The 126,566-nt window shown below is 39.4% G+C and overlaps 4 protein-coding genes across 6 annotated transcripts; 3 read left to right on the top strand and 1 right to left on the bottom strand.

Moving 5' to 3' along the window:
• Positions 1-7,902: 7,902 nt before the first annotated feature.
• Positions 7,903-20,747, top strand: mtnr1al (melatonin receptor type 1A like). 2 transcript variants are annotated; one of them, XM_035408656.1, is made up of 2 exons: positions 7,903-8,093; positions 18,831-20,747. In XM_035408656.1, the coding sequence occupies exons 1-2, from the start codon at positions 7,970-7,972 to the stop codon at positions 19,598-19,600; spliced, it is 894 nt and encodes a 297-aa protein (XP_035264547.1). In that variant the 5' UTR covers positions 7,903-7,969; the 3' UTR covers positions 19,601-20,747. The 2 variants fall into 2 exon arrangements, with proteins under 2 accessions (XP_035264547.1, XP_035264546.1); XM_035408655.1 differs by lacking the exon at positions 7,903-8,093 and adding an exon at positions 8,252-9,059.
• Positions 20,748-35,281: 14,534 nt separating this feature from the next.
• slc36a1 (solute carrier family 36 member 1) lies at positions 35,282-91,207 on the bottom strand. Its single transcript, XM_035409582.1, has 12 exons — positions 90,611-91,207; positions 88,283-88,394; positions 87,928-88,051; positions 85,411-85,501; positions 84,886-84,974; positions 83,436-83,525; positions 82,940-83,024; positions 81,743-81,961; positions 79,727-79,825; positions 78,786-78,952; positions 73,404-73,573; positions 35,282-38,948 (listed from the first exon to the last, which is right to left on the bottom strand). The coding sequence occupies exons 2-12, from the start codon at positions 88,305-88,307 to the stop codon at positions 38,680-38,682; spliced, it is 1,428 nt and encodes a 475-aa protein (XP_035265473.1). The 5' UTR covers positions 88,308-88,394; positions 90,611-91,207; the 3' UTR covers positions 35,282-38,679.
• A 122-nt stretch (positions 91,208-91,329) lies between these two features.
• atox1 (antioxidant 1 copper chaperone) lies at positions 91,330-97,635 on the top strand. Of its 2 annotated transcripts, none has more exons than XM_035409584.1 (4): positions 91,330-91,595; positions 91,725-91,797; positions 94,341-94,491; positions 94,786-96,099. In XM_035409584.1, exons 1-3 carry the CDS (start codon positions 91,590-91,592, stop codon positions 94,463-94,465), a joined length of 204 nt encoding a protein of 67 aa, XP_035265475.1. In that variant the 5' UTR covers positions 91,330-91,589; the 3' UTR covers positions 94,466-94,491; positions 94,786-96,099. The 2 variants fall into 2 exon arrangements, with proteins under 2 accessions (XP_035265475.1, XP_035265474.1); XM_035409583.1 differs by lacking the exon at positions 94,786-96,099 and adding an exon at positions 96,196-97,635 and having other exon boundaries at positions 91,348-91,595.
• Positions 97,636-111,129: 13,494 nt separating this feature from the next.
• On the top strand, positions 111,130-122,893 carry sparc (secreted protein, acidic, cysteine-rich (osteonectin)). The gene is made up of 10 exons (XM_035411175.1): positions 111,130-111,244; positions 117,807-117,876; positions 118,213-118,293; positions 118,690-118,777; positions 119,540-119,661; positions 119,981-120,101; positions 120,981-121,114; positions 121,280-121,428; positions 121,710-121,858; positions 122,078-122,893. The coding sequence occupies exons 2-10, from the start codon at positions 117,820-117,822 to the stop codon at positions 122,104-122,106; spliced, it is 930 nt and encodes a 309-aa protein (XP_035267066.1). The 5' UTR covers positions 111,130-111,244; positions 117,807-117,819; the 3' UTR covers positions 122,107-122,893.
• Positions 122,894-126,566: the final 3,673 nt, after the last annotated feature.

A 126,566-nucleotide genomic window follows, 5' to 3' on the forward strand; every position in this document is an offset into this window, starting at 1 on the left:
CTGCTAAGGGAAAACACAGAGAAATGTCTCCTTGAATATTTATGGTAATGAAAACTTGCACAGAACCAGAATAGAAAATGTCTTTTTGGATGTCAATGCTGTGGAACGTGACTGCACCTTGTCTCTGCATACACAAAGTGCTGAGCACTCTTTTGTGTAAACAGAGTACTAATACTAATTCAATTTTGATCATCTTTCATTTCTCCTTTCTTTTCTCCCCTCTACTCCTTTGCTTTTTCCACATATTAAGCCTGCCATATTGTGACTTGTGTCATATCTATAATTCCATATGATTTATACCCCCCCCCAACCGCCCAACCCAGAAATGCACCCAAGTTAGTAGTTGTGCAATTTGAGGGAAATCACAATCTGAACACAGGCCACAACCCTGAACTCATACATAATGCAATACTGCATTATGATGTGCATGACTGACAGACAGCGGCTAACAGACATATTAGCAAACAAGGCCTCAGAACAGTTAAATGTTTTACTTACTATAGTACATCAGCTTGTGCAAATATTGTAGCACACCTTTTAGAATGATGCCTGTTTGTTGTATTGTACATTTGGTTCTTGGTGTTTGCCGCTTCTGTGATACATATCGAAATGCATAAGGTCATAACTCTTGCCAGCTGCTCTGGAAAATAATTCCTAGCGAATAAATATAGGTATATACTGGTACATTACTACTATAATTAATTTTTTTTCTACTGAAATTATATATAGTTCATTTCTGACCAAAGTAGTGTGAATGTAAAAAGCTGAATATATTAAATAAATGACAGAGATTGGTGACAGGATCAAGGCAAAATCTTCCACAGAAAAGCTTGCTGACAGATGACAGGAGTAAGCCAAGAAGGAGAAACGCTGCAACTGATAATGTCAGCAAATCATGACCCAGAAAAAAAAACAAAACAAAGCATCCATATGATTAATTAATACAAAGCAGATCACAATACAAAGCAAAGCACATATCATATACACATGGCTATCTTCTGAAGCCAACAGAATTATTACTATTATTATTATGATTATTATTATTATTATATATTTTTAAGTCACCCAAGAGTATTTTCAATATATTTTCCAATCAAGCATAAAGAAAAGGCATGATGGATGAAGGAGGGAGCAAATAAGACAAATGGAAATGCACACGTAATCGTAACAAGAAGATATATAGCCCATAGACCCAGAGTGAATCCTGGGACCAAAAGAAGGAATTTGTTTGATGAATGAATGCATTATTCAGTACTCTGGACAAAACATGTTTCATATCTTGTCTTGGTGCCAAAATAAATAAATAAATAAATAAATAAATAACCCAGAGCATGCCCAGTTTTATATTTGAAATTAACTTTGCCTGGACATTGCTGCTGTGATTCTCATTCGACTCCTATATTTACCACATTTAAAATCCAATACGTAACAATCATTTTTATTATAATAAATAAATGATGTGTATTATAACTCACATGAAGAAAAAAATCTATATAGTTATAATTGAAAATGTAAAGGGACTAATTATGCGACATATAGTATTTATTTGGCATCAGTGTGACAGAATATTTTCAAGAGACTATCCAGTCAGTTTTATACATTTGTTAGGCAGAAAAACTGAATTTAACATAATATAAGGGAGCTTGTGACAGAATAAACATATGCTTTATCAAATCACAGGATTTAATATAAAAATAATTTCTATATTTTCTGTGTCTTTGTTCTCCTTCAACTAACATGTCATAAACACATCATTTTTATCCATTTCCTTCTGAGAATGAATAATGTGCACATACTGTAGGTCACATGATCCAGGAAAGAATTTAAATGGATTCTAAAGAGCTATTGCCAAACCTCTGAAAGCCATTCATTTTGCCGTTGTGTGGAAGTTGAAGCATTTCACCTCTGGGAAATCAAATTCCACCAAGCAACAAGTGCTGCGTGCAACTCAAACAGTGTGTAAGGCTAGGGTACTCAAATACACACCATTCACTTTGGTAATCACTGTTACTAATTACTAATAGCATTTTTGTTTTCAGAAATTTCACTCATGTTTTACTGTGCAACCATGCTGTGATTATAATGTGATTTTTTTTGTATATGTTCTTCTTATGTATCCATATTGCTGCCTCATTGCCCTTTTGGAACAGGTTTCCCTCACTAAAGCGAATATTTTTCTCATTAGGACATCCTGTAAGAATAAAGGTGACTGTCGAGCAGTGCACAGTAAACTGTCTGGAGAAACTATTCACTGACTTCCCTGCCCTCAGTATCCCAGTGGCCTTTTAACCCTGTTTTCAAGTTTGTGACATTTTTATTAGGACATCGTTCATTTGCACTTATCCCCAGCAGGTGTATCTATATTCATCTTCTTCTACAAAATACACAATTCAATTTCATTTGCATAGCCCTTTTTACAGAGACACACAAACAGACATATTTTAAAGAAAAACAGGAAATAAGAAAAATAAGGAGAGCCCCCAAATAAATAAATAAATAAATAAATACATAAATAAAACAAATAAATAAATAAATAAATAAATAAATAAATAAATAAATAAATAAATAAATAAATAAATAAATAAATAATTGTGGCAATCTAGTTATACGAAATGTTGATAGGAACCTAGCATAAGTCATTACCATCCATTCATTCATTATCGGAGGGGGGGGGGTCTGGAGCCTATCCCAGCTACTTAATTGCCAATGAAAACTAATATTTAAACTTCCTTTGATAATACTTTTTAAAGAGGTGGTATGGAGAGAACAACCAGTTACTTATTTAATCACTCGGACTCATACTCAAAATTAGAAAATTTTAGGCTAACCAAACATGAATCCCTTTTCAATGTTTATGTAATTACTCTCCATTGCCCTCTGGTGAGTTTTCTGGGTAACTCAGTTTCTGGACACTTGAATCATATTCAATTTCCTGTTACATACTTTGTCCTTTGGCAAGCATTGAGTGTGAGAAGATATATTACAACCTGCATATATGCCCTGTTATCTCTGTCCAGAGACTGTGATGTGCACAGAATGAAAAACATGATGTATGGCTACTTTTTTCTATGGCAATATTCTAAATTATTAAATATGAAGTATATGTATATAGTTTCGATGAACATATGCAGTATTCGTCAGCAAGGTTGAAAAAAGCAAGCTTCTTCTCTCTCACTGAGTAGTAATACAGAATTATTTGCTTGGGTGCTGTTGCAGGCTTGAAATACCCCTGTGAAAAAATCACATGACATTTGCCTTTGGACATGTGAAAATCGCAAGTTCTCATGTGAATTTAACAATTTTACACATGAATTAAAATATCTATATGCAAAATAAAATGTCCCATGAGAACTGGACATTTTCATGTGGTTTTTTTCCACATGTGAATGATTTTCACATGAGAAAAAAAAATGTGCGACTTGAAATAGCACCAGTTACCTATTCCCGCACTCATCTTATAGAATTCCTCGTTTGTTCTTTCTCTCTCTGCCATTTTCAGCCAATACTTTTGATGACAAATACCCAGCCTTCATTACAACTGATACAAAGCGATAGCCGTTAGAACTACGATCCAATGGCCTGCGGAGGACCAGGAAAAACTTTTCCGAAAGAACCACAATTAATCTTAAAGGGTCATAGAGGGCATTTGGATAGCAGCAGGGTTAACTTTTAAAAATTTGGGGCACACCGTACAACAACAATAAGACGACACACCCTTGAATGCCTGACCGAAAGAATTGCGCCATTATTTGGTTCCGTGTTTTAACCTTTCCTAAATGACCAATCACAAGATTACTATGAGGCACTTGGAAAACCCAATGGCATTTGGTAACAACAACAGAGTGTTTTTTTCCTATGTATTGAACAGCTGACCATCAATCTTAATCACTTAAGCCGCGTTTCCACCAAAATTACCCGGAACTTTCAGTCCCAGGAACTACTTTACCAGGAACTAAAAGGTTCCTTCAGCCAATGGTTGTCTGCGTTTCCACCGGGGTCTAAAGTACCGCGAAGATTAGGCAAATTAGCCCACTGACGTTGTCGTCGGTCCATCTGTCATATGATTTCTTCTGTAACCCCATACTACCACCGAAGTAGCCTACATTATTTTCTAATAACCGGGACAGCCCGGAGGGGTTTATTCCACTTATATACAACGGGTTACCAACAATGACTATATATGGTTACTTTTGTATTTATTGATTTTCATATATCGTCTCAAACACATTTATTAACAGCAGAAAACATGCACACGTTGTAAACAATTAGCTGTTTTATTACTTTCTCGTCGTCAATTCCATATAGGCTAATCGCAAAATGACAAGAATAGAACGAAAACTCGGACTTGCGTGAAAATGTAAATTAGTAGTGGTACAGCCACCGTTTGCTTTCCTTCGAAGTTACTGCTAGCCGAGCAGCGAAGTGTGCCCTCCAGATGCGAACCATGCACCATAAATGAGTCCATAGTCTTCCTGGTCTTTTCGTGGAATTGAAAAATGGCAGTAAAATTACGGCAGTCTGAAAAAGCTAAAGGGAAGATTACTAGAATTAACCTGTTATTTTACCCGGATAAAAAGTGCGGAAGGTGATTTCCAGTTTGCTTGTATTGTATCACCAATGTTAATTATGCAGAACTACCGCATACCTCACATAACTGTATCAAACGTTTCGAGTCAATTACAACGGGCTAACAAAGAAAATCCGGAAGAAAATATTCAGCAACCGAATTAATCCGTTTGAATGTTTTGGTAGCCTACGTAATATGCTGTCCCAGCACGAATGCTTAGCATTTTATAAAACGAATACTAAAGCAAGAAAAGAACAGAAGAGCACACGTTATAATTCCAAGACGTTGATAGGCTATAACCAAAAGTAGGCTACTGCGCCGCATAACATACAAGTTTGATTTGAAGTTATTATGAAAATAAATTGGTTTGCCGCTGCATATTTTCAAACATGGCGGGTAATGGCGGAAAATAAATACAACACAAATGCTACGAGTACTCGACCAATCAGAAATGTTCAGCGCTGCAAGCTCCACCCAAAAGGTTCCTGTACTTTCGGAAAGTACTACCCCCCGAGCAGGAACGTTTTGGGGGGTAAAACAAAGCCCCCAGAACTAAATTTAGACCCTAGTTCCTGCGGTGGAAACGCACTGAGTTCCTCAAAAGGTTCCTAGTTCCGGGGTATAGTTCCTGCGGTGGAAACGCGGCTTTAGTTTGCCACCCTACAGAGTGTCTTGTCCTGTGACTGCTCAAGAGCAAAGTCAGACCCACCTGGTGAGCAGGGAGGACCCATCAGCCCTGTCCATTGCCTGAAGCAACATTTCTGTCTTTCCAGGCTGCGTTGAAGCGAGAGACGGTGGCCCCTCCTCCGGGTCATTGTCATTCATGACACTATCCCCAGCAGCCGCAAGACGACATTATACACACACCTCCCGCTGTCTGGCGCCCTCTGTAATCATATTCCAAGCCATATCCCTAAGCCTAGACCAATCTGTTCCCAATATCAGTGGAAGGGGAGTGCTGGAGGTAACTACGGCCACCATACTGTTTTTTTTTTTTTCCCACAATGGTAAATTCAATCCAGGTGGCAGCATGCCCTTACCAACAGACGGACACTTATCCATAGACGGACACGCCACCCTCGTATGTTCAATCCTTTTCGCAGGGGTGCAAAAAAATTGGTGTCTGGTATTTATGCTAATATTTTGTGAAATTTCATGTGGCTCCAAGCAAATATGGACATATAAGGAAGAGTGGAATTGTCTGAGTGCATAAAAGTAAGCCAATAATAGTTACTTGACCTTACAATTCATATATGCGTTTGTAAAAAGTTTTCCTTTGTTTTCAAACTTCTTATTTTTGGGTCACCAGACAAGGAACAACACAGGCACATATTATTATACAAAAATAGTGAAGCAGCATCCATCCATGGGTAATGTGATGCTACTATAACAGTCACCATGCACACACCTTATACCCATCTCAGTGAGATCAGTCACAGCCTCAGTTTGAACCAAACAATAATGGACTAGGGTGTGGTAGTCTCTCATAGCCAGATCTCCACACTGCGTTTCAGCGCTGTGCCAGCGCTGGACAAAGGTCTGTCTCAACCCATTATCATTCCGGTATAGGGGAAAAAAACGCCCTGGCTTGCTTGTATTTCTTTAAACCAATCACAATCGTCTTGGGCGGCCCTAAGCCCAGGATGCAGCGATGGTGCCCTTGCAAAAACGGTAACACGCAGATAGCGGAAGGGGAGGAGAATTCCGACTGAAATAGTCAGCCAATGGCAGGCTTATACCCACAGTCTATATCCTGTGAGTCAGAGTAACAGTGTGGTAACGCCCCCAAATGCAAGAGATTGTAGCCCCTTCGCTACTTGCAGATATCTGAAATGACTCTGCTGGAGTCCTGTTTGAGGAGGAGTCTCAAGTTAACCTGCACTAACAGGCACTCGGTACAGAAATGGCTGGGAGGTGCATGCTGCCAGCATTCCAGGGCCAGCGTCCCTGGCGGCCCTGGGTGACCTGGGACAGGGAGAGGAGTACAGTTAAAGTTGGGGTCCAAGGAAGGAAATGGGGCTTGGGATGTGGGACGGTAGCACGTTGGGGTCAGGGTGTGGGTTTAGAAAAGACTGGGGTTCTTGGGGTGAGGGACAAACTTTTCAGTCCATGGCGCCCACACTGACATCGCCCAACCGCATGCCGTGGCAGTAATTTCAATGGTCTTGTCAACCTCTTTATTTTTCCTCCTAATTGAGGGAAACACCCATAGAGAGAGAGATCAGGCACATAAACTAAATTACTAAGAGAGGAGAGAACTTTATAGGGGACGAATAACACCTCACCTGTGTGCAATCGCTACTCTGCCAGTAGGCGTGGTCCTAACCAGCCCAATTCCTCCACCCAGACCCACGCCTTCCACAGAAATAAATATATTTCACGTATGACACATAGGCTTCTTCTCTACAAACTCACAGTATATGGATACTGGCCAGGCCTTACCTGTAGGATTGCACACATGTGCTATTTCATATGCAGCCAAAGATTTATATGATCACACACCTCACTGCATATTGCGCACAACTAAAAGACACTTGAAAACAAATAAAAAAGATACAAGTAGCCTATTATAACCCATTGAAGCCATTTCTGTAATATGGATGGATGAGAGGAACTCAGGGGGAGGAGTGCGAACAAAGTTTTTATGGTGGGTGCTTGAAATTATCAACTGCCCCAGCTAACCAAATTAGTTGCAGAGATCTGCTTCCACAAATCGGATTGCAGTACATACTGCAAGTGCTCCATATTCTGCATCCGAGATTGAACGTCTGGATTTGAGTCTACAGCTAGGGTAAAAGTCCTTTTCTAATGCCAAAGTCCTGCAAGCAGTATTCACTAAAGATTCCTGTTCAAAGGTTGTGAATTTATGGTTCAGCTTATATGCTCACTCTGGTTTTCTCCCTGCACTTTCCTGGCATGACATCTCATAAACCTCTCCAACACTGTTTCTTCAATGTGGGTGGATGTACGACAGGGTGTAATGTTGGAGCATTTACTGAAAAAAGCAGGACGGTTACCCACCAAAGCTTTAACCACATATTAAATTCCTTGATTGAAATTGCCTGTGTGCTTTGAATTAAGTTGTACCATCAAGAAATATGCATATCACATTCTGACCAAATGTATGAATCCATAAATAAATAAAAAAACAACAACAACAACAATACAGCTTGATCCATCCAACCAATGACCCAACCAATGTTCAGCAGCGGAAGCATGCAAGATAAATGGGGTGTTGAAAGTGTTACACGTAATGGACAAAAGACGTCCCGATGGACGGAGCGCACACGAGTCACTGATGTGCTCAGAATAAGCGACTTCGAATTCGTAAGCAGGCGCATTCTAACGCGCACGAGGAAAGGGAGACTGGGGAAAGGGAGAGACCGAGGTCGACACTGTTGTATGTTAACCACACTTGAAGATAAAATTTCTGGATTACAAGAAACGGGGGAAAAACAATTATGCGTGTCAAAAATAAAGACAGTAACACCTCTCCAAAGTTTGGAAATGATGGCCATTTCCCGTGGTATGTAATTGACAAAAAATTATGAATGAACGAATTACAGGAAAGGGATGAATGACGGAAAACCATGAATAAGGACCGTACTTGTGAATGGGTACAGCGCCGCTGCTTCTTCCAAACTCGTGGACGGTGGGTTACTATACAATGGTACACTACACCGGTAGTCCTAGAAAAAGGAAAAAAAGAAAATGTACTACAATTGAAGAGCAGTGTAAAGGACAATGTTTCATTAAACTTATAGTAGATGAAGAATAAAAACGGGCATTTTTATTTTACTTCAAGAAGCATTCTTTTGAGTTGGATTGAAAATGATCAGTTTGCATTTCGTGTAAATCTGAACGCAATGACTGAGGAAAATCGACCTAATAGACGTCCGCTTGTTATTATTTCACCGGAAAAATTGAGGATAGTCGTTGCATTTTGAAGTTGATTCAGTTTACTTAAGAAAAGTGCCCATTGGTGCTCAACAGATATAAAATCGTTATTCTGTTCACAGTCCTTAGGTCTCGTGATTGTATCGCGTATAATAGGCTATAGATATTTTGCGAGGGAACGTTTCGGTTTTATTGCTACCAGTATGTTACGAAATGTAGGATTTTGTTACTAAGCTTGGTGTACTCTGCTTGTAGTTGGATCCAACTTGTGGCGATTGAAAACATATCGAAAGCAATCAAATATGTTATGCGTTCACTGATAGCACTTTCATTCAGCATATTGGCTGCAAATCAGCGTGAGGACACTGTCATTCTTACCTGCCTCATGCGTCGGAAGATGAACTGAGGATGGCCGAGGGAAGTAATTCCCCGTTGAAAAACATTTCATCTAGAGACGGGGGCTACCAGGATCTCCCATTCCCCTGGGTGGTAACCGTACTGGCCAGTGTCCTCATCACCACGATGGTGGTCGATATTTTGGGCAACCTGTTGGTGATCTTCTCTGTCTTCAGAAACAAGAAACTCAGGAAAGCAGGTAAAAGTGTTAGTTTGGCTTTTATTTTGCCACGTCACAAGAAATGTTTTTCTAACCTCTCTGTTCATCTTCATTATAATCACGTCACTACGCTAATAAAATAAGTTTCAAGGTGTTTGTGTTGTTTATGTTAAGTTTAATACCATAAGTATATATGCTAATTTATTACACTTAGTCTTTTACGGAGACATAGATCGTATACTGGTTTCTTATATATCAAAGTGTGAACTGTGAGCAATCAGACAATCAGATATTAGTCAAAGGTTTCACTAGTTTCCATAGGCTAACTTTTGGTGCTCCCACGGTGTCTTTCAAATCACTTGTCCGTTTACTTGCAATTTTACCTGCATGCACTAAAGGGACTGAACATCTTGCTGATTAGCCTTTCTAGTCTTTTCTTCATGTTTTCTATTTTAAATATTTTTTTCTTAAATACCTATACTACACTTTCTTTGGTAGCCTACCTGATCTTAAATATCATGTTCAAAGCTCACTCTTTTACGTTTTGTGGTAAGCTTTTTTTCAACTGTTAGTTCCTACATACCACAGTTTAACTGTCATTTGACAATTGATGTTTTCTTCATCCCCCAACCTCCAATAAATAATTATGCTGTTGGCATGTCTTTTAAAACCTGTGGATGGCAGATCATTTTGCAAGAAAATAAGTTCTCCAAAAAGTAGCAAAAATATTTGAACAGAAATATTTTTTCTTAGCCAGGTGTAGCTGTGTAGCCAAATATATGGCTATATACGTATATATAGCTTGTTGCGCAGCTGTCACTTGTAGTGTGTTGTCATGATTCCATTTGGCAACATACCATTTATATTAATGCACCATCCTCTTTTTGGGTTGTATCGTTTAATATTTTGTTGCTAGGAATTATATTTTAAAATTGGATTTGCAGGATTCTTTTTTCCCCATGGATTAGGTCAGTACTCTTCAATCCTGGTCCTGGCAGGCGACAGGGTCAGCTGTTTTTTTTTGCCTGGCACTTAATTGATCAATTAAAGCAGTCAGTTACACAAGTTAACTCACCTCACCTCGTTTCTTGGGTCTGAATTGGTTGGTGATATTAAGGCGAAAACAAAAACCAGCACACCCTGCAGCCCACTAGGACTAGGAATGAAGATCATTGGATTAGACCTTTGCATTAGGGTATACTATTGAGGTAAGAGCTATCAAGTGTTTCCATGTTTCTGAGCCTATGATGATTCATTTTGGGATGCATGCGGCACCACTCTCCAACCAATCAGTACAAAGGTTGGGAAACAGTAGGGTAACAGATGAAGATATAATTGTCTGCTATTCTCAATGTACTGAAATGGTATTTTACTGTTGCTTTCAGTTGTCTTGAGTTGGTCATTGCCAGTGTGTTGTGCATAGGCATATTCACTTTCAAAAAACATCAGTGGCTGTTCTTTTGATGATGTCAAGGTCAGTGTGCAACCATTGATAAACTCCTTTCTGCAAGCATCTGTTAATCTGCCAGCTTTTTCAGCACTGTCTGATGACATCCTATTGTATTTCCCAGACCTCAGAAATACTTCTTCCAATTCACCAATTCATTCACTTGCAGTGTATGAAAAGACATTTCCTTGCTATGTGTTATTTTAATTGAAAACATTTGTAAGATGCAATTGATTGTTTTTTTTTCCCACATCTTACACAATGCTTCCTGCCATGCCACATTTCTGCCACAGATAGCCCACGCCTTGTAAGCCAAGGAAAGAAAAAAGAATTGAAAGCCCGGAAAAGCTGTTGTTGTATAATGGTAGTCGTACTGGAGGATGACCTCGGAACTGGAGTTGTGAAAGTATTTAGATGCATCAAAATAATATAATTGGGCATTTCTTTCTGTCTTCCTTTACTTGTTATTTATTTGTTTTTCTTCCTCATGCTGGTTTTCCCAGTATTTGCTGGATTCTGCTAAACTGTGCCACACATATTAGTCTGTTGATGGGCATCAAACATCTTTTCTTGCCCTAGGTGTTGCTCAGTACTGCTGCCAAAAATGTTTTCTGATATGCGACCCAGGACACCAAAACAAAAGTTGGCCAAAAGAATTTCTCAGTACGGTTACAAAAAATGAACTGCTCAAGAATTTTCACATTGGGTTCAATCAGTAAAAGGTGGCAAAGGTGCGAATTAGGGAAAGGATAATTCTGCATGAATATCAGGAAGCATTTCTTTACAGAGTTGGATCAATGCTGGGAACCGCTTGCCGAGCTATGTTTGTGTGGGGAATCCTTGGGGTATTCTTGTCCACACTTGATACCCTGCTGAAAACTCTGTAGTTCTTAGTAAATAGCATGCCTAGATGGGCTGAATGGCCTTTCCTCATAAAGTGAAGACACCAGCTTTCAGTTTGGGAGTTTCTAGAGATATCTATTTGTCCTGTCCAGTGGTATGCTGTCTGTGTCATGAAAGAAAATTTGAAAAGGTCTGTCCTCAAGATCTGATTTCCTTTGTCTTCAAAACAGTGCGGATCGTTTAAATCCACCCTGACCAAGCTGGGATGGGCTTGTGTACCAGCCTGGACAAGCTGGGCTGAGCTGGTGTACCTACCTGGTCGAGCTGGACTGAGTGTTCTTCATTTCTGTGAAATATTATGAGTTTGCAATTTGAAGTGTGATTAGAGTGATTACACAGCCCAATTTAAGAACTGTGGATGGAAGTGGAAGTGGATGAATGGTGTGAATGGGAGAAGAAGTATGATTATTTCAGTGTATTTTCATTTCAATTCACAATCATGACTGTGTCATTGCTTGGACAATGCAAAGAACATTTTGAGACAATTAGAAGAAGAATAAAAATCCACAAAGGTAATTTTGTCAGTTTACTGAATTTCAGGTTTTACAACATGTGGTCTGGTCTGACTAAATTTCTTTTTCTCAGGTCAGAGTACACAAGGACCACCCCCAGTAATTTGTGTGGTTGCTTGAAAAATCATATCGGCACCCTGGTAAAATTAAAAACCAGTCTGTACTTCACAGACTGTTTGTTACTGTTGGTTGATTTGTTTCAGTTGATGCTGTATCATCTTCAAATAAATGACATGCCATGTATTTCTGACAATTTAGAGGAAAGTATATTGAGATCAAGATGCAATTTACAGTAGTCAAAGGTAAAGTTGATTTAAGATAATGAGTTGAGAATAGGATTTAAAGTTATTCATATTCATATCATCCATCCATCCATTATCTATACCCACTTATCCTAATCCAATTTTCATGCTACAGAAGAGAGCTATAAGAATTGTAAATCGATCAGATTATTACAAACCAACCAACGCACATTTATTAACTTACATGCTTTAAAATTTTGTGATCTAGTTGATCTTAAAACTGCACAGATAATGTACAAAGCACAAAATAATTTGCTTCCTAACTGTATTCAAAGGTTGTTTGAAATTAGAGAGAGCCAGTTTGAATTTTAGGGGAATAGGTATGTTTAAAAAAACAAGGGTAAGGACAAATATAAAGAATAGATGTATATCTGTCAAAGGGGTTAACTTGTGGAATAGTTGTGACAAGGAATTAAGAATGTGTAGTTCACTTTGCAAATAAAAAAAAAATGTGGTAAACAAATATAAAACTGAGGTATGATTATTATTGTGTATGAAACGTTTGGAACTTTTGTTTTTGTTTCTGTTTTGTTTATGTATAGCCTAAACCTTGTAGTGAAAGGGTTGCCTATTAGAATATGTTATGTAAAAAGGGTAGGTATAATAAGCTAAAGCTTCAGCCTACACCTTTTCGGTCAATATTTGTTTTCCTTTTAATGTACTGCCTTATTGTTATTTATTTATTTCTATGTGCATTCTTTTTGGAAAATTGTTAATAAGGAGCTAAATAAATGACAAATTAAATAATTAATTAATTATTAATGACAAACGGCTGAAACATGATTGAAATATTTATTTAAAGTAGTTCTTATTACAATCTTACACTAGTGCTCGGTTAAGTACGTTGCCAGTTGCCATTCAAACATGACAGTATGATCTGTTCATGTGATTAGGGTTATCTTGACACAATATTTGTCTTTGACAAGAAAACCTGTATAGGCTAGGCCTAGGTCATTAAATCTAGGTCTTGGTGGATTTAAAAAAATGATGGGTGCTGTATTTATATTATATTAAACCAGATTTATCTGTATTTCAAAATCCTTCCCAAATAACTATACTATCTCTTTCAGGGAGGGTCTGATAAATTCTGTGAGGTGTGGGTGTCTGATTAAAGTGACAATACCTGTCAGTTTATGTCTTTGTCACTAACATTCTGTTTAAAAATGAATAGTACTGTATGCAGTAGAGAATGTGCATCAACACTCATTTCAGCTCTCGTGTAAATTAACATTTACATTGTTCCATAATGAAATGGTGTTTGCATAGTGTTGTACTTGTTAATCTCTTTGAATCATTCCCTGAAGGCGAAATTGCTGGCATGTTAGAAAATAGCTCTCTAGGACCTTGGCATCAAATAAATCCATTTAACTTCAGTGCCAGTAGTGCAAAAACAGGTATATGTCCAACAAATGCAGGCCAGTTAACATCTTCAGTTGAGGTGATTTGAGGTAATGTGATGCTCCCTGGTGTTTTGAGCAGCATAAACCTCAAAGAAGCAAAAAAAAAAAAAAATGTTTTTTTCAATTTCATTTAAGAAAAAAGCAAGATCACCCCAGTTAATGGGTAACAGAGGGTGACTATAATCTATACAGTCCATACTTACTACATGGATGATGGTCATAGCATCCTTTCACTTGAATGGGACTAGTTTATCAATGATTCAAGAGAGCAGCCTGACATGGATGTGGCAATGCATGGAGCTTACATATAATGAAAGATTCCTTGACTGCATTTTGCCTGTCATTGAAAATAACTCACCAAGCAGGCTTCTAAGGGAATGTGCATTGCTGCTTTAGTGGGGGGAAATGGACCAGCATTAGGCTCATAATTGTCATCATTCATTCCAGGGCAGAACCACTCTGATGGAACTGATGCATTACTTTCATCAGAATTTACTTTGCATTCTTAAGTGAGAATATAAATTCATTACCTAACGCCTGATGAGCATTAATGAATTTACAGCAGATGATTGTAGATTAATCAACGGGCTGTCACTTAACATGGATCACTGGAGGATATGGACATAGTGCATGCCTGTGACCTCTCCTTAACAGTTGCCCTTCATCTGATCAATAACTCTGCCTGCTTTTGGCTATGCCCTACTTTTGAAGACCAGAGAGATAGCGAAATAATTCATTCACAGAACTGTCCTCTGCCCTGTGGCTCAATCCTCAGCTCCTAAAACACCAAACTATGTTCCCTCACTGGACCCACCAATAAGACCATGTAGAGCTAATATATCATGTAGTTCTGTGGAGAGTGCCATGTTTTAGATTACCAAGGAAGACACTAAGTTCTATGAATAGTTGACCTCATGCACATTTATGAGTTTATGCACATCAATGCTGTTCACCAAATTTCACATATAATTCATATGCATACTCCTGCAATGCATTTTTACAATTGAAATGTTTATTTTTATGTTTAAATGCTTGCCAGTAGTTTAATGTAGAACCTGGGTATAAATATTGAAATAGATAATAACCTACAGATAACTGAACATTAGTTAAGTAGTAGATTTTAACATTTGCAGATGATATAAAACTTCAGCAGTTTGGTATCTTTTAATGTTATCCAAGAAGATTTGAACAGAATCCAGAAGTGAGTGGAAACCTGGCAAATTAAATGCAATATAGCCAAATGTAAAGTTCTGCATGTGAGAAACAAAAACATTAGGTATGATTACTTTATGGGAGAAACAAAACTAGCATGTGTTCAGTTTGGAAAAAGACTTGGGAATAATAGTTGATCGAAGCCTTTCAGGTTTTAGGCACTGTGCTATAGCAATAAAAAAGGCCAACATGATGCTGGGATATACATTATAGCCAAAATAGGGCAGTTGGAGGTTGGGGAGAAAAATTGTTATCGCAAAGGGCACCTGTGGTTAAAAAAAATCACAGCAGCCCAAAGGGCAGGGGGCCATCTTTGCACATGCCTGCCCGGAAGCCTTATTCTAACGTGAGGAAAATCTAAATCTGAGTGCATTTGTGAATTAGATAGTTTTCCTGTGGTACGATGTTCCATGTTCTGACTGTGCATCTTTCACATGTCAGACATTCCTCCACCTTGGACACCAGCCATTTCACTCTCTGGGGAACCTGGGGTGGCACCACAGAGCTAGTCTGGATAAAGATGTGACCCTGGCAGTGGTTTCATAGCCACAATGTCCTGTGCGTACATTCAAATTTTTTCTGATAATGACATATTTTCTCCAGCACTGACGATGTGCTTTTGGAGCAGGGAGATGAAGGTTCAAATAAAAATTCTGATCATCGTCCGTAGCATTTTTCCATGTACATGAATTATGTATCTGAGGTGGAGTGCTCTTATGCTCTCATTACAAAAAATTACTGTAGCTCTTACCACAGCTATACAGCTTTCACCCGAAACATGCACCAGTGCCCTCTTAAGCCACTTACAGCCAATTCCTCTGAATTATTAGAAGGAAGCAGCCGACCATGAGCAATAACAATTGCAAAACCCCTCAGAAAAGACAAGAGGCGCTGTGCAAAGAAAAAAATGGTAAAAGCAAAGGATGGATTTATCAATACCAATCCCTCCCCCACCCCCAAGCCCCCCCCCCCCCACCATGTGTGAAATGCACTGTTGGAAGAAGCATGACCTGGCAGCGCCTGTCTGAGATAAAAATGCAGCGCGTGATGCAGGCCACCCGCACCGCACGCTTCGGATGACTCCCCCGCACTTCCCGGCAGGCGATTGAAAATGGCCGCGGTCACGGGAAGCGATAATTTTGCGCGTGCGCGCATGAAAGCACGTCAAAGCCCCGCCCCGCCTCTGTGTAATGCAATTCAGTCCACTGGCTCCCAGCGCATTCGATCTGTTCCCAGATGAAGGGTTTTTCCTTTCCTGCAGAAGAGGGCGAGGCTCGCAGTGTTACGGGGCTGAAACTGTGAGTGGAGTCCATTCCAAGCTGAGTGCTCAGATGCTTGAACACCATAGCTGTTCCACCACTTTATTCACTTTCCCTGTAAAAAAGCAACAAAAGCACTTGAGGAAGAGCACTACCATGGCAATACTGACAGTGCATTAGGACATATTAGAAGGCATTTAATGTACCTGGCACCTGATTACTACTTCATAGTTCATATTTTACACTGTTATCAGTGCTACACATATTAATGTTGAAATGCATCTAATTGTTTAAAATTGTTTGTTGTTGCTGTATAAAATAATTCTCATTAATAAAATTAACATTTCTCTCATTTACTTATCACAGAAATTTGTTGTCCTACGTGTGTCCATGTATCGGTGGTTGTAGCTGTGTGTCCTTAGCTCGTACTCATGCGTGCAAGCTAGCATACGTACGCGCTAACTAGGTTAACTAAAGTAAGTGATTCGTACACGCTAACTAGGTTAGCTAAAGTAGACAAAACGTGAACATGTTTTGGTTAGCTAAAGTAACGTTAGGCAATAAAGCTGTGCTTAAAAATGTTGTGCGCATGCGTCCTACTAAACAAAGCACCACCTGCGTCCCACAAAACGTCCCTGAAAGGTCGTCCGTGAGTGAGTGAGTGAGTGACCACAATTTGCCACGCATAGCCCACGGCGCCAGTTCCTGCACACCGTGGGAAAAAAAGTTAATGAAATTGCCTGCAGCCATGTCACCAATATTGCCTCATCATGCTTCAAACAACTGAATATGGGTTTAGTTAATGCTTGTGATGGGAACCATGTAGATGTTAAAGGAAGCTGCTTTCAAAAATGCGGGCTTGCTTCAAGTTGGGCTTCAGGTAATGTGAAATCCTATTCCATTTGTGATAGCGAGCTGAAGCCATCTTATTCAATGTCACTGCTTGTCAGACCGTGATAAGTGATTGTGATACCAATTGCAATTGGTGAAAAGGGATTAAAGAGAAGGTAAAAAAGAGTGTGACCCTTAAGCGGACTTTGAGAAAAGGAAATGCTGGCTCCCGGGCAGTGTATAGGGGACTGTTATAATCTGAAAATGTAGAATAAGGAATGAGTGGTTATACAGAATGAGCTCCATTATGATTTGTACAAAGACATATTTTTTCATGATTTGACTCTGTATTTCAGAATCAAAGAATTCACATGTGGTCAAAGTGCACATTCTCAGGTTTTATTTAAGGGCATTTTTATACACTTTGGTTTCACAATATTATTTATAGGACTTTCTATACATACCCCCACAGTTCAGTTTTGTTTTATGTTTCTGTTTTGTGAGGTTTTAACACTGCTTTCTTTTAGATAAGGAATAGCCTAGCTCTGGCCTGTTTTCTGCCTGAACCATCCTGTTAACCTACACATGGTAATATGTTTGTATTTATTTTGTATTAGTGTTTGTAATAAATCTCATCTTTTGGTTATTGTATGTAGATTTCGATCCTTGTTCGGTTTGTGGCATTTGTTGTGTTACTGTCCATTGTACTCCCCGGTTATTAGAACTTGGGCTGGCTTTTGGGACGTAACACATATGTGTAGTTGCCTACTCTGACAACTGTAGCAATATAAACCTTGTGTTCGTGTATTATATCTTTTCACCTCATATTCACCTCATGAACATTCCTTAAACTGCACAATTGTAGATCTAAAAACTCCTGTACTTTGCATGTAACTGGAAAGTGCAACAATGTTACATCAGCCTTCCAAAGAAAATAAAAAGCCCTCCACTGTAAAAATGATTTTAAAATATGTCTTATTCATGTTAATTATTCACACACTCCTCTCTAAAGCATATTTATAGGATTATGATACATCCATTGACCCCTTGTGTGATTAGTCTTATTTCATCCAATCATGGTGTTAAATTTTACTTAGAAAAGTTTGATTTATTTGGTCAGGGCATGGCTTAATGAATAACTAGGATAACACCCAGAAGTCTGCTGTATGGGGGGATTAAGTTTCTGGAAGTTTTGCATGGAACTGGAAAACTTATTCCACATTATTTCCAAAAGATAACTCATTAATCCTGCTTTGTAAAACAGCCTCCAAGTTCATTTGGAAGTAATGTTGGTTAGCTATTACAGGGCATTCTTCCAATGCCCCAGCTCAGTGATAAGGACCCCAGAGTCAGACTCAAAAATCTGTCCAACACACTCACCTGGTTTGAATTGCATTGGATTTTATTTATGTGTTCATATAAATTCTCATGCAAAGAGATGCCACACATATTTGAGAAAAGAGCTCATAAAAGTTTCTCAGAACATTTCGATCTGGTCTTTAGTGCAAACAAGTGAAAATCTATGAATAGAATAACATTAACAATAATGGGTGAAATATATTATATTGGTGAAAATGGTAGCACAAATATAATGTAATATAATGCACCCCCCCCACACATACACACTTCTTAACTCAGACACTGGTGTGGTTTCCTTTATGGTGTTAGCAATGTGCACATAAGACTGTTGAACAAAAGGGGCAGCCAAGCGATCAAATAGGACTGTGGCTGCTGAAAGAGAGAGAAATCGTCTCTACGCATGTCAAGACTAGTCAAAACAGTGGTTTTATTATACAGTTTTAAGTGTTTATAATGACGCATTTGTGTTTTTCGGCTGTGCACACTTATAGCCTACTGGGTGCCACTAATATTCTTAAAAGTTTGAAAGTTTAACCCAAAATCCTGGAGCCTAACACCCTGCTCTGCCATTGATTCTCTCCTCAGGAAATGCCTTTGTGGTGAGCCTGGCTATAGCAGACCTGGTAGTGGCCATCTACCCCTACCCCCTGGTGCTGACAGCTATCTTCCACGATGGCTGGATTGCCGGCTATATCCACTGCCAGATCAGCGGCTTCCTCATGGGTCTGAGTGTCATCGGCTCCATCTTCAACATCACTGGCATCGCCATCAACCGCTACTGCTACATCTGCCACAGCCTTAAGTATGACAAGCTCTTCTCCAACAAGAACACTGTGTGCTACGTCATCCTGGTGTGGATGCTCACCATCCTGGCCATCGTACCTAACTGGTTTGTTGAGTCTCTGCAGTACGACTCGCGGGTCTACTCCTGCACCTTCGCCCAGTCGGTCAGCTCGCTGTACACCATCACGGTGGTGGTTGTGCACTTCATCCTCCCCATCAGCATCGTCACCTACTGCTACCTGCGCATCTGGATTCTGGTCATCCAGGTGCGCAAACGGGTCAAGCCGGACAACCGGCCCAAGATCAAGCCCCACGACTTCCGCAACTTCCTCACCATGTTTGTGGTGTTTGTGCTCTTTGCCGTTTGCTGGGCGCCCCTGAACTTCATCGGCCTGGCAGTGGCCTTGAACCCGCGGCTGGGCATGGCCATCCCAGAGTGGCTCTTCACTGCCAGCTACTTCATGGCCTACTTCAACAGCTGCCTGAATGCCGTTGTCTATGGGGTCCTCAACCACAACTTCCGGAAGGAGTACAAACGGATCTTGCTGGCCATCTTCAAGCTGCGCTGCTGAATGGCCCTGTGATGGACCGGTCGGTCCTGAAGCAAAAAAAAAAAAAAAAAAAAAAGACTGGACAGCATGGCAGTCACATTGAGCATGCTGAATGAATGGCTTCAAATAAAAGAAATGGAATGTAAATAACAATATTAATGTCATGGTGCATTCTATGTTTAGGCTTCTATAACTTATTGATTTATTTTTGGGCTTTATGTGGTGAGGGTGCCTGTTGGTGTCATATCTTTTAATGCGTTATTTGAAACTTTAATGGAACTGCTCACTGTTAATAGTTGCCATATTGGATCAGAGATGTAGAGCTGGAAGGCTCACAATCAGGCACAGAATTTCACTTAACAATATGATACCTCTTCTTGGCTGCCTAGCCCAGATTTCCTCTACAGAAATATGTTTAAGCTTCAGCAATTTTATTTCTTCCTCCAAAGAAATTACCTTGTTACAATCAATACGTTATTCCAATGAGATAAGCCATAGCAACCAAATGGCTAAGTGCAATATATGAATGTCTGTTTCCGTCATGTCGAAAGGTTTTCCTACATCATCATAGTGTATATTTGATAAAATTGTCATTACAAATCATTGGAGTGTACATTGAGCACATCGAAGCAACAAAAGATGCAGGGACCTTAGTTCTGTGCACAAAAAAAAGTAGTAGTAACAAGTCAGAGTTGCTTATCGATAATACTCAGGAGTGAAAAGAAAATGTGTACTTCTCTAAAAGTCTGCGCATGTAAGAGCAAATAGGGTATTTCATTTTGTGCTGCATCTGCAAAGTGAATGCTCTGCAAATCATTCTGCAGGTGAATTTATCCTCATGATGTTTCCCAGTTCTTGTAACCCTCCACCAGATATTATACCGCATACAGAGAGATACAGGGGGACAGCTAATAGAAATGAAATGTGTGGCATAGCATGCAAACATTGTTTGGGTAAGACTAAATATACAATAATGCAAATATTGGACATATAGTGTACCAGTCATGTGTTTTTTGCACATTCCCACGAAGAAGGATATATTGAAATACCTATGAAAATTCATATTTTTATATGAAGAATTCTGGTTAGCATTGGCAAGTACAAAGGAATTATTTGGTCATCCACAGTTGTAAAGGATCACCTTTTCTTTGTAACATGCACACACCCACAGACACAAGGAGACCTAATAAAGAATGTTCACTGTGTATAGTGTCTGGGAGTTTATGCATTTTTGTGTACCTGTATACATTTTAAATGCACCAAAGGTTAATGTTCACATCATTTTCAGAACATAAAAAGATACCATCCCAACCAAGAAAAAAAACAAAAAAGAATGCTTTGACAGACAATAAAAACATTATTTACATTGAAACAATCACATCAGACCTTGTCAGACCTCTGTTTTCTAGTTATTCCATTGACCTTTGGTATGCGCTTATTGTATGTCGCTTTTGATAAAAGCATCTGCCAAATAAATGTAATGTAACATCAAATAGTATGATAAAATTTACATTTTATCAAATTGACTTGAACTTCTAGTTCTGAAGATGGAAGATACGTGGGTGAGTGTGAGCATGACGCATTTTACAGAGATCACCTGCGACTGAGAGAGGTAGCGCTGATAGGGCAACACCGATTGCTCAATAATAACAAGCAGTGTGAAGGTTATAACATGGTAGCAAGCTTGCTAACATTGAAAGTGTCTCATTTAAGGGGTTATTTTATTCACTGACCTGCACACTATAATAATCAAAGTTGTTCTGTTCCATGTTGTGGAAACCTCTCATATTTTCAGTACAATGTGCTAAAGCAAGTCTTCAACAAATACATTGACCAATGATTGTGTGCTAACATAACATTTTTTTTTCTAATTATCAGGTATCACTTTGATTTAAAGGTCATTTGAATTTGAACATACATATTCAGCCAGCTATAATACAGATCTTTCAGAGTACGTAATGTAACCTTACCACATCTGTAAAGCCATAACCAGATCAAAGAAATGGTGCTTAAAAGTAATACGTAATACGAGTCATACGTATGGTATTACCAACATTCAGTGGTACACATTAAGTAGATCAGGGGTGTCCAGTCTTATCTGAAAAGGGCCAGTGTAGGTGCAGGTTTCTGTCTTAGCCCAGCACTATGACATCTTATTCAACTAATTAACTAATCACAGTCTTCAATCAAGACCTTGTCAAATCCTGCTTATGGCCCCTCAAAGGCACAGGCTGGCAAAAGTCCTCAAAGTAAATGTTTACAACTGGCCATATTGCTCTGAAGTGGAATTGTTATCTTTAGTGACACAATGCATGTACCACTCATTCACAAATTGAAAAATAATTTGAAATAACCCGAAAGAACTAAATCAATTAATACATTCATCCCCTGACCTCAGCACTAAAGTCCAAAGAGCAAGCAATTTCTGTGAGCTGAAATGTGGTTAAGCTGAGGAACAGGATTTGAAATGTATCCTTGTATGAACTTCTACAAACTCTTCCATAAAATTGCAGCTAAATAAAAAAGCATTTCAGTTTCTCCTGGCTGCAGCCTAAAAATAAACTTCCTGCCTGTCAAAATATAGCAGCAGGGGACTCAACATGGCTGCCCTGTACAGGAGCCTGACCTTTAAGTCATACTCGAAGAGAGGAGTAAGAGAGGTAGACACATCTTCAGGAGACCCTTACCTGCCGGAGGCCTTTCTGCCAGGTACCATGAGCCAGACCACCAAGAGCTGCTCAGTGCAAAATCTGTGGAATGACACTTCATGGGTCAACAGAAGGTATAAGGACATAGATGTGCTGCATAAGCCTTGATTTAGGGCCAGTTTCCCAGACATGGATTAAGCCTAGTCCTAGACTAAAATGAAAAGTTCCATTGAAAAAAGTTTTTAGTCTAGGACTAGGCTTAATCCATGTCTGGGAAACCAGCAGGAGGAGTGCCATGAGCTAAAATCAATCATGGCACTGGTGGAGTATATTTGAGACAGTGTTTGATGTGGGAGCTAAGCCCTCAAACCTTTCTTTTAATGTTTTTGCCTTGATTTAACATTTAAAAACTACAAAGAACGACCTTTGAAAGCACTGTCAATGGTTTTCCATAATGAAACACCACATGCTTAAGAAAAATAAATAAATGCCTGCACTAAGCAAATCGTGGTTCACATTTTTGGCTTAAGACAAACCTGATGTGAAATATGCTGTTAGAAATAATTGTAAAAATGAAACATCATAAACCTGCTCCTTGGCAGGCTGTTGCAGAATCAGTCAATTCTCTCTGTACACAATTACATATTCTCTCAGTAATGGTAGTGAAAGTAGTGGTTCGGCATAATTTATTTAAGCTCAAGATACTCAAGATACAGTGTCTGTATTTCAGTTGTGTCATTCTGTCCAATTAAGGATGAAGATTTTTGTGTGTGCTGTGTTTTAATGTTATACCTGATAGGTGCAAATGCTTTAGAGGAAATTATTTATTTATAACTCAATGGTTTTACTCGTGGGTTTTACATCTGAAGGAAAATTCAAATATCAGTTATTGAGTATTTTCTGAAGCTGTCTCAGTCTAAAACTTTTTTTTCTTCAAAGTAAAACTATCAAAAAGGATAATAGTATGATCTAAAAGCACGAGACCATGCTTGATTGAAAATTCATTGTTAAGTATTTCAAACTTGATCATAATAATCACCAGATGGCTGCAGGGACACATTAACCCTGTCAGGGTTTTCGGGGAAAGGACCCAAATGCAGTGTAAAAAATCTTTTTTTTTTTAAACTTGAGGTATCAAAAAGGGAAAATTCACATAAACACTTTACTTTCAAGAGTAACAAAAATCAGGAAACCAAAAAATAGGCCACGCAGGGCAATGCTCGATAAACACAAAAAACTTTAGCACAGCAGAAAACAGAAAACTTCTCTAAATTCAAAACCCAGACAGAACAGAACAAGGTCAGCTCAGAACAAACAGGCAGAGGTGTGGGCGGAAGCACAGAGTCAGAACCACAAGGAACCAGTACCCGAGTCAGGGAAGCAGAGAACTTAAATAGACAGGGAAACTAATAAGACACAGGTGAATTCAAAGAACAGTTAAACCGAAGAGGGAGGGGGTAACAAGTCACGAACAAAAACAATGATTGAATAATAGAAAACAATAATACAATTAACACAGTGGAAAACAACGAGGGAACGAACAGAAATGCAAAACTGAGAAGTGCAGCCATCTGGTGGCCCAAAAAGGAAAAACAAAAACAAAAAGACAGAACCATGACACACCCAATGACTATATCATTATTATATTCATTCAAGGACTTGTATCTGAGATCAAAAAATATTTCTCAATGAATGTTCTGTTAACACAAATGTGAAAGTCATTTTTCATCTCACACTACTGAATAATTGTTTGTATTGAAAAATAGTTTAATCCAGAGAGCAAACAAAAGATGATGGGCAAATTGTTATTTAATCCCAATACTTAATTAATCGAATAAGGTAATTCTTTTGAAGGTTCTTCAATAAAGATACAATAAGATAATAATGAGGTGCCCACAACCAATTTCAGTTAAGTTCAGAAAACAGTCTGAAATACACAATGGACTCTTGGAGGGCATTAGCATTTTCTTTTCTTTTTTTCTGGGCATTTACAGAGCGTATCTGAAGCGGTCTGATAATTTTTCCAGTCACCCAGCTTTATATATACAGCAAAAAGAAAACTAAGCTCCTTACTAATAAATGCCAAAATGATTTTTATGTAGAGCAACCATGGTAGGGCATTTTTATTTAAGAATATTAAATTCAAATGTTAACACTTTTAAATGCAAACTTTTATTTTTATTTTTTTATTTTACTTTTTTATATTGGCTTTTAACTATGGTGTTTTTAGTTTCTTTTAATTTTTAAGCTTTTAATTTATATATGTGTTTATTTTCACATACGTAAGGAATAAACCACGACGGGCTGTCTCATTATTGGAAAATAATGTACGATGGGAGTGGTGATGCGGCCGAGGTGAAGCCAAGGACGCTTAACCACCACCGAAGTATATTCCAATATCGGGAGAGCCCGGAGGGGTTTATTCCACTTATGCAACATGTTATCAAAAATGGCTATATATGGTTACTTTAATATTTATTGATTTTTATCGACTTAATCAGATGAAAGTGAAATGTTCTTCCGCGGCCCTTTTTCATCTTATTTTACTGTTGTCATGCAAAACTCTGGTTGGTAGTTCTATTTGGACCGTTGTTACTTAAAAACTCTGGTTGGTAGTTCTATTTGCACTGTTGTTAAGCAAAAACCTCTGGCCGTTAATTCTATGAAAACAACGATTCCATCAAGAAAAAATAGTTCCTTCTTGTTTTATACCATACAATTAGCACCAATTTTGGTCATTTTTGTCATTACATTATTTAAGAAAACCGCATGAAACCAACCATAACTCAATCAAATTAATGTCCCAACGCTGTCTTGCTCTTTAAAATGGTGCGGTCACACAGTGAAGACAAGCGTTTTTCCAAGACCCTCTGAAACCAGGTTTGAATACCAGCTAGCTTGTCACCTAGCCAATATTGAAATTCAGCTGGGTTTTAGGTCAAAATGATCTCACGGCATGCTTTTTATCCCGGCTAGCTAGCTAGCTAACTACTGAATTATATTCAAAACAGTGGTTACTATAAATGCAATAGTTAACAAAGATACAGAAGAAAATGCGTCCCATAGCCACAACTTAAATACAGAACACCTATTCTACTGTCCAAATAAGGGACGATTCAGTATTTTGCGGGATGATTGGCAACTCTAAATGAACCCAGTAACTAGAAATGTGATTCAATGTTGCCATCAATTGTGAAATTGGTCATTGTAAAGGGTGAGGTGATGTAACAACAATTCAAAATCGAAAGAATACTGTTGCTGTTTTTACTGCTTTTGAATGCTGCATTTCATTGCACATTGATTTTAGAACTGTTAAAAGACCAAGGTGTCCCTTTACTGAGAATTAATGCCCACCCTTGGACCAATCATAATCTAGTATTCAGCCAAGCCGTTGTATAATTGGTTTTATTTTACTTTATTTATTTTTATGTTACTCTACCCTGATAATATCTTCCCTTGTGTTTTGAGCATTATTCTGTGCATTAGTCTATCCTTTGAATCTCTAATGTTTCCTCCTTCCAGTTTTGATTCTTTGAACATACATGTAGTCCATTGTAATCACTGTAGCTGTGGCCTATTATCTAATCTCCTAGTCCAATAAAAGGCCTGGTTCACAGTGCTGTGTGTGCGTACAAGTTTGTGTTTACGAGTTTTTGTTATTCCTTTTTCTTTGTAGAGTTTGGTCGCCAGATTGGCCTTTTTGTGTTCCCATTGTTTTGGGGTTTTTTTAACCAAAACTGAACAAATGTGCATTTAATTAAATAAAGGATTTTTTCTGTTGCAGGAGTGACTGATGTACTTTCTAATTCTAACCATGAACTTTATATGAACTCTCTTTCTCTCTGTGAAAGTATGGGACACGTCGGGAAAGTCGAGCACCCTCTCTGAGGAAATGCCTTGATTACATTGGCCGTTGGTTCATCATGATGACTTGTTATCTCCCTTGTTGACCTATCCGTTAATTGGACCTTCATGTCAGGCACCCCCTCCCCAGAGCTCAATTAAAACATTTTCTGAAGGAGGCACTATCTGAAACCACAGCACAGCTCCAGTGTGCATTGCAATTCTAAAGCATCAATGAGATCCAATTTAAAGCTAATAAAGCCTTGCCAGCGGTCTTTCTAGAGATACTGTAGCAGAGGTTAGTGCTGCTTGAGTGGGCTGCATGCACTGTATCATTTTTTGCTTCAATAACAGACCAGGGTGCAAAGATGGTCACTGTTATCTGGTATTTGTACTAACATCATGACGCTTGCCTTTGTGAGTTTTATATGAGTTCACCATTTATTTTGCATTTTCACACAGATATTCAAACACTTGAATTGAGTGTGCCAGATGATCTGGGATATGGAAAGCTCCCAAGTCACTTGTGCATACCAGACAGTTTTTAATGGGTTCTGTGGGTGTTTGATGGTCTTTTTTCATTAAATAAATGAAATGATAAATATAAAATGCGTTTTTGTTTACTCAGTTTCCCTTTGCGTAATATTACATTTTGTCTAAAGATCTGAAACCATTCAGTGGGACAAATATGCAATAATAGAGAAAGGAATGAGGTAAACACTTTTTTACTGCAATGCACCTTGCAAACACCAGTTTAAAATGTTAGCTAGGCCTATAGATCATCTATCACCATGAAATGAGTAGGTCTATTATGTATACAATAACCCGCCAAAAAAAACTGTAATCTAGTATGACAAGCATTTTCATTTATTTGTGGTAAAATGACTAAATCCATGCCTATATGTTTCTTTCAGTTGTGTGTTTGCATGTATGTACATTTTATGACCAAATCTGGACACTCCTCGGTCTAGGGCTGTTTTTCATGGTTTTGGCTAGGCCCCTTGCAACGCATCATATTGCAAGTGTGTTCATGCAAGCAACTCAATAAATCGGTTGTCATTCTTATCCGCCTGCCTCATTTTAGTTTTGCATTTTACTTTTGCCTCTGTGCACCGCATTGCAGCACCCCTCAGCTCTACGTGGACTGGTCACAGGGTATCTTTGGGATGGAACAATTCAGCTTTTATAATTATGATTATAAACCTACGTTATAATATGAAAATGTCATCATAATGATTTATTTTATTTGAACTATTATTATCTCCCCAGTTCACCTAATATAGCCTAGCCTATAATTTACAGTGACATTAGACATTTTGCTATTTGTAATATTTGTACTTGCTATTTGCAATTTGCATTATCGTGTTTTGACAAGGTATTGCTATCTGCGAGTAAAAATCCTCACAAATCCCCGCTTTTGTGAAACGAGCTCCTGTGTCACTGGATTACTGCACAGTGTAATAATTGTTCCCTTTGTGCTTTCATTCATATTAACTTGTATTGGACTGTAAGAGGGAGAATCTCACAACTAACCATTTCCTCTACCAGTAACAATATTGTATACATGCTTTCCTGATATATTTGACACAAAAATCCATGGAGAAAATATCCATCCATCAATTTATATTGTGCTCTATTTTGTCTGGTGTTCATATAGACACTGTACATCTCGTACATCCAATAAACACAGGGCACAAAAACCTTACTTGGGTAGTTCCGCAAGCAGACACAGCGTGGAACAAGCACAAACATGACAGCTTGAATGGAAAGCAATTAAAAGTCTGTAAACAATTCTGTTTAGTCTTACAACTGTAACCTCAAGCTAACACTGACAAATGAAAACAAATGAAAAAATCCATCATTGAAGTCAATCTTGTTTACATCAGAATGATTTGTTCCAAAAAAAGATTTAATGAAAGAATCTGTCTAAAAAAGGATTCATCGACACAGTTACCCTGGGTTTTTTTGTGTCAAATGGATAAATAAATCAAGCAAAAGTAAGTGATGGTAAGGATGATGGCGATGATGTCGTTGGTTTGAGCCTGGATAGCCTGGAGGTAACAGCAGAGAGGAGGGTGAGGGCCAAAAATAACTCCAGCCTGGATAACCCCTCCCATCCTCACTACTACAAGCTTCAGCCCCTGGCTCATCGTACCCTGGTGTTCGAAGGAGCACTTCAGGTGTTCACTTGTGCCGGCGGCCATAAGGCTGTATAACACTGCATGTGACAGTGACACTAGCCTTACCAGCTGGGATGGTGACCCCCCCCATCCACACACAACAAACACTCCCCTGCACCCCGACTCCACTGGATTGTAATGGATGGTAAATGGACTGCATTTATGTAGCGCTTTTATCCAAAGCGCTTTACAATTGATGCCTCTCATTCACCCATTCAAACACACGCTCACACACCAATAGTGAAAGGCTGCCATGCAAGGTACCAATCAACTCATTGGGAGCAATTAGGGGTGAGGTGTTTTGCTCAGGGACACTTCGACACGCCCAGGGCAGGGGATCGAACCGGCAACGCTCCGACTGCCAGTCAACCTCTCTTACCTCCTGAGCTATGTCGCCCCCGTGTCATGTCATACTGTATCACTTCAGTATTGCATAGAATCTAATGCTAAATTACGGTATATGTCAACATTCTATTAACTTCCAGTCCAAGGTCATCCACGTATTTGAGACTGAGAAATAGCTAGATCTGGCTGCACACTGGGACACACTTTGCTATGGAGAAAAACACATGGCAAAAAAAATACATACAAAAGGGAATAATAAAATGTAAAAACAGGAATAGGCTGACCGCAATTAGGGAGTGAAGATAACAATCAGAAGATGGAGGTTTTCATAAGTGGTTGTGGTGCATTTCAATTGCTTAACTGTCCTCTACATTCAAGCTTCCAGCACCCATTGTGAGAGTCCTCAGGTTAATGGTAACACTCTGACGGTAAGGACGAAGCAGTCTATTGTTAGAAAGCAACCCTACTGATGTTGATAAGCTTCTGAATGTCTTATGTCTCGTCTATATGTACAGACCTTATGTTTTCTGGGGGAAAAAAGATTTGCTTCAACTGCAGCAGAAAGAAAAAGACATGGAGATTTTAAAGGAATGAGAATGTTGAGTGCAAGGCCATTTAACCGTAAGCCGGGCTTTCAGGTAAAGAGATTACGTAAAAACCCATCATTTAGTCATCATTTATTCACTAGATATACATTAAACTTGATTGCCTTTTAATAAATAATCAATTTTTTAAAATTATATTTCTGACTTATATCCAAATATATAGAAATATTACAGTAAAATCCACTGCAAAGCAAATAATACAAAAAAGTTATTTTGGCAGTATAATTCTACAAGTCTATCCTTTCACAGTTTCAGCTATCTGCTTTGGCTTTAATAGAACTGCTGCTATTTGCAATGTCCCAAGGCAAAGTGCAAAAACAATTTGATATAAACTGAAAATAATTCAACTTTTAGTATTTGATCGATTTACTCACTGAACTGTCGTTTAGTTCTTGAGCTGAGATATGCCCCAAAGATCATCTTTAAATAGCTGCATCATCTTTAAATTTGGACAATAAAAACAAGTAATTCTGCAGTGTGGGAAGAGCAAAAGAAATGTGAGTTGGAGGTTAAACAGTGCATTCATTAATGTTCCTTTGTTGCTTGAGTGCAAGCAATTGTCTCACCAGAGTACATTAACTTCAAAATCCACTTTTGTGTTGCATAAAGATACAAAAAGAGATTGTTCTGCAGAAATCCAAATCCTGCTTGAAATAAAATTACCTATACTAACTTCAGATTGTATACTGCATGAATCTTTGGCTGAGCCTGTAAAAACTATGTTCATCTAAGTTTGTAAACTGCCAGCCTCTAGTTAGTAAGCAAGTTAGAAGGTAATAGTGGAGAGTTGCCTAGTGAAAGACAATACAGCCTACTTTCCAGGGGAAAATGAATCAGATAGTCATGAAGTAGACTATGGTCCACAGATTAATAAATATTCAAACCCCATAACTCAAGGGAAAGATGACTGCGAAAGAGAGAACTGTTTCACAGCAACGCTACGTTTCTGTGCCATTCACTCTGTGCCATGCTCTGCCTGCATCGACAGGTGCACTTAGCATTATGCTGATCATGGTCATGGGGAGTGCTGGAGTCTATATACACCCTGGACAAATCACCAATCCATCGCAGGGGCCACACTCCATCCACTCACACATTCATACCCAAAGGGCAATTTAATCTAACCTGAATGTATTCTAACCTGCAGAATCAAACCTGTACATGGAAGAAACCCACGGACATAGGGAGAACAGGTCCAGGTCCACACATGAAGACCCTCGGCTGGGATTCGGCATCTGAAACTATTTTTGGGGGCCAGTCATTATACTACCTCAAATAACTATTTGTGAATAAGTAGGGACTAGTGATTGGTTATTATTGAGAACGTGAACAGTATTGTTATGCAAAGAATCATTTTTTATCTTGTTTGATTGAATAAAAATATTAAGTGATGCAATTAGGTTCACTGTAATTTTGATTTCAAAAATAAAATGTTCCATCATAAAGGTTGATAAACAATCATTAAAACCTTAAAGATTTAAGGTTTACATCAGCTGCCCAAAGTGCTCCCCAGAACATTGTGTCTTATTGTAAAACCCCGGCCAAAAGCTGTTGAAGATGCTTGGGTTTCTTTTTGTGTTTATTCTGTGCTGAGCAAACACTGCTGTGTGCCTTCATGGTTAGCCTAGGGGAATGGTCTTATAATCTTTATTTTTGGATTGGCATCAGAGTCAGAGGGTTGGTTTCCTGGAAAATTGAGCATTATAGATCGCCTCTCCCCTTGGTTGTCCTTATTCTGCCACTTTGATGCAGCCCCTTGTCCAGTCAGAGTTCAGGAAGTGCTAATCTCCACAGGCCCCAATCACGGCGTGAGTGTGCACCTGCCCCTGCTCTCCCCTACCGGAGAGTCACGTTTCTATACCTCCTGTCTGCAGTAGATAGCTTGGACGTTGACAGCCCCAGCTAAAGCAGTAATGTAAAGACGATGTTGGACTGTCAGCTTGAGTGAGAGTTTTCTGTAATTTTCCTAAATTAGCTTGTATATGATCATATAAACTGTGACAAATAATTCTATAATGGTAGAAAAATGTCAGCTGTAATAGATGACAAGATCGTTACAGCAGATATTCCTTTAAAAAATGTAATCATTGTCAGAATAAAGTTGGTATGTCTATCTTGTCTTTTCTTATCTTATTCCATTGCTGAACAATAGATATTTTCTGTGACACATTTTCACGGATGTACTCAAATCAGCAAACCTGATCACGTAATGCCAGAGTGTCATGCAGACTGTAAGCAGCATAACTGAATCAGGTCAACATATGACTCACTCTCATGCTGAGAATGCATCTTCCCTGTGAGAAATATTTCAGTTTGCATTAGTCAATTTAGAGTGAGTAGATTCACACATGAGCTTCCAAATCCCATTCAGAACAACTGCTGATAATGCAAATAGAGTAGGTTAAGGTCAATGAAGCATTTTATAAATGTAATCACTTATGTTGCAACTATGCTGAGTACAAGAGTGGAAGTCTTTGTAATTAATGAAATGGCAGTTCATTTCAATGTCATCATCCCATTAGTACAACATTACTGGCTTCAGCATATTCAGTGGGGTTATTTTATAATACAGGGCTTTGCACTATATTGCTTCAAAATGGAAATTACTGCCAATACATTCAATACTTATAGTTATACGCCCCACTTCTGAACAGTCAGTGAGATTTAGACAGGCCTCCTTATCATTGTCCTTAAGACTGTAATTCATCTGTGCACTTCCCGATCAAACTGCATTTGAGTAATTGAATTATTTACTTTGTCCTACTGGCTATCTTTGTCAACGTGTGTGATTGTTACATATTTCTTGGGGAAAAAATTGACCATGCAGACATTGAGCAGAGATGACAGACAGCAATATGCTCTGTTCCCCAAAGATGTGACCAGTTTAAAAGGCTGTGAATGGCTCAAAGCAAATAGGAACATTTACATAGACTGGTGCACTTTTCAAACACACTAAGTGTGTAATGCCAGCCTTAGTGCTAAACTAGCTGCTTTTAGGTCACCAGATGCATGGTGAGTTCATGTGTCACAGTGTGTATATGTGTATAATTCTGGAAGAAGATTTGTCAATCTGTGCCATTGGGAAGTTATTAAAGCTATTAAAGCTGCAGTAGAAGCAATCTCAGTAATTTCACTGCACATGATGTTTAGTTGGCCTAATGCTTTGCAGAGGAGTATACACAATCTTAACGCATGAATGGGGCACCTGTACAGACTATTAATGTAGTGACTGGAAATATTTCAGTGAGTACAGTATAGCATGGACGTGCATACGGTATACCTGTATTAGGCCTGTTGAGTTTCAGCTCGTGAAAATAATTTGACTCCAAAACCATGGGATTTTTTGACCACACCACATAATATCAAACCGATTATTCCCATTTAATTAAATTATATCATAGTTCTACATACTTTTAGGGGGGGAAATGTTTTTACCTTTTAAGTTATGTTTCAACATAGCATTCTCACCAGTATTATATTCAAATTACTGCATGGCACCAGGGTTATACTCCAAACTGTCCATTACAGGCAGTGAACAAAAAAATTAAACAACAATGTAAAGTCAATAGGGTGTTGGGCTACCATATGTTGCCTGTGTAGCCAGTATGGCCCATGGTATGGGGAATGCTAGTGTCTGCAATCCTTGTAAGAAAGAAAGACACATTTCTATGAGAAAGTCTGCAAGCATTTGGAAGTAAAAAAAGTATGTCTCAGGCATTGTTCCAGAATATCTCATACGTGTTTGACAGATTTCAGACCTGGTTCCTGAGAGTATCATGGCATGAGGGTCAGCGGTATACTCTTTCAACCACTGGGCCCACTGGGCCATTACTCATGAAAATGCACCCCACATCATTATGGAATGTGGTTCTAGTTTAGTTCACTGCCTGTACATTTTAACAATTGCATGCTGTCTTATCAAGTATGGGCTAAGACTAACACAGTTATATGGCTATTTGGTAGATATTTGAATATTTGAATTTTACCACCCTCAGGTGCTCTATTTGGTTATGTTTGTTCTAAAAATTCCTTGTATATACATGAAAAACCAGGTTTGAATGTACTGTAGATCTTCACAAACGTCTCATTTGGTTGAGGTAAGATTTTCAGCAAGATGCCACCCTGTCTTACCCTTCTCCCCATAGAAACAAATAGCAATCCGGCGATTATGATAACATAGAAATTGATGAGTGATAAGGAAGGAATACATTTTCCTTGACATTTTAAAATATAAATGGCACAGCCATGTTGAAAAAAAAAAAAAAACTAGTATACCTGTACATTTTCAAGCTGCATAACAAATGCGTATCAACTGATGGCAAAAATATCTTGGAAAATACATTATTATTTGTGATATAATTTGCAACTCCAAAATATTATAGGTGACTTTACATTATTTTGATTTGCCTTCATACTGATGGATTTATACTAGAAACATTTAGGGATTGAACAGCTACTTCAAGACAAGTACTCACATTAAGAAGAGCCGCATTTAAAGCACATTTGGTACAGTTCCGTATGGTAACAGTAGAGCGAAATTAGATATTTTTGCTATATATTTGGACTTATGAATGAGAAATATGAATGAGAAAAAAAGTACAGAAAACTGACTTTTATAAATTGTGTGTGTATGTCCTTATGTTAATGACACCACTGCAATACAGCTTCAATGTATCACCCTGAAAAGTTGGCAGAAGCCATCAGTACTAACTACCCCTTTATGAAAATCAGTTATACATCAGCATTCCACTCTATGATAGTTCTTTGATTGATAATGTCTTATATTTCATTAATGCACAAGCGCACAGGAGACTGTGAACCCTCCCTCCAGGTCAGAATATTTCCATGCAGAATAATTTAGCCCTTAACCTCATGAATCTTCATGTTTTGTCATTGCATCTACGTGCTAAATTATCCAATGCATGTACATGACTGAAATACAGAATTCAAGACATTCTGGGCAGAACTGCAACACTTTCCTTCATTGTCCTGTGAACAAAAAAACTGGGGCAGTGGAAAGCACCCATCATACTCAATTATATTCTAGACAAAACAATTCTTTCAGTGATAATAATATCTGAAAATGCTGAAAAAGCAAGAAATGAAAATAAGTGCATTTACAATGCAGTTTTTAATACTGTACTGTACTGTATATGGGCTTCAGAAAGAATGTGTTCACCTCTTCGCATGTCAGTGGGGTTTTGAGTATTAATGTGTTGAAATTATAAGCACCGTTTGCTTATAATTCTGCCTAACAGTACGTGCTATATGTGCACTGTACTATTCCGATTAAACCACATGATGCCCCCCTCCCCTTAAAATAGCCAAGATGAAAGAAATAGTGGTCTGTCTTTTCGTGGCTGGTCATCACATGTTTTGTTGTGACAGACATGTGCAGTCCTACAGGTCCCTCAAAGGTGAAAAACAAATACAGTCTCCAAGTCTTCACCTGAAAATTTGATCAAAAAAAGAAAAGAAAAATGAAAAAAAAGTAATACACTTTCATTGTCCGCTGAATTTGTTAATGGAATTCCCATCCTTTTCTAGCCCTCTGGAAAGGCTGTATTCTCTGCCACAGTCTATAACTTCCCATATCCCATATGTCGCTCCCTAGCCATTAATTTTCATTTCTCTGTGGGTGCTCAAGGGTGTGCTGTCAATCAAGCTGAAACAGGATTGCTTGATGCCGTTAATGCCCCGACAGCTCAAAAAGCAGACAATAAAAATAAACGGCCCTGTCCTTAAAAAGGAAACTGCCAATGTTCCTGCACCGTGATTTCTCAGGGATGTACTGCTGTCAAGGCCCTGCATTCACTCTGACAATGCTCGCAACAAAATGGTGTCCACAGAGATGCACAATGAGCTGAAGGACCCGCGGCGCGTGGTGTGTGTTCATTTGTGAAAGGAAACAATCTCCCTTTAGAATGCTTCAATGACAGCATAATTAAACACTAAATAAATATAACTAGTAACTTATAGTGCAGTGTTTTACAGCTCTTAGCTCAGAAAGAATTCCTTCAGGCAAAGAAAATGCAAACACACTTTTACACAAAAAGAAAGATAAGACGGTTCGAAACAGACTGAATTCACATTCAGTTATATTCTGAAAAATGATCACATTAAACAAACATATTGTTCAGTATTACATCTAATGGGAAAACGCATGTGATGTTTACAGCAGCAAACAATGCACAATGTTTTTGGTGATAAATTATTTTCTAGTGTATGTCACCATTTAAGCCACTTAACGTCTAATTACAGGTTAGAATATCTGCAATTCATATACATATAATGGGCCCTCATTAATTATGTGCATGAATCATATGCAAACCCACCACCACCACCCCCCTTCCCCCCAAAAAAAAAGAAAAGAAAAAAAAAACAGCTCTAAAATACAACTATTTACATCCCATTTACACAGTGGTCTACACTGTTGTAATGTCTGATAGAGAGAAGAAAAAAAAACAGATCACAACCGTTTGTTCAGGATCATGACATATATATACTGTACAAACACATACAGTAGCAGTTACATCATGTCATATACAGTATTTACAGAGTGGGTGACGGAGCATGCATTAAAAGTGGTCGGTATAAAATATTGTCTATAAAAAAAAAGAAATCATTACACCAACATGACTGCATTTTACCTTTGGAGGGGATCAACAGCTGGGTTTCTAATTTAGGATTACGCTGTCCTTACACCAATATTAAAACCAAAACCTAAAATAGCCATGTAGCCATGTGTAGCTATAATACTTTCTGAATACCAATACTGACACATTTCTGAATAAACAGCATCCTAAAAAAGCTTGTGGTCATTTAAAAGTCATCATTTTGTAACTGAAATGGCATAATACAGCACATTACGGACATGACTATTTGCAAAATGAACCACCAGAATGGTAAGGCATAGCATTCTTCAAGAATCAATTATAGTTTACAGCAAGCAAGCTAAAAAAAAAAAAAAAAAAAGTCTAAAATGAAATTAAAAAAACTCAAACTAAAAATAGTCAAATCAAGCAACTTTTTTCTAAAAAAAATGCTTGACTTGCAAAATTCTTTAACTGGCATTTATGCATTATGTGTGACAGAAAGACGTGTAAGTTTGTGTACATGTATGTAAGCGGATGGTACAACGTCACAATGTAAATTGTGTTTAATAATCAACTCATCAAAAGAGGAAGCATTCCTCCATTCCAATTAAACAGCGGGTGGCAATCAAACGGCTGGAGATGAACACAATAATGCAACCGCAGTCAATTAAACATTCAAAAATAAGCATCCAATATAAAAATAAAATAAAATAAAATGTTTAAACATTCCCTCATATTTCTTGACATTTTTTTATCTATGAAATTTTAAAGGCTTACATACTATATATTTCAAATTTGTAAAGTCTAGCTGCTAAATACAGACATTCCATATGATTTGCTTTAAAATATTTTCATAAGGTGTCAATCATGTGCATAACACATTATACATGTACAATACTTTATAACAAAAGATACAAGTTAACTAAATTAATAGACAAAGCCATGTCCAGTTCTCTGGTGTGAAATTCATTGACTGTAATTTCACTGCAATCTTGACTGCTCTATATTGAGCTTAAAATTGTACCATTGCACCAAACAAATTTTAACATGGAGCATACTATCCCTGAGAATACCCCCACTCCCTTCTGGAATTTAAAATATAGAAATGTCTAGAAAATATATGACCATGCTCATACAGTATTCAGATATAAATGATAAAAAGCATAAGAAATAAGTCCCTTTATTTCAAACAAAAAAAAAATAAATAAATAAATTTAAAAACTATTAATTCTTAAACTATCCAGACACAATTGAGCAACTGAACTGTCCACTAAACTAATACAATTATTTAGTGAATATTAAATTCTACCGATAATACAATTGTGATTTTTAAAATCCAAAATAATAAAATTATTACCCAGAATCTCAACATAATTATATTCATCACTCTAGTGTAAACAGTTTCTAAGCAATGACAGAAAACAATGTTTCAATGGTGAATGTGATTGCAAGGAAATTAAAAACAAACAAAAAAAAAAACAGAAAAATTTCTCAAAACTGTATTTTTTACTGAAAAATACTGACTAAAATTTTTAAAAAACAAATATATATCTTTGTTTTTGTTTGATTTATGAGATACTGCCGAAAAAAACAGTTGTGTAAGTGCAATTATACATATCAAGAGGTTATAGTTCCCAGTTTTCTTATGTCTAATCTGTCACACATATGAATGGATCTTCAATCAGTTAAAACAGGCAAAATCCTAATAGACGTATCCCATTACACAACTGCACTCCAATTTCCTAATCTTCTGATTATTGGGCTGTAATCTTGTTGCTGTAAAACCCAGGCAAGCACAAATTTAACAATAATCATCCTCACATTCATAAATTCAAATTTCTTAATAGTTCAAATTCAAATAGTTGAAAGTGTGTAGTGTTATTTTGTTAGAATTTCTGTATGAATAACACTGCTAGGGCCTATTTGGCAGGGCTGATTATATATTGCAAATATTACTGGCAGGATTGTTTTGAGCAAGACTGATTAACAGAAAAAAATAATGTCTTTTTGGGGGGGGGGGGGGGGGGGGCTGGCTGGACTGGTGAGCACTGTTAAAAATCAAGGGGCATCACAAAACTTATTTACAGGTCTTTTGATACCTTCTGATTAAAATATTTCAAATACAACCAGAGCAGGAGTTATTTTTTTTCTGTAGAAAAATAAATGGTAAAATGAAGTACAGTAGGGATTATGGGATTGTGGAAAAAGGAGGAGTAAGCAGAAACAGAACAAGCAAACAAAACGGATGTGTACGGTTTAATGTTTCGCCTACGCATGATTGTGGCTCTCCTGCCAACATAGTTATTCTGGTGATTAAATTAAATACTAAGACATACGAGAAAAAATAAAATAAATAAAAACCAAAAAAGTTAAAAGATAAAAAAGTACCATCTGGGTGGCAAACTTCACCAGATGTTTTGAAGGTTGTAGTGACAAAAGTACAACTGGTATCAAACAGGCCTGGATTCAGAAGGCCTGGATACAAGTGACATTGGTCCTTTGCTCTAACGGCCAACTGCAAGTGTTCATTTTTATCTCCACCAACACAACTGCGACAAGTTTAGCAATAATCTAAACCGGTGGTTCTCAAATCACTCCTTGGGTATCCCCAGCCATCACCTGCAACTAATGAAGCCAAAGATTAGTTGAATCAGGAGTGCTTCAGAGGAGCGGTTTGGAACCACTGACCTAAACTAACTTGCCAAACTGCTGCTGTGTTTAAGGGGGAAAAAAAAACCCTTGCTCAAAACAAGTTCAAAGTCAAAGTTTAGGACGAACATTGATTCAATATGGGCAAAAAACAACTAAAGAAGTGACTTTGTGCAAGTTTTCTTTTCTTTTTTCTTTTCCCCACAAACAGGCGACTCCGGCTTGCATCCACCCTCAGGTGCTCTCAAAGAAGGCGCTGCTAGACCTCAGCCTGCTGCGGGCGATGATCTGCTCGATGCTGACGTAGGTGCCGGCCACGAAGCCCACGATGCCCACCAGGCTGATGAGGCAGTTCTTGAGCACCACCCAGCGGGAGAGGCCATCGTCGTGATAGGCGAGTATCTGCAGCAGCGGGGGGAAGATGAGGGCCAGAGCGCTGCTGCTGATGGAGCCCACCAGGGAGATGACCAGGTCCAGCTCCGGGATCAGTATGGCCAGGAGACCTGCAGAGAGCAGCCAAGAGCGCCATCTTAACATCAAAACCAGCGGCCCACAATGATGGACAGGAAAGCCGCACACAATAGTACTCTGCTGTCTTCCTTGTATTGATTAAAGAAAACTTTCCAGCATTTTAGCAATCAGGGCATAGCTGTGGCTTATAAAAACGTTTGTGACTTACTCAATGTAGGACAGATCATCGGGTATCGTAGTGTGTGTGGAATTCTTTCCTTTATGTTTTGGTTTACAACAACAACAACAACAACAACAACTACTACTACTACAGTAATATCATAAATAGTAACATACCACCAATATCAATATCATCAGTCATGATATCAGTAGTAATAATGCTTAGTCATAGCACAAATGCACACAATTGGGAAAGGCCAGGAGGGGGAGCCCATCATCTGCTGGCCAGCCCAGTGACAGTAGCTAAAGTTAGACTAAAGGGTATGATTGAAGCATCAGGGAACCTACTGGGTTCAGTAAATGATCACAGTAGCAATAGAGCAGACTATGATCCAGAGTATTTTCAGGACCCTAGTGAAAGGTCAAAGAGATAGGTAGAAAGAGCACTTACAGAAGATTAAGTAATGTCATGATAGATATCATGATAGATATAAGGGAACAAATCAAATAACCCCATCTAAGATAGAGGTCTGTTCCTACCAATTTTACAGGATATGGTTACACAAAAGTGCAAAAATGAAAATTTAATACAAATATTAAATTTGCCCCCCACAACCAAATAATTTGATAATTCATTATTTACGAATAAAATTTAAATATAGCAGTTTAAAATAATGAAATGGTGTACAGATGCTAATTACACTGCAGGGCCTTTAAAAATTCAATTCGTATTTGATGCCATTTTGAAGCAGAAATTATTCCATCCATGTCCTGGTTAACACACATTACACTGCCAATGGAAAGTTCCAAATTTAAATACTTATCAAGGCCTCGCAATGAATTCAAATATTAATATGAAATGATTTCTTAATTTCATTTTCTGGGGAGATGAAGAAGAAGAAAAATAAATATTTTAAAATGCACAGCCTGGAGTGGTATCTTCAGTCTGACAGACCAACCGAGCAAAGCTTGACAGTTTACTCCCACTGAAATGTGACTATCATGATCAAGATTCATGATTCAGTAAAACTGCCAGCAATTTCAAAGCACCAACGAACCAAAGATGTTCCATATAATTGCAAAGAATGTTTGTCTAACATTTGCAATGTAACAGGCAAAAATTTTGTATCCTTTGCGTGTGTCACTCTGGTTATCCACACGTGCAATGGAAAAATTGATAAGTCCCTCCGTTGTAGGCAACAGTCGGTTTTTGTTCGACCTCCTTGGTGGGAAAACGTCACTTAAAGCCTTGAGAATTGATTATGTGTTGCACTTCCATTCTGGGCACAAGCAGCTCGTTGTGGCAACTGTGGCTAGGTACAGGAGGCCACTGCAGACAAACCACATCAGACACTAAAGACTAAAGGAGTCCTCAAACAAACGAGGAAGCTGCAGCAGGGCAAGGCATCACACTGTTCACTGATATATGCAACACGAATAGCATAAAAAACAATGCTAATCATCCAAAAAAAAAGATAACTTCAGTGTTTTATTTACAATGATTTAAAAGCTACAATCTTCCGACTATGTATACATTAATTTTGAAGCATTTTGGCGAATTCTGCTTCATACAATAAGCAGCTGTCCTTATTAGCAAGCCAATTCAGATAAGCCTCAGATGAACTTCTGTCATTTTCCATTCCCAGCCTTCAATCCTGAGAGACAGAATACATTGAAAATGTCATGACGCGTCATGCTTGGCCACTTCTTCATATTATCCTCCCAATCCATTGCTTTGCTGATAACAGATCATTTTTCCATTTGTCTTACAAAGACATGAAGGTGAACGTTCCCATTGTAGGATACACACGATCCTGGGAAAGTAACCAATGTGTTTACATGGATTTTAACAAATGCAAAATGCCTTGAATTGGGCACAATGACAACTAAAATATCTACAATGGTATGCAAACTGTTCTTCAAGCAAAGGAAATGCTTGGGGTGAAATGTCAGAATCCATATAGAAAGAATGGTTAAAATGGCTCATTGAAAAGATGTATTTGGGCCATCATTTAATGTTCACTTGCATCTGGTTGGAAGAAATAATGAGTAAAATAAAATGCATAGGATCAGGAAGGATATGAGCTGACATATTTCCACGGGCTGATAACCGCAGTCTCCGAGTTCTCATTACTCAAGCAATCAAGGCCGACGTCGGAATTTTCCTTCGTTCGTTTATTTTCAATAATAACTGGCATCCACTGACTATCCTTCTTTATCAATTTTTCCCCCCATTCCACTTACAGGTAATAACAGACTTTTCATTTTAACTGTCAAGCCTAAAGTCAAGTTTTTGAACATTAATCAAAGTTACAGCATGAAGAAAGACAGACGAGGGGATGCTGGGAGGAAGGCAACTGGCAAAGTAAGCTCCTGAATGAGAAAAAAATTGTTGCCGTCACCATCGACGCCTGGTTCCACGTCAGAGCAAATACGACAGCAGGAAAGCTACAGAACTTAAACAATAAATGAATGTAAATGAGTGGCAGGGGCTACCTCTGGGGTAGATGGGAGGACAGTGGGCCTGTAGCACATAAAACGTGAAAAGTGACAGAGGAAATGAAGACGGATATTGAAACTAGCCCACAGAACTGACTTGTGGCTTAAAATGTTTCCTTCCAGCTAGCCAGGCAGTAGTGAACTTACAAGGACACAAGGGGATTGAAGTAGGGATAGTAAACTTTACTATAGGGAAATTTTGTGATTTGCAGACTACAGCAAGAACATAAACTTCAAGTGACTGCAAACTGCTTGTACAGTATCGTTATGAGGTCAGATCTGTGTCGATTGCTCAATTATCCTTTAAATATATCTATATGCTCAATGTTGGTTGCAACTATTTCCTATGACATGTGCAAACTGAGACCACCGCATTCAAAGAAGGAAGTACTGGCACGATATAAAAGCCAATATTTACGTTTAGAATTGTGAAAAAAACACTATAAAAAAATAAAATAATAAAAAATGACTGTATTCATATATACAGCCCCTGGAGAGAAAAAAAAAACACGGCTGTACAAGATGCTTTGGAGTTAGCTGACGCGTGTCTTCCTGCAACACCCATTGTAAAATTGACTGGTCATCAGAAACTTCTGTGAGTAACTGAATTATCCTTCATTGTACACAAAACTGTCTGGGTCAGTTGAAGACATGCGCTAAAACTGAAATATCAAAAAGCCCAGACCGTGAACTGTCCCTTACAACTGAATAAAGACAGCTGCACAGGCAGCTGGGACGGTCTGAATACGTGGCCAAAATGCCATTCGTCCTTTCGCCCATTTCGGCTTCCTCCCACAGAGCAAGGCAGGGACACGCCGGGGCTTTTAAATCATCAGACACTTCCAGAGCACGCTCCCGGCGCGCAACGCACACTCGCCGTCATGTGCCATTTCATTGACAGCGACTGTAAAAGACTTTGTCTTTTTCCTCATATTCGACAAACGTAAAGCAGATAAGAGTCTTTACATCTTTAAATCGTTCTTTTTTGCATTTATTCTCCCCGCCCCCATCCCCAACCCCCCCAAATTGACTATTTGCATTCACAAAGACTGTGAAACGACACTGCAAAGGGAATAGGTAGGCTGAGCCTGCGATTGACGTCCATGAGACGTTTCGTGCCACCAGGCGGACAGAGACTTTGAGAACTCGCGCATGCAGCTTGCCAGCTATGTTGAGAAACAGAGCAAAAAACCGGGACAAAGTCTATGGAGAGAGACATGGTTTGAACGTTCGAGAGGCCTTCTGCTTTAGCTTCCACTTGAGAAGAATCAAGAGCCCTAAAAGAGGCTGCTATTGTTTTGGTCAAAGGCAATTTCCAGTGAAACAAATTGACTTTGTCTACTCATTCAAAAACTGTAATAATAATAATTAGAGCTTCACATAATCATACATTGTTTACACAATATGGAAAAATGGACAAAAATGAATGGGATAAAAACAGTGACACACGCACACACACACACACACAGACACACATGCACACACACACACAATATACTAGGTAAACTTCCTACTTTGTTCAATTGAATGCTTATGGATGACAGCTGAATTCAAAAATCCATTGACAAGAAATGGAGTGAAGATATTTACAGCTGGTAATGGAATCAACCACTATTCAAATAAAAAAGGGATATAGTTATATTTACAACACGGGACACACTCAGGGTTAGAAAAGATTAGGATGAAATATGAGTTTTTTGATGGAAGAAGCCTGTGGTAAGTGGCGTGCATTAATATTGAACAACAGCACAAGGTCACCCCACTAGCGACACAAGGGTTTCACACTCCACTGAAAGGGTCTTAATTGCTCCTCAAAGACGCTTTTGGAGATCAACAGCACATGAAGCAGGCTTCCCCCTCCTCCCAATGTCTCAACAGGCACTCCAATCTGCTCGAACTGCAGGCTCCTACTCAGCTTCTCTCAAAGAGAGGGCTTCCCCTTGATAAGCCCGGTCTGCATTCATCATTGCTTTCACTACAACGGCTTCGGGCCAGTCGGATTTTTGGCTGCCGTTTCATGCTTGCGCACTTTTATGAGGTGACAGCTAATGTTGCTCGTTACTGTCCCCTTCATCCCAGAGTCCGTGGGCCTTGATTATGCACAAATACTAATTCATGAATAAGGAGGATAAGAAATGAAAGAGGGACAGAGAGAGAGAGAGAGAGATGGGAGCTCAGGTGGTGACTCATTTTCAATGTCACACTGCCTGCCCTTTGCAGGTACTGTAAATGAAGGCAAACTCCGATAGCCATCTCAGTGCAGCTAGAGCTCTCAGATCACACACATCATACTGATGTGCACTGAACCTCAAAAAAAAAAAAATAATAATAATCTGCTACTTTTTTCAACTTTACCCACAGTTTTTATTCTATGTTGTAATGGAAAGTAAATCTTACACATATTTACATTAGGAATGCATTTGAAGATGTTAAATAAACGTTAGAGTGAACAGACAAACAAGTTCCACAAGAAGCAGATTCAACAGGATTAATGTCAAAACCCACCAGATCAAAGATCCACCAAACATTCTGCTACAGCAAACCTAACACTGTTGCGCAAATCCAATCAGAATGCAAATGTTCTTAACAAAACAGGCTTCGACATTTCATCTCATGGGAGGCCCCATGAAGGACATTCCCACCTCTAGGCATGTGCGCTTCATAGTTTTGGAGGGGTAGTCATCTTGGAGATTCGGCATCAGATGCTGCCCATTTATATTCAAAGGCAAGACAACGGTGAGACCACACAGGAACCTGTGTGCCCTGTTGTGAACCTGACCTCTCTGCACCCAAATGCTTCCGTTACCGTAATAACCTCATTGAACTAGAAACGGTTGCTTCGGTCTTTTTCCTACTTCAGTCTTCCATCCTTCGGTTGTTTGGTAAACGGCTATTTCAAGGTTCACTACATACTGGTCAAGGAGACATAAATTATGTAATGTGTGAAAAAAAGAAAAGAATAAGACCTGGACATTGCTTTGTTCTTTAACTGACACCTTAGCTTAACTGTGTTGGGGTGCTGTCAGACCAGGAACACTCCAAAAGTGTTGTGCAGACCCCTTTCTTTTTATCTTTTAGCACCCTGGGGATTTTCCGTGTTTCACTCACATGTTCAACCCCTTTCCCCCACTATAAGTTCACAGAGCGCTCCAGCCCTGACCCTCTCCCTATTCAAGCCCACGCTGTGTTACATCCCATCAGGCATCCTCTACCTGGAGTCCATTCTCTTTGGTCCATTCTCTCTAGCCATTCTCTTTAGTCCTCACAAAAATGCGATTGAGAATATTAAATAATTGTAATTTCTATAATAACCTCTTTCTGTCCTGTAAATATGGGCAGAATGAGTATTCAAAGAGTATTCCATTTTCTATCATAATGCCCCAGACGGCAGGACAAAATAAAGACTGCAAAGGACCCTGAAATACAGACAGCAGCTATGTTGGATTCTGTGGCACTGTTGTTTCCCTTTAGAATGTCATGTCATGCTATATAACCTTGAGCAAAGGCCATCTATTGAAAACAACCTCCCCTCATAAAGCCTTCACTTGACTGCTAGCTCTCAAGAAAATATAAAAAAGCAGTAAGGGGCTGATGAAATTCTTAATTCATTCGATGATAATATTCAGTCTGTGGCTCTGGAGCAAGTAGAAACCATTTTGAATAAGGCTAGCTTAGTCTAACCATAGAATTCTGATCAATAGAAAGTGTGACTCACTGACTAATGGCAAATCAGCAGTCAAAGGCTGCTGGTGGATTTGTGATCTGACAAAAAGCCACCGTCAATTTTAAGCAGGCCTATGTCACTCAGCTCCAACCGCTGGGCACACGTTTTACTAACACAGATTGATTTTCAAGGCGCAATTAAAAGTTAACAGATAAATGTGATTTCATGCTTTCACAGAATGGTGGCCAGCTTAAAAGGATTTAATTACGTTTCCACCACTTTCAGAACCATTCTATTATATACCGACAGCAGTGAATGCAGATTTATTTGTTCTTTATTCCCCATTTCTTTTAGGCCGAATTCTAACGGTAAGCCATTACAGAAAGTCAATCGCTGAGCAGCGTACCAGCTGAGCAGCGCAGCCACTGAGCTGAAGCCAACGTGCCTGAAGCTCCCAACCGCCACAGAAAGCTTGACAGGGAAAATTCCCTGCCAGCTAAAAACCCCCCTTCCCCAGGTAACACTACGACAATCAGACGCGAACCCATGGACCTCCTGACTAGAGGCACTGCCATGCCACTGCACTGGCATGGCAGGGAATTGTGGGGCTGAGGGGTACATCACAGTGCCAAAAACCAGCGCATTGGCTGAATACAGGCCGACCACATAGTAGCACCATGAAAGAAAATCTCGGGTTAATATCAATTCAAATACACAAAATCATTGATTAAATATATCCAGATGATAACATTGAATTAGTGTCATGTTGATATTTGAAATGAAAAAAGTAACATGGCATTTCTGCACAATCAACACTATTGGCAATACGCAGAACCAGTGATGGGCAAGACTGCTCTCTTTCCACAACACACATCCCGTGTGTCCTTCCACAACACACACACATCACCTGGGTGACTTTTATGCACACAAACACATGTCATACATGTGCACTTCCTGTACACATAAACACATTACCACTTTATAAAGGCACATACACACATTACCTGTGTGTACTGTCTACAGACATATGCACACATATATACATTATATAGGCACATGCAGACTTTACCCAAGTCCTGCCGACACACACACATACACACACAAATCATGTGTGTGTCCCTTCTGTCTTTTCTCTCTTTGTCACAATGTGGCCATTAAACTACATCACATGGGACTTACCAAAATGTGTTTTTCATGACTGACCTAAAGTTCACCTTATGAATTAATGGACATAATAGAAAGCAAGGAAATAAGAATGTAATTATGTAGATTTCTTTTTTTTTTTTTTTTTGTTCCTTGGAGACAATTTATCTAGTTAGTGTGTCGGTACTTTAGAAACACTGAGATTTTGAGGTGAGCAGATGTTTCCTTCAAACGCAGACAGATCTATGTCCCTGCAGGTGACCCTGAGAATAATGTACAACAGGTGATGGATTCTGAAATTAAATATTTTATGTATATAACCCAGAGCAAAACTATTATAAAGGGATTTAAATAATCAACAGGCACAACATTCAAAGGAAAACGGTTCAGACTATTTCATTTGCAAGAATGTTACACATTTCCACCTGCTCTAAAATTCACAAAGCCTCAGTCAGTTATGTGAAGGTCACATAAATGGCTACTGCTCTTTCACTTAGCAACTGTATTCATTTGGCCGCTGTTTCTACCTTTTCCCTATCTGCACATCTGTGTGCTTACTAGACCTTTACCGTGCATGAACAGCTTTCCTCTACATTGTTAATGTGAACATTTCAGTTACTACAGGGTCTCTTTTAGAAACTGAAACTACGTCACTTACTTACAGAGATGCAAAGTGTCTGTTAAAGGCAACCGAGCAAAATAGCAATTCAGGCATATTTTAAATAACAGAACAGGAGAAAGACATCTGGAACGCACAGGATCGTCACAGTTAGCGAACCTGCGGTGTCAAAAGGACATCAACAATGGAAATACACTGCTGTTAAAGTAAGCAAGGTACATTATAAAGCCTTTCCATGACATTAAAAAGCCTTTCAATGGGCCCTTCAAGAGAACAAAATCACACTCCTGGTATCTGGATTGGAGCCACATTATGGGTGAAAACAATACCGCCAACAACAATATTGCAGCATTTATGCTATTGCATGAATGCATCATTGACATTGAATGCCATTTCCAAGAGGGAGATGGGCTAAAACACAATACAGCCCAGGTTCCACTGGATCTGCATTGTACATATGCAGTGCATTCAGAATATTATAATACCAACATGCATTTACCATTATGTGAATATTTCATGAATAAAGCACACCTACACAGAACAAGATGAAAAGAAGAAGGCTATGGTATTGGTGTGAAAATGACTCACATAAGTCCAGAAAGTGTTCTGAAAAATGCAAAAAAATTCGAGTGCCTGTTCTATAGCTGGAGAAAACAAGGAGGAAAAAACTCACTGACCTGAATATGAGTATTTATCATTAGGCCAGTCATTAAAATTTTCAAAATGAATTAAATAAAGGAACTGAAATGTGGTGACAAAAATCCTGACCAGGGCTGCGGTGATTGTGAGCTGGCCTGGGATGTCCTTCCAGGACCGCCTGTTGTTTAGAGACAAGGGCATAAAGTTTCCACTTATCTTTTTTTCAGCTCCAACTAATGAAGAACCTCTGTGAGAATGTGATGTATGCTGACAGGGCTGCCGTGGAAACAAGCTGCTCTGTTAACCAATTGCCTCTGCACACACAAAACTAACTAGCTGAGCCAGAGAGTGGAATTGTGTGATAATTAAATTTCCTGAAATTGATGCCTGTTCCTTTAAGCTGGAATTCCAGCACAGCCAGCACATCCACAAGCGAACGGCCTGTTTAGTGCCACATTAAACCAAATAACTTTAACGGATGTTAAATTATTGGCATTTTGGGAGTGAGTGTGGAATTTCTATACATGGTATAAGGGTTTTATCAAATGTGATACTCAATACAGTACAATTCACATACTTTTTACATGATTTTTGCTAATTTTGTCACTGCACAAAATATGCTTTGCCATGTACTACTATCGGTTATGACCCTGATAACTATGCATCAGCACTGTTTGTTGCCCAAACTTTTATGTATGCACTTACAGAAGCATCTGATAAATCCCTAATTTACTATATTACGTAAGTTGATTACGTTGAGATGTCATAAATAATGCAATAGGATGTACTGCATCTTGTTCAATTCCATTTTCTATTAGTGCCAGCATATATTTATGAAAAAACAAAAAGTTGGTTTAGTTTATATAACAGCCAGTGTTAGGAGCTAGAATTAGGAACACCTACTTCCATGTTAGGAACTAGGGTTGTTACACTATACAAACATCAAATATTGAATTTAACTTTGAATTTGCATACCATTTGCTCCCCATTTGTAATTCAGTGAATTACAGGGGAGCAGAAACTTTAACCTCACATGATTATTTAAAATGACATAGCCTTTTGGGAATGTCAAATCAAAATAAAAAATTGGTACCACAAACATATAAATAGTAATCAATAGCGACATGCTACATATCCAAACAGAGTACATGAATAAGAATCTAAGAATTGATTTCAGAGATTTCACTGCATTTACACTCCTTGCCTTTTGATAAAAGTCCACCATCGTATTTACATTGTACTGTGTTCTGCTGCAGAAAAGGCCTGGTTTGCAAAAATGGCATTTTTTCGGTGGCAGTGTAATATCCCGACCCAGTACGTTTCCAGTGTTTCGCTGCCCTTCAGCAAGCTCTATCTCCTCTTTCATCATTATTATGCAGTCTTGTGTGAATTCTGTGAATGGAGGAAAGGTCAGTATTTGTGCCCTCCATTTCTTGAAAGCAAATAGGGGGTGATCATACTTTAGTCGCTGAGATGCAAGCATGCATCATGTTTACACATAAACATACATTAGCAGCTCTGAACTCATCATCCTTTACTGTTGCTGGAACCCATTGTATGGCAGCTTTAATCAAATGTTATTTACATTACATTACATTTATTTGGCAGACGCTTTTATCCAAAGCGACGTACAAAAAGTGCATTTCATGGTCATAGACAACTGCTGAACACAGGTTCAGTAAGGTACAATACTTATTTTGTACAGCTATTTCTAGCCAAGAACACAGTGAACACTATTCTGACCTATTCGTCCGGGTAGAGCAACACTGTCACAAAATGAACCCCAGCCACTGCTGAATAGCACATCACACATGCAAGACTTAAAAGAACGGCCTGTAATGATTTTGAAAACCTGTAGGCTTCTCAATAAGGCCTTGCTAGAAAATGATAAATAAAGCAGGGCCATACACATTGAAACATTGTGTACATTGTGTTCCTACAGGCATTGTGTTTTGTAAATGCCATTTAAAACCATTCCTCTGCCAATAATGTCATAATCATGTTGGAAGGAGGGAGGTGGGGAGTTGGGGCGGGTATACAATTTGGCAACTCACAGTGCAATTTTACAGCCCATTTCTAGATTCCCATTGTTGGCTGTATGTCCATTTCCCACTAGCTGCACAGAAGCTTCCAGAAGACCCTATAACAGAGAGGTGGCCAGGCTCTGTAGATGACTCACAGAAAGATTAAATTGTGACCTCATACCCCATCACCATGTGAGGTCACAGTGTAGCCTTCCTTCTATGGCTACTGCTGAAATTTAGGCTGCAGGCTGCCAAAGCACACCAGCCACAGAGGTACACAATTCAGTCTATACATTTATTAAAAATTCATCAAATTTTTTTCCAGTTATGACGAAGCTAATCTTAACTTCAAATGCTATAGAATACAGCCTGATAGACTAATGACAGCAGCCTTGTACACCTCTTACTGTATACACATCATGTGCGTGATTCAAAGGCTTGAGGATTACTTGATATGCAATTGACAAAAAATTAATAAACAAATAAAAAATCAGCTACTGTACTATAGCACTGCACAGCACAGGCATTTAAATGTCTTCTCTTCTGAGACCAAGGGCTTTGAGAGTCTATGAATAATTTAATCCACAGCAGGGCTGACCAATCCTGTTCCTGGAGTTCCACCATCCTGTAGGTTTTCATTCAAACCCCATCAAAGCGCTCCTCATGCAACATCTCGTTGAGCCACTAATTAGTTGAATCAGGTGTGAAATGATAACCTACAGGATGGTAGATCTCCAGGAACAGGGTTGGGCAGCCTTGAGCTACGACAAGCATACCAAAACAATTTTTTGTTTTTCCTTGACCCGTTTTTCTCGCTTGCATTCCCATTCTCCACACACACACAGTAACAATCAAGACTAAATGAACTGAATTCTATTTCATTCTGATCCAGTATTAGTTAATTAACTGTGTTGCTGAAAAAATCGAAAGTAAGTAAACACATGTACATGTGCCTGTGCAATAATGTTAAATTGTAGTACTTAACATCACAGTTACCTTGTATAATGGTAGGAAGATGTAGTTTCCCTAGTGATGTATGAAGAGAGCACTCACCTGCTAAAAATTTCATGAAGCACCGTGGGGTATGAAGATACACTTCTGCATCAATTATTGAATAAATGACAAACAAAATAGAGACACTAATCCCCAGTGAGTGACCACCATGAAACAAGCAAAGTGCAAAGTATGCATGTTTTTTATAACTCTATGCACTTAACAGGTGGAGTTGCGAATGATCAAGATGCATAGTTGTCTACACCATAGTCATGGCAGTGGATGAGGTTGTCTACATCATAGTCATGGCAGTGGATGAGGTTATCTACACCAGAGCAATCGCAGTTAATGAGGCCGTCTACACCATTGTAATGGCAATGAATGACACTGTCTACACCACAGCAATGACAGTGAACAAGGTTGTCTACACCAGAGCAATGACAGTGAACAAGGTCTTCTACACCAGAGTAATGGCAGTGAATGAGGTTGTCTAAAATGTTGGATACACATCAGATGAAAAAGTGCATCCTTATATCACTACAGGTGCATCCCTTGTTAGCTTCTATACCAGCAGATATGTTAATGAGCAGCTAAAACATTGAAGGACAAACATTCTAATTTTCATATTGTCCTGGCAGAAAATGAATAAAAGTTAATTCTCAGAATAAATGCAGTGTTGTTTCGATCAGATAACACTGGATGGGTGAGGTGATTTTGAAAATGCACATGAATTCATAGGAATTCATATCAAATGAAGCTGCCAAGAAGTGGACAGATGAAAAGCCGTCATGGCTTCAGCTGGAAATGCGAGAAGCTAAATTTCAAATTCAGTTTTATTCCCAGACCCATTTCTCAGGTGTACTCGTTCTCAGTGTCTGCAACAAGAAAGACACTGAGGACAACACAGGATAAGATGTGCACAGCATTAAAATGCTCTGATGTGCACTGATGAAAATGTACAGATTTTGAGAATGATGTGTAGTCATTTTGGCACTTGCCTTTCAAAGCTCTGGATGCTACTAAGGCGATTTATCCCTTCAAGATTAAATGTTTATCCTCATGATGATTGAACTGTTTTACTGAAACAGAGATTAATAAAAAATAACACTGTGCGAGACAAAAATACACTTCCAATGGATAAATTGAATTCCAACAATGTATTCTTCTGCCACAGGAATTTAAAAGTTCAGCATTACAATTGTAATTGTATGCAAAAATATAAACATAATAAGTGATATCATCCAGCAAATTATGTACATAAAATATGTCTTACTAATAATTTTATGGCAAATCTAGTCTTTTGGAAACCCACTGGACAAAGAGTGCAAGAGACTCGAAGCCAACAGCCAGTGTGGCCACACACGTGACACGCTGTGCGGCTTCAACGTGCTGCTTAACCGCTGTGGCCACCACACGCGTGCTGCAGGTGCAGCCGCACTTCTCCGTCATGTCAAGAGCATTCCCATAATGCTCCACCTCTGCTCTTGTATGTCAGGCTTGTATTACCCAGGGCTAAGCGGAGGTCCGCAGGAGACATGCTGATTGCTGAAGACATGCCCCACCACCCGGACACGCAGCGGCTGGAGCCAATTTGTGCGGTGCATGCTGGGATGGGTTTCCCCGAGCAGCAGATAAAAGACTACGGCGAGCGGTCTAATTAAAAGACCTCTTTGCTCAATTGCCATTGTCATGGTAAAGTGTGTCGCATGGCATTTTAACTTTCTATTGTCCCTTGGCATATAGGCCACTTAAATGGGCCGAGAACCTGATAACAATTTAATGCTTTATGGGAAACGTAGTTCACCTCATTAAGATAATTATTCCAATGGATTAATTGCATTGATTCTGACCGGGAGGCTGCAGTCACAGGATCGAATACATTTACATAATACGACATGATGGGCTGAGGATTTAATTAAATAGCCTGTAACAGAAGGTCAACAGTATGCATACAGAAGACATAAGTTAAGACCAAGTTCAGCTAGAGTAAAGTAATAAAACGGGAAGATGAAACCATAACTCATTGTTAAATGCACGCATTGGAATACTGGAATATGCATTAATTGGTGTATGGACATGTCTTTCCAGAGGCCTTCAATGAGATGTCATGTATCCATAAGGCTAACCACAGCCATGGGCAACAGCCTTGGGAAGACAGATAGATGAGCTAATGAAAAGGGCTATTCACACAGGATAAAATCATTAAAAGTACACAATCTGCTACAAATGGCGAGTTGAAAATAAAATACATTTCCATAAAAACAGACAAACTGCTCCTCTAACTTTGCCTTCAAAGTCCATTTCCACCCATGCACACTATCAACACTCTCAAACCCAGTATTGAACTTCCATATAATAGGTTACTTATACATAAATGCTACAGTTTAATATAAATACTGTGCTTTTCAGGAACAGAAAAAAAAAAACTCTGCATCATTGGCTAAAGGTCAAAATGCTCCTTGACATAGCTGTAGCAACTTTTTTTCAACAGAAAATATAAAACATCCACCCAATAGCTGAAGCAGAAGTGAGTTCAGGACAGAATAACGGCATGGAAAGGGGAAAGAGTCTGTATGTGAATTTGGTGCTCCCAAAAGCAATGCTTTATTAAAGGGGAATTCCACTACAAAACAATATTTAGCTCATTTAAAAGATAATGCCATAAGCAATTAATTCTGTGTGTGTGTGTCTGGCTAAAGCAATCACTGTACAGATTGATTGGCAGCAAAAGGTGCAAATTCTGGTAGCAGTATACGTCATAATGCCGTACATCTCTACCCTTCCTCATTTCTGAAGAAATATAATGGGCGGGTAATTTGAATTTGGAGATGGCTCCGACCAGAGCCCTAGGGCTCTGACGTATGCAAAGCGGGTGTTGACCAGGCCTGGATCAAATACATATTTGTTTTGGATTCAAATACTTTTCTGTGCTCTATTGATCTTGCCTGGTGTAACTGAGCTCCAACACACGAGACAAGATCAGTAAAGCATAGAAAAGTATTTGAATCCAAAACAAATACGTATTTGACCCAGGTCTGGTGTTGACGGAACTCACGTCGAAAAGAGATTTTTGGGTAGAGAGATTAGGGGTAGCACTGACTACACGTACGGAACTGGCTGGACCTCATTTTAATTTGAAGAGCAACTACTATTTCACAAGCAAACATTCATTCAACAGCTGAATTCCCCCATTAAATAAGCAGAACAGCAGTGTGTCTAGCAGTAACTTAATAAACAAAAAGCTCACGAAGAGATAATGATTGAGGATGAAAAGTGAAACTACTGCCACATTCACAAAACCTGTGTAAACAATCAAACACCTGGAAATGTAATGAATATGTGACTCAAATCTGACATCAACAGTGGGTTCCATTCACCTTTGTCAGAATTAAAATTAAAATTTAGAATAAAACACTGACTTCTGCATATTAGCTTTCCACTGTTACAACGGCTGTGTAATCTTTCATTCCGAACAGACTGCATCAGTTTAAGTTTAAGAATTGAGTCCAACTTAAATATATACACAGAAAATCAGAATTTAAGTAAACATGGCAGACAAAAGGATGAGGATTTTCATAGGATAACCAATACCTTTGACAAGATGGCTCTAAACGTTTCAGCCTATCAGGAGAAATCAGGAGCTCTATTCAGTTTCTGGCACATATCAAAATGACAAAGGTTTCCATATTACTGCTTGACCGAATTCATTCATATTTCAGAGTTAAATAATATGAAAAAGATAAAATTAGGTTTCCCCAGCCAAATCTGAGAGCAGAAAATGAAGTCTCTCTGTGCTATTCAACATATAGAGTGTGTGTGTGTGTGCGTGCGTGCGTTAGCAACGAGGGCCACAGTGAGAGGTGAATAGAAATAAAATGGAAAGCTTTGTTTACTCTCTACTGCAGTTCAAAAACAGAAACAAACAACTGTAAAACTAAATCGTTTTAATCAATGATGGAGTGCAATAGGAAAAGTTCAGTTCCCTCTGAAATAAGTTCTTGCAATTGGTAAATGTAGCCTACATCAATTGTTTTCTGCAACTAAAATATTTCTTGAATTTAAATAATTTCAGGGAAGTGGGAGGTCAATTCAGACCACAGCAAAACTCAGTCAGATGTTATACTCTGTTAGTTTATCAATAGGTGAACTGAGGTGAAGACTGTGGGCTGGATTCAATCAAACACACTCAGACTGTTGACAGACATATGCAATTCAATCAAATCATTCAGTTTAAACTGGCACCCCACTGTCCACTCTAAATACACTACATGGCCAAAAGTACATGGACACCTGACATCCACCATTTCACCCAAAATTATGTGCATTAATATGGAGTTGGTCCACCCTTTCTTGCTATAACAACCTCCACTCTTCTGGGAAGGTGTTATAGTAGATTCCATTTAGCCACAAGAGCATTAGTGAGGTCGGACACTGATTGGGCGAATAGGGCTTTCCAACTGATCCAAAAGGATGTTGGATGGGGTTGAGGTCAGAGCTCAAAAAAACTTAAATCTGGTTGGACTGAATTATAAATTCCCTTAAACTAGCTAAGTTTATCAACTTAATCTAGGGGTGTTTGAAATGGACAAGGACTCAGTGATCAAAAGTCCTAACAAAGTAAAAGCCCAATTTTAAGTGACAAACAGTGACAGAAGGAAAGAGCAAATAATTGAATGAACAGAAGTCAAAGTCAAGGGACACTATATTTAAAAAGTAATTAAACTCCGCCATTCTATAGTCTGCAATGGCATAATGACCACAAAAGTAAGAGATTACCCTTTACCAAGTATAAATATCAAATATCTCTTTTCAACAACATTAAGTGTTGAAAATCCTCTCTCTGGCAACTTTCCTGCAAGCATCAAGGGTTTCCCCTATGTAGTCTCACCTTAGGTGCACCACCACAATTTCAGCACAGCCACAATAAAATAAAAAGTCAGTCAATAACGGGATTTATTTACGAGACGTGCGAGACGCAGCAATCACAGATAAACAACTGCATAAATCTGCAACATCAAGAAGGCACAAAATGCGAAAATGAATTTTGAAAACGGAAAGTGAACACAATTTACTCCCCATTCTTCATGCATAGAATTGAGACATAACCCCCTCAAGTCTTAAAAGCATTATATTATAAAGTTTACCTGGAAAATAAGGTTATTTCCTCAAATCTACACCATTTCATTTACAGGACGTAGAACAGTGATATGTTCAATTAATGTTTCAATGCACCACCTGGCTAATTTTAATATGAAGTGCATATTGCTGATGAAGCCAATTTGCAAACAATTCATAGCCAATCTATTCAGTATGATTGCCTGGAATGAAAAAAGTTCAAAAATATTATGAGCAATACATAAATAACATCAGGCTGTTACAAATAAACTAGGCTCCCTGGAGTACGGCATTAAATACAACATGTCATAAATTAACATACTTACAAAGGAGAGTGACGTACAGTGTTCTTAGCTTATACTGGAGATGAAGGGAGAGAGCCATTCTTAAAAAAGCTAATTTATCACAACATGACAGTCAGGACCGGTTCAGAGCCACCAAGCAAAAATTCTCACAAACTAGCACCCACCAAAAAATGAGGAGGGGAAGGAATCACGGCCCCACACTCAAAGATTTATTCATAGAAGGTCTGCTAGGCAGAAGTTAAGCTAAGCTGTGATAGTGGAGGAGGAGAGGGAAAAAAGTAGTCGGAGACCTTCGGGCTCTCTCCCTGACATGCTCTGGAACCTTCCGTATCTCTTAATCAAAGTGTCACTTTGAGTTTGGGCTTCCTTCTCCACAAAGGAAATAAGCGGACAAAGTGGGGGCCTAATGGCACAGAGTGGAACAGAATGCCTGTCTCGCCGCTGTGGGGGGCCCCAATTTCACAAAGCACCCCAGGCGGGGTCTAAGGGCTGTACATGGTCACGTGACCCTCACATTTCCACGTCACCTTTCCACCAACAGCAAGTGTGTGCTCGGAATATTGAGTCACAGGGCCAGCCCAGCCTCACACACTGTCCTGTCCTGTTTCCATCAAGCCCTGAACATGCCGCCCTCCGGTTTACCATGGGCTGCAGGGCAAAAATTGGCTGGGCACATTTCGGTTCTGGGCTCTTTCTTTCAAGCGCTTGTTTTGCGTTTCGCCAAGCAGGCTGTAGGTGCTTTTTGTTTCATGCAAGAGTTTTTGAAAAGCACTACTCCGCCTGCTCCCTTTCCCCAAAACAAAAAAGGAGAAACATGTCATATTCTTTTATAGATTTGTTTACATTGAAAACAATAGCAACATAATTCATTTCAGTCCTTGTGTAGTTTTCCTTTTACCCACATTCATTTTGTAGCTGTGTACATTTCACTGTTCTCCCTGCTTCCTGTGTTGCTTCTCTGCACTTGAGTCAAATGCTCAGTCCATGTTTCAGCAAGACTGAGCCATACAATCGATCCAGAGAAGAACCAGATTCATGCTGCTCAAGCTCATTCGGGCACCATGATTGGAAGCCACAAAGACCCTTTTCAGAATATCTTGGATTCTCTGTGGACTCAGACCACTTCTAACCGAGCAGAGCAACTCCATTTCTCCTGTTCAGCCTTCACCGGGAGCGACTGATCAACTTCACACCCGAGAGCCCCAGAGAGATACCATGGCTATTCAGGTAGATGTCCGGGTTTTCTGACACAGTGCTCCCTGAACATCAGCCCTCTCCCACTGTTCCCCACTGAGCAAGATGAGGTGCCGTATATCATCGCCCAGGCCTGGGCTACTGCACTCTGGGAACAAAGTACCAGGGATCCTGGCGAGTAGCAAACTACACCATTGAGATTTGCACACTCGCTGCAAGAAGCAGTTGGAACACTGAGGCTCTTATCAACACCTTCCATTTATGGGTTAGCCAATGTCATTAAGGGTGAGCTGGCTTCCCGAGAGCTAGAAGACAACCTCAGATCTCTCTGGCCATCTGTATCGACAACCGACTCGAAGTGAGAAAGAGAGAGCAGAGCTTCCACCACTCAACCCTTTCCCCAGACCCAGAACTTCCCATAGACCCCAGTCAACGACAGCCATCCCAAGTACTCTTGAGCAGTTCATGCAGCTGGAACGTACGCGCCTTACCCCACAAGAGCATGACCGGAGGATGCATATAAAGTGCTGCTTGTACTGCAGAGACCCCGGCCATTTTCGATTAACTTGGCCAGAGCTGAAGGGAAATGCCTGGGCTTGTCAGGAGCCTGGGAGCCAGACAATCATTCCCAGCCTAGAGGTAACCCAGGGGTTCCTGCCTGCCACACTCTTCTGGGGAAAACAGCAAAACCTCTTCCAGGCCATTGTGGGACCCGGGGCATCTGGGGCCATTGTGGATTTTTAAAAATCTGCATGCTTACTGCACTGTTTGTTCAAACTCTACTGCCTAGTCCCATCCGTTCAAGCATGCTGTGATGCAGGGCTAGCATATGGCCTAGAGAAAGCTCACCACACCACAACACACCCAAGGACATCTTCCCGCCAAAAAATGTCTAACATGACTACCTCACCCACCCCCACACCATTTGAGCAATCATTCATTTTGTTGTAATTTGCACTATTTGTCAAGAGCTGGTTGAACAAAGGCAAAGCAACCACTGTTAGCATCGTGACCTGGGCTCGATTGCTCGCACTCACTCTCACTCAGTTTCTCTCAATTCAATATTTTTCTTGCTCTCTTACTCAATTCAATATGCTTCTCTCTCAATATGCTTATCTCTCAGTATTCTCCCTCAATATGCTTCTCTCTCTCTCTCTCCAATATGCTTTATTGGCAGGAAATAAACACAGTAAATTTTGCCTGTATTAGAAAGTTTTTTTGAATATTCTCTCTCGTTTTCATCAAGGTTCTCATTGCAGCGTACTAACCTGCTCTCTCTTTATACACTCCTGCTAACCCGCTCCCAGGTACGGCTCACTGCTGTCCATTTCACCACGTTACTGCTGCATGGCTAATTTGAAAATAAGATCATTTCCGTGTGTGACACCGAGGAAGCAGCCCGGTAGCAAGCAACAATTTCCTGTCACGTTAGACAATCTTGCCCTTCGGATGAACTGCCATAGTTGTAATATGAGTCAGAACGTTGGAAGTAAAGGGTGGCTGGGTACCCTTGCCGCTGTACCCTTGAGCAAGGTACTTAGGCTGAATAACTTGAGGTACATATCCAGCTGCATGTATGGACACTGTGCAAAAATGCAAGTTTAAGTCTGAATAGGAGAATCTGCTAAATGCCTACAATGTAATGTAATGTGTGTGTGTGTGTGTGTGTGTGCGCCCGTGTGTGCGTGTGTGCGTATGTGTGTGCGTGCCTGTGTGTGCGTGCGCATGTGTGATGAAAGCAACAGAACCTGCCAGCAATTAAATGAAGATGGTGAATATGAAACAGGCACTGTACTACCTGATTTTCATGGGAAATGAAACTGACTTTGCCCATTTTTATGCATGCCAGGTCATAAATAATTGGATGTCACTCAAGCCGTAGTATTACGCATTGCCAATCCTATCTGCTATCTGACATTCAATATGTTACCCTACATACTTTTACCCTACATCATTTATGCAGATGATATTTCTACATTTTCATTAGCTAGGTTGCCTACAGCAGTAAAAACTGTTCAATTTACTGGACCTGCGCATAACAAAATGTGTAACTGATCACAGGAAGGAACCGTTAATGTAGTCTTCTGTCACATGCCAGAGAGGCCACTTCTATACTGTCTATCACGAGACACCCGCAGGACAATTAAAGCACATAAAGGTTGGGATAAGCAAAGGTACTGGAGGTCTAGAAGACTCCAGGCAGAAACAGTACAAACTGTTGAATGCAACTGAGGATGTATCAATTCCTGTTGCGTTGTCTGTGTTCACCACAGGAGATTTACAAGCCAGTCGCAGTCTGTTTACGGCCTCTCGGATGCAAAATAAAAGTTCTGCTCGTGTGCTGCATTTTTGACCACTGTATTTAAAAGACAGGAGTGGGAGATAAACAAATGACAAATGATTATGCACAACTACCCACCTTTTGTTGTAGTTGTATGTAATCATAGCGGTATTCTCCTTCGCTGTCACTTGTAATAGTCCGGGATTTTTGTTTCCCCCGCTCAACATCTCGCTCCTCAGGATGTATAATGAGAAAGCTAATGGGCTCATTAGCTTGATACGAGACACTCTGAATTCAAGAAGTGCAAATTGTTCTCTGCAAAAGGTCAATACAGACAGAAGACACCGCTCAGGAAGACACTCATCCTGAGGCAAATGTATGCATCTGATTCAGCTCAACACCAAACCACACATGCTTGGGACTGGGATTACATTGTAAGACCTTCACCTGCCACAACATATTTAAAACAAGATGCCACACACCCCCCCCCCCCCCCCCCCCCCCCCGCCCCATTACATCCCTTCACAGCCATAGGCACACCCACACATACATCCAGGAAAAATGCCAGTCACAGTTTTTATTATTACTGCGGGAAATTGTATATACAAGAAACAATAACACCAAAATATAATATTTGAACAGGTCCCTATCATGGGGTTTTCACAGCAGTCCAGTTTTTAAAACCTGTATCCTGTATCTCCAGAAAGCACAAGGGAATTGGAGTAGTAAAATGTAAATGTACCAGAGGCTCAGAAGATGCACAGTGTTTGTTGTCAGACTCAGTAAGAGTAACACTGTTTATGGACACATTTGGGCTCAAAGGTCAGGGGCACCACATGCAAAGGGAAACCACAGACAAGGCATGTGAGCGCATGTCAGCTGTTCAGGCAGGACGACTAGTTACTAAGCAACTAAGTACCCGATAAGTACACTACTACCATGCTGTATCACCAGTCCCCATATAACGAAGTTCTGCAGCACAAAGTGTATGCACTTCCTATGCACTCAGTTGTAGGCAGGGCTGGGAAAGAAATCGCTACAACATTTATTCTGTATTTTTTTAAAGGACAGTCTGTCCCCCCCTTTTGTATTGTTTTGCTTTATTTAGAAGGGGAGAAAGCAGAGAGGCTAACAGACAGAGAAGGGAAGCCAGTACAAAAAGTGTCATGAGGGAGATCAAACCCCCAGTTACACAGAGGAATTTGTATATGACATGAGAGTGGGTCACCCTATGGACTGTGCCACACATCTCACCCATTGCTGAATTTGTTTCCAAACTCCAGAGGCCCCCAAAAATGCTTCAGCCAAAAAAACCCATCAATGCACCTGATATGACAGCCAATCAACACAAAGCTCATGCAGCTTCCAAGGGGATCATGTGACGTGTTTTTGTCGATCACATGGGAGCTGCACGGCGATGCTTCTGGTGGGCTGTCATATCAACATCTTAGTTTTATTAGAGATGTGTTTTTAAATATTCAATAATTATTGTTATGGTTTATCACCCAGTCCTACCTGCAGGCCAATAATATTTTTTTTCAGATTGGAATTCACATAGTGAGACATTGCTGACAGAATAAAGCCCAATGCCTGAGTAGAGCCATATCTCTGAATAAAACGTGTAGCCTGTAGGTGACAAGTAGCTGGGGGACTTGACAAAGCATGCCTTAAAACAATGAGGGCCCACACTGACATAGTAACATTACCAATACCGCCTCCCCAAACCAAGCCACTGTAGAGCACAGAGACTGCAATGATGTGTACAATGCATCAGCAACCATTTGGTTCATATACCCTTCAGTGGGGTGCAAACCTTTTTCAGACTCAGCAATTGATTTTCTTAAAAGAAAAAGAAAAGAAAAACGTGATTTAATGTAGACAGCAAAAAGAGAAGCCTGACACGCTGAGTAACTCTCACTCATGTGCACCCAAGGATGGCGGATAGATAAAGACTTTGCTTCTAAAGCTTAGCCATCTACGCAACTTAAACACCATAAATGCAGTTAAAATGGCAGATCTTATATGACAGAACCTAAAAACGAGCTTCAAAAACTGCAATGACAGTTCCTGTACATTTCCATTGTCAGCATCAGAAAGTTATGAAAAAAAATCTTCACCCAAGAAGACTAAAATAACAATGCAATTTTTTGATTTTTAAAAGACCCAGTTGAGTTTGAGTATCCAATTGTTTCTAGAGTGTTTCAGTTACTGTTAAACATCACATTCTACCAAATAATTAATCATAATCTCACTCACACCAACCATAGTGTTGTGTTTTTCAGGAAATTGCTCTCTGCTTAAGAGCAGAGCACCACAACCTTAGGAGGTCATGTAGAGGAGGGAAATGTGTGCTGAGCTTGCTAATTTGTTGGGGAAAATGCAAAACTAAGGTTGGCGTGTGATAGTGTGGCAGGACGGAGTGTGGCACAGTGGGTAAGGAACTGCGCTTGTAACCGAAAGGTCGCAGGTTCGAATCCCGGGTAAGGACACTGCCGTTGTACCCTTGAGCAAGGTACTTAACCTGTATTGCTTCAGTATATATCCAGCTGTATAAATGGATACAATGTAAAGTGCTAAGTAAAAGTTGTGTAAGTCGCTCTGGATAAGAGCGTCTGCTAAATGCCTATAATGTAATGTAATGTAATAGTGACATAAGCAGTTTTGAAGAAGCTTTGATCAGCCAATTAAAAAAAAAAAGAGAGAAAAAGTATTAAAATATTATTAATATGAATCATGCTTGCTCAGAGCTGTAATCTACTGCCAACCAGTATTATAGCATTAGTTAGTGTCTTTTCTCTCCATCTCTTGAGATGAAACAAAAGACAGAATCAATGCCACATTTTTATGCAGAGGAGTGGGAAGCTGCTGGTAGGTAACCTACTATAATAATGAGAGAGGCGATTTAGAATAGCGATTTACTACAGAGGTATTTTTGTGCCAGAAGTCTAAAGAAGCATTGTGACTTTTTGCATTCATTATGGTCCACTACAATCAATAAAAGACTCCACATGCTTTACATAATCCTACACAATCCATAATTACTGTGTAGAGAGCAAACCAGACATACAGTAATTCCATACAGTAATTCCATGGAGATCAAGCTGACACTGTTACAAGTGTGTTACTTCACAGCAGGGTGTATATGGAAAAATAAGGCAAACGTCCCAGCCAATCAGAATAGAGTATACCGCCAAGCCACTGAGCACTGGTTCTGTGGGCGCACAACATTTGTGAGTTGAGAATAAAATTATTTGTATCATATCACAAACTGACTGTGTTTATTGACACAATAGGCCAGGCGTAAACTTTATGATGATGGAAAAACTTGGGCACTGATATGCATTGTTATGCAGGGGTGCATTTTCTATACAACAAGTGGTGCCACCCAGCCAAGATGTTTTATAAAAAACAGATCCTTCCCCATGCTAGGAATCAATTTGGAGTCGAGAATGTCATAAATCAGTCAATCTTTATAATAATTGAGAATTACCGTCCCTAATCTGAACCATGCAAAGTCTTTCAAACAACCATAGGTCTGTAAGTGACCTCAATGGACATCCATCTACAATGGATACACCAATCTTTATTATGAACTGAAACCTTCTCAAGAGAACTGAGACCCTCTAGAATCATTCTAAATCCACAGTGCACACAGGATAATAGTGTTTAAATGAATCCATCCACACACACACGCACGCAAATGCACACGCACAGACAGACGCACACACACGCACCTCCTCATGGACATCCCTATTGAACCAGATAAGAACCGTGAAATGCAACTTCTTGAAGCGTTTTTTAATTGAACATTTTTTCATAATTTTCTAAATGTCACTTTTGATTTAAAATACACTGGAAAGTTACACAGCAACCCCCATTCCTCAAAAAAAGCTTCATGAATAATGCAAAGGCATTAAAATTAAATTAATTGTTTTTTTTTTTTTCCTTCCAGAGTTCAAATTCGACACCGCATTTATTGATCTAGTGGGGCTTAACCAAAGTCTTTGTGTCATACCCAGTTTAATTAAGATGGCAAAAACGTGCTTTCAAGCGACACATGAGCCTGTCGCAAAACTGATGTTGAAGGACAAGAGACTTCTCATGCATTGGCGGGCTTCATGATAGCTTGTCACTCATTTCACTCACCGGAACAAGTTAATAGCATCTTACAACCAAGCTGTAAGAAAAATTCTCCATGCATAAGCAATCTTATGAAAAATGGAAACCTGAATTCGGTGGCATGGTGCGAGGTGCATCACCACGTGTCCTGCAAAAGGCAGCACCAGCTCCTCATTTTTAAAAGAAAGAAAGCTGATCAGAGGCTCACAGTTTTAAAAATATTATGCCAGATCAATTGAAAAAATTTCATCACTACATATTGTGTTTATGCTCTCTATAAGGTGCATCTCTGCAGAGTGCTTATCTGTAAGGGTTACACAATCTACCAGCTGAGCTAGGCGACTTCTCTTGAGGTTAACTGTTGAGTGCATTCGTTCACCAAGTCAGAGATGGGATTTGGGGAGAGATCCTGCATAATACAATCCTGTCCTTGCATTGCCAAACGGCTGCCATGAAATAATCATATTTCCCGCTTGCGTCAGATCATTGGGATGAAATGAAGGCCGCGCAAAGGAGCGAATGAAGAACGAGCGACCCGCCGTTCCCGTTACCATCTCCCCTGAGCTGCACGGTGGCAGGGAGCCGCTCAAGCCGCACTAAAGTGTCAATCAAGGCAGACAAACGTGGTGCCTGGGGAGGCAGGGAGAGCTACGTGGGGAAAGTTCTGCGGAGAGCGCAACGTGGAACTCATCCCCTCCTCATGCTGAGAGTTTCACAGTAACTACACCTACAGTCTGCCGCATCCTACGGAGAAGGAGGAGTGGAGCCTTGAGGTATCTCAGTGGACTTTCATCTGAACAGCACTCAACCCCCCACCCTTCCGTTTCCATATAAAACAAATTCAGCTTCAAATTCAAATGGGGGGGGGGGAGAAAGAAAAAAAAGAAAGCGAGAGAGAGAATCAGTTTTTTTCCATCAGTAAGTAGCCTACACTTAAAAATGGTACACCAATCTACCACGTTAGATTTAAGCACTACCTTCATTAATAAAACATACACTTTAGGATTGTTTAAATGATGAAATCTGTGCACTGCATTGAAGTGTCCATGCGGAGAACGGAGAATGTATCCATGATTTGAAATTATGTCGATAAAATATGCACAATTTTGCGATGCAAATAAAAATTCACTGCACAGAAAGTACAGATGTTGCAAGGGTGCACAGCAAACCATCGATAGTGGCCTTGAAGATGCATACGAGGCCGATGGCCTCGGTCATAATGTGCCCCCGTTAAATAATCAACACCTTTGAAAGCCCCATTAGAATCGATCACAAAATCAATCCCACTTATTACATAGTAAAACCTGTTTGAGATGAGCTCCAGCAGCAGATCACACACTTGTTTTCCTTGCAGCCTTTGGAGAAAAAAAAAACATTATGCTCACTGATGTTCTAAATAGACTACAAATGAGGATCCAAGCATCGCAACATGATTTGAGGAACCATCAGTTCAATTTTTCACAAATTAACTTTTAATGACGGTAGTTATATATTGTTAGTATTCCAATTATACAAATTGGCCCAAATCTGCTTTTTACCATTATGACAAAAGAAACACATTCTGGTCTATTTCACAAGGCATAATAAAAAAGTAATGGGGCTAGCACATGATGATGGCAAGAACTGACTAATATAATAGACATAATAAAATGTCATTTCATGAGTATCTCAGGCAACAAAGTTGTTGGGGCTAGACGATGATAAAGGCAATAACTAATGTTGATAAAATGTAATTTTACGGCCGGCTCTGACAACTGTTGCCCACAAAGACCGGAGAATACAAGGTGATTAGACCCAGTCTCAACTGAAAGTGCGCCTTCATTTACAGTGTGAAAAAAGGTCATCTGTGTGTGTGTGTGTGTGTGTGTGTGTGTGTGTGCATGTGTGTGCACGTGTGTGTGTGTGCGCACGTGTGCACGTGTGGGCATGTGTGGGACGCAGCTGCCAAGAGACTTCTGTGACTCATGTCCTTTCATTTCTGTGAACCTTGGACACCTACAAAAATGTGTGCAAGAAACACAAAACCATGTACAACAATGTGTTGTAAAACTGAAGAGCTCAGTCCCAGTTTGGCACATCCAGTCAAGTTAATTACGAGCCTCAGGGTCTGAAAGTTATTATTGAGGTTACGGCACTATTAAGCGGCTGCTTCAGTGGACACAGGGAATGACGCACGTGAGGCTCAGACTCCGCTTCGTCTAACATTCATAATCTAAGGTTAAAAAGAAACATTATAATGACGGAAACTGGAGAGAGAAAAAACCAGAGCCTCCGTGGATGCAAGTGAGGGTTCAAAAGCATTAGGCTGCCTTTTAGAAATGTGCACATATCATGCATCACTGTGGCTCAAGCTCTATAAATGAATCAAAAATGCCAACCACTTCACGCTTCCTTTTATGGTAAACAAAGTGAATAGGGAATATTGGCCCGAGGTTCAAATGATTCTGCCTTGAAACGAGAAAATTCTGAAAAGCCTACATAAATGTAAAAAAAGAAAAGTTAAATACTACCTTAAAGTTTTTTGGGTTTTTTTTTTACTTTCAGAACTGCCCATGACTTTGACTGTGGGGGAAAATGTCTTTTACACAGCAGAAACAGATGAATGTTGTCTTCCAACTGAGATGTTTGGCAACAAGCTGAACTGTGTGATAACAGCGGTGTGCTTACACTGACGCTATCGCCATGAAGCAAGAACGCACCGTAAACACGCAGACAAAAAATACACCCAGGCTCTTCAGAGAGTCTACCTAAAGTAAACACTGGAGCACTCACATAGAAAAAAGCATGTTTATTTAACAACGTATTGACTTAGCGGCTTCCCCAGAGTCAAAAAGTAAACTGCATAAAGTGGGTGGTATAAATGTCCTCCTATGTGTCGATGTGGCATGTCTACCTGACGTGTGCATAACAATATTTATCAAGGAAGTTTTTAATTATACTTAGAAGGGCAGTTTTGCTCCTGCTTGTGTAGATCAGTTATTTAATTGTTCAATTGGGTAGTTGACAGGTTGTCAATTGAGTTTGCACTTTTCACAGTGTCCCTCTTGGGACAATACTCTTGGGTACTGTTATTTTGGAACCATAATCTTTGCACTTGCGTTGTAAATCTGATACAACCTGTGAATGGGGAAAATACCCACAGTCCTTTCCAGGTGACTTGCACCTATATTGTTCAAAGAATGTTTGAAAGAATGAAAGTTGAGCCATAAAAATATCTGTGAACAGTACCTCTCTAATATGCTCCTCATCAAAACATTCACAAGATAAATGAATTCCTCATAAAACAAGTGCTCATTCAGACAATCATCGAAGAACTGCTTATCGTTAGTAAAGAAGAGAACACTGAAAATGAGTTTCACATGAATCTTTCACATAAAAAAGGAATCAAATTAAATGGTCATTTCACAAAAATAAACCATGTTATTATTTTTTTTTTTTAACTTTAGTTGTTTCTGTCAAGTAATAGCTGCGGAAATTGGTGCTGATATTAACAGTGTCTGGAACAGTCTGCTTTCTAATAGGTAGCAGTTCATTACCTACAAGGCACATCATTGTATGACAGCTTAAACACTCCAACCCACAGAGCAAAAATCCTCAACACGATTACCATACCAATTAATTTCTACAGTGACAAAGGGATGGCAATGATAGACTCGTTTCATGCTAATCGGTCAGAGTTCGTCCTAGAGGGGAAGCATCTGCCATTACTGCTGCTCTTCCAGACACCTCTGAATTCACTTTCAGCTGGCTGAGCTAAAACAGCCACCCTGGATACGCAAGACTTCCTGGACCTGGATGACTAGTGCCAAAAATAGATACAAAGAAACAGAAGCACAATACATGGGCAAATGTATCCACGAATAGATTAATCGACAAATACATTGATAAAGAATAAATTAACTGAAATGAATATTTAATTGTTGAATAAACATTTGGTTATTCAGACTAAATTTCATAACCAATTATGTACTGCACAACTTGACTGAAAGCTGTTTTATTGACTAATAATATTTTGATACATTTATAAATAATTTTCAGATACATTAAGTCTATAGTGTTGTTATTGAATACACTTTCAGACTATTGCTGGAGACTTAATAATCCACATGTGAATAAAAACACCATACTAAGGATGAGTTTGATTTGTCACTGTCAGTGGCAACCAGTTAGTACCTTTAATGTATAGGCCTATATGAACATGCACAGAGCAGCTCATGACTATTCAAAGATGCCAATTATATACTTCGAAAACTTGCAAAATATGAATAAATCAGCACATTATTAAAAAAATCTTATTAAATTATATGGGTATGTGATGAGACAGCAAGTGCCTTTAAAACATTCAGGAGGAACATATTCCAAAACACAGTTCAAACTCATTTATGCACATCAGTGAGCAGACGGATGTTCTTTCTTGTGAAGCGGGCTTACAGTTACATGTTCAAATAAATCAATAAATGAATCAACACTCAGAAGGCCAGTCTTGGATTAGGGAATTAGAATGGGGAGTTCTTTCCTTGCAAAACAGCATGAATCATTAACAGTCCCCCTCTCTTGTGCTAAGAAACACACCCACTGTAAACTTCGTCCAGCTTTATGACATATCAGATACCATCTTCAATTCAATTCAAGTCGATTAACATTATGTTGGTACTATAAAGGCTAATCACAATAGCAAACTGGGGCTGCTGGGTGGCTCATCCTGTTAAGGCACTGTTCTAGTAATGCATGGGCCCCACAGTCTGGTATCAAATCCGGAACGTGCCAGTGGCGATTGTGGCCGGCTGTGCCTGGGAATTTCAGTCGGATAGGATGAGTGTGTCTTGCTGCACGCTAGTGACCTCTGCAGCTAAACTGGGCACCCTCAAGTTTGCTTTAAGATGTACCTGAAGTGTCTCATTCCAACTCATGTTTGTTCAAGGTGGTCTTGCAGAATGTACTGTGACAATCGGTGCCCAATTATAACACAAAAAACATTTGAAAACATTCTTTTAAAATTCTACTGTAAATTGCTCAGCGAAAAAAAGTATATATATATATATATATATATATATAGTGATTGCAAGTACAGTATGCCTGATACTTACACTTTTGTTTCATTTTTGATAGTTTAGCAAACTATCTTGCCATTATTTTGCTATACGCAGAATGCGAGCCTGTATACACAGGTCTCACACCACATTGTCCATCTCCAAAACCTTGGAGATGCATTTGCAATGGAAACCAACTTAATCACTAGAGGTGGAATTGAGGGGGATAAGGCAGTGTGGTACAATATGAGGACAGAGCATGTAATTAGTAACAGAGGCCCAAACTGCGACATCCAAATGCCATCACTCTTGTTTCTAACAGTTGACTGTATCACAACTGCTGAAAACGTAGTGTAGTTGGGTTCTCAGAACCATAATTTTCTTTAAAGGTTAGACAGAACCCTGTGATTGTCATATTGCTAAATTAATTGCCAAGGCAAGTCCAAATTTCCACAAGCAATGCTAAGGAATGACAAGCAAATCAGAGTAATCTTGGTTGGTGATAGCTGACAGCATTTCAGGACATGCTAATGGTCCAGGTCTTCTTCTTGATAATATTCATACCTTTGTAATGTCAAGCCACAGCTGTCCATAAGGAAGATAAATAATAATCACTTTTTCTCACCCTAACCTTGGAGCAGCTAAAAGTATTCTCACAAGCTTAGAAATTTGTGAAATTACACTGCTGTTCAAACTACTACTGAACACAACAGAACCAACATTTTGCCTTCTTTCAGTTCAGAACTCATATCCCAACCGATTTCCTGCCCTCTTCCTTGTGTACAGTTCAGGACACAAAGTCCCCAGTCTAACCCCCTCAGAGCAGGAGCCTTGCTTTTGTTGAAAATATATTTCCAAGTCAATAGTCACAAGCAATTCTCTCTGATATTGCTGTGCACGTTGCAGAAGATATGGGCAAACATAGGCACATGCACCGTTTTTTAAACACGTGCATGAACAGCAATTTGGCCAGTAAACACAAAACCCCACTGTCACCCTCTCAATCCGCTTTGTTCATGGCACACAATGCAAAAAATCAATTCCCCGTGCAACAGGACAATTAACATGACATTGCTGGAACCGTCTTTCGCAATAACCCTTTGAGGGCATCAAAGCTAATGGAATAGATGTTTGTGGAACACCTAATCCGTGAATATGCTCCGCACATGGGGTCTGCATCGTGTAGAAACTGTGCCAAATTTGGGCCCGTTCACTGTCAATTATATAAAGATAAAGTAACAAACAGGGTAAATGGTTGTTTGTGCAAGTTTAAATAATGCAAATGAATGAAAAAAGAACAATACATGAACATCAAGTAACCAATAAGGAGAAATGCCACCCTTCACCTTCAGACTTGCGACCTCTGTTCCGCATTGCCAAAGCAGTTTGTTTGCATTTGGTATATGTTGACATGATCCTCCACTCTGTATGCCTGATCACATCAAATAAATCAGCGGTTTTTGGATAAAATAACATATTTGGCTAGTACATAATATATCAGTGTCTTATGAAAGTTCTTTTATCACAGTTTTTAAGGGAACGTTCCTATCCTTTTATCAAAATCACCAACCGAGAACAACAAGGGGAATGGACGACAGGACTTCGATCATAGCCGGCCCTCCAGTGAGCAAATGTGTAATGCCCGCTTCCCAGCACCCATAAGTTTGTGTCACGGAGGAAAACAAACAATGATAAAGAAATAAAAACTGTAAATATCTGCTCAGGCTGATAATATTATTCTGACTACAAAACGAGCCGTTTGTTGCCTGAGGATGTGTGTGAAAGGAAGGGTGGGGTGGGGGCTGGGCACGTGTTCAGTTCATCTCTGGCACTGGCAAGCGTGGCTTCCTGTGTTCTGTTGGATCAAACGTGATTGCCTCATTATCTTCCATGGCAGAGGAGCCAGCTCGTGATAACAAACGCTTTCAGGGACTGTCAACCACAACCCCCCCCCCCCCCCAAAAAAAACCACCTCACATGCCTGTCAGCTGAATGTCACCAACAGGCAAGGACAAGTCAGAGCTGTAAGCAAGAGCACACACATCCACCATCCTTCCCTGCCTTCCAACTCCAGTCCCATTCTACGCAGGCATGCTTCGATTAACGGAACTCAAGGGAATGCAACTCGCCAGGACCCCTGCCATTTTTCCCCACTGTCCTTTTTGGGGCTTGGTAGAGCTGTGAGTGAGCCTAAAATAGCCTGAACCTCAGATACAACATAACGTGTGCTGCCCAAAAAAATAATGACTTTCTTTCTGCCTCTGTCCATGGAAGCGATGGAGACCGAGCTCCTCAGCCTTTGTATGCAAGGAAGCACACATTTGTATCCAACACCGCTGACTGCAGCCACCGCAAGCTTGGAGATGAGACAATCCACAATCACTGAGAGAGAATATACATCATGAAAGTCACACATGGACAGGAATATTAAGATGGCACAACTGCAGGCACACATTCTATAATCAGGGTGGCTAGAGCTACATAATGCGCAGTTTAACAAGCCATCAGAAACTTGTGAAACAAGCATACCGTTTTATTAAGGGAGAGGAATCTTTTTTCAAAAGACATCGGATTTATCATTCCAAGTGTAAGTCAACCAACCAGCACACACAATGGCAATCAGAACTGTCTGGGGTGAGATTCATTTTTAGCCTCCCATTCCAAAAATCTTGATTGCAAGTACTTTTCTATAAAACGTAAGCCATACTGAATTCTCTTGTGCTCCTTTAGCAAACATATCCAAAATATGCATGTGTGTATACAACAGCGAGTCATTCTCCCTTGTTTATACATCAGTGAGCAATGATAAATAATTTTTTTTCTAATCCCTCTTGTTTTTAACATCCATTTGTAACGTTAGGGCATAACAATGTGCCCTGAAGATCTGACAATAGATCTTTAACAATACATCAGGTTGACAGGTGAAACTGCGGTTAAGTATAAAATCAGCATTTTCTTCTGGATATTCCAAGCCAAGTCATGTGCTAGAGAAAGTTAGTATCATTCATATATTTTGACAATACCCATGCTAATACAATACTTTTGAAACCGGAGTTCCCGGATTAGTACACTTCTTTTTTATAACAATGATCAAACAACAACGTATTTATTGCAAAGGCACGTTCTATTGTTTGAATCCTTTAGGGTAACATACAGCCACATTTTTTGGTTGTTGCCATTTTTCTCCCATTTTCACCCCAATTTAGTCGTTATACTAATTCCCCGTGCGGACCAGCCACAGTCCTGGTTGATGCGCTATCGTCTGTTGGTCTGGGGAGGGTGTAGACTGCCACATGCCTCCTCCGATACATGTGGAGTCGCCAGCCACTTCTTTTCACCTGACAGCAAGAAGTTTCACTGGGAGAGCGTAACGCACGCGGAGGTTCACGCTATCTCCCCCGGATCCCCTCCCCGCTGGACAGACGCCCCGACCAACCAGTAGGAGTCACTAATGCGGCGATCAGGACTCATACCCTCCTCACCGGCTTCCCACCCGCGAACACTGCCAATTGTGTTCGTAGGAACGTCTGACCAAGCCGGAGGTACCGCTGCCGGGGATTGAACACAGGTCTCTGTGGTGGTAGGCGAGTGCTTATACCTCTACACTACCCAGACGGCCCTATTTTAAACGGCTTTACCTGACTGAGTCACCAAAGTGAGTGTAATGTTAGTGAAGAGTGAACTGAAATGAAGCACCGAAAGTTTTTATGACCACATTCTCTTCACATGGTAAGATGAAAAAACACAGGGCCAAGTTACATTAAATCATTTAAGAAGCACTGGCTAGCATTGCTTTGTAATAAAGCTTGTTTGATTTGTGTGAGCGAAAATAGCCAATATTGTGTTGTAACTAGGCTTCATTTTGATATAAATACTTGACTGACAGGCCTAGATTTTTATTAATTTTAACTAATTACTTACTCATGCATACAAAGCACTGTATGTAAGTTTTGTTGATTCATTTCTCAAACTGTAAAACCTCTACCAGGAGAACTGCCTTTTACTGTTTTACCTTCAGGTGGACCACAGAGGTCCAATTAGTGACCATGAGTTTATGAACATGTCTTAGTATGCAAAGGTGCTGGTGCTAGACAAAAACGTGCCTTCCACTTGAAGTCCCAATAAAGGCAAGCACACTAATTAATAAAAGACTGAACAATCTCCATGCCCCTTAAGAGGTGCTCAGAGGTTTGAGAGCGTAGGGAGAAAAGGGAAAAAATACAAAAGGGTACAATAGATGTGGACCCTTGAACAAATCCCCTTGATCTCCGTGAGATTACTCTTTGCATGCCACATATAATTTGCCTTGGCCATTGGTGTGTGCTGACATTTCATCTGCAGGTGTTGAGATGTATATGGAAAGTTTTACTGTGATCTGTTCTACAGACAAACCAGTGATTGTGCGTACAGCTCATTTAGCCAGGGTAACTGGTGGTTTAGATGGAAGTAAAGTGCCAATAACATACAACGAACATCCTACAAAATTCAATTGATGTAACCAACCAATCACTCACTGTCCATGGGTTAGATTTTTTCCACTGATGCCTCCAAAGTGGGGTTTTCAACCAAAGCACATTCAGGGACAGTGCCGATTTAGCAGTCACACATAGATTCGTCCCAGACTTCCTCCCCCAACCCCACAGAGTCTATGAAACAAGCTCAGTACTGGACAGAGAATTGAATTGCAGAGGTTATGAACTTACAGGTGAAGATAACGAGGGCAGTGCGGATGAGAAGGTCCACAGGAAGCTTCCACCTCTCTCCAACACGGGCCACTGCGGTGGGGGTGATGATGTCAGCTGGGACGTAGAACTGCAGAGCGTATGTGAAGAAGATGCCCCCACAGTATAGGAGCTTCACAACCTGGTACATCCTGTTGCGAAAAAGAGGGTTTTTGTTAAGTCAGCTATCAGACATCCTATTAGACAGTGTTATTGCTCAGGGGGCACCCACAGCAGCACAACACAATTCTTACTTAAAATAAGTATCTAATTAGATTAAATACAATATTTCTTCTGTGGAGACACAATTTTTGTGTTCTTATTTCCTTCTGCTTCACAACAGGCTAACCACGATCACTGTGGAATCAACCCTGGAAACTGTAACAGTATTAAATGCATTCACTGCGGCTCTATAACTATGTACTTTGTAAACAATTCTTCCAATCAGTGGTGAACACGATGGTATATAAGCCATTCCCCCCTTTTTGTGTCTGCACTATACAGAAGATGCAAGTTCAGTAGCCTATGTATTAGTAATGCTGGCCATACTGCATCACAAGAAAACAAATTACCTAACCAAACGGTTTTTCTTTTTGTTTCGTAGGAACAGCTAACAAAGAAAAGATGGCTAATATGCAGCTAGTCAATTTCCCTCTTTGCCAGAAGCTGAAAATATATTCAACCTCTCCCCATCAGATGCTAGGGGTGAACTGAGGTAAATCTGTAGTTCAAATCAAATCAAACAGCAACTGTGGATTAAATTTGAAAAAAATAATAATAATAATTAAATAAATATTGCTGGAGCCAAAGGGGCACTTTTGCCGTTGCTGGGCATATTTTATAGGATATATTTTTAACGTAGCTTAAGTTAAAGAGCTTATTGGCTGTATAACCCCAGTTACTTGCCAGCTGTCATTTCAGTACTGATACAGTAATATTAGCTAGTACTAGGCTAACACTAACATAGTCGGATACTGTTGAGATTTTGTTGTCTAGCCCCTAGTTTTGTTTATTTAGCTAGATTATTTATATACAGGGACCATATCCTTTGGCTGACTGAAGCCATTAATGAATTGCTTAATATAGTGACAGTTTGTTGAAAATGTGTCAAAGTTTTCATACTAGTACACATACAAAACATTAGACCGTGACTATATTCATAATACCATGGCCCATTGTGTCTTAATGCTTAATTATGCATTGCCTAAATTTTTTCTCCAATGCACTTCTTTCCAGAAATCAAAACCTAGAATCATCATATGTAACCAATGACAACATAGAATGAACACTATCGCCAAGCTGCAGTTTAACACGTTAAATTACTATGGTACTGCCCAGTGTGTTTTTTTTTCCCCTTTGGGACCAGCGGGCAACACGATCATGCCCTGCTTTTCCTGCATTAAAACACTGTAATAGCAAGAGAAAAACATCACTTTTCTGTTGACACATTGGCATTCAGCACTTTTCATCTGGAATGCCATGTTTTATTTGAGAATGTTAAAAATCAAGCCTGTCTGTGTACACATATTAAAAATGCTGACTGTATCATTACATTTTCTCTTCTTGAATGTGTGCAGAGCTTTTTATTGATCGTATTGTAGAAAGTAGGTCACTGACACTTGTAACATTTATAAGCGTCTCTGCCTGCCTTTACAATGAAATAAAAATTTCAGGAAATCAAATAAAATGAAAAAACACAGGCACAGTTATGAAAGAGATTCAATCTACATTTCTCAACATCAGATGTAAGAATTTGTTCTCCACAGTGGCTGTGGTGTCGCCCTCCAAATTCAAATAAAATTGGAGTGGAATAGGTGAAGCTTGGAGTAGTGAATAAAGAACAGGTATTGTAATATAAAAGGTTGCAGGTTTAAATCTTTACAGACACTGCAGTTAGGACGGAGTGTAGCACAGTGGGTAAGGAACTGGGCTTGTAACCGAGAGGTCACAGGTTCGATTCCCGGGTAGGACACTGCCGTTGTACCCTTGAGCAAGGTACTTAACCGAAATTGCTTCAGTATATATCCAGCTGTATAAATGGATACAATGTAAAAATGCTATGTAAAAGTTGTGTAAGTCGCTCTGGATAACAGCGTCTGCTAAATGCCTGTAATGTAATGTAATGTCAGTTCTACAACAAAATAAGGGACTACTGATGAACAGCCTACGGCAAAATATGTATGAATGTATTAACAGATAAACTGCACGCCAAATGAAAGCTTTGTTACAATAAGGGCTACGCAATATATAAACATCACAACCCTTTTCTTCTGTATTCACTGTGCTCCACAAAGCACTTTCTACTATGAGGGACTCTGTACTAAATCAAACACGATTGACTGCCTGACCTTCACCACAGCCATGAAAACCACTTCACACAATAGAGCTTTTGCGCCTAGTCTGATTGACAGGCAGCTAACGCAAAACAACAAAGTAGTCAATGTGAATAAACAGATAGCCTTGCTAGATGATTCCATAACCTCCTTCCAAAACACATGAACAAAGCAGTTTCCTTAAAAGTACATTTAACTTTAATTTGACAGCTGACATACATCTCCACTATGTATTGCTTTTCCTGGACATTTTGGCAAGGTATATCTCCGTGCAAGTGGCCCTTGAGGCTGTTATGGGCTCACAAGAGGCAATTCTCTTAACCATCAGTGGTGAGCCTGGGCCACTGTTCGGGCCACGGATGGCGCCATTCTCAAACAGCCCCCCTACTGATACACCCTGGTGGCAACATGCTCCAAGAAACAAGAGAGAGAGGCCTCTTTTCTCAGGCCACCCCCACCACCCCGTCCCCCCGATTTCATCACGCCAAGTAGTGAGCAGTGAATTTCCTCAAACTGACATTCTCCCTCTCAGACCCTACAGATGTACTCGCCTTTGTCTCTTCAAATCAATGTGGCTGATGACTTTCAACAGTCTTTCTATTAAAGGACACTGGTGTGTGTTCCAGAAAGTTACACCTCACCATTCTCATCATCTACTTGGAATATTAAGTAGCAAAAAACTACTTTAAACTGTACTGCCCTGGGACTAGCATAGTAATGACTGTGCAAGTAATCCAGTGGTTCCTAACGTGGAGGACCCCTGAGAGTACTGGTGGTTTTCTTTCACAATTGCACTATTCTGACACTTTCATGTGACACAAGTTTGATTGAACACGTTCTCTTCAGATGGTAAAAATATATGGCAAAGTTACATTAAATAATTTAGGAAACATTGGGCTGGACTAGAGATTGTCTAATTTGTGTGAAGATAGCCAATATTGTTTGTTGTAACTTGACCTCATTTTGATATCAATATTTTTAACAGAAGGCCAAGATTTTGCAAGTTCAATGAAAAGGGGGTTTACTCTTCAAACCATACATAGCTATTTCTGACATCATGTGGCTAAAAACGGTAAATAATGCCTCTAAATATGAAAAATACCTAACAAAGAAAAATTAACATCTTGTTAAAATTCAGAAATTGCAAATGTGGTTGGAATGAAAACCAGCATACATAGAGGTTGGGAACCACTGAAGAAGTAATCACTGGAGTTGTATTCAACAACTTAAAAAAAAACAGTAAAATCTACCTTATCAGAATTAAGCACGCATCTCGTTTAAAAACCATGTCAAAGCAAAAGTTGCCACCGCTCGGCTGAAGAGACCTTATAACAGAAAAGGGTTAATTGAGTCCTGAATGTTGAAATGTAAACCAGTTTCATGAGTTAAAACTGCCCAAGGCTGATTATGCCTCTCTTCAGGAAAAAATCACATCACAGTCTTAAGCAGCCTCATGAGCAACGGAGAGATAGTATATACAATCGCAAAGCTAAAACCAATTTAATACCGGGCCGTGGAAAAAAAAAAAAAAAAAAAGGTTGCAATAAATCATGATTAAGATGCATGATTAATAACAACTCAGCAATTAATATTCATTCACATGTTAATAAATAAATAAAACCCACTTGCCCACTTTAATACATTTCACTTCTGATCATGGATGAGAGCTTTCCTCTCGACGGCAGGCGAAAAGGAACAGAGCCGGAATGCAAATGAAGCCTTTCGGATTCCTCAAGGTTTAAAACAGCTGAAAGAGCTGAGGCACTAGTTCCCATCTTTCACTCAAAGGTATTCAAACTGGCACCTGTTACGAACCCCCCCGTCCTTCTCCCTCTTTAACAGAAGGAAAGTGAGCCTGTGTAAATGATCTGGAGGAAGGGGCGAGCACATACACTGTGGGGCATGATTCTATTTACACCCCCCATTAGGTGAAATGTTTATCCACCCAAAGCAGTGGTCTCCAACCCTGGTCCTGGAGAGCTACAGGGTCTGCTGGTTTTTGTTTTCACCTTAAAATCAGCACCCAATTGAGACCCAAGACACCAGGTGAGTTGGGTTAACTGTGTAATCAACTGCTCTAATTGATTCATGAAGTGCAGAGTCACTATGAAAATCAGCAGACCCTGTAGCTCTCCAGGACCAGGGTTGGAGACCACTGACCCAAAGCATTTCGCTTGCTTGATGAATATAATCCAAAAGGCCTGGAGAGAGATAGGGAGAGCAGTGGAGAAGGTGTATGAGAGGGTAAGAATGGGTGAGAGGAAGAGTTTGAGATAGATATTAAATAGACAAATCTCCCCTGTTTAAAGGATTTCTCCTCCAAGGGAAGAAGCATTTCTTATAAGGAAATAGAGTAGGCTACAACCTGAGCGAATGTCCCGGAGCATGCGCATCCTAGAGCTCCTGCCTACTCTCCATGCCTATACCTAAACTGTACCTAAATTTAACTCCAACATTTGTCCTTAATTTTGCCTTGATAGAAAGAAAGTGTGTGTATTTATTTTATTTTTTCTCCACAATCAAAATTTGGCAAGTTCAGTGATTACAACCATAGTAACATCAATGTAAAAAACATAAGATTTTGGGCAGCTCATCCTGTTATGGCGCTGTCCTGGTACATCGATCGAGGTCTGGTATCGAATCCGGGCCGTTCTAATGCCTGCTTTGACCGGAAATTGGCTTTAGCGTTGCCCAGAGACGCCCCCCCCCCCCCCCCCCCCCACCTCACCCTGGCCGAGCGAGCGCTCACGGGTCCACCTGCTAAGCTGCACATTAACGGTTTGTGCCCAGTTTGGGATCCGTGCTGTCATAAGAAGCTGTGGCTGACATCACGTGCTTCGGAGGAGAGAGCACATTATTTTCTGCTCTCAAATCAGCAGTGGAGGTCGCAGCACTAAGCCCTGATATTTACAACTGGGATTTCTAAACTGAATTTCAATTTTCTAAATCTTACATGTTAATGGAAAATGGCGATTTACATCGAGCACAGATTTTTCAGACCGGAGCGAAGGCCGATGTGGGAAGAACTCACCAGCAGTTTGGCAGGTTGAGGGTGATGCTCGCACCGATGACGTTTCCGAAACACAGGTACCCGATGGTGCCCAGGCTGATGTAGAGGAAGCTCACCATGGCCATGCCCAGGTACAGAACCAGCCTGAATTGATGGGGTTTCTGCATTTTGTTCTCTAGAGGGAGTACCTGTGGATGTGGGTGGACAGAGAGTGAGTGTAAAAGAAAAAACACACACATTCTGAAACACCCTGTCCCAATGTCATGTCTACATTCAGGCATTGGGAAGCCACTATCCAGAGTGACCTACAGTACACAGCTAGCTTGCTTCCTCACCCCCCCCCCCCCCCCCCCAAAGCAAAGTAATGCTTATTCTGACAATTATACAAACTAGAAAAACATTCCCGATTATATACAATAAAATGATATAACGCCTGTATTGCACTATAGTTTTGTAATTGCACAATGCACTACTGTTACCCTCAACTGCACTACAATATTATTATGCCTATCCACTACAATAGGGTTATCGATTACAACAATATCCACAAATGGCCGGTGTGGGTGCAGCTTTTTATTTTGTGCCGGGCAGTGTCTTAGTGCTGGGCTAAAACAAAAACCTGCACCCACACCGGCCTTTTTAAGATAAGACAGGACACCCTTGTATTACAGTACCATCCATTGTACCAGTAGACACTGTTTAAGCATTATTTGAAATTTAAGTACAAGCTAGGTAAAGTTATGGGGGGTAACTAAGTTTATGGTTGTGAAATTTTGAATGTGCAGCTTCAGAACTGTAGGAGCAGTTCCCCAAAATCTAATACAATAAGGATCAGAGGGAACAGTAAAGGCTTTGCCTTTGACAAGCTAATTAAGGATCTTTAGTACCTCTTTAGTCGTGCTCTGCATTTGTGCCCAAGAGTACCACAGAAGGGTTTCACCGTGATCTAAATTAACACCTACCACTCCTATCCCTTCAAAAGCGAATATGGCAGTTCCGAAGAAGAGGGGGTAATCCTTGGGTATTCCAACATATGGCAGGTTGACAGGAGTCGGGATGTGCTGGAAGTGGAGAGAGATTTTAAGTTCAAGTCCGATTTAGCCGTGGTTTTCTCTACTGCACAGACGTAGACCTTCAGTCCTGAAATAAAAACTATTCAGGGAACATATGACCCAAGACAAATATGCAAACAAAAACCACTTCCCCATTCTACCCTCTTCAGCACTGCAGTTGCTCTAAGAAAGTACTTATGCCATCTTTGTACTTAAAGAATGTTCCAGTTTCACATGCGGTAAATTTTCTGGCACTGCAATGCCTTTATAAATGTGACCTCCAGCCGTTTGTGATGTGGGAGTGTTAAAAACCCAGAAAACGGCATTGTCTCGTCCTCGCTGACCTTCCTCTGGAGGCAATTAGGCCTTCAAGGCAACAGAAACATTAAGACGTTACCATGTGATATGAATCTATCAGCGCAATGCTATTACGGCAGGACAACTCAATAGAAAATGGTAATTAAAGAGAGATAATTTGATGAGTCATTAAGGAGCTTGTTTCCATGTGGGTGCAGCTGACGGCCACGTTACCCTCCCTCACACTAAAACAAGCAGCATTTGTGGGCGAGTGGAACAAGGCATGGATACAGAGGACAATTAGCACTCGGACAAAGGGTTTTCAAGGGCCCAGAGTCACATACACTTCAATTCCCGGAAGAACTTAAGGAGTCAAATGAGCTGAGCATTGATTTTGAAGGAAGTTAAATTGGAAAGGCATCTCCTTCTGGGACACGAGGAGGCTTCTTGCAGTTAAGGGGCAGAATTTAAATGAGCCGGCTCCCTGTAACTGACCCGTGTCTCTGCAGACCAATCATATTTCTAATGACTGCCAGTCGGCGAACTCGGTTCCCTCCGATCAGGCAGAAATGTTAATTGCGCTAGAGAATCACAGAGGCAGCTGCTCGGTTTAAAACATGAACAACCGAGGACATAGAGGGGGCATGTGCTGTACGAGCTGGAGCTGGAATGACAGCAGGGTCTGGGCTCCTGAAAATCGCTAATAGACTTCACCTTGTCATTTCATCAATTTATCGACTTAGACAGCTCATTAGAACAATTAGGTTTTTTCTCCTTTCTCCAGCAAACGTTTGACACATATTTACTGAAAAATCAATTAAATCCTACAGTTTTCCTGAATTCCATGTCCAAAATGTCTTTCAGACATAAAAAACTCCTTGAGGAAACTTCTTTGTTTTCTGGGCACCATCCCCACTTGAAAATTGCTAGGTGTGCTCTTATCAGGGTCACACACTACACAATCTCCTTCTTTTTATCATTCTATTATTACACATTTCCAACAGGAGCTGAAACATGGAGACCTGTCACTTACTGTTTCTTACTCATCTATAAGAGCCATGTACCCAAACAGGGAAGAGCAAAGATGGAAACAGGGACCCAAATGGGTACAACCTTTACTAGATACTAATTTTAATCCTGAATAACGCCCTCTGTTTCCTAGGAAAGCCCAAAAAGCTGTGAATGCATAAACTCTAGAACACTTACAGTAAAAAAGGTAATGGTAAATAGCAAAAAAATAAATAAAAATAACAATTATGTAGCAAACAAATATCACTAAGATGCTTACCTGGACCATATTTAAAAGCGCATAAATATACACATTTGCAGAGAGCCTAGTGGCAGCTGAAATCCATTAAAAAAATGTAGAAATCAAAATTATTTCAATATAAAAAGAAAAATGGAAAACACAACTGACCTGAAGAGGAGTGAAAACAGGTAGCTCAGTCCTGCCTTAAAAAGCCACCAAGGAAAGAGGTGGGGGGCGTGGCTTCATTAAAACTATCCCAGTGGCATCAAAGATGCACCAAAAGCACAATGTACTGCCTGGCCCATGAGGACGAATGGTGTCAGTGTGACTGTGAGTGTGTCTGTGTATATTCGTGTGCGCGCAGGTGTGTGTGAAATTACCAGAATGGAATACCAGTAGATCAGGGACAGACTGGCACACATGGCCAAGTTGGCCACCAGTGAGAAGGGTGCCAGGTACTTGAGATTGGGCGTGAACACCAGGAGAATGATGAAGGGCAAAAAGCAGAGCATGTAGAGGCGGGAATCAAAGCTTGGCACCATCACCGAGGTTTGGTTGATGTGGCAGTTCACAGTGGTGCCATTGGCAGCCTCTACCACCTAGAAAGAGGACAAGAGTTAAACATCTTGTTTTGCTTCCTCCCACATTGGAAATACCCTCTTCAACCTCAACAAACATGAAATCTCACGTTACCTACTAGATATACATGGTAATTCACCAGCATACAATTCTCAAGCACTTAGGAAATGCCATTTCTTTTGAAAGGTTGACCACGCTCATGCAAGACTGCCTGCTATATGACTATGTCTAACCAACCACTATTGCAGGAGCAACTTCAAATTATACATGGATTGCTCTTGTGTGAAATTCAATTATCTTATAAGGTTGAAATTATTTCTGTGATTTCTTTCCCTTGAGTAAAAAAATACCACTGTGGTAGCAAGTGATTTCATTTCCCATTACAGATGATGACCTTCTGTAGTGATACAGAGGAAACCAGTAGTCGATGTTAACCTTTGCAGCAGCATCAAAGAAGACATACATGGGAACTATTCACTAACACTTTTTTGTAAATCACAATACTGCCCTCTTGTGGTATGACCATCTCTAGGAAGTACTGTATATTTTCACCTAATTCAATTGAATTTCAGGCAAGAATGTATATAATGGTTTGAAAGATGGTGTGTGTGTGTGTGTGTGTGTGTGTGTGTGTGTGTGTGTATGTACAGAGCCTTCAGAAAGGTTTCCACCCCGGTGATTATGTCTGGCTTTGCAGCATTGCAAAGTCAAATTAAAATATATTCAAATTATGATTTTGTGTCACACTGCTGGGGGACCTCAAGATGAAGTTGTTAGGAGGCAAAAGGCAAGAACTTCAACATTTTGAACCTCCCAAGGAGCCTCCCAATTTGGAACAAAATAATTCTGTCAACCGGGACACTATCAGCATCAGGCCAAACATTTACTGCAATATATAATTATTCATGCAGCTAGATTTTCCTCCCCATTGGGAGCAAAGAACCCTGTACAAAAATATAGGCTAAACCAGGATTCAAGTATAGTACCGTGCTTCTCACCTGCTTAACGTTGTCACTGAGGAATACAAAGTAAACACAGCAGAAGCCGAGCTGGGTAACAATCAGGAATAGGTTCACCACATGCCTAGAATTATACAGAGACAGGACACCACATTACAGCAAATAAAGTACTAGGTGTGGTTAAACACCCTAATAACCACTTTGATTCATACTGATATTTACTTTTCCGTACTTGGAGAAGAATCTTTGATCTGACCAAAGGAAGACATTCCACTAAATCTCCATAAAGCCACTGCTAATTAAAGCATGATGAAAAAGCCCAAATATCATTTCCACACAGGGAATGCGACATGGGAAGACATCCTATAATCGCAAGAGAATTTGACCTAAACATACAGTGCACTACAGTAAGTACACAAATCACTGCATTGTATCAAAGAACTTCCTGAGCCATTCCACTACAGTATGTCTCCTGAACCACCTGGTACCTTTAAGAAAGCTTTAACATTTTTAACCTTCATCTAGCAGAATTTACCTTCCCCAAACTGAATATCTCCTCAAACAGGAAACATTTTCCATGCTCTGCTCCATTACATCTCCGTAATTCAAAGAAGATTTGCCCAACCTAGAAAACGAAACATTGCATTAATAATGCAAATTAACTTGCCTGTAACTAACACAAAAAAGAAAGACAACAAAGCTCTTTCACAACGGGAAAAAATATTTTACATGGAAAACTATGCTCACACATTTTACAAGGGACAGCACACTGGATGCCATATTATATATTTCTAGATGTTATTTCAGTTTCTGTGGATATTTTCGCTTGGCCCAGACAGTTTTTGTGTGTGATAAATGGGATTTTTGATACTTCCAGATGTCTTTGATAACCTGTCGGCTGTACATTGCCCAGTGTATGGCATTATGGGTTTGTGGTCCACAGCAATAGGTTTTCAGAGGTTATACGTTCATTTTATAGTGTCTATTCACAATTATAAACATAAAAATCTATTTTTATTTTGAGCTGAAACTTTGTTCCTTTTCAGCTGATAAGTGGTTCATGCTTTTCATTAATGTTAAGGACCAGACAGGCGTGGTTTGGACACATGGGTAGCTACAGCACTGCCTGTTCTGGTAAGTCTAATATGAGCAAAGATACAAACTGAAACTGAAAATATGATTATGTCTAACTGTGAAACACAAAGGAGTTTCAGCTACTTTCTTAAAATTTTACTTATTTGAGCCTGAATTTACGGATGAGAAACTGTAACAGATAGAGTCTGAATGGTGAAATAGGGCGAGCAGATATCCTGTTTGAAGACAACTAGCAAGGTTTTAAAGGTCTGTGTTATCTAAAAGTAGATAGTGAAAGAGAATTTTTTTTGTTTTGTTTTTGTTTCTCCCCCGAATTGGAATTGCACAAGCAGGAACCATTTCGGTCCTTTCGATTTGTTGCTACTTCGAGGAGCTTCTCACTAGTACTTTTGATACAGGAAGCCATGTTGTTTCTTTCCTTGAGTTCAGCAGCCTCAGGGTGAATGTGCTAATAGTTCCAACCAAGTATGAGATTAAATATTATTAAACCTTTAAACAGGTAATATACACATGCAAAACATGAGCAGACATCCCATCACTGTACAAGCTGCCTAACAGCAACTTGGAAGTGTATTTTCTTGCTTGAAACCACAAACCTGCTAATGTACCTACACCAACCACTCTGAAACAAACAGGTCGTGGGAACCTTCTGCAAATTGCTAAAATATACTTCAGCGCACACAGAAACTGAGTCAATCGAAAACTTACACTAAAACTGAAACATCATCAACAAAACTCCAGAAAGCAAACTACCCTTCTCAGAGAAGCCTCCAAAGTGCCGTCCCCAGTACAGGAATACAGCAAAAAAAAAGGCACTCATATTTTTCAACTGATATCGAAACCATGAAAACATTACATTAAACTGCCACGACAGAAAATAAAGTTCTTACTTATTGCCAAGGTGATGCGAGCACTTGACGAGGACATTCATGCAATGGACCGCCACTATCCCCATCACAAAGAGACTTATGGGACCAACCTGCACACAACAACAATGGCTGAGATTTAACAGCCTTTTCTCTAATACAGTGCATTTGTTAATTAGTATAAAGGGTAGAATTAGAAGATAAGGTGTGCTGATGACTTTCATTTTCAGTTAATAACACAAGTTCAAAGATGCATATATGAAAGGTTTACAGTTCATTTTCTATGAGTTCATGGAAAATGTCATTGAGTGACAGACAGTTAAATAGTCCACAATGAGACAGACAGGAGTCTGACTGCCATATTGGAAATCTGATTAAAATGGAATACATACAGTAAATTATTGTATTCAAACAGCGTTGATCCAGTACATTTTTGTGGATGGCTGGCTTCGGCTTTTGGAGCAGTTGCTGTGTGAAATGGACCTAAAGATTCCATCCGCCCTATGTCACATCAACACATATTTTAATTTATTGAGATCATTTCCTCACCACAAGCCCTGCATTCTTGATCGCAAGAGGCAAGCCCAGAAGCCCTGTGCCAATATTCCCCTTTAGTAAGTGGATCAGAGTCTGGAAGAAACTGCAAAAAGACAGACAGACAGGGGAGAGGGATACAGAAAAGAGAAAGGAAGAGAAATAGGGAGAAAGAGATGGAAAGTGTGTGTGTGAGACAGAGAGACAGCAGAGAGAGAGAGAGAGAGAGAGAGAGAGAGAGTCAATGTTATACGGAATAATCTGCTTCAGCGTTAAAGAAAAAAAAACACATTGCACTTTCGGACCATAATAGCCATTTCCAGAACTAAATGTTATACATAAATTCTTATTGCTCTTCCAACTCCTGCTAAGTATGCATTCTCCTTCAGTTTTTACATAACAATTCAATTCTTCTGCCTGGTGATCAGGGCTAAATATTGACTTTTTCTTTAACTGTTTTACCTAGCAGCACGTGTACTTCAGCATTAAAAAAATAAACAGCACATGAAGAGCGACCACTTATTTAAATTTAAAAAGCACTTATTTCATAGGAAAAGGATGCAGGTTTTTATTAATAAATCAATCTTATTGTTGTTTCATAATCGAGACAAAATGCATTGGCCACATTTTATAATTGAATCTCCAACAGCACTGTGAAGAGAGATAACCTTTTCCCACAAATAATGGAGTAAGACAAAAATGTGACCACTTGCTGCTGAAAAATAGGATACAGCAATCCACAGTGCTCTCAGTTCCCTTTGGAATCTATGTGGTATCCCGCAACAAAACTGCTGCACTCAGGAGTATAATGCTGAAAAAGTACAAAAAAAAAAAAAAAAAAAAAAAAAACACATATAGTCTTTCAAAGTCAGTGTTGAAGCACAAAGCAGACTATAATAGTAGTAGGCAACAAGATTTAAAACGGATTTTAAATTATACCTTTAATTCATTTTGTGGGAAAGAAGTGAACGCATTCTGTAGGTTAAAACACCGTGTAAATAAGATTCAAATTGTCAATTGCTTGTTTGACCTGAGGAGCAGGTTTAGCCTTCATATTTACTGTGAAGAGGCAAGAGAATACGTGGCTTTCCCCCGAAGCATCTGACCGCAGTACACATAACAGTCATTTTATACTGAGGTTGGCAGAGAGGGGTTTTATTACGCATTGTCAGTAGGACATCAGAAACTCCACTGAAGCATTAATGCAGGCAATGCTGAATTTTAGTTCCATTTTCATTATTGCGCATTATGTGAGGTTCTTTTTCAGAACATCAGATTTTTTTCCCCCCTTTAAGCTTGATATATCTTACCATAATCAAACATGAGTGCAAAAATTCTGTTATTTTTGTCTCAATCTTCACATTTTCTAAAAGTCAACCTAATTTTCTAGGCAACACTTACTTTTGAACAGAAGCACATTAATACTGAGTTTAACCCTTTGCCAATGAACAAATTTGAAAATAACCAACATATATGACTGATGAGCCTCATTTCAATTCATATAGAATCATGACAGGATATCACCTATCCTATTTTAGACTATAAAAAGTTGAGGGGAACGGGAACATGGGGGTGCTTTTTTGTGTAGAAGCTGTTCAGCAGTTCTGCTTGACAGTAGCTTGTGCATAATACAAATATATTTCCTCATCAAACAGCAAAAAAATAAATAAACACTTCCTGATCAAGTAAGTGAATTATATGTCACATCTATGACATAGGAGGACACAGGAGAAAATCAGTCACTCTGTCGATGATATGTAAATGCAGCATAGATACATCCTATCATCATCCAGCCAACAATTATTAAGATTCTCTCATGTTAATTACATGAACGTTATTACTCTTGGTAAGACAGGTATGGTGGAAATCACTGACATTTTTTCAACTGTAATTTCTTTTAATTTGCTTGCAAATGGTAATTATACAGTTGTTTACTAGTGTCCTGAGGATTTAATTACCAAAAAAAAAAAAAACCCATTTCCTCTGTGCACAGGATACCACAAAAAGTTAGACCAGTTGCATGCACAGAAGGGTGCATCAAAGTAAGTGATAGAAACAGCAGATGTTTTTCAGAGCTTAGCAAACAACTAACAAACGCATTTCACTGCCATAAAATAACTTAAAGGCATCATGCCACATCTGGCTCAAAATATAATAAAACATTACAAACCAGTAGCAATGTAAGCTAAAATGCACATGCTTTTGTCAACATATTCAGTTCAGCTCTTGAAATATATACAACTTATAGACAACCTGCCCTGCATTCACTTTTCAGTGCAGTTTGTTGCCAATAATAATAGCAATAACAATAATAATGGTATTGCATTCCCTACTCTTTTAGACATAGCCCAAAGCCAGTGTCATTAAGACCGTGTCATACTGGACCTATTTACAATACTGGCCAGACCTCCCTTGAAAAACTGAAGGGTATCTCAATGAATTCACAAGGCTAAATAAAAGATTAAAAATACATATATTTAATCAAATATACTGCATTTCAATCCAGTGGTATAGAATTTAAAGCCTCCTTACGTGGTTCCTTTTTTGCTTCCAAAACGTTCATAGTGGTCCTGGCGTTCGGAGGGGCCAGCCCCGTGAACTAAGGACACATCAGACTCCTCAACAGGGGTCTGCTCTCCATAGAAGGGCACGTTATCTGGGAAACAACACATTCAAAAAAATAAATAATTCCTTGAACACTTTCGTATGCCTAGCTACAACGTGGGCAAACAAATACATGTGCAAGAACAATACGAACATAAGAACATTTGACAATGAGAACAGGCTGTCAGCTAATTTTGGCTCATCAACTGTAGCAATATAGGCTATTGCCTGTGGCAGCCAGACAATTCTACCCAAGCTACACGCAGGAAGGGAAATTATTTACCTGGATCAGTGATAATGTCGCCCATGATCGCAAGTGGTCTGGATCGCGTTCCACATTCACAGCTTCACTAAGAGCTTAGAAGATCCAATCCGCCAGCCCACATTCAGTGTCACTGCAAGGACATGTTACATTACATTACATTACAGGCAATCGGCAGACGCTCTTAACCAGAGCGACGACGCAGAAAGAAGAACAAGCAGTTCAAAATGAAGGAACACACTGTATGAAAGCCCAGCAGGAAGCACACAGCTGACAGTGGTTTTCGGTGTACATTCATCTCTTGTCTCTTCTTTTTAGTGTACAGCTGAGTCTGTAGTTTTATTAGCACACAGTTAATTCCGCAGTTATGACCATAACTGAGTGACTGTCACAGTACTGATGGTGACAAAGACAATGATGATGTATACAAAAGACTGTGAAGTGTGGGCTGGCCTGTGCTGGAGAACAATTACGTATGGCAGGGTGAGTCCTCCGGTCTTGGTTTTCAAAAAGTAAAACTATATTAAGTTTCACAGAAAGCATTCCCCAGGTATAAGAGGACTATATGGCAGCTAGATAGTTTACAGAGTTCACATAAATGTGTGCCCACTTTTCAAAGAGAAACACCAACAGTGTTCTTAATTGATTGAGAAGATCCAACCTGAGCCTTCACCATGACCAATTGGACATCACTTGAAGACATTACCCTGCTTTGTGAATGAAATAGGCTACATCTCTATGCGTATGAACTGTAAAGTGCACAAGCAAACCCAAATAAACCAGTATTAGGATTGACCACTGTTATACAGCAATGAAGGGCAAATATCACTACATCCCCAGTATGGACCTGGGGCACTCTAATCACTGTATGGTCCATCTTAAACCGATCTACAGACAGAAACTAAGATCCAGCAAGCCTGAGGTCAGCACAGAAAATGAAGTAATGGACTAGAAAGGCGGCCAGAGCAAAGCTACAGGCCTACTTTGGACGATTATATGACACAGTGACATCATACATCAGCTCTTTTGAGGACAGCTGTATTCCCATCAGGACCCAGGTTAAATGCACCAATGACAAGCTTTGGTTCATTTCAGAAAGTTTTGTTGGTCTAAAGGGGAAGGCTACATGAGTGGGGACAAAACCCATTGCAAGCAGGTCAAATGTGCACTGATGAAGGGAATCAAACAGAACTAGGCTACTCTGAAAGGCGGAAGAACATGTTTTCAGCCAATCACCCATCAGCGGGGTGGAGGGGCCTGCACTACATCATCAGCTGCAGAAGGAAACCCACAAATTCAATGGATGAGCATCAGCTGGCTTATTACCTTACTGAGTCCTATTGCAGGTTTGAAAGCACAAAGGCAAGCCTGGGTCATACCCATCCACCCCTATCAGCACCACTCTTCACACTTTGCTCCACCATCAAAGCCCCCCGCCCTGACGATCTGTGAAGATGCGATCTGCCCACCCCCTAGTACCTGTTCACTTCCAAGGCCAGGAAATGAAGGGACAAAATCATCGTTGACCCCTCGCACACTGACCACCACATACTTAAAAAAAAATTACCCTAGGTATTTAAGAACAATGGATACCAAATCCACCAGACATGGGAGTAGCTTCTTCCCACGTGCCAAATAACACCGATAGAACTGAATGGGCTCCTTGAGACTGTAGAATCGCGAGTATATTTCAAAATATGACAGCACATTTATTCGGTCTGCACATGCGATTATGTTTCCTGAAGTAGAAATGTAAAAGTAACAACGTAAAAAGTTATTCCAGACTGGAGTTAACTAGATAGTCACCAGAATCAAACAGGAGATAGAATCAAAGAATCAATCATCTTCCGCCGGGGATCGTGTCATATCTAAAAAGATAACATTCAAGTAAAGTACACCATCTGCCCTTCCTATTGCCATATAGAAACATTGCGGAAAACTTCCTCGGAGTTTTACAAAGTCGCTCATAATAACCTGGGTAACACAGCAAATAACTATGTTTCTTTATTATTTATGTGTATGATTCATTTTGCTCTCACTCCTCTCCATGGTGACTGATTCATTTAATCAAATATCAAGTCAATAACTTTCAAGAACAGACCGTTTGAGAAATAAAATTAACTTGTCTTCGCTATCGATGTATAAAGTTGTAAAGCACACTTGTGCTGCAAGTAACCTTAAGCCATCCACACTGAAGCTACTACAAGCTAGCACTATTGCCTAAGTTAACCAATATTTACGATTGATCCAGTAATAATGACCAATGCCACGGTAAAATAAACAAAACTTAGAGCTTTATCTAGAATCAACAGAAAATACATTTTCAGAATGCACAGACTTCTTTCTTACCAATGTGACTGTTGTCCTGGTTGAAGCCGCTCTGATTCAGAAGAATCAGGTTGTCCACCCTTAACTGAGCTTTTGTGTTCCTGCTTTGGTTTCCTTGATCACATGATTTTACCAACACTTCTGTCAGCTGACCTAAGTCTTTATATGGAAACATTAGACATATCAGCGCTCATTAATTATAGTTTGTTTAAATGGAGAGCGAGGTTGCATATTTCATATTGGATAAAATGTGTAACGTCATAGAGTTTTCGCTAAATTGACGCAAACACAACGTTGATTCATTACTTTGTCCGATCACAACAGTAAAACAGCGACGTGTTCTTTGCTAGTAATAAGCTTTGGTACCGTATATACTGTTAAATAGAATTAGCACATACAGATAATAATCGGCGATTGATCAAAAACAACTATAAAGGCTATGTTCTAAGAATAGTTAGCATTTTTTGTCAATAAATAACAATAATATCGTTCTCTATTGAGTATTGCTTCCGGGACACATATGCAGCGCGTAGACATTAGGGATAGACGTTAAACTACTACAAAGTCACTTAACGTACTAGGCTTGTATATTTAGTTGACTAGGCATGCAGAAATTGTGACGAGTACAGTCCCGTTTGATATATATATATATATATATATATATATATATATATATATATATATATATATATATATTCGATTAGCTGTTTTACACTTTCTGGCTACAACAAATCATTCATTAAAATGTAGTTGAAGTGACGGCAATGTTGTGAATTTTACGAGGACTTCTAGAACAGAGAAGACTGTCGCGTCTTCTGTGCTGACAAAGCGAGTGAAACCGACTTTGCGTAGCTCGAATCGTCTGCGTTCGTGTACGTACGTAGGGTTTACGTGGTTCCAGTGGACGTTACTGTTTGTTCTGTTGTTCTTTTTAGTCTAAATTAGTCGGAAATTCTGTAAGCGAAAAAGAAGTTGACGTTCAGCTCGAGGATCTTGAAAGATGTCGGTAAGTGTAATATAATTAAATTCACAGCTCTAGCTAACGCTAGTTGGTTATGGGGCAAAAAACTGGAAACGGCCATTGTTTTGCTGCGTAGAACGTTTTTTAATTCTGATTTATTAAATATTTTCACAGAAGCACGAGTTTTTCGTTGACATGACTTGTGAAGGGTGTTCTGGTGCAGTCACACGAGTTCTAACGAAACTAGGTAAGTATTTTTTTTTTAATGTTATTTTATACTATTTTTGCATGTCAACCCAGTTTGGCTTGCTTGCTTGATATGGACTGGTCAACCCAGTTTGGCTTGTTTTCTTGATAGATTAACTGGTCAACCCAGTTTGGCTTGCTTGATAGATGGACTGGTCAACCCAGTGTGGCTTGCTTGATATATGGACTGGTCAACCCAGTGTGGCTTGCTTGCTTGCTTGATAATAGGCCGTCGCGTCCCGTTTGTAACTTGAGTCTCTTTGCACATCATGTTCTGCTAACGTTACATTCTTATTCCCAACTGATTTAACATTCTATTGTTTTTATTCATGGTCAGTGTAGTCACGTTATTTTAATCCGGTATAGTGATGATACACTTAAGTTTCTTCTGGGTTTTAAAGAAGTTTGCCAGTTAAAGCCAACGAAATTCATTTCAGGCCAAGCTGGACACAGAGAGAGAGAGCATTTTGCGGCCTGAACCTGTAACCGCTCCAAAAATGCAGGATGCGAAAGTATTTCGAGTCCGTATTCCTTTCATCTAAGAGCAACTCTGTTGCATGACCGCAAGACCATAACAATGGTGCCATACTGCCATTTAATCTTAAATCGCTTTTGTGAGGAAACTAAATTCATAAAATGAAGCACATCGTTGTTGTAACAGAGATAGAAGAACTGGGCCCTGTTTCAGGAAGCAGGAGTTGGCTATATAACTTTACTATGTAAAACCCTGAACCATCCTAAATCTGGGACTTTGACTGAGGTAAAATGAGTTTATCCAGCTAAATCAGTAATTCCGCTTTGTGGAATACCATCCACTTTTTATAAAATGATATGAGAATTTATATACTATCAAGGGTCTTGTAAATCCTTTCCTTTTTGATAGGCTTGTCTCTCTTATAATAAGAAAATGCTGTGGACTTAAAACTATTGGTAGCATATTTTGGCTGTTTAAATTACCGAATCAGAAAAGGCTATCGTTGATGTTTTATAGCAAATATCAATAGTGGCATATGTTGATTGCCTAAGTTTCCCTATCAGAAAATCCTACCATTGGTGTTTTAGCGAAAATATCAGTTCAAAAAATTTGTTTTAAAGATTTTGCCTCTGTGACTTACCATATACTGACGGGTATGATCCCGCAGACAGAAAAGTGTGTAGGCTATGTCTTCCCACTACACACCATCATCGCCTACTTCTGCATGCGGCGGTAGAGCAACAGGTAGCTATCATGACTGAATAAACATTACTTATTTGAGGTATGGCTATTGTATATGTGTAGCCTACCTGATAAACTGGCCATTTCGTGTGTGTATGAACATCACCAATTAAATATGCGGTAATTAAATTGAAAGTACGTGATTGAAGCTAGTCTATCGTGATGGCTGACTACAATGAACGTTTGGCGATTTGGATTGGGATGGCAGTAGCCTATGTCATCCGCCAAATTTTGGTTTAGTGGACATGCCCCATACTACAGCACCGAGTGTCTAGCATATTTCTTGGTGCTCTACAGAAATGACCACACTCATCCCTTAAGAACATTAACTTCTGTACCTTCTGTCATCACGCAAACACAGAATTCAGATACAACTTCACACATCAAACTCAATAAAGCCAAATGTGCGTTATTGCGTTTTCTGCTTTGTCCAACCAATTGCGTCATCACAAATGCTCCAGTCCCACAATCAATAAGTCTTCCCTTTGGACATTTAGCTACACCTTCTGCCAACAACAACGTCTGACCAAAGTAGCCCATTACAGGATACACGGTGCCTGCCGTGAACCGATAGTTTAACTTCTTTCAAATAAAGAGCGAACAATGACATTTAAGAATGTCTTATTTAGGCAAGTCGCTTTGTTTGAATCATTTTTCGTGAAACACAGCTACACTGTAGACAGTTTTTATTTTGGTATTTTGACAGAGTTGAATGTTAGCTAGCTTGCTAACGGTAGGTCCTACTTGTCGTCACTGACCTAGTCGACAGAGCAAACGTGACGCTAGTGCATCGACATTGCGTTGGTAGGTGGGTACCGGTCAAATGGCAACCGGTCGGTTCCATAGTGCTACTTAGGGGCGTGAACGACACATTTCTGACCGTTGACTAGTTGCTGTCTGACCAATTGTTTTTTATTTTTTTTATTTCGTTTTTTTTATTTTATTAATCTTCACATGCGCAATACCCCTGGGCAGGTGAAATCTCAGAAGGCCACATCCTCTAAGATGTGTGAAATTGCTTGTGATAAATGGGGATTTCGGATTTTCAAGTATGTGCTAGCGTGTGCATTGAAGTCTATATTTGCTTTGTAATTAGTTTATTAAAATACACATACTGAAGATTCAGCTATTTGGTATCCAAATTATATGAGGAGACTGTGCAGTTTTACCTGTTTGGGCATATGTTTAAAGGATTAGTTGCACCCAAAAGACATTTAACTTTTCACCAAAAAGCAGCAAACTGTTGTTAATGTTTTACACCTCTCTGGAAACATTTTTGAACTTGCTTACCCATTGAGTCATTTTGTGTTTTCTCTTTTTCCAAACAGATGTCAAATTTGATATTGACCTTCCAAACAAAAAAGTAGTTATTGAGTCTGACAAGAGTGCAGATGATCTCCTGGCTACGCTGAAAAAGACGGGAAAGGCTGTCAATTACATCGGACCAAAATAAATACCCCAGTTCTCAGATGAAAACAGGTGAAGGACTCATTTAATAGCATCTGTCATACGTCACTGTTTTTAGGTCCAGAACCTGTTCTATACAGTGCAGTCTGTAAGTCTTTGGTCTGTGACTTGTTTTTGGCTGTGTACTCTAGTACACTGGATTTAAAATGAAACCATGAATATTAGGTTAAAGTGAGTTTCAGCTTTAATTTGAGGGTGTCCACCATATCATATACACATTGAACTGTGTAGGAATTATAGCCATTTTTATACATAGTCCCCCCCTCCATTTTAGCAGACTCTAACCTAGCTGTTTTGTTCTTATAGCAAGGGTTACCTGTGGTTTGCACTAATGATGCAACGACACCGCTGGAGAAGACACAACTGAACAGCCAATTGTCCAATAACTTTTGGTCCCCTAAAATGGAGAACTATGAATAAAACGGGCTGCAATTCATACATGGTATAGATGTAAACACCCTGAAATTACAGCTGATAGTCCGCACATTAATCTTATATTCATTGCTTTATTTCAAATCCAGTGTGTTTGAGTACCAAGCCAAAACAACACAAAGTGTGTCGCTGTCGAAATACGGACTGCAGTGTGTGTGAAATGGCATTGGATGTAGTAGACATTTTTACATTAAACATCCAATTGAGATTTCCCCCTGGGTGTAAAATATAAAAGCAGAACCATACATCGATCAACAAGTAATACATAAATACCACATTACGCACACAACACAGTACTAGTTCCAGCAGGCTTCAGTACTGGTTTCCCATCTGGATTGCCATACACTTATTTAAAATAGAAACTCCAGAGAGCATAAGTGTTTTCTCATACAGCCTTTTCCTGGCTGTTGGCACTTTGAACTTACAACCTGATGGCAGCCAATAGAATGAAGAGGGCATATTATGGTGAGTGCCATGGAAGGACTAGCCAGGGATCACTCCCTTTTCCACATCCTTCTTTTATGAGCTTTATTAGCACCACAAGCAAGGATGGGGTAAGACCAACATTCAGAAGGCTAGGGGAGTTATGCTAAAACCAGCCACAAGAAAAATGGCAGTACACTTTGTTTTATGGACTTGGCATATTGCGTCAAAATATATCATCATAATAATAGTTTAAATATGCAGGTTTTTATAAAAGTTTGGACTTAAATATTGTCTAAGATGTAACAATAAATGCAGTTTGTCTTCAAAGCACCAGTTTTTCGCTTCAGCTAAAGCAAAAGTTTGGATTGGCACTATTTTGAACTCTGGCCTTTCCCCCTCACAAAACCCATTTTGGAATGGCAGAAGAAATTACCAGCAATTTAAAAATATTCAGCAAATATTTGATATCAAATGTGAGCTATCTGGGTAGTTGCGATACTCCTGGTTCTACTGTATTTTTGCTGGCAAGGGAGCGGCTGTTGACTTTTCATTCCACCTTCAGTACATAAGCTTCCTATGTTGAGGAAGAAAGGAGCAGAAGTCCGAGTTAACCTTGTAACCGCCATCCCACTTGATGAACTCCTACGGTGCCCGTCAAGCAGAAGAAGTCCTGACAAAAGTGCACTATGTTCTTTCAAATCCACTAAAGCACATCATGTGGTCAAAGGCTCCTTGTCTTTTCATGCTCTCATGTTAAAATCAAAGAGCTTCAGTGGTTTTGAAACATTCTAGCAGAAATGCAGCTTTTTTAACATATCATTTATGGTCAATATGGTTCCTTTGATTAAATGCTCACAGAAGGAAGAATGAATGAAGGAGTGCTGGACAGAACTATCGGCTGACAGCCCACATAGGCAAAGCATCTGCCACCATGCTGAATGCAGGCAAATCCTTGGAACTCCCACCTGCCAATCGGTGAACACCTGGGGACCATTGGCATGCTATCTTTAAAACCATATACCTCCTTAATTCTAAGTGGTTTTTTTTTGTGATGTATTAACTGACAATCAGAAGAGACATTTGTTTTTGTGTCTGCTTTTTAAAAAGCCTTGGTATTATTAACAAGGAGTTGTGTAATTAGGAAAAGCTTCTATTTGAATGTCCATGCTCAGATTGAGCTTTTTCCTGTATGTTTTTGTGTTTCCAATTGTCTGTTGATCTAAGTGGATAATAAAACCTACACTATCACGTGATGTGTGTTTAACAGTGTCAAAAGCTGCAATACAATTTTGTTCTTTTATTGACGTGCAAGCTACAAATTACATGCATTTTTTGAAGTATTATGAAACAACTTGCCAGTAGATGGCAGTATTTATACAACTATGAGATTGATATTTTATTATTTTTTTGGAGAACAAAATGGTGTGCATCACTTTTTTGTTGAAATGATTAGAATGAAGCAATTTTTTTTGGATCATCTGTATTATGCAATTGTATTCTTAAGATAAAACTAACTAGCAAATTCCATTTGTTTGCATTATTAGCTTTTACACAGTAAAATGTCTACTGTTAACTCTTAACAGAGTACATATGAAACAATTGGGACCATATGTACCTGGTGAGAGTTAATTTAACACTGATAATTTTAGTGTATAGTCCAGTCATCTGGCAGTATAAATTTGAATTTTGGATTAATGTCTCAAATTATTGAACAATGCGTGCACAATTTGTTCAGTTTTGTGTAGTCTTGTATGTTTCTATTTTTAATTGGTTCAATGTCAGTCTTGAGTCTTGCAAAGTCTAGCTCTTAACACACGAGGGGTCTTATTTTAATGGTCAAGGTGCAATTGACAAACACTAGCCCTAGGCCCTGAAGGATCGGGGAATTTTGAACTGAATTTTAGTAATTTCGTGACATCTGGCTTTAGCACAACTGCAGCACAACTGTAAAAGAGGATGGTTCAATAGGAATAAATTAACTGTGGGTGTGTAAGGGGTTTGGTTTCATTATTGCCAATCAGATCGCCCCATTTATTTCTCTTTAAAAACAGTGCCGTAGCACCATAGCCAACAGATAATTTGTCATGGCCGTAGAACGAGTGCATTATGAAATTCTCTGTTATGAGCCTTTCTACGAACCATTAGGCCTACTTGTGTTTTGGAAACCTAAGTAAAATGTTATAAGTTTTAATTTTTATATTTTCCCCTTCATAACATATATTTTTCATTTACATACAAGTGCTTGTTTCTTTGCTGTCAATGTTTAATACAAAAAATTAAAAAACCCACTTGAAATAAGTTTCATTAATTTCTATTACACCAAATACATTTGATATCCTCGACTCTCTGTCTGCTTCTTATTGTGGTCTAGTTTTTCTGTGGGGGGTTGGGGGCCTACTCCAGTGAGGCTGTTGTCACATATTACTGGTTTGAAGAATCCCCCCTTAGACTCAGCTGGGATAATTGCTGGATATTGTGGGACAATCACAGCTTTGTGGGGTTTGCCCGATTGTGTGGCCGGTGCGCTCAAGAGGATAATGCATGCTTACCCGTCCAAGCAGTGAAGTGCAACTGGAGAAGCCCTCGTTGTTGTGGCAAATGGCAAAGAGGCCCTTGCTCATCTCATGGGGTTGAGCAAGCCATTGAGAGGTGCAGACGCACATTGTGTCAAGGACAAACTCCACAGGGACCATGGCTGCCATCTCCGCGACAGCGCTCTTAATGCTGGCCTGGTGTCTTGTTTTTTTTTGTTGTTTCGTTTTGTAATAGGTGTGTGGTTTTCAGTGGTGGTCAGTTAGCTTTGTTTCACTGATTGTGTCCTCCTGCAGCTGATGCCTTATAAACCCATCTATTCTCAAAAACTGTGGTCACACATCTTGCGTCCATTCTCATCCTGTGTGATCCTTGAAGATGATAGTAGTCAATATTTTCTAAACTGGCCGCCCTCTCCTTTTCAGCAGGTTACTGCAGATATCAATTCATTTTTATGTCCTTTGCTTATTCTCCAGTCTAGCTGAGGATACAGTGCTGATGTTTCTTAACTGATGGTGTTCAAAAGAGTGGGAAGGCAAGCTAATTCAAAAAAAAAGCAAGCACATTTTTGTTCTTATTGGTTCAGAAGACTCGTGCATTGGTTATGTTTTTGGTTGGGGTACTTTTGAGTGGCATTCTGTGTTGGTTTGCTATTCTGTTTATCAGAGGTGGTCTAACACACAAGATTTGGTTTTTCTACGGAAGTGTAGCATAAAATGTACATACCCCATTATCTCTAACGCTGAGTGTTTGCACTTCCATATTTTAAACAAGTACAATCCCAGCTGGTGAGTTAAGATTCCAACATATGCAAATGGATATATTGTCAGAGAATACAACATTTTTAATTTACTTTTTTGCTGATAATAAAAGGGAGATGTTTGTTTTTCCTGTTATCTGAAATATCACTTTTAACGCTCCACTCAACTTCCAAACAGCACAAGGCTGCTATGGAACATTTCACAAAATGTATTGCTGATCACACTTTAACCTTCTGAATGTACAATGATTTTGAAATTATTCTTTCTGATAAAAGCAACAACCATATCTTTCACAACAAGAAATTACAAGCATGGTTCAATGGTTTTGAATGTCTGAGGGACTGGAGGAACTTTACAGAACACAGTTGCATGTTGTATCATGTCAATATAGAAAATGTTGTCCAGATGCATTGGAGGATTAAGAAAAAGTCAAATATCACTGAAATAAAATGGTAATTAAAGTAAAATTCAATAAAATTCCAATTTGAAAGTACAAAACGATAGCTTGTTTATCATTCCTCAGGAGCCACACTGATAACAATATCAAAAAGAAGATGCCCAATGTGCTTCAAGCCAGCTAAATAAAAATGGGCTGGATGGGTGCTCAACAGCCAGGATGGTCAAAATAGAGTAAAAAAACCCCTCACCCAAACGCTTCACAGGGACTGGCCTGAAATAAGGAACACTGGAGTATCCTTTGCTCAGGGCAAAAGACGCCATTTAATGAACAAGGTTGGACTGATTTTTAGATATCTATGATGTCTTCCTCAGAGTCAAAAAACCCACATGCAAGGGCCACACCGGGAGGAATATAAATACCCTCCCATCAATTATAAGGTGCGCATGTGTAGAAACTAAAAATAGCGTACACAAATGACACATACCAGTTATTTCTGCAGTGACGACATTGTGCATGCAAAGTAGAGAAAAGACATCCTTTCTTCTACTGCATCTTAACTTATGATGTTCCCTACATTTGTGCCTGTCGGTATTCCCCTGACTCTCAAAGTGCCTTCTTTAACACTCTAAAAACACTCTAAAAAAATGGATTGTTCAAAGCTAACTGAAAGCTAACTCCTCCCTCCAACATATTCACACACAACACGCACAAATACCCCACTGTCCTAATCTGACCAGCAAGCTGCATCCTTCCTAGCATGCAAAACAGTCCACTGAAATCCTATCTGTCTGCCAAGGAAAACGGGAACAGTTAATGTTTATTCATAAAGCAAAGTGCATGTTTTGACTATTGAGGACAAATATGCAGCACCCAAGTACACACAAACACACACACACACATATTTACCTTGTTTGGATGGAAGACGTACCAGTTCATGTGGTTTAATGGAATGTTGCAGAGTAACACATTGATCTTGTTTTGGGGGGAATATTTACAGTACACATAAAAATTCACAGGTAGTACACCAATCACTTTTAATAGATCAAGAAAAACACAATCCTGGAAATCTATTATGTTATTACATGCCTGTATCTGAAAATGTAACTGAAATAGTAAGTAGTGAATAAGAATAACAATAAGTTAGAGTACAGAGAACCAACAATAAGTAATAGTACATCAGAATGTATTAAAACATTTGTAAGCATATTGATGTAGTGAGGAAAAACCATTGTTCTAATTAAAATTCTATAAAAATAGCAATGATTATAAACATAATAATGTACTCTTTTTGTAATAATGATTTCAAGCTCAGCTAAATCATGAAATATTCATAGAATGTACAATATACAAATGCCACATAATTATTTATTTTCCTTTTCTGTTCTATGCAATAAATTAGTTTATAAAATACTCATGCAACTCTGCTATCTGATTGCTGCATGTGCCTGTAATTTATCACTACATCTTGATGTCAAAAATGAGCTTTCATCAGTTCACTGAACTTTTAATAATCTTGTACTTGTATGAATAAAATCAACTGGGACAGATGCTATTCTTAAAAATGGGTTACAACATTTATTTTCCTTGTAAGCACATACAAGAACATCCTCACAACATTGTGTCCAGAGCTGTCCCCCCAACTAGGCAGATCAGGTTCTGTGACTAGGGCCCCATCACCTCATCCAGGGCACCATCTTCTTGCCTTAGACAGCAGAGGAATCAGAAGAGGCCAATGTTTTGGGGCCCCCACATTTTTTCTTTGCCTAGGACCCCCAAAAGTCTATGGACGGCTCCAATTATGTCATTGTAACACTTGGATTTTAATCTCCAAACATACAGGCTCCCCAGCGTGGGGATCGGTTCCTGGCCACCTTCTGTCCCAAGAAGAGACTGCTTTATAAAATCATAATCCAGACTCTTTCTGGACAGCCATAATGCAGGGTATTACACAAAGTTGTTCTGAACGTTTCTGCTCAGCCCCTTTTGTAAGGCCATGGATGACTGCAGTGTTTCACCATTTTTGTGGACTTTTTGTCCTGCTGAAGCACTTTTTGCTGAATTGTACCCTCCATTTTTGTGTACTGCCGCCATCTCTGGAAAATGTTTTGGTGGTTGCGTGCCATTTTGAAATTCCACAAAGAAAAATAAGATGAAATCTCTCTCTCTTCCTCTCTCTCTCTCGCTCTCTCTCTCTCTCATAACCCTTTGGCAGGAAGCTGGTGTCTACCACAGAGGTGACAGATGGGGATTCTGACTGAGTCTTTATATGAGCACAGAGTACGCTTTCAATGGCAGCTGGGCAATGTGCTGTATGTAGCCACCTGGTGCTACTGGTGCACACAGTGAACTGCACAATGAGTCCTGGGGAATGCTGACTAGCTCACAGCCTGCTGAAAATCAACAAGCATGTCTTTACTTTCGTAAGCTCGAATAAAATCTGAACTAAATGCCTAGAACATTCCATCAAATGTCCTAGTTATATCAGGCACTGTTCAAATACTTAAAAATGATTTACAGTTATAGTTGTTTTCTAAGAAATATATGAAATAGGGACAGTTTCTCTGATTGACAAAAGCTGTAAAATCTTAATGTTGTGAGAAATATTTTTCTTGCTTAGTCTTTCTTCTCACCAACATATGTTCAGGTGTATTGAAAAAGGGCTTACTCTGATGACTGGGTAGTTATCATGTGAATCCTCTGCTAAAAGGGAAGAATAGTCTACCTGTCAGGTCTGGAGTTCCCCCTCATTTTGTAAATCCCTATAAGGCCAAATTGTGTTTTAAATGAGACAGGGGAGCTGCAGCTGCTACAGCAGCTTTCATTGACTTGACGTCTTGAAAATGTTAAAAAGCCTGGGGGTTGGCATTTTGCAATTCAAAGAAGCACAAACTTCATCTTGTTATGTTTCAGGTTGAAAAAAAAGAAAACACATGAAAACAAGAAAACAGTACTTGTGCTTGGGGGGGGGGGGGGGGGGTCAGTTCAAATATGTCAGAAAGTGGAATATGACAAATTACAGGGAAGCCGTAAGCCGTCTTGTCATTTTTGAAAACACGAGTTCCTTTGCATCCTGCATAGGAATTTACAGAGAATTTACAGTGAAGGTCGTTTACGAACGGAGAGATTTAGTAAGAGGCCCATTTTCCACAAGTGAAAAGGATGTTTTGACTGCTCCCTCCTCTCCTTTAACTGAGACTCCGTCTGAAAGAGGCTGACGCTCACACTATCACACGCAGACACATGCAGAGAAATGAGGGGCGATATTCTGATACTCATATACATGCACACATACTTCACATGCCACACTACCTCATGGAGACAGTGTTGGAAATAAGGTCAGAATCATTGTAATTTTTTTGTTGTTGTTTTTCCAGCAGCACTATATGGTGGATTGTATTGTGCTTTCAAGTGTGTATTTTATATTATTTCGGGTTTTTAAAACCCATATTTTAAGCAAGGTAATACGGTTTTACTCCTTAACTGAAAATCTCTGTTGCCATTATGGGACAGAGAGGGAACTTACCACTTTTTCCGCCATTAAGCAGTCAGCTACCAAACTAGACGGCCATATAATTTGGCCGCCTTCTTGCTGAAAGGTTTTTTGTTTTTTCACCCTTTCAGGGGCAATTTGAACAATTAGATAGTTTTCCACTGTTGTTAAGTTTCTAATGTTAGCTATAGTTTATTATAATTTGATTCCAGATACATTTTGGCTGTAGATTTTCCTGAGATATAAATAAAACATTATGTTACCTTCCTCGGATACACTACATGACCAAAAGTATCTGGACACCCCTTGGTCTGGGGCTCTTTTTCATGGTTTGGGCTAGGCCCCTTAGTTCCAGTGAAGGCAAATCTTAATACTACAGCATGCTATCAAAATCTAGATGATTCTGTGCTTCCCCAACAGTTTTGGACAGGCCTTTTCCTATTTCAGCATAACAATGCCCCCGGGCACACAACGAGGTCCATACACAAATGGCTTTGCTGAGAATGGTGTGGAAGAACTTGACTGGTCTGCACACCTGGTGTAGGAAAGAGGGGTACAAGTTTATCGGGCACTGGGACTCCATTAGGGACTGGGGTGGCCTATAGAAGTGTGACGGGCTGCACCTAAACCAGAAGGGTACCACTGCAGTCGGCCAGCATATGCTTAGGGTTGATCAGGATTATTTAAATGAGGGACTTGGGGGTCAGGGAGGTTAGAGAGTGAAAAGAGTAGGGAGGTGCAGTCTGCAAATAAACCAGTTCAGGATCTCATACTGTGTCATTACATTATCATTACATTGCTTTTATTTAGCAGACGCTTTTATCCAAAGCGATGCACAATAAGTGCATACCAAAAGTCAATATTCATACACTATTGACAATATTCATTATGTAACAGTTATTCATATCCATGAACACATTAAGTCCAGTTCACACAGTAAGCATAGGCTATGTCAGACAGTACTGTGAAGTCCAACGAGGAGGCAAGACAGCAGGCTACAACATCAAGATAGCGATAGAAGTGCAATATAAGTGTTGGACGGAGGTACATGTGTAACATGGAAGTGCTACGGGAACAAAGTAGAAGGATACAAATGATAAGAGTGATCCTATATTGGGAGTGCCCTGCAGAGAAATCATAGTTAGTCCAGGTAATGTCTGAAGAGATGTGTCTTCAGACTACGACGGAAGGTGGGCAATGACTGAGTGGTTCATTGGGGAAAATTGAGTTCCACCACTGGGGAGCTAGGGTGGAGAAGCTCCGTGGTAAGGATGAGCAAGAACTAATCATTCGGGTGAGAGGGAGTGCAAGTCGCCCTGCTGCAGCAGAGTGGAGTGGTCAAGCTGGCGTGTAGGATTGAATAATGTCCTGGTGGTAGGCGGGGGTTATCCTGTTAGCGGCAGTGTAGGCAAGGGTCAGGACTTTGAACGTAGCCAATGGATAGACCTCAGCAGGGGAGTGGCGTGAGAGAACTTAGGAAGGTTGAAGACAGGCAGCAGCATTCTGAATCATCTGTAGAGGCTGTATGGCACAGGCTGGCAGGCTTGCAAGGAGAGGGTTGCAGTAATCAATGTTGTAGTAAGAAAATGAATGTTAAGGAGGATGTTAAGTGGATTAAGACTAAGGAAGCAGTATTGCTTTATAAGAATAAGGATATTGCTGATGCCTTACTTTGCTGAGAGTTTTACCTGAGAGATGGTTAGTTATAGGCCAGAAGGCATGTTCAGTACGCGGAATGTCTTAGCAGATATTGAGATAGGGGATAGTACTTGATAAATTATATAAACTAAAGACAAATAAGGCAGCAGACTCTGATGGAATATACCTCAGAGCAGTGGCGGACTCAGGCTGTTTGAAGGGCAGGGGTGAAAAAATAAAAAGGGCACCTACTCCACGACATGGGGCCCCATCAGCACGCAAAAAGCTATGATGCATCGTGTTTTCTCACTTGGAAGGGCATCTTCATGAGTTTTTTTCATCAGAAAGGCACCTGTAGGGAACCTCAAGTTTATCCCATTGTAAGGGCACCTATATGGCACCACATCACATTTTCTCCACTGGAGGGTCATCCATTAGGAAACTTCCCCACATCCTCACGTGTGTAGGGACACCCTTTACAGCACTGCATCACATTTTCTCCACTGGAGGGGCATCCATTAGGAAAGTTCCCCACATTCTCACCTGTAGGAGTACCCTATACAGCACTGCATCCCATTTTCTCTACTGGAAAGGGCACCCTTTGGGACACTGTCATGAACGGGCGGCATAGAGGGCGCTTCATAACGGCACCCTTTTCCATTGTAAGGGCACCTTACAGGGCACTGCATCATGTTTTCTCTACTAGAAGAGCACTCATTAAGACACGTTATCAAATTTTCTTGCTCTAGAGGGCACATCATCACAATTTATTGCATGAAGGGGCACCCTAGAGGGCACTCAATCATTTTTTTCCCATGCGAAGGGCAGCCAATGGGGCACTTTTCGCCACTCGTTTTCACCACTCTAGAGGGCACTTTAACCACGTTTTTTCAATCATGGGGGCACCAGCACCGGGGGGGGATCTTCCCCCCCCCCCCCCCCCCGGTGTCCCCCAGTGCCTCTGAGTACTCAAAGTTACAGAGTAAGGTGTGATCATGTGCATATATACAAAAAGGTTCTGCAATTTCTACATGGTGAAACCAAAGTGTACATATATCATTAAAGAAAAGAGAATATGCACTTTATTGTACACATACCAATTGTTTGATAAGAAATCTAAAATTGTGGAGGACAGCACCAGATCAAGCAAAAAATATGCATTTGTGCCAAGCATTATGGAGCTCACTGTATAGGCAATTTAGAATAATTTTGAAAATTGTAAAGTAATCGTAAGAACCGTACTTGTAGCATATGGGCTTCGGCTGAAACCCTGCCAAAGTTTTTTTTTCCCCCTCCACTACAGCGGAATCTATTGTAATTTTTTAAAAAAGAACCAAAGAAGTACCTCTGTGAACTAATCATGGAGCGACATCACAGGATTTTGAGGAGCATCCAAGGTACTGCAGGGAACGTACACAGTGGCATGCGATGCAGGTACAGACAAGACCACGGGAAGTCGTGCAGACTGATTTTTGAAAATGTCTGTAACATTATGTGCTTCTGATTATTGTACACTGCAGTGCCACCTCTTTTTTTTACAGGCAGTGTATGTTGTTGTTTCTTTCCTAGATCAGTGCCTATATTTTTGGTCTTTGAGATGAGGGTTGAAATAAGTCCAATACATTTTAATTTAGCCAAATTGTTTGGAAATAGAATCACTTCCCTGTCTCAAAATTGACAATCTCACAATATTTCTGAGAACATTTCTGCATGTCAATTAATTAATTTCAGGGAGTGCATCTATCATATCTTGAGCACTTTATTGACTATCCAGTTATGGATGGACTACAGCTTTAAATAATATTCACAGACACAGGGATACCATCACCTGCTGAGAAGCATTATGGCAGAAGATTGATAACTCTTTGATCAGGATATTGTATGGGTCTGCCACAGTAGAATTATTAGTGTTAAATTAACTCTGTGGTTCCTATTGAAATCATATGTACTCTGTTAAAGTTGAATTAATACTGGATATTTTACTGTGTATGATTACGGGAAAATAAAACTGGCTATACATAGTTTTTCTACCTCAAATCAAGACATGTATTTAACACTAGTGAATTGTAACCTATCTGCCTTGAAACGGATAGGTGGCATATGAAAGCAATCATCCTTACATACTTCATTTCTACAAATGTAGCCTCCTCCCGTCTGCTAGACAGAGGGGTACAGCTCATAACCACAAGTGAGCAAGTGTGTGAACTAACAGTTGGATAGAAAATACAACACAGCTTATCACTCTGCCAAAAACGTTTTTTTCCCCTTTTTGGAGTAGATGGCAGCAAAAGACATTTCTATTCCTTCTGTAGTTGAAAGGGATGTATATTTACATGCTACAGAGATTTAGAATGTAAGGATTTGGTACACCGTAGTTGTCAATTCAAGGAAAACCAGGAACACTGATCAGAATTTAATATGAGTATTATGATTGATTGGGACAGACAAGAGACTGTTCTGAGCTCTGCTGCAACCAATCAGAATATAGCAGTCCTATATGCCACAAAAGCTATCAATTGAATTTGCCACAAGACAAAGTAATAGCTCATGCTATAGTGATAACTCACAGCATGCAAATAAATGCAAGACCATATTATGAAAACATATAGCCTTCTGTATTGTTGCTTATGCATGCCAAGCTTATGTAGTTATGAATATGTAGTTGTGTGTTTAACAAGTTAATATTTTGCAAACAGAGTTGCAAAGTTAAAAAGTTGAGAAGTTATTTTCCATCGTCTGAATCCTCTTTTCAAAATCCTTTCAACCAGCTCATACACCCTGTTTCACCACTTGAGTACAGACTGTACAAATCTGATTGCATTCCCATCCAAAAGAGCAGTCTCTGACTAATTCGTTCCTGATGTGCAGAGAACACGTCACCATACCGCTTACTGTAAGGCGGGGTCCAGACCTCATCATTTTCTTGTCAGGCCATGCTCAGACCTCCCCAGGGGCGGGCCTTCAGCAGGGAGAACTGACACATCAACCACAGTAGAACTCAGCACACACCTCCCTGTGGTCCACACATAAGTACAATACCATTTCATAGTCTGGATAAGAGCGTCTGCTAAATGCCTGTAATGTAATAGTCAGTGGCCATCTAGTAAGATACCAATGTGCTCCCTAAAGGTGTAGTGGAGGATGAAGCACTACACATCATTTATAAGCATTCTCAATAATAGCTAGCTTTTATTCTTTAATGTTGAAATTGAAGATAGCTGTGCCAGCAGTCCCTTCAGGCAAAGCAACCTAATCAAAATAGAAAATATTTATAAAGGGCCTTTACACAAGCATCATGGTCCTTCTATATTTTAATGTAGTGGTAACCACCCCTTGCCCTGGAGAGCTAAATAATTTGTTGGTTTTTGTTTTCACCTTAAAATCAGTCACTGATATATACCCAAGATTAAATGAGTCAGCTGTGCAATACATTGCTTTAATTTACCAATTGAGAGCTAAGTAACAATGGAAACCAAACCACCATGTATCTATATTGAAATTCTTATTAGGATAAACCCCTTGATGGTAAATGGACTGCATTTATATAGCGCTTTTATCCAAAGCACTTTACAATTGATGCCTCTCATTCACCCATTCACACACACCACAAACGGTGAAAGGCTGCCATAGGGGGTCCTACAACCTACAACATATATATATTTTTTATGTTGAAATAATGTTAAAAAACTGACAGCTCTAGTATTCAACTAACCAAAGGCTGTCATACCATAGCTATATCTGTCTACGAGCAAGACTTATTATCACCACTGGTTAAATGCAACCTGGTCTCTCCAAACCAAAATAAATAAGTAGTTATTCATCCTATTTCTGACTTTTGACTTATTTTATACAGTTGCAAATTCATATAGTTATCACACTATATAGCATGTCTATCTCTCTTTATTAAGGCCAGTGGATGTGTGACATTTAAGTGTAGTTGAGTATAGTCTTGTACCAGGGAACTGCTATGCGAAAAGGACCACTTTCATATGTATTAAACATTGGGCCTCTGAAGAAACAACAATGTTCTTCTCTATCCTTTGACTTGCACCGTACCAAGGTAATAGTGGTAATTGTAAAGGCTGTTGACAGACTAAAAACGAATGGTTCCAATGTCTTTACTTCTTACTCTGTCCAGGGTCTTCAAAGTGAACTGCCAGACTGAAATAGAATAGCAGGTGTAACTTCAGGAACTAGTGGTCAGTGGCATTTGGACACTACAATTACTGCTACATATAGCCAGCACCACAGGTGGGCTGGTTTGTTTGCAGAAACGCCCATGGAAATTTCTACAAAGAGGCTCGTAACACACCTTTGAATTCATGCATGCACTCACATGAATAACCATTGAGGCGCTGCTATATCTATGCTATGACAGCCTATGGTTAGTTGAGTACTAGAGCTGTCAGATTTAGATTCAATGGGCCTCATTCACGAAACATGCGTACAATCACATTTGATTGTAAACTTCATGCAAGAATGTTTCGACATTCATCATTTGTTTTCTTATCTGCATTTGTCTTATCTGCAAAGGAAAAGAAACAAAATGGTACATCTGAAAAAATATCAATATTAAATTGGCTAATAAAACATACACAGGGAACATAGAATTGTGGCCAAATTATTTAAACATTTAATTTAACATTCATTAGACATTCTTTGGATTATTCAAATATGCAGATATGTGTATAAAATGTGTATCAACTGAATAAACATTTCAGAGGCATCTATCAAAGATAAAAAGATACTCTTTATTAGGTTTATGAACAATGTTTTTAAAGAGGGACTATCTAGGGATAGTCTCACTTGTCAGGCTCATAACTATGAGTGAGGGACTGAGCATTTGGAATGAAGAAGGATGGGAGGCATCTGGAGTCCTCCTACTGTTTGAGTGAGAATGCTGTATGTAAACTGATTTAAATTATTTTAAATGCATGAATTTTGCATTGCTGGTCCTGTAATCGAAAGCATGCAATATCACATTTACACACGCCCAGCAGTTAATTGAGGAAAGGGTTAGTTTAGTCAGTTTGGTCGTTTTATCTTCAAATGAAATAGTAACACCCTCAGCCCCCCCGTGTCTGCCCTCCCCCAAGCCAAAGCACACATTACAGCTGAAAGAGAGTCATTTATTTCTATCCAGTGTTGATGTAATTTGCCGTTGTTTGGTTTCTTTGGAGGCAGGTGCGGACTAGGGGCAATAACAGCTATTCCTTTGTAAAGACCCTTTCTACTCACCGCTGTAAGACTTCTGAATTAAGAGTTGGTATGACCTTATTGAGGAAATGGAGGTAAAACTCCAGATATTCACTGTGCTATTTCAATTCCAAATATAACCAACTATTCCTTCGTTCCAGAAAAAATATTTTGATGTATTGCATCATGGTAAGCAGTCAGTGGAATAAAGTTCTTCATTCATATTATGAATGAGTAAAATTTAACTAGAAGCAATAAGGTATGCGGTAATGGAAGAGGATGATTTCAAGTTTTCTGTGATACTGTGCTGTTTAAAAGGCAGACTTGAACATGTATATTTTTAATTAGGCACTGAATTCTTGCCTGAGAGAGACACGCTGTACTTTGAGGGACATGTTGCTTCAGATACGGGCAACGCCACGTCTGCAGACCAGTATAATTATCCTTCCTCCAGCTCTAGCGTTTGGTCCCACTTTCAGTGTCTGCCGAAGCCAGAGTGGAAAGAGTCAGTGCCACGTCGCAGAGCAACTAGTTTTCCTCTTTGAATCATCCAGATGTTCTTTTTTTGACCAGTCTACTCTGTGAGGGCAGACATTACTAATCCATCACCGATGAGCAATCAAAAAAAATCTGATTGCTCGTCAAATTTATTAGATCTGCATCTAAAATATACCCTATAAAGTTAATTCACAAATGGCGTGACTGTGCTTGGAACCGGGCCCCTCAAAAAGGTCTTACAGTCAAATATTTCTCTAGAATTTTAGGAAAATGTTGTTGACTAAAGTGTTAACATATGTGTTTCTTGAGTACCCAGGCCTTTTCAAAGTGTTTGTTTACTCCGATAAAACTCAAACTGTGGCCTTCTTTCTATTGAATGAATAAAAAAGTACACAGGATTCAGGAGTTCAGTCATACAAAATGGCCACTGTGCTTTCAACTCCAGACACACTCAGAAAGCTAACACTCACATGTTTGTAGAAAGTAAATTCTACCAAAACCCCTACCCCCCTCTCTCTCTCTGTTTGTTGAAACCCTCCCCCATTAGAGAATCGCTCAAATAAGTCAGCATATGGTTGTTGTTTTGGTATTCTATTTTTTGGGTCTCAAATGTGCGCAGAAAGAAAATGCCACATACTGAATGACTGCTGAAACTGGTGACTACACTTAGCCTTTCATATTGACCAAAGATTTTAGAGCAGTGACTCTGAGCAACAGAGCAACTGAGCAACAGAGCTTTGTGCCACCAAATACAAATAGTACAGGTGTTACAATCTAAGAGTGTTAACACATGTATCAGGGGTATTTTTCACATTTTCGGTCAGCTCTGTATGCTGATGCAAAATAACAGTTTCTGTCAGGTACAGACAGGGAGCCCAGAATGTTGATATATATTTTATGATGGCATGCTTACTCATCAATGTAGATATGGCAAAACCTTTCTTTAAAAATTGTATATGCTTTAATTTTAAAAATATTTTGTTCAAATAATGAGGGGATTTATATTTTGTCTCATGTTTATTTTAAGTACAGTTTCCATTTCCCCAATTAGCATTATTTTTTAAAGAGGAAAAAAAGACAATATCTCCATATCGACATATTGGATAAACGTTGACCATCCTGTATTTTTTTGTATCCTTTGAACAAGGGGATAATACATTTGTTTCAATATTAGACCTATTTTCCTCCAAAGAGACCATGTCACTGGAAACAGAGAGTTAAGTTTTGGACGGCCCATTGAATGGGAGGGGAGAGGGGTCGGGGGGGTGTAGGGGAGTAAAACATTGGGCCTGCCCACTGCAAATGTCTTGTGTGTGAACTTGCGCTCTCTTTAGAATCTCCCAGGCCCGGAGACAGCTGACTTCTCCTGCTTTTCTGCTCGACACACACAAAGTAGGTGACTTCCAAAGCATCATTCCTTGTTTTCTTTTTATAGAAGTGCAGATAACAAAAGTGCAGATGGATGTTTTTTTAGCGTAGCATGTATCTTATTTCCATATCTGATGGCATTTGTTTGTTGTACAACTTATTGTAATGGTTCATTGTTAATCAGAAAGTAACCATTTAGCAGACCTTCAAACGTATGCATTCTGTGTTGAGTACATAGGAATAGGATTGCATCCCTGAAAGAACAGGAATCTGTGCTAGATTCTTGTTTTTTTTTTTTTTTTTTTTTTTTTTTTACAGCAGAGTAAGGAAAATAAAATGTTTGTTATTTAACATTTGCATTGCATGAAATACAATGCAAACATTATACAAATGTGTTACACAAGTGTTAGAATTTTATGTATCTGTGATTGAAAGAATATTCAAAGTGTAGGCATCTTATCAATATCCTGAAAAATTAAATGTAAAATGTATTATTTCGAGTTCCTCAGTGCATAACAATAATTTTAATTTTCTCAGAAAATGGTTGCCTTCCCATAAACAAAGAACAGTTATTGATTTATGGCAGAAAACTATAAGCAAATTTAAAAATGAATCTCATCTTGGAGCCCTAACAGGACTTAACCGTGATTTAACAGCAGTAAATAAACAAATGCCCAGAATGGCTGAAAAAAGTAGTAACACAATGTTCAAGTATTGTGTGCCACATCAGCAAGGAAGGGGGGGGGGTGGTCTTTGGTCTGAGAGGAAAGGCCTCCTACTTGAATAGGCTCCACCTAATTACTTACATCAAGAGGAATGTGTGTTGCCATGGTAGCCTCCTACAGCTGTTGAATGGTTTAGCAAAAATGAGCAGATGTCTCCTCCTCTACAAATAAGCAGGCTCGAGCACTCTGACTGACTGGGGGAGGTTTTTTACAGAGAAACATACAGAAAAACTTCATTCTTTGCTTTACGTTTACATTGTGTTTTTCAAACTTTTATCAAGATTTTTTTTGATAGGCTTTGATAAGTACTTTTGTCCTAAAAACACTAAAAAACTCACCAAAAGTATAAAAAATGCGCTGTGTGTAAGTCCCTTTTAAAATGTGAAAGTAAAAAATACTTGTAATTTTTTTATTTGTTCTAATAATATAATAAATACAATCGGATAATGCAGAACTGGAAATATTTTTTGGGCAGTTATTCAAATCTTAGATAACACTGGTCTGGAATCATTTAATCAAGTAATCTTTTTTTTTTTTTGCATTCCCTTGCCTCTATGCACAATTGTAAAGTATTTAATCTCACTTTGCATCAGTATGAGAAGGTCTCTGTGCAGCATTGAGGTTTTAAGTTGTAAGGGATGAAAAGTGCTGTTGTGGAGAGATTTAGCCAGGCCAGGAATGAAAATGGACCACTGAAACGTTTGGAATGCCAAGCAACCTAAAAAAAAATCTAGGACAGGAAGGAGCCACTGTCTATGATGCCATCAGCTGAAAATAGAAAATCTTGGTCCAACTAAAAAGTTTCAGGGAAACTCTACCAGTGAAAATAAATATTACAGAGTAAAGAGAAGTACAGAGAGAGAATGTGAGACAGAGACAGAGATAAAGAGGGGGGGGGGGGTGGGGGGGGGGTCTAAAAATGCACAGTTCTTACTCACTAGAAAACAGAGGCCTGACTTATGACCATAGCCCAATAGTAAGTTTTGATTTTAGATAATACAGTTTTTACTCTTCTTTTCACATCGAATGTGCACAGTAACAGAGCTATACAGTGGTGCAAGCTCCTGAAATGGTTTCATCAACAAGGATACATGGCTTTGTTTGGCTATCCATACGGTGCCAGGTGTTTTTTTAGGTCTCTTGTTATCCTTTATAGGTCTGAATTATAGTTCAGAAGTACAACAGCCCTTGCCGAATTTTACAAGCATAATTGAGCAACCTGAAAAAAGTGGAGCAAGTAAGCTAACTTACTTATGTTCAGCAGACAACACTATAATGACAAAGTCAACTGAAAATAACAAAACATGATAATGCACAAGTGGTACCAATGTAATCCAGTATAAAAGTAAAAATTAAAAATAATTTTACCCAACTGACACATAACACTTAAGTAACAAGGAGGGAACTGTATGGGAACTGTTTTCATTTGAGGGAGATCTCCTTAGCATCAAAAACACTGATAAATTATATTCAGATTACAGACTGAGTGAGAAATTCATGCTGGCTAACTGGTAGCTAGTAGCAGTAATTTCTTTGCTATGTAGGCTGGTTACGGCAAGTTTTTTTCAATTTCATAATAAATGGCAAGAGGTGGACTCTAGCTATTATAAAGTTTCTAATTTGACTGGCCTGATTAAGAGAGCCTGATGTAAACATCTTTTTCTAGCACTCTCTGTCTCTCTCTCTCTCTCTCTCTCTCTCCCCCACACACACACACACGCACACACACACACATACAATACACAGCAGGTACTTCTCTTCTGCACAGAGAGGAATCAGATCAAAAAGCTGTGATAGAAAAGGCTGACTAACACAAACGCAGATGAGTGACGTGGGTGGAGGAGGGGTAAATGAATTAGAGAGGTCAGATGGTTGCAAACTCGGGTTACATGGATACCACCGCTCATTCAGTTCCTTTTGACTCCCTCCATTGTGTACCCCAGTGTTCCCCTCTGTAGACCTAACTCAGGGAAATCAATGGAAACCCGTTCAGCGTAAAAGTACAGATTACATTTCTTGTGTCTACTTGCTACTCTGTTTTTCAGATTTTTTTTAGATTTGTGGCATTTCCCTGTGTTTTCTACTCTCAGGGAAGCATTTGTTTTTAGGAAAAGCAGAACTAGTGTTTTTTTCTTTAAATGCTTGTCTTAAAAAAATGAATTTACAATGCTACTTGCATCAAATAATTCATGTAAAAATCTTATTTGAAAGAACAACCTTTCAACAGTCCATGCTTCTAAAATGATCCAACCACAAAAACAATAAGGTGAAACTTCATAATCCCATGATGTGACAGTGGATAATGTTGTTGTTATTTATTTTTGACATACCTGAGTATGCACACACATGCACGCGTGCATGCGTGCCCGCACACATACACACACACACACACACACACACACACACACACGGCATTTATTTCCTGTTCATTCTGATATTATAATGAGAACAAGATGGGGAAATGTGGTAGAAAATCTCAATGAAAAATGTGAGACACCTCTGGATCATAGAACTTCATGAACTGTGATCATGCATGGCCATTTTATACAAATAAAGCTATTCAGAGCTGTCCTGCACTCCAAAGAATAATATTAAAAACATTTATTGATGTCTTGACACAAGGGACTCTGAAATGTGTCACTTATTTAAGTGAAGTCGAAACTATATGCTCCTCTGCTATGGAAGCAACTTAAGTCAGACCTTTAGCCTCCTGTTCAGGGGTGATGTTTGTTGAAGAAGTCCTCCTTGAAGAAACGGACCTCTGTGCCCCTGTTTTCCACCTTGTTTACTCCCCATGGCTTGCTTGCGGAACAAATCTCCGAATTAAATACCAAAAGAGAAGGAGATCTTTTATACCACAGAGTTTCCTTTACCTCTGGCCTGTTTGATTATCTGCACCGCCTTCCAAATAAAATAACTTGTTTTGCAGTTACATCACAACATCCTCTCAGAAACTTTTTTCCAGGCTTAAAAAAGGCCAAAGGTGGCGATGTAGCAGACATTCCAACCAAAACCGGACAATTTATGGACACGACGGCTGCTTTTTTTAGGGGAACGGACACTGGATGCTCACATCGTCCTCTTAAACAGGAGAACCCAAGTGAAACAACGCCTTCCTTTCGTACCCGGAGAAGGGAAAGAGGCTCCCTTGTGTGCAGCTTATTGACACGTCATCCCATGGAGCTTCTGCCAGAATTCCCTGTATTTTTCCATGCCTAAGCTCGTCAAAAATGTGGTTGACCTCAACGGCATATCTGGGTACTTTTCTGAGCTCTCCAACCAAAACATGTGAGGGAGGAAAGCGCAGCTGAGGCTTGGCGTGGACGTCCAGCTGAAGTTGCGGGCAAGTCTGGATGGTTACCCATTAGGCCCATTCGATGTGCTTTAAAGCAGGTGGCAGAAGATGAGGAATGGCATTCTGTCAGATCATAGACTACATCACAGCACACATGCCCTGCTAAATGTATCTAATTCACCTCAAAAATGGAATCGGTGAATTCAAAATCAATCCTGCAGTCAGATGGTTAAAAAAACTGCCTAAAATTCCAAATAATGGCCACCTCAATTGTATTTTATTAATAACATAACATAAAGATATACACACATCTATCCATAATAAAGGATTTTAAAAAGTTTTCACTGTGAAATTTAAAATGGTTGAACATTCTTTTTGAAACTTCCTATACTGAATTTTGAACTAGCTGTAGTGGAAGACACTTGTTTTGCTGAACATTGAGGGGGAATTATAGTTGGGAGAAGAACGACAATGCAGCGTCTGTGGCTTCACTTGGTAAAATGATCCAAGCTAATCACCACACCTATAAATTGAAAATCTATCCTTGCGGTTAATTCTCCTCTGCCACAGAATGACCCCTCAGGCAGAGCTGTTCTTATTGGGTGGCTCTGCGCTCTCTAAGCCCTGAGAGTTAACCATGGAATTTGATCCATAACTGCTTTAGAAAGTTGTAAAAGGTCAGCAGTTGAGTGCTATCCAGGGCCTCAAGGCTCATTTGAGGAGTGCTACAATCAGTCACGGGCTTTTGGAGCATATATTCGGAATATTTCTACAGCTTCATTCAAGCACAAACATGTTCTAGCCAAGCGGGGAACTGCTGGAAGATATTTGCATATTGTTCTCCATATCGAGCAGTCCTTAAAAGTGGATTCAAGTATATACATGGTATTTCAGAAGGAGCTAGATATTCAAACATGGGAATTTAGGCAATGTATTACGTAGGGTGATTTTAGCGCACACATGCAAAGAATGGGCCTTTTAGTTAAACTAGGATCTTCGTATTGCCTACTATCTAGAGAGGATCCATGTTTAGTGATATGCCAAGCCTGGTCTTGAAACATAGTATCTGATCCTTAATGAAACAAATCAATGTGTTACACCATATATTAATCTATATCTTCTCAGTGTAGGTGTTGCAGCATACATACATAAAGTTGCCTTTGATCTTTGCTGTATGCATGTGAACTGAAATCTCTGATATTACCACACCAGCCCTGCTGAAGATTCCCCCCTAAAGCATCTTCTTTCTTTTTCTTAGATCATTTACCCACAAAAATTCTAAAACAAAGCTCCCTTTGTTGGAGGTAGTGAAATAGTAAGAAAATAAGGTTGAGAAAATAGCCAAAGGATGGCTGTTGAAGGGAAATCTTGTAAAAAGGGTTTTATCAACCATTAGAAGATTCCTCTGTCAGAATGGGAGTATGTTAAACTAAACACTCCGGGGAGTTTTGCATGTGAGAAGGAGTAGGGAAGATGAAAAAAAAAAAACACATTAGAAGTGCTTATCTTTACATTTATGTCTGGAGCTGCCAAGTCCGAACTTCCTGAGGATATAAAATGTGCTGAGAGCTCCCACAGAGTTGGGCAGTCACCCAGATAAAGGGTCTCGAACAGGCCTAATGAGAAAAACAAAAGGAGGGCCGAGGGATGAACGGCTTATCCCAAAAACCGGCCAGTTCAACAGTATAACAGTTCAACAAGTTGTGATTAACTTGGACCTGGACATTTTGACGTAGATCATGACATATGTCATAATAGTAGACCAAAATAACAGATGCAAATACAGATGTTATGGTCATTGAAATTATTGACTGAAAAGATATAAGCTTCCATCTTTCCATCAATATATTTTGAGTTTTTTTTCCCACAAAGAAACCATCTAAAATGGGGAAATCTGAGATGCTTGGCTCAAGAAGATTCTACAGACAGTTTGTTTGGTCATGTCTGTGCAAACTGCTGTGCAGTCTCATTAAATGATACAATAAAAAACATGACTGCAGTGTGACTTGAAAGGCTGCCAAAGACAATTATGTGATTTTGTGCGCACTTGGCAGGTTGGTATTCAAGGCAATGATCTGTCGGTTTCCATTTCTTAAATGGAAACATAACTTGTCAGATATTTGAATATAATTTGAAATCTGACAGACTTTGTCGAGTTGAAGTCATGACCTGTTATTCCAACTTGATCATTGATTAATTTAAATACTTGCCGTTTTATAAGATGACATTTTACATTTGTTTTTTATTCTTTAAGGCTTTGACTAAACCAAAACACTGCTCAGAACATATCTGTAGCCTGATCCTGGGAAATTGTAGTGTATTGTAAAGTCCTTGATAAGATTTTAGTCTTGTTTAAATGTGACTTTAATTCAGAGTTCATGAATAACTATATGTATTGGAAGATGAAAAGAGATGATCGAAAACTGTAACTCATGAAGTAACATTCTTCCTTTTTTAAATACAGGCTTCTTAATTTATCAACAATGCTCTACACATTTAATAGTATTTTGATTGATCTTGTGTGGCGATCGAAGAATTAATTATTTTTTATTTATTCACTTTTCAGGTTGAGTCTGAAGATGAGGGTGTGGATCATCTTCCTCCTGTGCCTGGCTGGCAAGGCCTTGACTGCCCCAGTGAGTAATGCCCACAATTTGTCATGTGTTGCCTGTGACATTTTAAGAAATGAGAGGGGGGTAAAAAAAACGATTTTCAGCAATGGTGGAAGTCAAAACTCTGAAATGTCAAGCTGTATCTCTCTGGACGCCTCAGTGAGTAATCTCTGCAGTGTGCTGACAGCGAAATGTAACGTTTCAAAGCTTCGCTGAATTTTGTTAATGAGCTGAAAAATGTATAATCATCTACAGTTTATTCATTTGGCTAAATGTCTTCATGAACACAGGCTGGGCTCATGTTTATAAAATGCCATGGCATGCCAGCTGCTGACCGTAGCCTTTGCTCTTGTTTTCTAGACTGAAGAGGAGCCAATTGTGGAGGAGGAGCCAATTGAGGAGGAGGAGCCAATTGTGGAGGAGGATCCCATTGTAGAAGAGGCAAGTGACACTGGAAACTCTGTGACATGTTTTCCACCCCATGCATTGTGAAATGGTGCAGTCTGCAACAAGGCCTGTGTATCTGCATGCATGCATGTCTTTAGCAGTTTAGAAACTGCTTTAGAAATTCATTTTGGACCCAGAAGTATAGCACCAGAGAAGACTTACTCTGTGAGTTCCACTGTGTTTTCAAGAGTTTTTCTCTTGCTGTGCTACACTGTCACAGTCCCATTGGATCAATTACAGAACTTGTTGGCTACAACTGAGTTCAGCTTAGTATCATTCCTGTTCAAAGTTTAGAGGGAGCCCCATACAGTAATTAAAAACAACTAATAACTACAGTGCAGAACCTAGCCCATCCTGTAACTGTCTGTCCTTCTATTTTTTGCTTCCCAGGGAGTGGAAGTGGGAGCCAACCCAGTCCAGGTAGAGACCGGAGAGTTTGATGAGGCCATTGAAGTTGTTGAGGATGTTGTTGCTGAGAGTGAGTACAAGCATTATGCATCACTCACAATTCATTTAATTCAAGCTGATATCCAGACATCAGCTGTTGTATTCATTCATTCATTTATTCTGATTCAACTGGTGAATCACAATACTCAAATTGGGCTTTGAGTGGCAATTCCACCTTATTTACTGTAAAAATATTTACATCCTTTTTGCATTCAAATGCATAATTGTAATGTGTCAGATGTGATTATTTCTAAGTACCAAAGCCATTCAACTGTCAAACGAAAGTAGTTTTGGGAGACTAGCCATTCATTAACAGGCACTTAAGTATATTTGTTCCTTTAGCTTAAGTTTAAAGTTATTTAGCCTGTTAACCATCAGCTTCAAGAAACTTGCTGTCATGAATAACCAAAGTAATGACAGACTGCATCAGTCTAAAAGCATACTGGTGTAATTATGTGTGCATAACCCATTTAGTGACCTAATAAAAGCTACAAGCACACCCTGGAAATGACAGATATATAAAATGAAGTGTTTTCAATGTGAATACCTCTTTGCTTTAATCCTTAAGGAGCACACAATGTGTTTATAGCAGTATTAATAGTAGAATAGTTTTCACATCAACATTAATATTTTGAGTGAGTAAAAAAATACATTCAACACTCAAAGTGGGAAGATAAAGTTACCTCTGAACAAAAAAGAAACCATTAAACAAAAAAAAAATGAATATGTTCATTCTAGCACTGAAAAGGAGTCGCTGATTCACATCATGCCTTGTTTTTATTGTTTCTCACAGATCCCTGCCTTAACCACCACTGCAAGAAGGGCAAGGTGTGCGAGGTGGATGACAGCAACAGCCCCATGTGTGTCTGCCAGGACCCCTCTACCTGCCCCACCTCCACCGGGGAGTTTGAGCATGTGAGTGCATGCAAGCGGAACTGCCCTACCCCATATGTCAAGTGCCAGACCATCTCATCCTCCTAAGACCCAGTGACTCATTTTGTGCCCTATTGTCTCTGGTCTTAATCTCGAAAACCCTATATTATACTATACTGAGGCCTACACTACATGCCAGGGGCATTAAATAAAAATAAGATCTTAATATTTAAAAATATATATTTCTACTGCTACATGTTTTTGTCATCCAAAACACTTATATTATGTTTAAAAAAAAAAGATGGTTTACATTCAGAGATTAAAAAAATATTAATCCATTTTTGAATACATTTCTTTGCAGGTCTGTGGCACAGACAACAAGACCTATGACTCCTCCTGCCACTTCTTCGCCACCAAGTGTGCCTTGGAGGGAACCAAGAAGGGCCACAAGCTGCACCTGGACTACATCGGGCCCTGCAAATGTGAGTATGTATATAGGCTAGTAAGTGTGCAAAGGAACTACATCAGGAATGGCAATAAGTACACATACAATATATCAGGCCATACTAAAGTATGCATAAGCAAAATCTGGCACTAAAAATGCCAGTAGGTACAGGAACCATACAAATGCGAGCACATAAGCAAGTTCCACCTCAGAGAAGTAAGTTTGAGAAAATGAAATCTTCTAATATCAACAAAGACACAGGACCTTTAAAAAGATTCCCTTGGGAATCCCTTGGATCCTCTGAAAAAATGACTACAATCACAGATCTTTCTGAGTCAGTCAAATCTCTCCTAAAAGCACAGCTGACAGCTGTGGGAGCGGTTGATGGGTTCCAGCCTTGGGACCTTCCTCACAAGTCCGTGCTTGCTTGCCATTACTCCTCCCCGCAGAAGCACATGCCCTCCCAGCTGGAGTAAATCCTCTGCGTTCAGCCTCATCCCTCTGAGTGAGACTGCCCAGGTCTGCGAGGTGCAGATGGAGATTGTGCTACAGCTGGGCCCCACCAGTGCAGACTGTCAAACAGGAATGTTCCTGGGGCCTCACAGTGTATACGCAGGGGAGCACTAAATCAAACTGTTATGGCAGATTGGGGAAAGGAAAAACACAGAAAAAACTAACATTTGCATTCAATTCTTTTCAAGTTTCAAGTACCTTAGTGGTAAAACTGAGCTTTAGACCCATATGCAATAATAGATGATAGAAATTTTAAAGAAAAAAGAAATGCGTATATAGTGTAGGAAATTGTGTGGCATCAGAAAACCAACACAGCATGTTTATTACTGTCCTGCTGCAGCCCCATAATTCTTTCGGTATTCCTTATCTGACAGTCTGTTCCATGAAATGTTTATTCTGCTAGTCATCGCACCCTGCATGGAAAATGAGTTGAGCGAGTTCCCCCTGCGCATGAGGGACTGGCTGAAGAATGTGCTGGTGACCTTGTACGAGCGTGACGAGGACCACAACCTGCTGTCCGAAAAGCAGAAACTCAGAGTGAGTGTGGCTCACCATTAGCATGTATCTCAGCTAATCCCCTACATTCTACAAGGCATTCTCTCTCCTGTTTTTTCTCAACCAACAGTAAAGCAAGGTTGGAAGTGGTGATGTATTCTAATTGAGCTTGATCTCATTTTTACATGGAATGTATCTTGATGGCAGGTGAAGAAGATCTTCGAGAACGAGAAGAGGCTGCAGGCTGGGGATCACTCCTTGGACCTTTTGGCCCATGACTTTGAGAAGAACTACAACATGTACATCTTCCCTGTGCACTGGCAGTTTGGCCAGCTGGACCAGCACCCTGTTGATGGGTAGGTTCCTTCTGACAGCATTAACCATAGAGGATAACCTGTCGATGATTTCAGTCATCATACCATATTATTTAATTGCTCCTCGAAAACAATAATCACTCGACTTTAATAACCCAGAGAAGAAAGAGTCCAGTCCTGATCAGGTATATAAGAACATACCACACATCAGATGACTCTCAAACTGAGGTCTCATGACACTGCATTGTCACACAGTTTTCAGTGAAATGGTGAGTGAGGCGGCTTCCCTAAGCATTACAATGTTTTGTTTTTTTATGGGATAGGTTCTTGTCTCACACTGAGCTTTCCCCACTGCGTGCCCCACTCATCCCAATGGAGCACTGCACAACCCGCTTCTTCGATCAGTGCGATGCTGACAACGACAAGTACATCGCCCTGGAGGAGTGGGCCAGCTGCTTTGGCATCAAAGAGCGTGAGTCAATCCCCCATCCTTTTATTTACGTGCGCAAAATTTCATAGGGACAGTACAATAATGAGAATGGAAATGTTTATGCTGCTATGTAACTGCTGTTCTGAATAATATGTTTACATTTAGATTTTGAGTTTAAAAAGGGGAAGAGTTATTATTAATACTATTAATAATTTTTAATAAAAACAATTACTGATGCCATGAATATTTTCTGTTTTTCAGAGGATATCGACAAGGACCTTGTCATCTAAATTATGCTCTCCAGTGACGACTTCTTTCTTTCATTGGGCCAAGGTGCTTAACCCCTAAATTAAAATCAAGATAACGGTGCTAATCTCATTTTTTAACAACCTTATCTATACCACTAAAAAGAAGAAAAAAAAGATGTGCACAGTTCTAACTAACCTTCACCAAAGGTGATCAAGCACGCTTCCAGTATTTCTTTGTGTAAATTAACAGTTATACAGATGGGGAAAGTGTAAGGTAGAGAGGGCTTTTAGGGATACACTCTGTTGGACTGCAGCTGGACTTCGTATGTTGAATGGTACATGTTGTTGGATGTTCACGAAAATATATATATACATTTTGGGATGATACATTCCAGTAAATCAGGTCTTTACTATTAATTAATTGGCATTCTTGAGTTGACAAATGTAAATTTAAAATAAAATTTCTAAATAAATGTTCTTTCTCTCGCTTTTATGATCTTTTTAATTGTTTTTTCTTTCTTTTTTTATTTTTTTTGGTGGTGGGTTAACGTTCGTCTCTATTGTGTTTTGTGTTACCAACACAACATTTTTCATTTTAAGCCCTGTGCATCAGGAAGTCTGTTGTTTTTATTTTTCTAATTTTCAATTTTACAGAGACAGGAAAATGTTAAGTGTATTGACATTTGAAGCAATAAAAGAATGAACAGTGAGAGGACAGAATCTCGCAGGTTGAGAACTTTTCTCCTTCTAATGTGTTCACTCACCAATTGATTTTTGCCACAGTGTGACTATTCTAAAAGTCTATATGAATAAAAACAATGAAAAATGATTGAAAGCCTTTGCATGCATCTTACATCTGCATTTATTTTCCTATTAAGAGTTACTATGGCTATAAAATGGATACAAGCCACTTACATTATCTAAGATATGCATTATGAACATTCTACAATGGCGTAAAATAAATTTCCACTTTCAAATGACCAATTGATTCACATTAACACATCAGCATTTGTGTCCCTGTATGCTCCTACAAATATAACATAATTATAAGGCTATAATGCTGTTATACATACCAGACACGTACAATTCATAGTTATGTATTTTTAATTTTCCTACTACAGGCTTGTTGCTAATAAAATGTTCAGTATTGTTCAGTGTGTCTGTTTTATTTACAAAAGAGAAAACTGGACATATTCAGGTTTATGCAGCTACTTTAAATGCATTGTTGATATGCATGCATTAATGTAACTTCTTTATTTTGTCAGGAAAATGTAGCATTTAAAATATAAATAAAAAACAGTGCCCGTTTTCCTGGAGTGTGTGGGGTTTTAAGGTATAGAGCATCCCCCTTCCCCTTTCACAGCAAAATTATATTCTACATATGTTTAATTCTGTACAAAACGATATATATATATATATATATATATATACATCCATAAAATAATCCTAAATTTGTGGCAGGTCATTGTACTGGCAGTGTCTCACGAAACAAACCACAACGCACTGCGTTTCTGTGAACACAATTGCTTCAAATGGTGCATCATCTGGACTTGCTGTTCCATGGACAAACTGGACCTCAATGTGAACAGAAAATGTCCAAAAAAGGAAATAAGCTATTCGGAGGGACTGAGAGTCAAAGGGACCTTTGAGAATAAGTAAATGCTATACCACATGTGCTACCATGTAGGCATTATCTGTTATATATATACTGGTTTTACGTGGAACCACAATTTCTTATTTGTTCAAGCTATAATTCTGAGGCTATTTTAAAACTTAAAAGGTCCTGTAGGAGTCTACTGTAGATTTTTCAGAGCACAGGCCGGCACAGACCAGTTTTTTTTTTTTTTTTTAAGATAATTGCAGGCTAGATTTCATCTATACCAGGGCTACACATATTAAGTACACTTTATTTAAGTTAGCTCATTCTTACGTAACAACCTTGAAAGAATAAATAATAAGCCTACATTCTGGCATTATGCATATGGCTTCAAAGAATCTCTCATTATTCTGCAAAGAAGGCACGTTAGTTATCTGGACAAGCATTTTCCTGATTCTTTTAGTGTTTGATTTATTTACGTAGACCCTGCTGTTAAATTGAGGAAGGTTCATCTGTTTAATCTATATTGTGCGAGAAATCTTCAAAATAAATTCGTGGATTTAAGGTAATAGGCGGTTTGTAGTGAGCGAACTGGCTCGTCGAACAAAACTGCTCAAAGGGAGATATGGGTAAGCACGGCTATTAACCTACTATGGAGGCAAAATAAGTTGCAGAACATAGTACTAGGTGTAAAGCGTCATTGCACTGAAAATCGCTTCGATGTACCATGTCAGGAGAATGCGTAAGAGTCACGACACCAACACTTCTGAAATAGCCTACCAATTTCTGTCCCGACTACAGGCGACTACCTCGTTTACACAGGGTACATTCGCAGGGGAATAGAGCGTGTACTGCTCTTTCGTTTCATATACTGCTGGGACAGTTGGAGAGCTGTTCACCCTTTTACCAGCTGCACCTTCCCAGCCGCACACTCGCGCCAAGAATCGAGACGCACCGCCAAGACAAATGGCGACCCCACCCCTACCATGGAGTTGTACGGAAGTGAAAGGAATCCGCCGTTTTCTACAAAATAATGCGAATTATTACCTATGTAGCTATGAAAGCTGCACCGTTCCTCGTTACCTAATCTAGGACGCTGTTATATGTTGCTCAATATGTGTCTGCTTCTGATCATATGTCGTGAATTCGAGGAACTTGACAGTTCCCCTCGCCTTTAAATGATTTTTTTGGCAATAGACATAATTTAGTGAACCAGACAAACTTCCTCAAGTTCAGTATAGGCTATAGGCTAGCTAGACAATGCCAGCTACGTTTCACAAGGAAGCGAAGATGAAGAGAGTGCTTAAGAAGGCGGTGGCACAAGGCGTGAGCGTACGTCTGGTCAAACAAAAGAACGAGAAATCGTTTTTCTTGGATACTAAACTTGCAATCAGCACTGTATGATTATGTGTGTGGAGATGAGGCCGTCATATTTTTGGATTACTACTGGCTACTGTTTGAATTAATTTATTCACAGTCAAGCATATGAACGAACAAATATTTTGTGAACTGACCAGCGTCCCGTGGGTTTTACGTGGCTATGTGTTATAGCGGTTATTCATTTGGAATGCATCATTATAATTTAGCCTAGATGTTAATTGTAGCCTATAGGTAAACAAATAAGCTCTTAAGCAATCAAGCAATTCAAATAAGCAATTCATGTTTGTCATGCCTAAGGTCTCCCCCAACAACATCTAGTGTTCCTACTATCCAACGCCCTCTCCATGGTCGCCCTGGGTACCAACCCTTTGGTTTTCTCTTTAGATGATATTCTGTAAACATAGAACAGCAAAAAAAAAAAAAAAAAAAAAAAGAGAGAGAAAAAAAGAACATTGTTATGGCAAATCAGAGATGGCATAACTGTAACTGCTGCGGTTACATTTATACAGACGTGGATGTTTTTTTTTTTTTTTCCTTGTCACTTAACATCCAGTTCTCGCTAGAATAGTCCACACTCCAAAAACGTACTTTCTTTTTTTAAAGTTGATGTATTTGCAAACACAAATAAAACCTTAAAATAAAATACCCCAAAAATTACTTCCGGAACAGATATTTACTCTGCTTGCTCAAAAACAGTTTTTTTCTGGAAATACTTCCCGCAAAGGTTAGCACATTGCTCCGTTTCTTTTGGGAGCTGGTTGAGGACTGTGTTGCACTTGTAGGCTACAGACCTGAAATGGATGCGGCAGCCACACTGTAGGCTACGTTAAGTTATTGACCGTGTTACATTTCTCAAGGGTTTTATATTTACGCGACTCTCCCCAAACTTTTTTTCTGCCAGGACTCAGGAGGATGAATAAATAATTTTCGTGAGGTAACAACCTAAGTCTCACGTGGAGGAGACTGTGTCTCCCTCTGCAGGATAAGACAGTACTTTGTTTGTAGGCGGGTTCTTTGGTTAACTTGGACTTCTATTGTTTTACTTTGACGCAATAAAACAAAGAAACATTTGGAACCGTTTCAGCGTGGACAATAGGGAAAGCAAACGTAACAATAACACCACAGTATACGCAGACATAGCCAAATACAGCGCCATACAAAAGTAGGGTTACGGTAGATGGAAATGAGTTATATATACTCATATATAGCCTACTTCAAGCATTTGGATTTGAGATCAAAAGATGAATATGAGACGAAAGTACAGAGTCCGTTTTTTTATTTCATGGTATTTCCATGCGTTTATGTTTTACCATTTTACTGAAAAAGCTGCTTTCGTGGTGAGTGACATTTCGCGGTGAGGGTAAAAGTCTAATTCATCTTTTGATTTAAAATCCAAATGTCTTACTTATTGCTAAAATAACACATTTCACTGTGCAGTTACCATACTTTTGGAGGGGACTATATGTGGCCAAGTCATCTTTACATAAACACGTCTGTGTTTGGTAAACCTGGCTACATTGTATAA

Source organism: Anguilla anguilla, chromosome 3 (assembly GCF_013347855.1).
Source record: "Anguilla anguilla isolate fAngAng1 chromosome 3, fAngAng1.pri, whole genome shotgun sequence".
Classification (NCBI taxonomy): Eukaryota; Metazoa; Chordata; class Actinopteri; order Anguilliformes; family Anguillidae; genus Anguilla; species Anguilla anguilla.

Excerpts from the sequence above, each read along its gene's own strand:
- sparc (XM_035411175.1), top strand. The coding sequence starts at position 117,820 with ATGAGGGTGTGGATCATCTTCCTCCTGTGCCTGGCTGGCAAGGCCTTG. Across the intron at positions 121,429-121,709 it reads GACCAGCACCCTGTTGATGG|GTTCTTGTCTCACACTGAGC; the intron begins GTAGGTTCCTTC and ends TTTATGGGATAG. Across the intron at positions 121,859-122,077 it reads CTGCTTTGGCATCAAAGAGC|AGGATATCGACAAGGACCTT; the intron begins GTGAGTCAATCC and ends TCTGTTTTTCAG.
- mtnr1al (XM_035408655.1), top strand. The coding sequence starts at position 8,873 with ATGGCCGAGGGAAGTAATTCCCCGTTGAAAAACATTTCATCTAGAGAC. Across the intron at positions 9,060-18,830 it reads CAAGAAACTCAGGAAAGCAG|GAAATGCCTTTGTGGTGAGC; the intron begins GTAAAAGTGTTA and ends TTCTCTCCTCAG.
- slc36a1 (XM_035409582.1), bottom strand. The coding sequence starts at position 88,307 with ATGGGCGACATTATCACTGATCCAG. Across the intron at positions 79,826-81,742 it reads TCTACTGGTATTCCATTCTG|CACATCCCGACTCCTGTCAA; the intron begins GTAATTTCACAC and ends CTCCACTTCCAG. Across the intron at positions 78,953-79,726 it reads CTTTTGAAGGGATAGGAGTG|GTACTCCCTCTAGAGAACAA; the intron begins GTAGGTGTTAAT and ends CCACATCCACAG.
- atox1 (XM_035409584.1), top strand. Across the intron at positions 91,798-94,340 it reads ACGAGTTCTAACGAAACTAG|ATGTCAAATTTGATATTGAC; the intron begins GTAAGTATTTTT and ends TTTTCCAAACAG.